Source organism: Chenopodium quinoa, unplaced genomic scaffold (assembly GCF_001683475.1).
Source record: "Chenopodium quinoa cultivar QQ74 unplaced genomic scaffold, ASM168347v1, whole genome shotgun sequence".
In the NCBI taxonomy this organism is placed as follows: Eukaryota; Viridiplantae; Streptophyta; class Magnoliopsida; order Caryophyllales; family Amaranthaceae; genus Chenopodium; species Chenopodium quinoa.
The window spans coordinates 3,114,353-3,258,531 of NW_018743218.1; the positions used below are offsets into that span (position 1 = coordinate 3,114,353).

The following is a 144,179-nucleotide window of genomic DNA, read 5'->3' on the forward strand; positions in this document are numbered from 1 at the left end:
ACTCCTCAATGGAATGGAGTGTCCGAACGGAGGAATCGAACCTTGTTAGACATGGTTCGATCAATGATGGGTCTTAGTGAACTCCCTATCTCTTTCTGGGGACATGCGCTACAAACTGCAGCACTAACACTGAACAGAGCTCCGTCAAAGGCTGTTGAAAAGACTCCATATGAATTATGGACTAAGAAACCTTCTAGGTTATCTTTTCTCAAGATTTGGGGATGCGAAGCATATGTCAAGCGATTAATTTCGGACAAACTTCACCCCAAATCAGATAAGTGTTTCTTTGTGGGATATCCAAAAGAAACCAAAGGGTATTACTTCTACAATAAATCCGAGAACAAAGTTTTTGTTGCTCGTGATGGTGTCTTTTTGGAGAAAGATCACCTTTCCAAAATGACAAGTGGGAGGAAAATCGAACTCGACGAAGTTCGAGAGGACGAGCAACAATGTCAACCTGATAAAACAGACAATCTAGATGCTTTGGAAGCATCTAAGAAGATTGGTCAGAATCAAACTGACAATGAAAATGCTCAACTGATTACCCTTCGTAGGTCGCAACGGCAAAGATCTCAACCAGACAGATACCTCGGTATCGTCTTAACCGATGATCAGGACATCCTAGTCATGGATGGTAATGAGCCAGCGACATACAAGCAAGCTATGATGAGCCCCGAATCTGCAAAATGGCAAGAGGCCATGAGATCCGAGATGGACTCCATGTCTGAAAATCAAGTCTGGGACTTAGTGAATTTTCCCGAAGGTTATACACCCATTGGTTGCAAATGGATCTTCAAAGTGAAGACAGACAAGGATGGAAATGTATCAATATACAAAGCTAGACTGGTGGCAAAAGGCTATAGAGAAATCCACGGGATTGACTATGATGAAACTTTTTCACCAGTCGCAATGCTAAAATCCGTCCGGATCATCCTAGCGATTGCTGCATATTACGATTATGAAATATGCCAGATGAATGTCAAAACTTCCTTCCTAAATGGAATTTTGGAAGAAACTGTGTATATGACACAGCCAGAAGGTTTTTTTCGATCCAGGCAACGCTGGAAAGGTTTGCAAGCTGAAGAAGTCCATTTATGGACTAAAGCAAGCCAGCAGAAGTTGGAATCTGCGATTGATGAAGCCATTAGCAAGTTTGGTTTTATAAAGAATCCAAATGAATCTTGTGTATACAAGAAGGTCAATAGGAGTGATATTGCATTCCTAGTCCTGTATGTTGATGACATACTTCTCATTGGAAACAGCAAAAAATTACTAGAGTCCGTAAAGGGCTGGTTGGGAAAGTGCTTTCAATGAAGGACTTAGGAGAGGCACAGTACATATTGGGCATCAAGATCTACAGAGATAGATCTAAAAGAATGATTAGATTAAGCCGGAGTACTTACATTGATAAAGTATTGGCTCGATTCAACATGGAGAATGCCAAGAGAGGGCATTTACCCATGTCCCATGGCATAACTCACAGGAAGAAACAGTGTCCGCAGACACCTGTTGAGCGAGAAAGAATGAATCAGATCCCATATGCTTCGCTGATCGGATCGATCATGTATGATATGATATGTACAAGGCCAGATATATTGTATGCCCTGAGTGCAACGAGCCGGTACCAATCGAACCCAAGAGAGGTGCATTGGACAGCGGCCAAGAATATCCTAAAGTACCTGAAAAGGAACAAGGATAAATTCCTGGTGTATGGAGGCCATAAAGAACTGGTTGTTGAAGGTTACACCGACGCTAGCTTCCAGACTGACAGAGACGACTTCAAGTCACAGTCGGGGTACATATTCTGTCTGAATGGAGGAGCGTTTAGCTGGAAGAGTGCCAAGCAGAGCACCACTGCAGACTCTACAACTGAAGCCGAGTACTTGGCTGCTTCAGAAGCTGCCAAGGAAGCTGTTTGGATTCGCAAGTTGATTAGCAAACTTGGTGTTGTACCCTCAATCAAGGGGCCGATAGAACTTTATTGTGATAACAATGGAGCTATCGCTCAGGCCAGGGAGCCGAGAGAACACCAGAAGGTCAAACACGTGCAAAAGCGATTTCACATGATAAGGGAATGGAAATCCGAAGGTGAAATCAGAATTTGTAAGATTGGCACAGATGATAATGTGGCCGATCCTTTGACTAAACCGCTGCCTCAGGTGAAACACAACAAGCACATTGAGGCGATGGTAATCAAGCATGTTGGAGACTGGCTTTTAAAATTCCCTGTACATGTGTTTTAATTAAATAGGTTGTTTAATGTAAAACACTGTAATGAAACCATTCATTTATGGAGTAATTAATTTTTGTGCAAAATTATCATTCACTCCATTACTATTTAATTGTGGTTTAGATTAAATAATGAGTCCATTTGATTTACGGAAATATTCAAAACAGGGTATCAAGACCATGTCTTGGATAAAGAAACACTTGTTAAGTGAACATTGAATATTTAAATCGAAAATTGACCCTAATCAAGGTCATCTAACAGATGGACGATTGATGACCGCCATAGATTAGTGTGTAGTATGATTTACAGCACCGTTTCTTGTGTTGTGAGGACGTGACGGTTATAAATCATTTGCACAGGTACAGTTTGGAACTGTACTGGATAAGACCTATGAGAGTACTTTAAGAAATTTCAAAAAATTGTCATAAGTACATTTCTCATTATTACTATCGGAACCTGTTTCCTCCGACCATGAGTATTGTGAAGTTTTCTTGTTTGAGTACTAGACTCTTTGATGTTTCCTAACGTCTGCCGTAACTAGGGATCATAACGGGAACACTCGGGAGACTAAGTCCTCTTAGTAAGAGGAACTTACAATGCAAGACTGGGATTGTCCCCCACTCAACAATAGAGAAAATGTTTAGTTGTTTACAAGGCCGCTCGAAGAGCGAGACTGTGAAAATCCATGGTCGTGCTTAGATGGATTTTAGAAATCATCTGCTTATTAACAATCGAACTCGGAGATCAAGAAACACTTCTGAACGTAATAAGGATGAAGATGAATCTTACCTTATATTTCATGAAGAAACATTAAGAGACATAGGAAATTGGCTATACACTGTATGCACACTTGTCCGAAAGGACAACTGGGAGATTGAAAGGAATGGTGTCCTTCCAACAAGTGTATTCTTCCGATAGAGGGTTCAGAATTATTACAGAGTTAATTCTTCAGTAAGATCAAGTGATCGAAATGCCTAGTATAGGCCGCTTCCGATCAGTAATATCAAGGTACAATTGATATTACAGCTTAATCTTAACTGAACCCTTCGGGTCGAACCCAATCGAAACACTGATCCGAGATGACGAATTAATCCGAAAGGATTTAATGAGTCAACAGAGTTTTACGAATATAGACGTCGGATATCGAGCCTAGGGCGTCGAGGCCGAGTGTCGCAAAATCACAAGCGACAAGTACGAACGTAGCTGTAGCACCACAATGGTCTAACCATGTGGATGCTAGGCTAGTTCGACCTAGCATGCACCTAGCATGGCTAGGCGCAAGCCTAAGCACACTAGGTGTGCTAGGCGCACCATCGTAGCCTAGGCGCACCATCACAGCCTAGGCACACCATCGCTGACCATCGCAGCCCTAGCATCATGCCTAAGCGCTATCGCAGCCCTAGCATCATGCCTAGGCACCATTGCTGACCATTGTAGCCTAGGCGCACCATCGCAACACAGCAACGTGCTTGGCTGGATGCCTAGGTGCGCATGGCAGGGCCACACACGCACCAAGCACAGCCATCGCAGTGCTAGGCACTAGCGCATGTGCATGTGCGTGTGTGCGTGCCTCGCACCAAGCATAGCAGTGCTAGGCACTGGCTGATGTGTGCTAGTGCGAGGGTGCCTGGCAGCATCGCCTAGCACGCATGGCAATACGTGGGCTCCTAGGGCCAGCGCCAGCACTATGTGCTAGCAGGGCTAGGCGCTAGCACACAGCACCAGCGCCAGCATTGCCTAGTGCCAGCACGCATTGACTGGCTGGGATGCTAGGGCTGCTTGGCATGTGCTAGCTGGCACGCTAGCTGATTGCCAGCCCAGCAGCTATGTGGCAGTAGTGAGGAAGAGTGTGGGGACCAAGGCTTGGGCAAAGCCTTGGGGAGCAAGGCAATGGTCCCCCCCACCTCTTCATGGTCCTCACCTAACCTTCTCTCTTCCCTTGACACTTGTTCAATTGTGATTGAATTTAATTATTAATTTATTTTGGAAATAAATTAATTATCAAATTATTCATTCTCCCACATTGGTTGGGGAATCAAGTTCAAGGGTGCATTTCCCTATAAATACCAAAGGCATGGTATTGGGAAAAACACAACCTTGAGTGGAATTAAAAAGGCAACTCTTGTAATTAGAGTTAACCTTTGATTCGTAAAACTCATAGTTTGTTTTTGTCCGGGTCTTGAATAACCTTCAAGACTTAGGACGCTCGGGTCGGGTCGAGGGTACGATCCGTCGGAGATCTCGTAGTTTCGGGATTTTGAAGTAAGAGCTTTTCGGGAGCGAAGCACGCAACAAAGGTATAATTCTTGTTCTTAATCTTGTTTGATTAAGTTTGTTATGCTTGTTAATTGCTTTAATTAAGGGGCGGGTCTTGGGGGGTTTCCTTCCGTGTAGTGTCGGGTCACTACGAAACCCTACATGTAATTGCTACAAAAATGAAATCCCAATGAATGGTTATTTGATACAATATCCACCGTTACCATAGCCTTTATTAGTGTTTTTCTCTTTCACTAGGGTTCTCCTCATAAATCATTACAAAAAACTACATTCAATCATGGTGATTATTGTAGCGATTATTGTCGCTACAAATGTTGAACTCATTTTCTTAAAAAAAAAAAAATCCCTACATATGATCTATACAAGATTCGAACAAATGTAACCTCAAGCTCTAATATTAAATTTTTTTCCAATAAGTTATAACATATTTCATGTTTTCTTTGTTAAACAAAATTTTAAAATCTAGTGTAAAAAAGGCTTTTCGTATTGATTTTTGGGTTTTAGTGGCGATTGTAAACGAAACGCTTTTCCATAATATTATAAATGTGCAGAAAAAAGGTGTATAATTATTATTATGTTTTTGTATCGATTTCATATGGGTTTACTATGTCGATTGTAAAGTGATACGAATTCCTCTACTATTGCACAAACATATATGCATATTGTAGCAAATGTACAATTGCTACGAAAAGACATTTTTCTTGTAGTGTATTTAAATTAGAATTATGCTTATGATATATCGTTGAAAAAGCTTATTTCAAGGGCTATTCAACCAAATAAGATTTGAATCCAAGTTATGGGCCTGAAAATTGAATTTTCTCGATTTTGGACCGCAATCACGAAAAGATAAAATTAGGATATGATTTGTGGATTTGGGCAAGAAAAAGGGTTTGAATGATTGTTTAGGCTTGGAATAGACTGGTTTAGGCGGGTTAAAATGTGCTAGGAGTTTAAGCACTTCTTAGTTTCGATGCACAACCTAACTAATGGCGCTAAAAGGTCTTTATTCATCCCCGAGTTTAGTTCAGGGAGACACAATTAGGTTTCTATACCACTACTCAACCATATCCATCACTTTCAAGATCCAACATTGGCGGAACCCCCTGAAAAAGTGAACCCAAAATCAAAATGAACCCCACCTATGCGTCAGCCTTTCACTCATTCCGGCCACCATTGTAAGCTAGTTGTCCCACAATAGACGACAACCCTTACTCTCGATTTAACCTCTCTCTCGCTCTCTTTCTCCTCTTTAAACCCTCCAACCTTTACCACCACCTCCCCAACACCATAAAAACAACAACAAAATTTCCACCCCACCCAACAGTAGCTGCGCAATAACGATCACCTCAAACCTAGCGACCCATTGCCCTTCGCCTTACCCACCTTTGCACCACCAACAAACTTGCATCTAAGCTATGAGGAGTGACACGATTTGTCGAGAAGGGTGGCGCTGCGGAAAGAAGAGGGGTCTGATGGGGAAGAGAAGGGGACTAATGGCGAGGGGACAGAGGGGGAAGGGATTAAGATGATGGAGTGACATGGAGGGGCTTTTGGAGTGACGGGAGGGGTGGTGGGGGATTTTGTTTTTTTAAAAATAAAATTAATATCAAACCAATTTTTTAAATAAAAGACAATTGTAAAAATTTATTGCAACATGTGCCATATTCAACCTATTAAACAGGTCATTGATTTTTTTTTTTTTAAATTTTGAACAGATTCTTTCCAAAGGTCGTATTATTGGGCTTAATCAAAATCAAAATACTTTAAAACATATTACGATTAATAACGGACCTATAAGTGTTAAAATAAGACACTTAGGTCAAACAAACCATCAATCGTTAGATATCCGAGCAAGTTTCTCATAGTCTTTCGCAATATCCATACGTAACCCTTCAGTTTGAGTGCATGTTAGGTTCCTTGGGTTTTGAGGTGATAACTTGGTTGCTACTTGTTTATATGATCATCAATTCGTTTATCTGTGATGTTTCAGCTATCTCAAGTTTTAAAGTGTTTCGGCCCTCTTAATGAAGATCAAGGAATAAGTGATTCAAAGTGTTGTACATACTCAAGGGAAGCTTCAAGACTTGAAGTGAATGGGGATAATTGAGGGAGACCAAATCAAAAGTGGAGAGGGACCAATAAGTAGCAAGTGGGGGTAAAATCGTATTTTCGCGATTAAAATTGGGGGGAGAGGTTGTCAGCAAAACGAATGCCCGTTATACTGATTGTACCTAAAGCTTAAAATTTAAAGAAAATTTCAGCCAAAGTTTTGGCTCTAACTTCGCGCGAATTCCTTAAATAGTTTGTCTGAAAAAATTTCCACATTATCGATCAATTAAGAGAGAGAAAGCTCGAGTTGGAGAGAGAAAGTGCTGGTTGGTAGAGAAAGTTCAAGCTTGAGAGAGAAAGTGCTTGTCGAGAGAGAAAGAGTTGAGGGTCGTCTTCATGGTGAATCTCGTTTGAAAATCTTAATTTATTTATTGTGTAATTGTGTGAAAATTACTGATTAGTTGATTTTATTTAGTGGTAGTTCTGTTTGATTAATTCTTAATGTAGAAGAAATTGAATAATTTGATGTATTTTTCGATGACTTGATTATGTAATTGACTAAAATTGGTCCATATGAATTGTTAATTGTGGTGGATCATTTCTAGGGTGGTAGTTGCAGACCATTAGTTCAATTTAGGGTTTGTGAATTGGGGATAAAGTGGAGGTTGACCGATTTGGGACATGAATTTAGGGTTTTAGGCAAAGATCGTTAGCTCGATTTAGTTCAATTTGGTGTTGATGATGCAATTCTTAGCTTGATGAAGAAGGACCTTCAGCTCAATTGAGGTCAATCTAGGGTTTTAGTCGAAGACCATTAGCTCAATTTAGTTCAATTTATTGTTGATCATGTAGGGCTTGATGGACCATTAGCTGAAATTAGTTCAATTTAGGGTTTTTCTTGAAGACCATTAACTCAATTGGCATGTAACTATGTGTCGTTGTTTGTGGCGAGCAGTTCAATTAGTGATACTAATTATCAATTCAAACTTGTGCATTAACAAGTAGTTACTTAACAAAACAAAAATACGTGCAAGTACAATAATAAAACAAAACATTAGCATTCTAGCAACTTTGCTACTTGATTTGGATATGAGATCAACTAGGAGTACTTAATATCAATTGTGATTATAGAACATTTTATGACATCAAGATCAACTTGTCATACTTGTTACTATGTTTTTGAAATTATGATATTGATTATATTATTCTTGGTATGTGTAGGTTTGCTTTGTGTTGAATTCTTCTAACAATGACAAATAGCAAGGCAAAGAAAGTCACTTGTAGAGGTAGATGTGTAGGGTTTCGTAGTGACCCGACACTACGCGGAAGGAAACCCACCAAGACCCGCCCCTTAATTAAAGCAATTAAACAAGCATAATAGACTTAATCAAGCAAGATTAAGAACAAGAATTATACCTTTGACGCGTGCTTCGCTCCCAAAGAGCTCTTACTTCAAAATCCCGAAAAGACGAGTTCTCCGACGGATCGTACCCTCGACCCGACCCGAGCGTCCTAAGTCTTGAAGGTTAGTCAAGACCCGGACAAAATAACTATGAGTTTTACGAATCAAAGGTTTACTCTTTTCTTAGAGTTGCCTTTTTAATTCCACTCAAGGTTGTTCATTTCCCAATACCCAAGCTTGGTATTTATAGGGAAATGAACCCTTGCATTTCATTCCCCAACCAATGTGGGAGAATGTTTGATTTGCTAATTAATTTATTTCTAAAATAAATCAATAAATAAATGCAATCACAGTTCGACAAGTGTCAAAGGGAGAGAGAGTATTAGGTGAGGACCATGGAGAGGTGGGGGGACCAATGCCTTGCTCCCCAAGGCTTTCACAAAGCCTTGGTCCCCACTCTCCTCACAAACCGCCTCAACCATGGCTATTGGCCAGCTGCCAGCTAACCCCAGCATGCTAGCACAAGCCCAGCTAATTTGGAGAATGGTTGTTTTATCATCTTGCCTAATAAGCATCCTTCGCAATTTTCTAATGACTCTAAGTCGAATGAGTTAAGAACACCTTCTTGAAGAAGTTTCTTTACGCGTTTGATGTTAATATGGCCAAGACGACAATGCCACAAGTAGGTTTGATTCGACTTGATGGTCTTAGCTAGTGGTATCAACTTTTGTCTAATCTTATGTAAAAGCATGCAATTTTAATTGAACATATATTTGTTAGACAAACTTCAAACAACTATTGTCAAAGTCTTACACTTGAAATTCCTAGGTGTCCAACACCATGGATCATAATATGTTCAAAGCATGATGAAAAACTAGAAATAGTTTAATTACATGTCATAGACAAAATAGTGCATGCAAGCACGACCGAAAAACCATCTTCGTCGTCTTCTTGTCCATGCACCAACACTTGATAAGCTTCTCACTTGGTTCCTGAAAAGGCAACATTAAGTGAGTCATACTTGGTATCCAATACCTTATGATAAGCTTAATTCACAAGTTTTAAGGAAGATACCTGAGGCGGATGCTCCATTCCTCTCCTCCTCTTCCCGAAAGAGCTTGCATTCTCTCTTGAAGTGGCCTTGCCCTCCACAGTAGAAGCAACGCATCTTAGCCTTAACCTTGAGATCCCTCCTTCTTGATGGTCTTTTGGTTGCCCCAAATGAGTTGGCCCGGTGAAGTAGCTCCATCACATTCTTCAAGGAATGTGTCTCCTTTGATTCAGAAATATATGCCTTTAGTGCATCATATCCTGAGTGGAGTGAAGTGAGCAAAATATGACCAACCATTCCATCTTCTAGTGGAATTCCGAGGAGTTCCATGTGCTTGAAGAGCTTAGTCATTCTTGCCACATGGGGTCGGAGGGGCATACTTGGTCTCAACTTAGTGTTGCAGACCGTAGACCAAAGACGGTACCTCTCTTTCGCAAGACAACCTTGATCCGATGGCTTTACATTCATGTCCGTAAGTGACCTAGTCACTTCAAACAAGAGTCCATCATTGTTGTCTTTGAAATTCTTAGATAATCTCACACCGAAAACATTTCTTAGTCCTCCAAGGAACAAGTCCGGGAAAGAGAACGGAAGTTTTTCTTTCCATTCTTCCGGGAAGGAGTTAGCCATGAGTTGTGACACTAATTTGCAGTCTTTCGACCATGCACAATAAGTTTCGTCACTCAAGAGGGTCTTGGAACAGAGGGTTGGGAGGGAAGTATCCAGAACATACTCTTTAGAACAACTCCTGAGAGTTTTCCTGAGTTCTTCTTCCCATTCATCAAGGTTTGTTAAGTTAAGCTTGATAGCTAACTTTTCGGGGAGTTCCGGGCACATTTGGTTGTTGTTTGAGTTACTTGCAGACATGATTCTACAATTGAAAAAACTTGAAGTGAAAAACCATTCATAAATCAATAAGTTGAATTTTAAAAGCATTCATGCACATATTCAAACTTATTGAGCATTTTATCCACGCATTTTTAAGATTGTTCCTTATGGGAGAGAATAAAATGATTCCGAGATCCCAAAGATCAAGAAATGGTTAAGCATGCTTTGGCTTGTCTTAACCATTAAATATCTTAAGGTAAGAAATCCAATTGCTAATAGCTCCAAGCTACTCTCGGTTTGATAAAATGTCGCATCTAATGCATTCTTGACATTTTATCTCTTTTGCCACGACATCTAAGGACTCCTTACTGATATCGTTAAGCTTAACCAAGACAACTTGTATACCTAGTATACCTTACGTTCCTAGAGAAGTAGTGATGCCTCGCTTTGGCGTAATCCATCACGTACGCGCATTAGTTCGGTAAGTGTAGTTCTTGGAACGGCAAATTTTAGCTCAATATTATTAAGGGACCTAGGGTTTCTATGTTGGTTGATTTAAGTGAACTTAACTAATTGTGGCAACATATAGAAATCCTAGACATGCATCTAACATTCATATATAACAACAAACAATATGTAAAGCATAAAAATATATGCATTTGGCAACTAGCATGACCCCTTGAAATCTTCAATTTCCATGGGTCTTCATCTTGGCTCGCCTTCATCGAAACGTCGTCTTGAGACATCTTGGCCAAAATAAATAAACTAGCTAGAGCGACTAAGATTAATCTAATAGTACAAAAATACTTAATGGTTCGCAGACCGTATTTAGATTTACAAAAATACATAACGGAACGCAGTCCGTATTTTCTATCCTAGTCGGTCCCCACTAGTTGCCATTTTCAAAGAACCTGTTTTGAAAACAATTCTTCATTCACCCATTCACTATTTGTGAATGGCCCATGCAATTTTACGAAATACATAATTAAACACGCAAAACTAGTAACTAACTTAGGTGGTTAATCCAATTAACGTGCCTAATTAAAACTAGTCAAAGTGATTTAATCCATTATTTCTAAACGGAAAATGCTTACGCACTTAATTAAGCTCCCACTAAATTTCTCATCCGTACTTAATTAATCCGATTAATTAAGTCGGCATAACCCATAATTTGTCAAAATTTTGCAAAATCGAAAATCGAGGTTTTTAGCCTCGTTAAAATCATTATTAAAATATTTTAAAACGGGATAATCGCAATATTACATAGCTCATGCTTAAGCAAGAAGGCATCATCCTATGATGCATGGCGCACCATGGCTGCTAGGCAGCCCATGGCCCTGCGCCATGGTGCGTGGTGGTGGCAGCTAGCAAGTGTGCCTAGCACAGCCTGCCTTGCTAGCTAGCACCAGCAGCATGCTACGCATGCTAGCAGCTTGCTGGCGCATGCAGCAGTGGGCTGGCTGGCAGGGGCTTGCTGCCTCGCTGCCCAGCAGCAGAACAAGCGCACCAGCAGCCTAAGGCCCATGCACCAGCACACGCACCACACAGCAGACCCCTCCTCGCCGCATAGCCACGCTTCTAACGATGCACAGCCATATGCGCACAACAGGCAGCCTTCATGTGGGGCAGCCCGACTAGCCTTGGTGACGCTTACGGTTTTTCATCGATTTGCGTGCATTTTACTCGGAATTTTAATTTCGATTGGTGTGTGACAATAATCAATTCTAAATTACATTTTAGAATTAATTTTGAGGGAAAATAAAATTAAATTAAGTCTAACTTAAACAAATTTATTTTATTGGTGCACAAGCTTAAATTTATCCAAAATTTAAATTTTGAACAAAATTAGGTCAAACTTTATGCTTAAAATAAAATGAGCTATGTCCAAAATTAATCTTGCCAATATGCAAATTAATAATAGATTTGACATATGGGAGTTGGAAAAATAGATTAACCATCCAATGATAAAAATTTTCCAACTTGCATACTTGTGTAAAATACCAAGATTACATCTTCCAATATGAAGATTAATCAAATTTTACTCACAAGTAATTGAACTTAATGGATTTTAATCAACCAACCATGGAAAAATCAAAACTTTTTCAACATGGAATTTAGGGTTAGGGTTCCAATCATTTAAACCTTTAAAGATTAGAACTTTAACATTATTTGGGAACTTAAAATACAAAATCACAACAAGTTTTCACACCTTATTGCAATTTATTTGACATATTTGTGAAAAACAAGTTTATGTGATAAGTTGGTATATCAACTTAAGCACTAATAAACACTCCATTATTATGCTCAAGGATATTTTAAAACCAGTAGATTAGTGATGCAAATGCGCATTTAATCTAACCTTGTAATGCTTGCATTAATCAAGGCTTAAAAAGAATTAAAGTTTTCGTTGAAAAACGAAAAACCCCAGAAAAATTGGGTTTTTGGTTCGAATTTGGCTTCAGGACAATCCTAAAAGGGTTGAAACAGTTCCAGAATGTCGATTCCACCCAAAAATCACTATTTTTGAGCAAAAATCTGGGTTCGACAGCCAAATCGAAAAAAAAAATCGAGTTTTAAAAAATTAATTAAAACGAGCATCGAATCTAATTAGATGAAAATGAACCAGAAAATAATTCTTTTAAAACACCTTAATTAAACAATAATTGCAAAGATTAAAAGGAGCGTGGCTCCGATACTGCTATAGGGTTTCGTAGTGACCCGACACTACACAGAAGGAAACCCACTAAGACCCGCCCCTTAATTAAAGCAATTAAACAAGCATAATAAACTTAATCAAGCAAGATTAAGAACAAGAATTATACCTTTGACGCGTGCTTCGCGCCCAAAGAGCTCTTACTTCAAAATCTCGAAAAGACGAGATCTCCGACGGATCGTACCCTCGACCCGACCCGAGCGTCCTAAGTCTTGAAGGTTAGTTAAGACCCGGACAAAATAACTATGAGTTTTACGAATCAAAGGTTTACTCTTTTCTTAGAGTTGCCATTTTAATTCCACTCAAGGTTGTTCATTTCCCAATACCCAAGCTTGGTATTTATAGGGAAATGAACCCTTGCATTTCATTCCCCAACCAATGTGGGAGAATGTCTTATTTGCTAATTAATTTATTTCTAAAATAAATCAATAAATAAATGCAATCACAATTCGACAAGTGTCAAAGGGAGAGAGAGTATTAGGTGAGGACCATGGAGAGGTGGGGGGACCAATGCCTTGCTCCCCAAGGCTTTCACAAAGCCTTGGTCCCCACTCTCCTCACAAAACGCCTCAACCATGGCTGCTGGCCAGCTGCCAGCTAGCACGCCAGCTGGTTGTGCCAGCTAACCCCACATGCTAGCACAAGCCCAGCAACAACGCTGGTGCTTGCTGATGCGTGCTGGCGCTGGTGCGTGCTAGTCGCTGGTGCCAGCATCCCACGCATCATCACTGCTCGCATGGCCCAACATGCGTGCTGCTAGCGAGCCACGTATGCTGGCCTCTCGCTTCGCACCACACTCGCACATCATGCGCGCCACACATCAACCTCTCACTCGCACGCAATGTCTAGCATGCGTGCTGCTAGCAAGCCATGCATGCTTGGCTTGACGTTGCTAGCTTGCTAGCCTCTCGCACACACTCGCACAGCCACACAGCCTCGGCCATGCACCGTGCACCATGCACGTACATGCCTCGCCTAAGCACCACGCACCACGCATGCGCCAGTGCCTAGCACTAGCTGTGCTTGGTGCGTGTGGTCCTGCCATGCGCCCAGCATTATGCTAGGGCTGCTACGGCATCAGGCCATCCTAGGGCACGCATGGTGCGCCTAGTGATGCTGCCTGGGCTGCGATGGTGCCCAGCCATCCTAGGGCACGCATGGTGCGCCTAGTGATGCTGCTGGCTTGTGATGGTTGCGATGGCGCCCAGCATCATGCTAGGGTTGCGATAGCGCCTAGGTATGATGCCAGGGCTGTGTTGGCGCACCTAGTGCTAGCGATAGCCAGCCATGGTGCCTAGCCATCACGCTAAGGCTGCGATAGCGCCTAGGCATGATGTTAGGGCTGCTATGGCGCGCCTAGTGCCTATGATGAGCTAGCCTAGCCTAGCTATTGCTACGCTCATACTTGTCGATTGTGATTTTGCGACGCTCAGTCCCGACGCCCTAGGCTCGATGTCCGACGTCTATATTCGTAAAACTTTGTCGACTCATTAAATCCTTTTGGATTAATTCGTCGTCTCGGATCGGTGATTCGATTGGGTTCGACCTGAAGGGTTCAGTTAAGATCAAGCTGTAATATCAATTGTACCTCGATATTACTGATCGAAAGCGGCCTCCACCTAGGCATTTCGATCACTTGACCTTACTGAAGAATTAGCTCTGTAATAATTCTGAACCCTCTATCGGAAGAATACACTTGTTGGAAGGACACCATTCCTTTCAAGATGGGGGGTAAGTTATCTTGTTAAATTCAGGTAAGTTTTATACACATGTTTACTCATATCTGAATTAATTGGTTGGACAATATGCATTGTAATTGCAGAGGTCATTGAGGCATGTGATGGATGTTGCTCCAGCTAGTTCCATAAAGAAAGCTACAAAAGAACAACCTAAATGCAATCAATGTTGTAATGCTGAACATGAACAAAGTGATGAGCAGGAAAAAAGTTACTCTAGTTCAGATTATGGTAGTAATTCCTTGGAGTCCTCCGAGGAGCCAAAAAGAGGAAAGAAAAAAGTTGGTGAGTCTAAGAGAAGTAGCAAGAGGTCTCAAAAGGGTGATGTTCCTGAAAGTTCCTCGGCAAAACATAGGAAATGTCCTAAAGAGGTGAAGATTGCTGACCCTTATATTGAGATATTTGCTGGTGATCGAGTGCATACTAAATGCCTTGTCATCTACACTCAGAAACAAAGGGCTAAAAATAGGGTAAGCACGCGTGTATGAATTTTATATTTGTGTAGATGTTTTTAAGTCTTTACTTATGTCTGTTTAAAGGTCTTAGATATATTTAACATTTCTTAGATTATAGTGCTAATACTTTCTTAGATGATACTGAAAAAATAACAATACTTATATCTTTCGATCAGTTGCGTAGTGTTTCCAGATTTGTTATTATAGTGTTTCCAGATTAATACTCCATTTCACAATAACTCTTTTTTCATAAATTCCTCTTTGCTCTACCATTTTCAACCTCCCAATGTAACTTGTAGGGTGGATGCTTGGAGCAAACTGATAAATGACCTTGATCCGACGATAGTTGAAGCTGTCAAGGCAATGCGTTTTGGTGGCTTGTTGGAAATTAAGCTGAATTTCCTCCCACGACAACTATGTTATTGGTTGATGTCAAGGGTTGTTCGTGATGCCCTTGTTATTGGTGATATGAAGTTTCCTTTGTTCCCTATTCAAGTTAATTGTGTTCTTGGGTTGCCTATGGGACCATTATAAGTCCCAAATGCTGAAGGCGTAGGAGAAGCAACTCTTGCGTTGGTTGCTGTTGTTGTTGAAAGATATGGTACCCCTCAAGAAAATATTGACGAATATGGTAATGTTAGGTCGATTGTTAAAATTAGTGTTGATGAAGCAGTGCTTGATGTAGAAGGACAAAGGTGATATTGTACCGTTGTATACTGATGATGATCGGAGAAAGCTTCAGATGGCTTTCCTTGTGGCTACTTTAGGTTTGATCTTGTGCGCCACAACAAATGGTAGTGTCCTGGTTGCCCCCTGTCATAGTTGCTTCCAACGCAGGAAATTACGATTGGTGCTCTTTTGTTCTAGATTGGCTATTAGATTATGCTAAGATGTTTCTGAAAAGGTTTCATGCCAAGGGATATGCTGGTGGTTGTGGAGGGTGTACACGTTTTTTGGCAGTAAAGTCTTATTTTTAAGTACATAAATTCTAATTCCATTCTCCTATACACTAACCTTCTAATGGATACCACCCCTTAATTTTATGTTGGTGTTCAGATATTTTACTTGGATCACTTGAAAAGACCACCAGTTTAATGGAATGTCTTTCCACGGGTGATGGTGTGGGATTCAGAGTTGGTGTGCCGGGTGGTGGAAACTGATAGGACTAAAACTGAGGACTATGGAGACTTTGGTGTGAGTATTGAGTCCTTAGAAGTTGATTTATGATTATTTTCTTATGTTAGAGTGATTGTCAAAGGTGTAATATGCTTTTTTAAAATGAAAATCCTCAAATATATTATAGCAATGGTTGACCTTTACTGGACATAGCTACAAGATAATGGTTTTTGTTTGACCTTGTACATTCACTCATTTGATTATGTTTTTTTCCCAAAAAGTTGTTCATGCTGCTTATGGGCATAAACATCCGAGGCTTCCTAGGGATGGTACTTATACATTCATTGAGGAAGTTGCATCCTAGGTGAATTTTTGGCTAGTCCATTTCAAAACACTTTCATATGGTATATTACACTTTGTGTGGTAATAGGTTATATGTTATTGTACTCAGGTTGTGAGGAAGATTGGGCCAGAGATACAAAAAATGATTTGCAGAATGATAATTCGGCTTAAGGAAGCCATGGCAGTGAATTGGGAAAAATCAGGTTATCCCCCGAATGAGTCGTTTATATCTCCTACTTTGTTTGGGTATGAAAGCTTTGATGACATGCTTAATAAACAAGAGCCAAGCCATGAAAATGGCAACCCTTTGCACAAGGTTGAATAAACCCCTTTGGAAAGGCCATCCCCTTTTTGAGAAGCGTAACGCAGCCCTTGTTGAAAGGTCACCACCTCTTGAGAAGCCGGAGGTAGCCGGAGTTAGCCCGGAGTCACCATCGAAAGATAATTCGCTTGAGGGCCGGTTAGCTGCTTTAGACTATACAATCAACGTCGGTGGTAAACAAGTCCCCATTACGTTAGCTATAAGCTTTTTAGCGAAAGAAGTGGCAGATGACATCAGAGAGGAAGAATTGGAATGTAACGACGACTCTATCAATGGCCACCTAGCTAGATCTCCGAGCATAAGGCCCTCAGTTGGTGTGACTGAAGAATATCGTAAGCTGTCAGCATTTCAGAAAGATTTGATTCACTTCATTAGGACATGGGGTAAAAACAAGCGGAAAGGAGATTAGTAAAAAAACATCTCTCTCCCTGACCTTTAGTTTACGCATGATTTTCGATAGTAGCCACTTACTTAATGTTATGGCTTTTTTACCTTCTATGTCATAGTCCTGGGCCTATACTTATTCGGTGTGATGGCTGTGAAGCATCACAGAAGGATTGCTATGAAGTCCTTCACGTGAATGGAAGAGTATCAACCGGATACGTGGGATTGGCTGTTATTATATACAATAAGAGTTAGGCATTGAAATATGCAGGGTTTACGAAAAGAATAATCCTTGATCATTATTTTGCAGTACGTGTTTGGTTGTGTTGGGTTTTGATTGTTCATGTTTACAGAATAATATTGCAAGGCACATTAAGTTGATTTAACCATTTTTTCAGGTTCAAGTGAAGGTTGGGAAGCATGCTTTGGACTTGCTTGGATGAAGGTGGTCAAGACCTTTCGGTACATGCTTGACATCTGATATTTGCGTGGTATGACAACATGACGATATTCTTTATCTCAATCCTTGCAAGATTATTTTGCAAGTTTTGTTGAAATGGATAATTACTGTCTAACCATATTCACATGTGAAAATTAGGTGTTCGTTCCGGTGTTGGGGAAAGAGCACTGGTGGTGTATTGCCTTTGCCCTCCAGCATAAAAAAATTTGGGTGATTGACTCCCTCTTCATGAATGCATTGGTCAGGCACGAGACTACATTAGGGTTTGGTAAGACCTCATATTTTCCTCCCTTTCGTTTATGTGAAATCTAAATGGCTAATTTTAAACTACCTACTTCTTTTAGATATAAGCTGTTGATGTGATGTTACATTGTGTGGATCATTCCTAGTTGGTTAATGAGTTGCCCTAGTGGGAATTAAAGCAATTGGAAATCCCCCAACAAACAGATAAGTGAGTACACAAATGGTATGTCGATAAAATTACTTTTTATTGATTGCACGCCACCTGTTTTCAAACTATGCAATTCTTGTAATGCAGCAAGGTCTGTGGAGTGTTGATGCTTCACTATATAAAGCTGTGCTGTGGACGGTTTGCAGCTGAAAGTGGAACGGTAATCTCGGACCTATTGACTTGTGGATTGTTGATGCTACGTTTTGTGTTTAGTCTAATATAGCGCCTGTTTTTCTTTATTGATTTGTTTACTGAATTATATGCATATAAACCTTAACATTTCAATTCAGGTTTCCATTCCTAAAGCTAGACTCCAGTTGGTTGTTGAGGATGTATTCTCGGATGAAAATGTTTTACGCCCAACCCTCCAAGCCATTATTCAAAGCACAAAATGATAATACAACAATCGGAGCAACAAGATTGAACTTTTGTTGAATGCTTTCCTGATTCTATATTTAATTATGGTAGCAATTCAAACTGTACTTGTATTAACATATATTTGTACTGCTTCTTGTATCCTTACGATATGTAACTATGTTTAAGAAATAGGGTACTAACCTCTACTCCCACTACAAAACTAAGCTTGTGTATTTTGCTTTTTGAAAACAGCTAAGGAGATATTTTATGAGCAAATAGCTCTCAATCAAATTGATCTAATTACTTGTTCAATGGAATTCCACAACTATAATTCTATCGATTACACTTGGAATGCTATTAGAGTCCTACATTTGCAATCTATCTAGTGAATTAATAGGTGGTCATCTAGTGATATTCCTTAAGCCTTAAATTACATGAATTTGCTTTTTGTGATATGGTATTATTGATTAAATGGCGTGGTTGTTTAAAAGTAAAAAATTGAATATTTTACGATAAAGACTTATTTAAAAACTATTACGATAATGAATTTTGAATTAGTATATTGACTTAGTCTGTAATTATTTTTTTAACAATAACGTATACATTCTATGGGTGAATTTAGTGATATTAATATTATAGCACTATTGCAGTCACATAGGGTACCAATAAGTCAAACAACCTTAGGGTCTAGGGTTAAGGGTTTAGGGTTAAGGGTTTAGGATTAAGGGTTAAGGGTAAAGGGTATTTGTTTTAGGATTTGTTTTGAATAATTTAACTGTACATAAAGATAACTATAAGTCATACAATATAAATTATTTCATTCTTGGTAACTAAAAAAGATCAAATAAAGGAGAAAGGCAAAAATTAAATAAAGTAGCGTTTAATACCAACCATCATATCATTGTTATTGGGGATTGAATTCAATCCGAGTTCGATTCAAATGCGATATTTTATGAATGACAAAGAATCTTACTGGAATGCAATTTAAAATAATCTGAACCCAAATCCAAATTTTTGCCTGCGGATATGAAGTAGATCACACATGGCTGAGGCGGATCGGACTATAACCCTACACAGTCCGACGGAGTCCGATCCGATAACAATGTCCTAGGTTATAATTAAAATACATTATTGAAATATTTTCTCACTAATATGATGTTAAAAAATATATATATAATATTTTTCAATATAAGTATTTATAAGCTTTCATAAGTATATGATTGAGGGTTTAAATTCAACAATGAGGTGGTAATAAATTGTTTCAACTTATCATTATTTGGTGGTTCAGAAGGTAGCTTATGTGGTGTTATTCCCCTACTTCATACCCTAGGGTAACAATAGGTCAAATAAACTTAATAATTTTATTTATTTTTCCATTAAGCTAAGGGTTTAAGGTTTTATTAGAGGGTTAAAATAATTTTAACATTGGATAAATGATATTTAACTACATCTATAAATCAATCAATAAAATTATTTATGTTTTGTTGGCTACTACAAAATACATCAAATAAACCTCAAATCCAAAAAAACAAACAAACAAGCATCATATGTGTTGGCCACTTTAATGCTAACATTTATTACAAACCATCATATCTTTCTTACTTTACTTCTACTATATGGCAAGAGTTATAGTGTAGTGGACTTCCTCTTATTTTTTTTTTTAATAATACTTATTGTTTGTCTAATAATGTGAATTCACCTAAAGTCCTAAAAATCATGTCCAAATCGTTAAATTATATTTCAATTTCCCGAATTATTGCAAGATAAGATTGTTTGTTCAAATGAAAAAATGAGGCTTCACTAGTAGAAAAATTGAAATAGGCATCCCCCCTTTAGCACCGGTTCGTGAAAACCGGTGCCAAAACAAATGGGCGGGATTGAAACATTCAGCGTTAGCACCGGTTCCAACCAAACCGGTGCCAAATCATATAATTACCACCGGTTCAAACTGGTGCCAATTTAAAAAAAAAAATTAAAAAAAAAAGTATGGAATAGAGTTGGCACCGGTTCGCCTTAAACTGGTGCCAACTATGGTATTTAGCACCGGTTTAAACCGGTGCCATTTTTTTAAAAAAAAAAACCGGGTGAAATAAAAAAAAATCGGGTATTCATTTCTCTGCTTCTTCTTCTTTCTTTCTTTCCCCCCTGCATTTCATTTTCGTTAACCCTAACTCTCGTTTTCGCCCTTCTCTTAGCTTCGATCACCTTTCTCCTTATTTCTCCTTCATTACGCGTGCTTGTAGTTCTCCAGTAAAGCGCATTCTGAGCTTTGTCCATATCACTCCTCCACTACGCGTATTGTTAATTCTCCATTTAAGCAGATTCGAGCTTTCTCACCTTCGTTGAAGCAGCTTCGAGGTCAAAATTTGTTTTTGTCCTTTTTAGATTATCGATTTCAGTTTTCGCAATCTAGGGTTTGTCGTTTATTTGATTTTCGAATTTAGGGTTAGTTCTTGTAAACTAGGGTTAGCTTACAACTGCAACCCTCTTAATTTCGATTTGGGTTCTCTGGGTTTTTGTTGTTGAAGAAGTGTTAATCAAATACTCCTATGTGTCGGGTTTAATAGTCATGTTGATAGTGTAATTTGAATTAGGCATATGATTATTGAATCCCAAATGAGGGAGTTTATTTAATGGAAGAACTTGTATATGTTTTTGCTTTCAGTTGGCTTCAATGTCGGCCGAGCTATGTTCAAAGCAATGACCCTACTTAACTCTAAAAATTAAACTTCATATTAAATTTTAAACCTTTTAGTTTCATGTAAAATGCCGTTACATGTCATTGTTAGATTGTTCTGAACGACTTAATATTAAACTACATAACATTGGTATATTAAAATTAAAAGTTAAAAATTGACGCCTTAATTTTGAATTACATTACTGTATATATTTAGCTTTGCCACTGATGTTTTATACCTCTATATTGGTACTTAACTATGCTCATGGTTGTTAAGCTGAATATTGTGGAGGGTAAGATGCAGTATTTGTTTGATGAGACGGGTAGACGCTATCTTGATGCATTTGCAGGGATTGTGACTGTGTCTTGTGGCCACTGCCACCCTGATATATTGAATGCTGCAATAGAGCAAAGTAAACTTCTTCAACATGCAACAACTATATATTTGCACCATGCCATAGCTGACTTTGCAGAGGCTTTGGCATCGAAAATGCCTGGAAATCTAAACGTTGCTTCTCATAACCTATATTGCCCCACTTTAACCCTTGCAAAGTTATGTTGCTTATTGTTTTAATTTGACATGTCTCACTAATCTGATCATCATCTCTCATTGCTTGCACTCTAGGCAGTTTGTAGTTAGTTGTTAATTTTGTTATAGATATTATTTACTAGTACTATGTAGCATCTCACTCATAAATTTACTAGTTGATTTCAAGGCTTTCCTCAAAATTTAAGAACTGAATTCTATGTTTTAGTATATGACATGATTGTTAATGTACAATATGCTTTCAATTCTTACAAATTTTGTTAACAATGCCTTCTGCATTCATTATTAACAAGAAAAAATCAGCTGAAGAATTTGTTCATGTCTTAGAAAACCTTTTTATAAATAGAAAAAAAAAGAAAAATTGTTCATGGCTCAGGAAACATATCCTAAATTTTATGAAACTGTTTCTCCATAGTTGTGCATGACTTTTCACAAGATAGCCTTTAACATCAACTTGATTTGAGATTTCATATATCAGTTATACAATTTTTTTATTTACTTTAATTTCTCATTTGGTTTAGAATATAAAGTTATGTTCTTCAATTCTTTACTTCATTATTGTGTTGTAATGTTCCAAGATATATCACGATCCCCTACACAGGTCTACATACCATCTTCCCCTTTACTGGTTTTAGATATTAAACTCTCAAGTGAGCAAGAACTTGAAGTGAGGGTATGGCATTTCTGGCTCATCAATGTAAACTTTAAATGCAGGCTGTCTATTTCGTCAATTCTGGGACAGAAGCAAATGAATTGGCTACGCTGATGGCAAAGCTTTATACTGGTAATCATGGCATGATTTCATTAAGAAATGCCTACCATGGTGGAAGTAGTAATACCATTGGATTGACGGCTTTAAATACATGGAAATACTCAATACCACAGGTTCTTTTCCATGATAATCCTATAAGTACTCATTCTTATTATCGTAATATTATATCATGTGAGGTCTCATCAAGGTTGTTGGTTCATAGTTAATTGGTTCCATAGTTGGGTATGATCTTCTGTTTCCTGCTATATAGTAACTTTAGATTGCATGTGATGCATTGACAAATCTACTAAGGATTTTAAAATACTACTTTAGTGATTGGTATACATTTCAAAATTGTCTGCCCCTCCTTGCCTTCTTTGGCCATGTGTAGACTAAAGCCAAAGTCCTTATTGCTTCATTTTCTGGTTTGCTTCCTGATTATCTTGGACCTAAAGTTTATTTCTTCTAAGACTGAGATTTAACAAAATGTAGCTATAAAGTTTCTAACCTATCATCTAGCTTCTAATCGTGTACACTAGTTTGATTTTCTAATGACATAAAGGGCCAGGTTTCTTGTTATATTCGTAAACATATGGAATTATCTAGCTTAAAGTGACAAAAGGTTATTCTTTGGATTAAAAGTAGTGAGTTCACAGTGCAAGGAGATAGAAATCAGCAGGTGTCACGTATCATCATTGGCAAGAATAAACTGTAAGAGCCCTTGATGACCCTTGTAGTACTCCTAAAGGAATATAATGAAAAGCTATTCACAACAAAGGTCACTATTTATAGTGCATAGCCATACAAGAGACTTTACCTTTTTTCTTAATGACTGAAATAATTTAAAAGAGAAGCTGAAAGAAAATCAAAATGTGAGTGTCAAGGTAGGCCTATCAGCAAAAAAAACTAAGAGAAAAATTGCACCAACTAAAATTTATGCATCACTCTTTTGTCCGTATATTTTCAACCATTAACATTCTGCCAACAACTAAGGACAGTTAAAGCATTGACTTGCCAAGGTCTACTTCAATTCCACAACTTGCTGCTTTATGTTCTGTTTTCAAATGGTTTTAAATTAGTAGCAAGACATGAATTTTTGTTGCTTGTCTTTCCATCTCTTAATATTCTCTCACAATCAAGGTGTATGGTGTAACCGTGTAACCTTTCTTTTAGCCTCTCTCTCCTCATGCTGTACAACTTTGTTCTTCCATCATTTTAATAGATTGTTACCCCTTGTAGCATGGTAGTAGGTATTGCTTTATTAGTAACTTTTATGCCTATGGACATCGTATGATAGTGTTTTGTTTTGTTTTGATTTTTTTTTTAATTTTTTTTTTTATTGGACATTGAATGATAGTTGATAAGGCTTATTTGGTAAGATATGTTATAGTCTAGGATATTGAATCTATTGAATGTCTGTGCATATGCAGGGTGATATTCATCATGTGATCAATCTAGATCCCTACCGTGGTGTTTTTGGTTCAGATTATTGATAACAAAATAATTGATTATAAGGTCATAAATTATGATGATTAAGAATGTCTTGACTTTTGAGGTTAATATACATGGCTTGATATTAATTAAACGTTTGACTTTGAAATAGGTCTTTCTGCTACAATGGAAGTCCGCATAGTCTACTTTGATATCATGAGACCATGAGACCAGCAGAACAGCAATAGCAGTGCAGAACCAGGACAATAGTACCAGTGCAGACAGAAGACACACAGCAGCCAGAAACCTTGGACACTTCAATTTTGTTTTTGGACGAAAATTGTAATATTTTAGCCTTTTTTAATGAAAAAAATGTAACTTTATATATATGTTAATGTTTCTATAACAATTTAAGTGAAAAAAATGCAAAAAAAAAAAACATTTATTTTTTTATTTTTTTGGGGTATTTTTGGCACCGGTTTGGACCAGAATCGGTGCCAAAAGTTTTTTAAATTTTTTTTTGAGACTATAGGCACCAGTTCAAAGCAAGAACCGGTGCCTAAAGTGGGGTATTTCGCACTGGTTCTAACTAAGAACCGTAGCCAATAGTATTGAAAATAAAAAAAAATTTGGCGCCATGGTAGTTGGCACCGGTTAACCGGTGCCAAAGCATGTAGTTGGCACCGGTTAACCGGTGCCAAATCATGTAGTTAGCACCGGTTAACCGGTGCTGAATGCTTTAGTGGCAACGGTTTTGAACCGGTGCCAAATTTTCATGGATTTGGCATCCCTCAAATCCCCAACGGTTCAAACGGTGCCAGAGGGGGGGTTTGAACCGGTGCCTTTTTACCATTTTCGTCTAGTGCTTCTTAAAGTTTTTACACTTTTTTATCATTTAATAGGTGGTTGAGAAGCTAGCCCTTATGGCTTTACAAGTAGGTCATAGTAGTCATAATTCATACTCCAACACCCTTACACATCTATATAATAGTAAGTTCATAGGCATAGTAACTCATAATACAAAATATTTTATCTATCAAAAGTAAGAAAAAGAGTGATTCCCTTGTTTTACCACTGTAATGTGGGTGCACCCCAAGGTATATTTTTGTCAAATATGTTTTGTAATTCTATTATCTAATTAATTCAATGTTGTGACATTTATTTTACTTATACTAATTTTTTCATGTAATTTGACAGAGGAACATATGGTGACTTCTAAGATGACGAAGGGGAGGAGACAAGTGAAGAAAAAAAACTATTCGGCAAAGGCGAGAGGATGTGACTATGGCACAGTTGGATGACTTACTCAAGCAAATGGATGAAAAAGGCAGCATGACGTTAAGCGTCTTTTCGGTACTCATTATGTTCTAGAACGTCAAAAATAGATGTTGCGAGGACACCAACTGAGTATTATCACTCGTCTTGGGTTTGGGGTTGTTACAGGTATTACTTGCCATCTTGAGTATCCGTTCTTAACACCTAAGTCACTCGGGACGACTAAACAGTTTAAGAAAGAGGCCTATTGTTATATTTTTTTACCTCCTAAATTATTCCAATGTGTGTTTTAGCTTTAACCTAGCTCACCTAAGACGCACTTTCTTAATTGCTTAATGTTTCCCCACTTTTATCGTTTCTTAAGAAGGGTCTTTGAGTTTTTCATGCCATTGGAGGATTGGCTACTCATGGTTCAAGAAAAAATAGAACCCCACAAAAATGACCGTACGGTTTGGGGTTTGTTAGTGTTGGGTAGGAAGTTCTTTGACCCCCAGAATGACCTTGACAAACCCATCTTAACTATGGAATGGGTTGGCTTCTCTCATGATGATTTCTCTAAAACTTACCACTTAATTGGTTTTGGATATGATTCAAAATATGTCCTATTCAAGGCGATGATGTTTCAGAAAAATGGTTATGAACCTACTGCCCATATTGTTCTTTGTAAGGCCAACCCCTTAAAATCTACTGACTACCCAGAGGAGTACCAAATAGTGTTGGATTTTGCTGGAAAAGTTTAGACAAGGAATTATTTTTTTGACAGTAGTTGGGGGCTAACTTCGGCCGACGAATGGAATGGTGAAGATAAAGGTTATGCGACCCTCGAATCAGATGAGGATTGGGATTGGGAACAAGGCGAAGATATCAGATCAAGTGAAGATGATACAGAAGATGAAATCTAAGATGATATCGAAAACGATGATGATGTGTCTAATGATGGAAGTGAAGAGCTCTAAACTATTATGATTTTGAATATTAATTAGGGTTTTGTGGTTTGTCTTCTTTGATTTAAAGTAATGATTGTGTTAAACTATGCATGTATGAGGTAGTTTTCTATAAAATATGGGTGTAATCATGGTTATCGGGGTCTATTTATGTAGGTTATTATTATTTAAAGTTTTTGTCACTTTTGGTGCATTAAAGTACAACCCAATGTCTTTTGTACTAATATCATCCCTCTTATTAGAGGAACTTTTGTTATTATATTATTATAAGTTGTGTTGGTTCATATTTATTGTACATGATATTTGTTTTTTTTAATTAGTTAGTGCAATAGGGTGTTTTCATTCTTCTTTTAATAAGGAGATTCAAAATTGTTATTTCAGTAGCACAATTGTCACTTAATTAGACTAGGAAAGGAGTCCTATTAACTCTTGCTTACATCAATTTAGACTAGGAAAGCAGTCCTATTAACGAAAAGAATATTATTAGGTAAACAGAAATATAAAGGGGTGACTAGATAGGAATGTAAAGGATTGAGTAGATAGAAATATTAAGGAAAGATGAATTTAAATAATAAATACAAAAAGTAGTAAATAATGCTTTCAAACATTATAGGAATGAAGACCAAACACCAAACTAGAGTATAAAATTATCTTTGCAGCACTTACGTATATGTTAGTGCTGAGGTTGCTACATATTATTTTTTGGGCAAAGAAATTATCAAATCGATTTTGTCCTGAAAATTGGTCATTTTGAATACTTGTAAAATTATCAAATAAAACTAATTGTTGAATTCTTGTAATAAAACAATTAAATGCAATTAGGAATTAGAAGTAATTGTAAAATTATATGTAAAAAAGGAATGCGAAGTATTTATCTATTTAGAGGTAATTCTTTCAAAGTTATCAAATCAAATGTATTGTAGAATTCTATTATCACTAACAACAAGCTAACTCTTCTTCGATAACTCAAAATTGATATTTGTAGACACCTGATTGTGTCTCCTCAAAAAACAAACCCAGTGATGAGTACCTTTCATGTCTTTGATTATCGAGTTAGGTGAAGAGTTGAAGAGTCTTGTGAATTTCCTAATCCTTGACCATTTTTAACCTTTCTTTAAATGTTTTAAGCCAAAATCATTTATTTCGTGCCTTTACAGCCAAAATAATTCATTACGTGTTTTTGAAAATCATTCATTTCGTGTCATCTTTATAAAAACGTCCAAATAAGTTTATTTTAGTCCATAATCCTGGTCCAATAATTGTGTATTTGGATGGGATTTGAAAAGAGCTTTCTAACGATATATTAGAAGCCCAAATCCGAGTTATAACGAGGAAGTTATGGCCAAAATACTAAATCGAGCCCAAACCGAACCGTACCTACGACCCAATGACCATGTGGAGGGTCCTTTAACCTTTAAAATCATTCCTAAATCCCTTAGGATTTATTATTAGCTTCTAGAATCCTCTAGAAGGATCTAATTATCCTCTTTTTGAAAATATTAAATTTGAAAATTTTACTTCGGATAAAATACTTGTTTTTAATAGATTACTTCTGATAAAATAAGGATAATTACGGATATTAGACTAACCCGATTTGATTGGAAGTCAGATTCCGTACGGATCTTATCTTCTAAAAAGCATCGCGAAACAATGAAAATATCGCACATCGACGCTAATATCTCGCAGCGATATAAGCATCGCAACGCGATGGATCTATCGTCACGCGATGAAAGGCGTTTTACTCCGAGTCGGATTCTGACTCTTTTTCTGATCTTTTCCCTCGTTTTTTTCTATAAATAGGGATGTTTTCCTTCGTTTTCATTCACCAACAATCATCATCTTAATCCCTCTCTAAGCAATAAGCCTATCTCTCTCTTTTTTTCTTAGCCTTAGCCTAAACACATCACACACCATACGACCTTTGCGAGACTTAAATACTCCAAGCCCTTCTCGTAGTTGCCTTCGATCTCGACGTGAAAGGTTGATATTTCAGAGGGTTTGGTCCCTAATCCTTATTTCAATTTCTATTTGATTTATTTATTTGATTTGATCCTTCTTAAAGTTACGAACTCATGTATTGTTTTGATAGAAAGAGATACGAGGCATCAAAGTGAGTAGATTTACTATCTGAATTATTCTTTTGATATAGAAATCATGTATAGAATTTTATATTAATTCCTAGTATCATGTTAGGATGCTTTTATTAAAGGAATGGTGTCCTTCGAACAAGTGTATTACTCTGATAGAGGGTTCAGAATTATTAGAAAGCTAATTATTTCAGTGAGGTCAAGTGATCGGAATGCCTAGTTGGAGGTCGCTTCCGATCAGTAATATTAATGCATAATTAATATTACAACTTAATCTTGACTGAACCCTTTGGGTCACACCAAATCGGGTAACGTAACCGAAACAATGAATAAATCCGAAGGATTAAATGAGTCATTAGAGTATTACGAACAAAGACGTCGGATTGTGAGCTTAGAGCATTGAAACCGAGCGTCGTAAGTCAAGTCGATTATAGGAATCGACGAAGAAGAAAAATCAACCAAACAACAAGTTAATATATAGCTCTAGCCTCGCGTTGGCCAAGCCGAGCGAGGGCTAGGCTATAAAAGGCTGCTAGCTGATTAGGGAATTTTTCCCTACCAATCACCATCTGACAAATGGACCATTCAGGCTCTGCCAAGTGTCCGCCACATGGACCAATTGGAGCCTGCCATGTGTCAAGTGTTGACTAGTCCACCTTGGACCTCTTATGCCACGACACGTGGCCTCCCCCATGCCAAATGGGAAAACCGGCCACCTAGGCCCAAAGTCTTGTGGAAGCCCAATCAGCCCTAGGTTGACCTAAACCTAGACTGGCACACATCCTAAGGTATATAAATACCTTCATTAATCCTCATTAAAGGGGGATTCAGCAATTAATTACTCTCACCTAGAGATCCTAAACACACTGATCACTCCTCCCTTAGAGGAACCAGATCTCCCAACCTTTAATTTTCCGCACTTATTACTCCTCAAACAAGTACTAACTTGACCGTCGGAGGCGGAACTCCCACCACAAGCAGTCTCCGTTGTTTTGCAGGTACAGGCGCAAGGAGACCAGTCCCGGAATTGTAACTCTCCCGCAGGTTATCAAAAAAGCCCGAAACATTTTGGCGCCGTCTGTGGGGAGAGTGCTTTCGAGATGGAATCATAGTCTGTACCGAATCAGAGTGAGAGGCGTCCTATGGACGACCCTCAAGTCTATAGTGACCAGGATACTGACAATGAGGTCGAGGTTGAGACTCATACGGCCCCAGACGAGACCTTACGAGCCCGACGAACTCGTTCCTCTGAAAAGAAGGAACGAAAGGATTGCCAGGCTGGCTCTAGTAAACCTGCCGACCAGCTGCTTGATCACCAACAAACGACCGAGGGATCTGCTCCCATTACTAGAAATGAATTCATGACTTTCATGAATGGCTTCAAAGGGGAGATTCAGGATCTCATCAATAAGAAGACGCCTGCTCCATCCAAGGAGCAGTCGGCTTGCAGACCCTCTCACTCTGGGAGGAAGAAACCTGTACAGGGTCGAGAGGCGACTCCTTATCCTAAGTCTAGGAAGTCGGAGCCGCCTGTATTCGACCTAACGAAGTATCATTTTCCTTCACCAGGAAAGAGAAAGCCCATCCGTCATGTTCAGGCGGATGGATCAAAGAAAACTTACTCAGATGCTCGATTGTTGCTAGAGTAGAAGAAGAACGACCGACTGTCGGAGTCGGCCTCTACTTCAGATTTTCAAGACAGTTTGCGAAATACCTCCATGAGGTATTCACAATCCAATTATGAGAGCCAGACAAGCGACACCTCCCGTCGATCCGGATCCCATAAAGACCAGTCGGCTCCGCATGAGCCACGCCAGCCGTACGTGCCGCAACAACAATTTTTCTTGCAGCCTCCTCTATGTGGTGGATATGCGGCAAGAAACGTCCAACCTTTGGACTGGCAACTACGGTTGCTAAGACTTGGAGAACAGCCGTCCGCCTTCTCTAAGGAAATTATAGAGGCCGCCTAGCCGACCAAAGTGAAGAATGTATTAGTAGGTCCTTATGATGGCACTACTAACCTAGAGGATCATCTGATGGCGTTCACCAACCTTATGTACCTCCAAGGGTTGGATGATCCCACATGGTGCAAGTGCTTCCCAGCTACTTTGAAGGGAATTGCACAACAGTGGTTTGGCAACCTACCGACTGGTTGTGTGAATAGTTTTAAGACCCTCGCCTACTTGTTCACCTCCAACTTCGCCATGAATATCCTTGCTAAGAAGACGACCCTTGACTTAGGGACTATACAGCAGGGAGAAAAGGAGGGAATTCGTTCCTACATTAGGCAGTTTAACCTGATGAGAATCCAGATACAAGGGTTGCCGGATGAGGTAGCCTACACTGACTTCTTCAGAGGTTTAAAGGATGGGTCGATCTTCAAGTTTGACCTGGTCCGAAAGAGAGTCACTACTCTCCAAGACACATTAATATAGGCGGAAGCCTACATACAGGCGACTGACCTGTGTAATATTGGGAAGCAGTCAGATGGAAGAAAGTTCGACAAAAAAGAGAGCCGACCAAAGCAGTCGGCCAACAAAGATGAGAAGTAGAGAAAAGAAGTCTGGGTGGCCGACTCCTCTGATCAGCCGTCCCAGAAAAAGAAAAAAGAGTTTAAACCATACTCCCCGAAGTATGAGTTCAATAAGGATAGCCAAGCTATCCTCAACGAAATCCAAGGCCGGATGACCATTGAGAAACCGGCCCCCATGAAAGGTTCTGCGAGTAATCGGAACCAAAAGAAATTCTGTAATTTTCATGAGGACATTGGTCATGAAACCAATGAGTGTATTAGTCTCATGCGCTACCTGGACCGCCTGGATGAAAAAGGTGATCTTGACTCCTATGTCAAGAAGTCTAAAGGGGAAGGCTCCTCTAAAAAAAAGCAGTCGGCGAAGAAGAATCATCGACCGACCGACAATTCAGATACTAACGACGCTACTGTGTACACTATAGCAGGCGGCTTCTCAGGAGGCGGCCCCACTATCAGGGGCAACAAAGACAACATCAGGCGGTTAGATGTTAATTCCGTTCACCAAGGACGGACCACCAAGAGTTCATTCCCAGAAATTGTCATCACAAAAGAGGATCTGGGAGGTGTTAGGGGGCCGCATGACGACCCCATTGTCATTGAAAGTAAAGTGGCCAACCAAAGAGTACAAGTGCTTAGCAACAAGTGCTTAGCAAAGCTCAAGTACAAATCTGATTGCATACACCCGGTATCTCACCCTTTAGTAGGGTTTGGAGGAAGTGTTGTACACGCAGTGGGACGGGTGGATCTACCCATCCGTCTGCGTGAGAAAGGGGAGGGCCGTCACATGGTGGTTCGGTTCTTAGTTGTTGAAGAACTCTCGGCCTACAACATGATCTTGGGACGACCCACCCTGAACAACTCTAAAGCTGTCATTATTCCCTCTCTTATGCTGCTCAAATTTGAGAGGGATGATGGAACAGTCGGCTCTCTAAGGGAAGATCAGAAGATGGCACGAGAGTGCTACCTCTCTGATATTAAACCCACTGTAGCGGCTGCTGGCCCAAGTGGAGAGAACAATGACCTTGCACAAGTCAAGGAGGATGCGCTTGCCCAAGCAGCAGGCGCCAAGAAAAGAAAGGCCACCCAACTAGGGGCCGAGAGAAAAGACAAAAGATAGCAATCACTGGCAAAGGAGCGGTCAGACGAATTCCGCCCTCAGCCGGCTGGTGAGCATACGGATGTCGTCCTGGATGACTAACGTCCTGACCGAACAGTCAAAGTTGGGACGACTGCTCTTGTGGTACTGGGTGAAGATTTTCACCAACTCTTAAAGGAATAAAAGGATATCTTTGCATTTGAGGTACATGAGATGTAAGGCATCAGTCCAGACTTGGCAGTGCATAAACTAGATATGGATCCAAAAAAGAAGCCGGTCCGGCAAAAGAAACGAAACCATGGTGAAGAAAGAAGCAAGGCGGCCGCCGCCGAGGTTAAAAAGTTGCTTGATGCAGGGTTCATTCGGCAATGTTATTTCCCAGACTGGGTTGCAAACGTTGTGTTAGTAAAGAAGCCGAATGGTACCTGGCGAATGTGTGTGGACTACACTGATTTGAACAAGGTGTGCCCCAAGGATAGCTATCCATTGCCTAAGATTGACAGCCTGGTCGACTCAACAGCCAGCCACGCTTTAATGAGCTTCATGGACGCCTACTCTGGCTTCCATCAAATTCCTTTGTGGAAGAAAGATCAGAAAAAGACGGCCTTCGTCACTGATCAAGGGTTGTATTGCTACACGGTCATGCCGTTTGGTTTGAAGAACGCCCCGGCCACCTTTCAAAGAATGATAAACACGGTCTTCTTTGACCAAATTGTAAGGAATGTTGAGGCATACATAGATGATATGATTGTAAAGTCCAAGCTTCAGACAGACCATCTGGCTGACCTCCGATAAACATTCACCACACTCAGGCGGCACCATGTCATGCTCAATCCCAACAAATGTGTGTTTGGAGTTGATTCTGGGAAGTTCCTTGGATTTCTCATCAATCAAAGAGGTATAGAGGCGAACCCTAAGAAAGTAAAGGTGGCCATAGACATGCAGTCGCCTCGAACAGCCCGAGAGGTTCAGAAGTTAACAGGTTGTCTGGCGTCCCTGGGAAGATTTCTCAGCCGGTCAGGCGACAAGTGCCTTTACTTTTTTCAGGCAATAAAGAATAAAGTCAGGTTTGAATGGGGGCCGGATGCTGAGGTGGCCTACTTTGAAGGGCCGGTCAGGTGACAAGTGCCTTTACTTTTTTCAGGCAATAAAGAAGAAAGTCAGGTTTGAATGGGGGCCGGATGCTGAGGCGGCCTTCCAAAAGCTAAAAGTCCATTTGCATTCCTTACCAAGGCTAGTCAGTCCCTTGCCCAAAGAAGTGCTTTACATGTATCTCGCAGTGTTTGACCATGCTCTAAGTGTCGTCTTCCTTGCTGAAAGAGACGGCTGCCAGCTCCCGGTTTACTTTGTCAGTCATGTATTGAAAAATGTCGAGTTGAGGTACCCCCTAGTGGAATAATTCGGTCTTGCCCTGTTCATGGCAGTTAGAAAATTGAAGCCTTACTTCTTGGCACATTCAGTTATCGTATACACAGATCAGCCAATCAAGCGGCCACTGACAACCATGGAGTCGTCTGGCCGAATGATCAAATGGGCGATAGAGATTCAGAGCCTTGAAATCACTTTTGAGCCAAGAAAAGCAGTAAAGGGGCAAGCATTTGCTGATTTTATTGTGGAGATGACTCGGCCCTCTAATTCTCAAATTCCAGACCAAGTCTAGAAGGTTTATGTGGATGGGAGCTCCACTTCTAATGGTTGTGGGGCAGACGTCATATGTTAGTCGCCAGAAGGCGACAGGTACGAGTATGCTCTACGCTTTAACTTCCAAGCCTCGAACAACGAGGCGGAATATGAAGCTTTACTGGCCGGTATCCGCATGTGTAAGGCGGTTGGGGCAAGAAGAATAGGCGCCTGCTCTGACTCACAATTGATAGTGAGTCAGTATAATGGCGAATACGAAGCAACCCATCCAGCCATGATTAAATATTTGCAACCCGTACGAAAAGTGGCCGGGTCACTTGAGGAGTTTCATCTAACTCAAGTACCAAGGTCCGAAAACAACCAGGCGGATGCTCTCTCAAAGTTGGCCTCCTCGGCCTCCTATGATACTCCAAGAATCGTCTTCTGGGAAATAATGGAGAAGAGAAGTATCGAAGAAGAGCCTATTGGAATCCTTGACAGAAGCTCAACTTGGAGGGACGACATCCGAGCATATTCAACATCAGGCACCTTGCCGAATGATCACTCCCAGGCGGCTCTGCTGAAAAAACGGGCGGCCAGCTTCAAAATGTGCAAGGGTGAGCTCTTTAAGAAGGGTTATCTTCTTCCCCTCTTAAAGTGTGTGACCCCAGAAAGAGGACGAGAGGTCCTAGAAGACCTGCATTCAGGGTATTGTGCTTCGCATGTAGGCGGCAGGTTTCTTGCTCAACGAGCAAGGCGGCAAGGTTACTTTTGGCCTACCTTAGAAGCAGACGCCATGGAGATGGTGAAAAAATGTGACAAGTGCCAAAGGTTTGGCAAGTTAATTCACTGTCCGGCTACTGATCTCACGGCCATCCATAGCCCACTACCGTTTGCTAAGTGGGGCATGGATATCCTAGGTCCCTATACGCCTGCTACAGGCGGCAGGAAGTATATACTTGTTGCAGTCGACTACTTCACCAAATGGGTAGAGGCAGAGGCTGTTAAGGGAATCAAGACGAAGGATGTGATCTCATTCATCTGGAAAAATGTCATCACTCGGTTCGGGGTGCCCATGTCTATGGTTTTTGATAATGGTCCCCAATTTGAGACGCCTGTTCTAAAAAATTGGCTGGGAGACCAAGGCATCTCACACTGCTTTGCATCAGTCGACCGTCCTCAAGCAAACGACAAAGTAGAAGCTTTCAATAAGATCATCTCAGACGGTCTTAAGAAGAAGATTGAACGAGCAGGCGGCTTATGGGCAGACGAACTACCACATGTTCTCTGGGCCATTAGGAAGACTGAAAAAAGGTCGACTGGAGAAACTCCATTCCTCCTAACTTATGGGGCAGAAGCTGTTCTTCCAATTGAACACTACAAGCCGACTCTTCAAATAATGTTGTATGACGAATAGGCGAACTGGGAGTCCATGCGCCTGGCATTGGACTCACTTCCAGAACAAACGGGCAATGTAGCCCTGCACCATGAAATGAACCTCCTGAGAATGGCAAGGTCATATAACAAAAGAGTGCACATGCGTCCACTCAAAGTGGGGGACTTTGTACTAAGAAAAATGGAAGCAATCGGTAGGGCTAATGAGTCAGGAAAATTAACTCCCAACTAGGATAGACCCTACCGAATCTATGAAGAGGTCCGGGACGACACCTACTGCTTGGAAACACTAGACGGCCAACCCTTGCCTCGAACCTGGAATGTAGATAATCTAAAGAAGTATTATTTTTGAATGATGTAAATAGCCAAGAGCTACTAATAAAAGTTTGCTATTTTGCTTCATCTATTTTGTACTATGAGGGGCATGCCGCCTACTCCATTAGCAGCCGGCTACTCTCCCTCTTCTCATCAATTGAGGGGCATGCCAACTGGTAAAACAGACGGCTGCTCTCCATTTCACTCAAATATGCATTCAATTAAGAGGGGCACGCCTCTTATAGCTATACAGTCGGCTACTCTACTATAATTATTTCGCCATGAACTACCTAAGGCCTATGGCCGAATGATCAGACTAGGCGCCTAGCCAACTGATCCAATCTTTAAACTAATACGACCTGTCCCAACATCATAGCAGGCATCCGGCGGCATCCCTCAAGATGAAATTCGTCGCAGAGAGCAGCTCCCTTTTGGGTGGAACATTGTTCTATAAACTAATTACACGGCACCTAGACGACTGTCCCCAAGGACAACCACGTAGCCGTTTTTGAGACAAGGATAACTCTAACACTAAACCAATCAAGTGTTAGCAGTTAACATCCGCGTCGGATGACCGTCTGTATTACTTGAGATAAATACAGTTGGTACCTCTTGAGTAAATAGCCAACAAAAATTGGTGAATCAAGGGGATCAGCCGGCCTCCGCCGCCTGGTACCTCTCCTACTTAAGCATAAAAGCTGACGACTAAGTCACTCTCTCATACTTAGTAAGGATCCAAAAAGGTATGACGAGTCCGCCTGTCTAAAGGCGAACTAGAGCTCTCATACCACGACCCTTACTAAGATGATTTCTTTTCAAACCAAACATGTTTGAAAATCTGGTTCGTAGGTCGACTGCTTTTTGGCAAACAGGGACTCAAGAACTATTCCTATTTTAACAAACAAGCAGGCTGGTTATAAGCGGCCTGTTCCTTTCTTAACTGAAAAATTTAAACAAACCTAAGTTATTTTCTAAAATATGTTGGGGGTCCGACTGGGTAAATGGCCGACTGATTGCCTAACCTGGAACTAAGGCAACCAGTCATCTAAGGGCATACCTAGTACCTGTTCGTAATCTTTGGCTTACGATAAGTTACAAATAAAACATTTTTAGCCGAAACAGTCGGTATGGCATACAAGCGGATAGTAGGATCCTCTATACTTTGAAAAAATAAAGCTTAAAGCAAAATTCTGTGAGAAAAGACGACCGAAAGATGGTCGCTGAATTCATATAAACAGCTGGCCATAAAGACCAGCAAAATATTCAATAACCCCGGCCCCCTGGCCGAGTAAAGTGATACAAGAACAAATGGCACGCAGGCCGGAGAAAAGTTTGACAAAATGAAAGCTTTAAACATTAGGAGGAGCTTGAGTTTCAACTGCCGCCTGGTCGAGCTTAGCGTCGGGTGCTTGATTCTTCAAAGCCCCCTCTTTTGACGACTCGCCTTCAGGGGCAGGAGCTTTATGCGCATCCACCTAAATCGGTTGCAGGGCCACCTCCTCTTCCTCCTCTAAGCTGGAGTCAACCGCCTCGTCTTCCTCAGCCGGCTGCCTCATGATCTATTGGTTGTACGTTGTAGTACAAGCGTTGAACTTTTTCTCCCAAGCGGCATAGTGAGCTTTTGGGAAGAGGGCTGTCCAGGTCATCTTCATAATCTGAGCCGAGTCCTCCATCATGGATTGAGCTAAAGCCATCTTTTCAGCCTCGACCTTCACATTAAGATCTTTGGTGATGGCCGCATCCTGCTTCTCCAAGCGCTCCTTGAGTGTGTCAAGAGACGTCTGCAGACCTTCAGCCTTATGGGCAATGTTTTTAAGGGGCCGCAGCTCATCTTTGAGGCTCTTGAACGCCTGCTCCAACTCGTTGTTCTTCTTGTTGGCCGCCTCCAACTCAGCGCGGATAGTGGAAGTGGCCTGCGCCTGATAATAAAGAATATCAGTTGTCAAAATTTCATTTTGGGCAATTTGAAACATTACCTTATCAACATCAGAGGCGGACATAGCTTTAGCAGCCTTTACCTCTTTATTCTTGACGCTAATTGGCCTACGGAGGCCGTGTACTAGCAGCAGGGTCGAAAGAAGAGAAAACCAGGCGTCAAACTTGAAAATAACCAAACAGGCGCCAGTTTTGAAAATAACAGGCGGCAGGCAAGGTTGATATTTTAAAATTCTAAGTATACCTCAGATAGGAGGCCAATGATGCCGTCTAAGTCAAGGGTGCCGACTCCCTTGACCGCATCCCTCTCCTCTAGAGGGATAGCCTTGATCATTGACTTGGCCATCTCGACCAAGTCTGGTTCTTGATGGCCGCCTGCATCCGAAGAAGGGAAAGGTTAGAATAATGAAGAAAACATTGAAGAAAAAGTTTAAGTCTAGCAAAGCTATATTATACCTCTCGGCGGCCGACTGTCCCTAAGGACTTGTGATGGTTTACCCACACTTTGTGGGGTGATCGGTTGTTTGTCAGCCGACTGCTTCCTGGCAGATCCAGGCGTACTCCCAGCAGTCATCTTCCAAACTTTTGAGTCCGGTTGTTGGGAGGAAGAGGATTTGGAAGTGCCCGCCTGCGAAAAAAAGATGAATGGTCAATACTACTAATAGCAGACTTTCAAGGCACAATTTGAAAGATCAGAAACTCACTATGGGCGTCTCCTTGGTAGGAGAATCAGAAGAGGTCCGCTTCTGATGCATGATGGAGGTCCGCATCAAGGCGGCCGCCTTCTTTGACGCAGAAATGTGGTCCATAGCTTCAGCTGAAAATAAAACTGCAAAGAGTTGGAAAAAATTCGAAAGCAAGGCCAAAGATGTGTACATATGCTCAAGAGGCCGGCTACCTCTGGAGGACCGACTGCTAAAGCCACAGGCGGCCAAAAAGTACTCGTCATAGAGCCATTGAAACTTTAAGACGCAGTTTAGGGGCACTTGCTCTCGTACCCTAGTAGTAGATTTTGCCCTAATCTCTACTTTGAAGAGTTATCGATCAAGGATCTCTTCCCTAGCCTTGAGGGGGACAAGCGGCATGCTGCGACCGCCTGCTAGAAGAGGCGAATCCTTGTTCCACCTATTCTAGCAGTTGTTCAGCAGCTTGTCAGGGCTGGCAATGATGAGGAAGGTGTTTCTCTAATCCTTCCATTTATTTTCTTTGCCCCTCGTCATCAGATAGCCTTTGTGGCTCGTTATTTGATACTAGCCGGTACCGCTTGCTTTGGGGGTTCGGCTGAAGTAATTCATATGGGTGAACGCCTCAAAATTCGGCTCCACCCCATGCATTTCACACCCGGCTACATAGCCAAGGATGTTGAACCAGGAATTCGGGGCTAACTGTCATAGCCCCACCTCGTATCCATCGAGGATTTGTTGAACGACCGGATGCAAGGGAAATCGCAGACCAGCCTTAATGGCCGCCTCATAACAGCCAAAGCAGGCGTCCCCATAGCTGGCTCCAGCTGGCCAGGTGACGACATCTTCAGCATCCGACACAAAAACTTGGAAATTAGGACCCATCACATGGTCCGATAGAAAAGAGTCTATTCTCTCTTTCATGGCCTTGATGCGGCCCTTTGGGACATGAAAGTAATAAGGAGTATTCAACCCCCTATGAAAGGCGGATGGTTCCGACCAGTCGTCCCCCTTTTCAGCTGCATGAGACAGTCTCGCCTCATGCAAACGAGAATACCTTTCCTCTGAGTTTATAGAGAGGCGGCTTGAAGAGCTAGAGTTAGACTCGCTATCAGAAGAGTCCGACTCCTCCCCTCTCCCTGAGGGGGCCGACCCCTCTTCTTCTCTAGGGGTCGTCTACTGACTGGCCAGGTCAACAGTGAAGTGGGAAGGGGCTACCTTAGCTCCCTCCTCAGAGCTCTCAGCAGAAGGGCCACCTTGGGTCCCTACGGTATCAGGCGGCTGGTCCGACAGTTCACTAATCTGAACCCGAAAAGAGGAGCCATCAAAGTTTTCAATCCTCTGTCTCTTTTTTGTTCTTGCCATACTGTCCTGCATAGATACAAAGACAGTTGGATTCCGGGACTTGCGCAAAGTTTGAAGTACCGCAGGGCAGTAGGCACCCCTAGTCCTACACTCAGCCGTTTCCGGTGATCGGCTGATTGTTAGCCTAGGTCGTGCCAGATTCTTTTGAGGTCTCATTTTCAAAAAAGAAATAAAAAGTGCAAAAGCGAAACAGAGAAAGGATAAAGGAACAGACGGCTACCTGAAACTTAAGTTCTGAAAGAAAGCTTGATCGAACAGGCGTCCAACAAAAACAGGCGGTTGGTAAAAGCAGTCGTCCAGAAAGTCAGAGCTCAAGTTCAGGGGTCCGAGAGTTCTCTTGAAAAAGTTCGCAAATGTGAACAAAAGACTTGGTCAACATGCCCTTATATAGGGTAGAATGAGAATGCAAAGGGTCACTTCTGAATTCAAAAAATGAGCGGGAAAAATGCTCGGCCCGTCATAGGGCGACACCTGTAGCAGGTCGTCGCCTGTTACAGGCCGACACCTGTCACAAGTGACATGTGAACAGTCACATGCCACCTGTGAGGGGCAAATAATTAGGGGATTTTTCCCTACCAATCACCATCTGACAAATGGACCATCCAGGCTCTGCCAAGTGTCCGCCACATGGACCAATTAGAGCCTGCCACGTGTCAAGTGTTTACTAGTCAACCTTGGACCTCTTATGCCATGACACGTGGCCTCCCCCATGCCAAATGGGAAAACCGGCCACCTAGGCCCAAAGTCTTGTGGAAGCCCAATCAGCCCTAGGTTGACCTAAACCTAGGACTGGCACACATCCCAAGGTATATAAATAGGTTCATTAATCCTCATTAAAGGGGGATTCAGCAATTAATTACTCTCACCTAGAGAACCTAAACACACTGATCACTCCTCCCCTAGAGGAACCAAATCTCCCAACCTTTACTTTTCCGCACTTATTACTCCTCAAACAAGTACTAACTTGACCGTCGGAGGCGGAATTCCCACTACAAGGAGTCTCCGTTGTTTTGCAGGTACAGGCGCAAGGAGACCAGTCCCGGAATTGTAACTCTCCCGTAAGACTTCAAAAAACCCCGAAACACTAGCCATAACCGCTAGCATGGCCGCAAACCCAGCAGCCCTACACAGGTGCTGGCCGAGCAAGCATGCTAGCACTACTAGCAAGTCCAGTCGCAAGCTAGCGCGCTGTGCCTCGCTGGCAGCTACTAGCATTGGCTACCTATGCTAGCATGCCTAGGCACACGCAGGACATTAGTAATGCCCAACACCGAGCTGCCCGCATATGTGTGGCACGCAGTTGCGGGTTTGTGCAAGGAAGCAACACAACAACATTAGCTAGCTCGCAAGAGCTTGCGGTAGCAGCGCTAGCACGCCCAACAGCACCCCGCATGCATGAGAGGCACGCTTGTTGGGCTGCACACACATGCAACCAGCCAGCAGGCCCAGCCTAGGGGCCAGGCAGCCAGCGGGGTAGCCTTAGCGCTCAAGGCAGGCCACGCCAGCTGGGATGATGCGTGTGGGGCGTGTGCATGAAGTGGTTTGTAGGATTTCTTGGGGATCAAGGGGAGGATGGTCACCCACCCCCCCTTGTGGTCCTCACCTAGCCACTTACTCTCCACTTGACACTTGTTGTTTGTTGATTCATTTGCATTTTAATTTGATTTTTGAATTAAAATAAATTGAATAAATGCCTTTTTACCAACACTCCCACATTGATGGGAGATTAGAATTCAAGGGCTCCTTTCCTTATAAATACCAATCATTTGAAATAGGGAAAGGGCACTTGAGTTGTGAACTTGAAAGGATCTGCACAAGCGAGAACACTTTCATTCTAATAATCTAAGTACTTTTGGTCTTGCCCCGACTAAGCTTCGGGGTAGGGGCTGTTTGGGTTGGGGCTCGAGGGTGAGAGCCATTGAAGGCTTCCGCATTTGCGAAGCTCTACGCTTTCTAGTACAAGATCTAAGAAAGAGAAAAGCACGCATCAAGGGTATGATCGTCTTTTCTTTCTTTATCTCTCTTTGTTAATTAAATATGTGATTGTTAATTAATATGCATGTTTAGTTACTTTAATTTGTGTGCGGATTTTGGGAGGGTTTCATTCTTCGTAGTGTCGGACACTACGAAACCCAACAGCGGTATCGGAGCCGCGCTTATTTAATTATTGTAACTAATAATTAATTAAGGTGATTTAAATGGATTTAAATTTCTGGTATTGCTTTCTAATTAGATTAGAAGCCCGTTTTAATTAGTTTTAATCTCGTTTTAATGCTAATTTTGGCTAAAGAACCCAGATTTTGACCCAAAAGTAGTGAATTTTGGGTGGAATCGATGTTCTAAATCAGTTTTAATCCTATATGTGGGTAGTGCAGAAGCCAAATTCCGACCAGAAACATGTTTTTCGAGGGGTTTTTTGTTTTTGACGAAAACTTTTAAATATTTAAACCCTGATTAATTATGGCAAGTTAATGTTGAAAAGAATGGTGTCCTTCCAACAAGTGTATTATTCCGATAGAGGTTTTCTGAGTTTTTGGAAAGCTAATTCTTTAGTAAGGTCAAGTGATCGGAATGTCTAGGTGGAGGCCGTTTCCGATTAGTAATATTAATGTACAATTAATATTACAGCTTAATCTTGACTAGACCCTTCGGGTCACACCCAATCGAGTAACCGATCCGAGGTGACGAATCAATCCGAAGGATTAGATGAGTCGTTAGAGCATTACGAACAAAGACTTCGGATATTGAGCTTAGAGCGTCGAGATCGAGCGTTGCTAGTCGAGTCGAATTTAGAATTCGACGAGACGTAAAATCAATCGAGTTACAAGTATGTGCCTAGTCGTAGCCTTGCATAGGCCTAGCCATGTGAGTGCTAGGCTCATGATGCTAGCTAGCCATGGCAGCCCCGCATCATCGCATAGCAGCATGCTATGCTGTGCATGATGCTGGGCGCTAGCAGCCTTGCTAGCATGCTAGGCCTGGCAGCAGCAACATAGCTTTTGCAGCCTAGTGCAACGCAGCACCACAAGCAGCACGCACCAGCCAGCAGCGTGCTAGGCATGCTGGGCTGTGCGTGTGCCTCACATAGCAGCGCCCAACGCCATGCACCAAACAGCAGTGTAGCATTGCGTGTTGGCTGGCTGGCTGCGCATGCATGCGTGTGTGCTAGTTGGCTGGCCAGGCTGCCCAGCCTTGGTGCTAGGCGCCAGCTAGCAGCCTTGGCAGCCAAGGTAGGCTACCAGCCAGCCACTTGGATAGGGAGGATCCGGCTTGTGTGTGTGGCGACCAAAGGTGGTGGCCATTACCTTGGGCACCAAGGCTATGGTCCCCTCCTCTTGAAATGGTCCTCACCTAATCACTCTTCCTCCATTTAACACTTGTAACTCATTGATTGCACTACTCATTAATTTGTTTTTTATTAAAATAAATTAATAGAAAAATGCAATTCTCCCACATGGATGGGAGAAGGGAGATTCAAGTCTCCTTTCCCTATAAATACCCAAGTTTGGATTTTGGGAAAAACCACTTGAGTTGAACTCCATGAGGAATCTCCCTTAAGTTGAGAAAACCTCTAAGTTCGTAATACTCTTGTCTTTCTTGGTCTAGCCCCGACTAACCTTCGGGGTAGGGGCCGTTCGGGTCGGGTCTCGAGGGTGGACTCTGTTGGAGGCCGTCGCACTTGCGAGGCTAGAGCTTTCGAAGTAAGAGCTCGATTTGCGAGCGAAGCACGCATCGAGGGTATAATTTATTTCTCTCTTCTTTTAATTATTGCTTAATTATGTTATGCTTGTTTTAATTGCTGTAGTTATCAGGGCGGGTCTTGGGGGTTTCCTTTCCACGTAGTGTGGGTCACTACGAAACCCTACAGCAGTATCGGAGCAGCGCTCCTTTTAATTATTGCAATTATTTATTAATTAAGGTGTTTTAAGTAAGATTCAATTTCTAGTTTTGCTTTTCTAATTAGATTAGAAGCTCGTTTTAATAAATTTTAAAACTCGTAGTTTTTATCGATTTGGCTGTCGAACCTAGATTTTGGCTCAAAAATAGTGATTTTATGGTGGAATCGACATTGTGGAATAGATTAAACACTTTTAGGACTGTCCAGAAGCCAAATTTGAACCAGAAACCCATTTTTTCTAGGGTTTTTCGTTTTTCAACAAAAATTTTAAATCTTTTAAGCCTTGATTAATACAAGCATTACAAGGTTAGATTAAATGCATTATTGCATCCCTAATCTAATGCTATTTTAATTATCCTTAAGCATAATTATGGAGTTTTAATTAGTGCTTAAGTTGATATGCCTTTTTCACATAAACTTGTTTTTCACAATTATGCAAATAAATTGCATTAATGTGTGAATGTTTGATGTGAATGTGTATTTTTAAGTTCCCAAGTATGTTAAAGTTCTAATCTTTAAAAGTTTAAATGGTTGGAACTCTAACCCTTAATTCCATATTGAACAAAGTTTGGATTTTTCATGTTTGGTTGATTAAAATCCATGAAGTTCAAATGCTTGTGAGTAAAATTTGATTAAACTTCATATTGGAAGATGTAATCTTGATATTTTTATCATTAGATGGTTAATTTATTTTTCCAACTCCCATTTGTCAAATCCATTATTAATTTGCATTTTGGTTAAATTAATTATGGATGTAGCCCTTCAATTTTGTTGCATCAAGTTAGACCTAAAATTGATTCAAAGAATGGTTCTTGAATAATTTAGGCATGTGCACTACTAAAATTGAATTTATTTAATTTAGACTTGTTATATTTTCTCTATGCTCTAAATTGATTCTAAAATAAATTTAGAATTAATTTTTGTCACACGAATATCGGGATTAAAATCCCGAGTCAAAAGCACACAAATTGAGGTAAAAGACACCCAAGCACCACCAAGGCTAGCCGGGATGCTCTCGCAGCCCACATGTGGCTGCCTTGGTGCGCATGATGGTGCTCCCACCTCGCTGTGTTGCTGCTGTGTGGGGAGAAAATAGTGCGCTATAGTGTGCTGCTGCGTGTGGTGTGTGGCTGCTGGGCACTGCTCGCAAGTGCTGCTAGGCAGCGAGGGAGCAAGCCACAGCTGGCCAGCCACACCTGCCAGCGCACATGCACGTATGCTAGCATGCGAGCATGATGCGTGCTGGTGCTAGCAGGCGCAGCAAGGACTTGCTAGGCAGGCTGCCTGCGCCTAAGCACAGCACAGCCGCAGCCTTTGTGCTAGGCACTCGTTGTGTGTGGGCTGTTTTTCCGATGCATGGGCTATGAATTTTGCAATTTTTCAGCTTTAATAATTTTATGTAATTATTTTAACGAGGTGAAAACCTCGATTTTTCAGTTTTGCAAAATTATGGGTTATGCCAACTTAATTGATCGGATTAATTAAGTGTGGATGCAGAATTTAGTGGGAGCTTATTTATTTACGTGAGCAATTTGCATTTTAGAAATAATGGATTAAACAATTTTGACTAGTTTTAATTAGGCGCGTTAATCGGATTAACCTCCTATGTTAGTTACTAGTTTTGCGTGTTTAATTATGTATTTTGTAATTTTCATGGGCCATTCAAAAATAGTGAATGGGTGAATGGAAGATTGTTTTCAAAACAGGTTATTGAAAAGGCAACTAGTAGGGCCCGACTAGGATAGAAAATACGGACTGCGTTCCTTTATGTATTTTTGTAAACCTGATTACGGTATGCGTACCGTTAAGTATTTTAGTACTTTAGTTTAATCTTAGTCGTACTAGCTAGTTATTTTATTTTGGCCAAGATGTCTCAAGACGGCGTTTCGATGAAGACGAGCCAAGATGAAGGCCCTTGAAGATTTGAAGATTTCAAGGGGTCATGCTAGTTGCCGAATGCATCAATTTATGCCTTATATATATTGTTGTTATATATGATTGCTAGATGCATGTCTAGGATTTCTATAAAGTTGCGATGATTAGTTAAGTTCACTTAAATCAACCAACATAGAAACCCTAGGTCCCTTAATAATATTAAGCTAAAAATTGCCGTTCCAAGAACAACACTTACCGAACTAATGCGCGTATGTGATCACTACTTCCCTAGGAACGTAAGGTATACTAGGTATACGAGTTGTCTTGGTTAAGCTCAACGATATCAGTAAGGAGTCCTTAGATGTCGTGGCAAAAGAGATAAAATGTCAAGGATGCATTAGATGCGACATTTTATCAAACCGAGAGTAGCTTAGAGCTATTAGCAATTGGATTGCTTACCCTAAGATATTAAGAGTTAAGACAAGCCAAAGAATGCTTAATTACTTTCTGATTTTTGGGATCTTGGAATCATTTTCTTCTCGTCTAAAAGGGACAAATTTTAATGCGTGGATAAAACACATAATAAGATTGAAAGTTTACATATATGCTTTGAATTTCAAACTTATTATGATCTTGATAAATGGTTAAACTTTGCACTTATATATTAGTAGAATTCTTAATCAAATTATATTGTTTCCATTGATTGGTAAAAGGAATCTTTCGAGAATGGTTCTCAAAGAAAGAAAAGGGCACTTCTAAGATACAACTTCTCATAATCGACTAAAGTCCGAAAGGACAGTTGGATGTCATGTTTTCAAAATACTAGGTAGTTTTGACAAACATAAAATATTGAGTTGAAAAACTCAAAATTGTCAATAGTTGACAAACCAACATATCTTTTCACTTCATACGCTCATGAGTAGGACTCATTGATGAAGTAATTCAGGTACGAATTAGTTGAAAAGATAAAACATTGTTTTGCAGCGCATTAGATGCTTAATTATGCCTAACAAAGTATAAAAGTCAAGGAAGTTAAAGAAATGATTCTTAAAGTTATGAGATGATGTATAATAAGAAATATAGGAAACAAGGAACAAACGAAAGGAATAAGGTTCCTTTTCTACGCTTGAGTTCGTGTTATTATGGTCAACTTAGCAACTCGTTATCTTCACTAGTATTGGATACTACTTGAGTGTTCCACTTTGAAAGTGACCTCAAACTATTGAAGACAAGCTAAGTTATTGACTTACAAGCTTAGAATGAAGCTAGTAATGCTACATCAGTTGTAAGGTCACTTGTTTTGTTTAAAGTCCTTTTAAAACTAAGGCTGAACAAATAATGGTTATTATGTTCCATAATCAGCTAACGATCCGTTTACACACGGAAAGACTCACATTCAAAAGTAAAAGCAATAGTTACTCGGTTTACTTGAATGATATGGTCGCATAAGCCATGAGTCAAGAATTCTTGATTATAAACAAACATTTCCCAACCATGAAACTCACAAAGTTCAAGTCATGGACATAATTTGTGCTCCAAACCCTTTAGCAATGTCACTAACAACAAGAACTACTCAAGGCTCTATTAGATAGAATCTTGACAGATGATCGATTCGGAATCGTTCTAAGACAAGAAAGTCTTACTTGTTGAAATAGACAAACAAAGGAGCTATTGTTCTTGGTAAAGACAATTGACTCCGAAAGCTAAAAGGAATTCATTACTTCAATGTCTCACAAGAATTTGCAAGAATATGGCTATATTCATCAAATGTGAGCAAACTGAACCTCGAGTAGCTCAAATGTTCAGTGAAGTATAGAATCGACTTGGAAAGATATCAAAACATCTAGATTAGATCAAGTGATGTTTTCTTGAGCCAAGTGTGATCATATCAAACTTATGAAATTGAAATTTCACAATGAGCTCCACAAAGAACATAGTGTTTCTTGACGGAGACCTCGATGCCATTTGGAAATGACTCGCATGATGATGGATCACATTCCTTCCTATAAAGTTCTTAAAGATTTGCACAAATGACTAAATGTTACACTAAAAAAAAATGTCGACGCTATGAAAGGACACCATATTCAATTATGGATAGAAATAGTTTCTAGCGTCTTTTCAAGTATATGTCTAGGGCTCTTAGCTCAGTGGGAGTTCATTAACTCAGTGGGAGCTAAGTGGCTCAATAAGGGCTAAGATAGCTCGAGAAGAGCTAGTTGTTTGTTTTAAAACGAACTTTTACCCAAAGACAATATACATGTCTTTTTGTAAGTATTCAAGTGACACTACGGGCATTACCTCCACAACCTAATTGAGAACATAGTATTTTTTGCTCTAAATGGTGTCTTTCTGGAAAGTAACGCCTTTCCAAAATGACAAGTGGGAGGAAAATCCAACTCGGACGAAGTTCGAGAGGACGAGCAAAAATGTCAACCTAATAAAACTGACAATCAAAATGCTTTAGAAGTAGTTGATAAGATTGGTAAGAATCAAATAGACAATGTAAATGCTCAACTCGGACGAAGTTCGAGAGGACGAGCAACAATGTCAACCTGATAAAACTGACAATCAAAATGCTTTAGAAGCAGTTGATAAGATTGGTCAGAATCGAACAGACAATGTAAATGCTCAACTTGGACGAAGTTCGAGAGGACGAGCAACAATGTCAACCTGATAAAACTGACAATCAAAATGCTTTAGAAGAAGTTGATAAGATTGGTCAGAATCAAACAAACAATGTAAATGCTCAACTCGGACGAAGTTCGAGAAGATGAGCAACAATGTCAACCTGATAAAACTGACAATCAAAATGCTTTAGAAGTAGTTTATAAGATTGGTCAGAATCAAACAGACAATGTAAATGCTCAACTTATTACCCCATATAGGTATAGAATTCACCAAAGGCTTGGATTGAATCCTATAAATTTCTATCAAGTTAGAAATAAACCTAAGACTTACAGACATGTTATTCACCATTGGATGGTGAGAGAATAGTGTCTTGTAAATTAGCTACGACAAATCCAAATTCCGAATAATGGTTAGAGGCCATAAAATCCGAAATAGACTCCATGTTTTTAAAATCATGTTTGGAACTTGATTCATTTGCATGAAGGGTGACAGACCCATCAATCGCAAAAAAGTTTTCAAGGAGAAAACTGACAAATGTGGAAATGCACAAGCATACAAAGCTAGATTGTTTGAAAAGGATACAATTAATTCACGGTGTTGATTTTAATAAAAACCTATTCACCAATTGGAATGCTAAAGTATTTTCGTGATTGTTCTAGAAAAATTGCACGTATGAAATATGGCAAGATACAAAACCGCCTTCCGAAAATTGGATTTTGGAAGAGACTATGGAAATAGTCTAAGGGTTTTGCAATTCTAAATAAATGCTAGATTTGAAAGAAAGCTCAAGAAATCCATTGTGGGATTAAATGAAGCATTGAATGAAGGAATTGGAACATGCATTCTCATAAAGTCAATAAAAGGTTTGGCCAAAGGAGAATCATAGAAATTCTTATAAAAAAGAAGTTTAGTGGGAGCAAGAGTCAATCTTGTATGGTCCAACAAGAAGTTTGTGAACTCTATTGTGACATTACTATCAAATGCTAAATGCTTAGATTTGAAAGGATTTTCGACAATGGACCAAGCAAAAGGCGACACTTAGTACATATGGGAATTAAGATCTATTGGATAGACTTAATGAAACGTTTAAACGAGTAAGGGAATTTACCGTGTTAAACATGAAGGACTTGAAAAGGCTTTTGACCCATATGTATAAAACTAAGTAAATGTTTGAACTAAGTATAAGCTGGGTAAATACTAAGTAAAACAAGAAAGACTCTAGTCGAGACTCTCAACCGTATCACATAGCAAACAGTTGAAAGGAATGGTGTCCTTCCAACAAGTGTATTCTTCCGATAGAGGGTTCATAATTATAACAAAGCTAATTATTCAGTAAGGTCAAGTGATCGGAATGCCTAGGTGGAGGCTACTTCCGATCAGTATATCAATGTACAAATGATGTTTCAGCTTAATCATAACTGAACCCTTCGGGTCGAACCTAATCGAATCACCGATCCGAGACGACGAATTAATCCGAAAGGATTTAATGAGTCAGCAGAGTTTTACGAATACTGACGTCGGATATTGAGCCTAGGGCATCGAGACCGCGTCGCGAAATCACAAAGCGACAAGTATGAACATAGCCCTAGCACCACACTGGCCTAGCCATGTGGATGCTAGGCTAGTTCAAGCTAGCATGCACCTAGCATGGCTAGGCGCAAGCCTAAGCACACTAGGTGTGCTAGGCGCACCATCGCAGCCTAGGTGCACCATCGCAACCTTGGCGCGCCATGGCAGCCTATCGCAAGCTCTAGGCGCACCAGGAGCCCATGGTAGCCTATCGCAAGCTCTAGGCGCACCAGGAGCACCTGGCAGCCTATTGCAAGCAATAGGCGCACCAGGTTATGATTTGGGCTATGATTTTTTGCATTATCCCGTCTTTAAAATATTTTAAGTAATTATTTTAATGAGGTTTTAAACCTCGAATTTCGATTTTGCAAAATTTTGACAAATTTTGGGTTATGCCGACTTAATTAATCGGATTAATTAAGTACGGATGCGGAATTTATTGGGAGCTTAATTAATTACGTAATCCTTTTGCGTTTAGAAATAATGGATTAAACAATTTTGACTAGTTTTAATTAGGCGCGTTAATCGGATTAACCACCTAAGTTAGTTACTAGTTTTGTGTGTTTAATTATGTATTTTGTAAAATTGCAGGGGCCATTCACAAATAGTGAATGGATGAATGGAAGATTGTTATTCAAAACAGGTCTTTGAAAATGGCAACTAGCGGGGCCCGACTAGGATAGAAAATACGGACTGCGCTCCGTTATGTATTTTTGTAAATCTAAATACAGTCTGCGAACCGTTAAGTATTTTTGTACTATTAGATTAATCTTAGTCGTTCTAGCTAGCTTCTTTTATTTCATTTTGGCCAAGATGTCTCAAGACGGCGTTTCGATGAAGACGAGCCAAGATGAAGACCCATGGAAATTGAAGATTTCAAGGGGTCATGCTAGTTGCCAAATGCATCTATTTTATGCCTTATATATATTGTTATTATATATGATTGCTAGATGCATGTCTAGGATTTCTATTATGTTGCGACGATTAGTTAAGTTCACTTAAGTCAACCAACATAGAAACCCTAGGTCCCTTAACAATATTGAGCTAAAAATTGTCGTTCCAAGAACAACACTTACCAAACTAATGCGCTTATGTGATGGGCTACGCCAAAGCGAGACATCACTACTTCCCTAGGAACGTAAGGTATACTAGGTATACAAGTTGTCTTGGTTAAGATCAACGATATCAGTAAGGAGTCCTTAGATATCGTGGCAAAAGAGATAAAATGTCAAGAATGCATTAGATGCAACATTTTATCAAACCGAGAGTAGCTTGGAGCTATTAGCAATTAGATTGCTTACCTTAAGATATTTAATGATTAAGACAAGCCAAAGAATGCTTAACCATTTCTTGATCTTTGGGATCTCGGAATCATTTTATTCTCGCCCATAAGGGACATTTTAAATACGTGGATAAAATGCTCAATAAGATTGAATATATGCATAAACGTTTTAAATTTCAACTTATTGATTTATGAATGGTTTTTCACTTCAAATTCTTTCAATTGTCGAACAATATCTGCAAGTAACTCAAACAACAACCAATTCTCTTTACGCTCAATTCTCGACAAGGAGAAGTTGAGCGGGCCAAACTTTCTTGATTGGCAAAGGAATCTCCGCATTGTACTAATGCAGGAGCAAAAGGATTATGTCCTTGATGAGGAAATGCCCGACGCTCCCAATGAGGAGGTCACTCAGGCTGCCCTTAACCGATGGCAAAGTGCCAATCGGGATGTCAAATGCATCATGTTGGTCACTATGTCTCCGGACCTTCAAAAGACTTTCTTTGAAAAGGAGACGACTTTTGAGATCATTTCTGTGCTTCAGAATATGTTTCAAGAGCAGGCCCGAACTGAAAGGTTCGAAACCCACAGGCAGATCCTTGAGAGCAAGCTCGAGAAAGGAGAGCCAGTCAGCTCGCATGTCATCAAAATGATTGGATTATTTGAGAACATGGAAAGGCTTGATGCTGGGTTTTCAACCGAGATGGCAATTGACATCATTCTCCACTCGCTTCACAAAGGCTATGATCAGTTCAAAATGAACTATAATATGCATAGTATGGAGGAAACCCTCACCGAGCTTCATGGTATGTTGAAGCAAGCCGAGCAAACCCTCAAGGATGAGGGCAAGCATGACATGCTCATGGTGAGAAAGGGCAAGCCATTCAAACGTCCGGGCAAAAAGAAGAGCTTTAATGGGAAAAAGAAGAAGTTCCCGCCTAAGTCAAAATCTGCCAAGGGCAGCAAGGACAAAAAGGCAGCCTCTTCTAAATCTGATTTCGAATGTTTCTACTGCATGAAGAAGGGACATTGGAAACGGGACTGCCTCAAATTCAAGGAAGATATGAAGAATGGCAACGTTTCTTCTTCATCAGGTATTTTCGTTATAGACTTAAACTTCGCTAGCAAAACATCATGGGTATAAGATACCGGATGTGGCTCACACCTTTGTTACAATGCTCAGGGACTAAGGATAAATAGGAGGCTAGAGAAGGGAGAGGTCGAGCTTCGGGTCGACAATGGAGCAAGGATGTCTGCCGTCTCCGTTGGAACTCTCTGTTTGTCTTTGCCCTCAAGGCTTATTCTAGAACTTGAAAACTGCTATCATGTTCCAAGAGTAACCAAAAACATTATTTCAATATCGGCGTTGGACGCCAAAGGATTCGAATTTCGAATCAAAAACAATAGTTGTTTTATTTATTTTGATAATGTTTTATATGGTAAGGCACATTCAGAAAATGGTGTTTATGTGCTTTCACTAGACAAACAGGTTTATAACATCAATAATATTGCCAAAAGGGCAAAGACCATCGAGTCGAATCAAACCTACTTGTGGCATTGTCGTCTTGGCCATATTAACATCAAGCGCATCAAGAAACTTCTTCAAGAAGGTGTTCTTGACTCATTCGACTTAGAGTCGTTTGAAAATTGCAAAGGATGCTTATTAGGCAAGATGATAAAACAGCCATTCTCCAAGTTGGGAGAAAGGGCAAGTGACTTAGTAGGTCTAATACACACGGATGTATGTTGACCAATGAGTACACCCGCAAGACAAGGTTACCAATATTTCATCACTTTCACCGACGATTATAGTAGATATGGCTATATCTACTTAATGTCGAATAAATCTGAATCTTTTGAGAAATTCAAAGAATTTCGGAAAGAAGTTGAAAATCAACTTGGCAAGAAAATTAAAGCACTTCGATCGGATCGAGGTGGCGAATATTTGAGCCATGAATTCGACGATCACTTGAAAGAAAATGGCATTCTTTCGGACTTGACACCTCCCGGAACTCCTCAATGGAACGGAGTGTCCGAACGGAGGAATCGAACCTTGTTAGATGTGGTTCGATCAATGATGGGTCTTAGTGAACTCCCTATCTCTTTCTGGGGACATACGCTACAAACTGCAGCACTGACACTGAATAGAGCTCCGTCAAAAACTGCTGAAAAGACTCCATATGAATTATGGACTAAGAAACCTCCTAGGTTGTCTTTTCTCAAGATTTGGGGATGCGAAGCATATGTTAAGCGATTAATTTCGGACAAACTTCACCCCAAATCGGATAAGTGTTTCTTTGTGGGATATCCAAAAGAAACCAAAGGGTATTACTTCTACAATAAATCCGAGAACAAAGTATTTGTTGCTTGTGATGTTGTCTTTTTGGAGAAGGAACACCTTTCCAAAATGACAAGTGGGAGGAAAATCGAACTCGATGAAGTTCGAGAGGACGAGCAACAATGTCAACCTGACAAAACTGACAATCTAGATGCTTTAGAAGCATCTAAGAAGATTGGTCAGAATCAAACAGACAATGAAAAAGCTCAACCAATTACCCTTCGTAGGTCGCAACGGCAAAGATCTCAACCAGACAGATACCTCGGTATCGTCTTAACTGATGATCAGGACATCCTAGTCATGGATGGTGATGAGCCGGCGACATACAAGCAAGCTATGACGAGCCCCGAATCTGAAAAATGGCTAGAGGCCATGAAATCCGAGATGGACTCCATGTCTTAAAATCAAGTCTGGGACTTGGTGAATTTTCCCGAGGGTTATACACCTATTGGTTGCAAATGGATCTTCAAAGTGAAGACAGACAAGGATGGAAATTTATCAATATACAAAGCTAGACTGGTGGTAAAAGGCTATAGACAAATCCACGGGATTGACTATGATGATACTTTTTCACCAGTTGCAATGCTAAAATCCGTCCGGATCATCCTAGCGATTGCTGCATATTACGATTATTAAATATGGCATATTGATGTCAAAACCGTCTTCCTTAATGGAATTTTGGAAGAAACTGTGTATATGACACAACCAGAAGGTTTTGTCGATCCAGGCAACGCTGGAAAGGTTTGCAAGTTGAAGAAGTCCATTTATGTACTAAAGCAAGCCAGCAGAAGTTGGAATCTGCGATTTGATGAAGCCATTAGCAAGTTTGGTTTTATCAAGAACCCAGATGAATCTTGTGTATACATGAAGGTCAGTGGGAGTGATATTGCATTCCTAGTCCTGTATGTCGATGACATACTTCTCATTGGAAACAGCACAAAATTAGTGGAGTCCGTAAAGGGCTGGATGGAAAGTGCTTTTCAATGAAGGACTTAGGAGAGGCACAGTACATATTGGGCATCAAGATCTACAGAGATAGATCTAAGAGGATGATTGGATTAAGCCAGAGTACTTACATTGATAAGGTACTGGCTCGATTCAGCATGGAGAATGCCAAGAGAGGGCATTTACCCATGTCCCATGGCATAACTCTCAGCAAGAAACAGTGTCCACAGACACCTGTTGAGCGAGAAAGAATGAATCAGATCCCATATGCTTCGCTAATCGGATCGATCATGTATGCCATGATATGTACAAGGCCAGATGTATCGTATGCCCTGAGTGCAACGAGTCGATACCAATCGAACCCAGGAGAGGCGCGTTGGACTGCGGCCAAGAACATCCTTAAGTACCTGAAAAGGAACAAGGATAAATTCCTAGTGTATGGAGGCCACAAAGAACTTGTTGTTGAAGGTTACACCGACGCTAGCTTCAAGACCGACAGAGACGACTTCAAGTCATAGTCGGGGTACATATTCTGTTTGAATGGAGGAGCGTTTAGCTGGAAGAGTGCCAAGTAGAGCACCACTGCAGACTCTATAACTGAAGCCGAGTACATGGCCGCTTCAGAAGCTGCCAAGGAAGCTGTTTGGATTCGCAAGTTCATTAGCGAACTTGGTGTTGTACCCTCAATCAAGGGGCCGATAGACCTCTATTGTGATAACAATGGAGCTATCGCTCAGGCCAGGGAGCCGAGAGCGCACCAGAAGGTCAAACACGTGCAAAGGCGATTTAACATGATAAGGGAATGTAAATCCGAAGGTGAAATCAGAATTTATAAGATTGGCACAGATGATAATGTAGTCGATCCTTTGACTAAACCGCTGCTTCAAGTGAAACACAACAAGCACATTGAGGCAATGGGAATTAAGCATGTTGGAGACTGGCTTTGAAATTCCCTGTACATGTGTTTTAATTAAATAGGATATTTAATGTAAGACACTGTATTAAAACCATTATATTCATTAATGGAGTAATTAATTTTGTGCAAAATTATCATTCACTCCATTACTATTTAATTGTGGTTTAGAATTAAATATTGAGTCCATTCGATTTACGAAAATATTCAAAACAGGGTATCAAGACCATGTCTTGGATAAAGAAACACCTGTTAAGTGAACATTGAATATTTAAATCGAAAATTGTCCCTAATCGAGGTCATCTAACGGATGGACGATTGATGACCGCCATAGATTAGTGTGTAGTATGATTTACAGCACCGTTTCTTTTGATGCGAGGACGTGACGGTCATAAATCATTTGCACAGGCACAATTTGGAACTGTACTGGATAAGACCTATGAGAGTACTTTAAGAAATTTAAAAAATTGTCATAAGTACATTTCTCATTATGACTATCGGAACTTGTTTCCTCCGACCATGAGTATTGTGAAGTTTTCTTCTTTGAGTACTAGACTCTTTGATGTTTCCTAACGTCAGCCGTAACTGGGGATCATAACGGGAACACTCAGGAGACAATGCCCTCTTAGTAAGAGGAACTTACAATATAAGACAGGGATTGTCCCCCTAATAACAATAGGGAAAATGTTTTGTTGTTTACAAGGCCGCTCGAAGAGCAAGACTGTGAAAATGCATGGCCGTACTCAGATGGATTTTAGAAATCATCTGCTCATTGACAGTCGAACTCAGAGATCGAGAAACAAATCTGGACGTAATAAGGATGACAAAGAGTCTTACCTTATAGTTCACGAAGAAACATTAAGTGACATAGGAAATGGGCTATACATTGTATGCACACTTGTCCGGAAGGACAAGTGGGAGATTGAAAGGAATGGTGTCCTTCTAACAAGTGTATTCTTCCGATAGAGGGTTCAGAATTATAACAGAGCTAATTCTTTAGTAAGGTCAAGTGATCGAAATGCCGGGGTGGAGGCTGCTTCCGATCAGTAATATCAATGTAAAAATGATGTTACAGCTTAATCTTAACTGAACCCTTCGGGTCGAACCCAATCGAATCACCAATCCGAGACGACGAATTAATCCGAAAGGATTTAATGAGTCAGCAGAGTTTTACGAATACTGACGTCGGATATCGAGCCTAGGGCGTCGAGACCGAGCGTCGCGAAATCACAAAGCGACAAGTATGAACATAGCCCTAGCACCACATTGGCCTAGCCATGTGGATGCTAGGCTAGTTTAAGCTAGCATGCACCTAGCATGGCTAGGCGCAAGCCCTAAGCATACTAGGTGTGCTAGGCGCACCATCGCAGCCTAATTGCACCATCGCAACCTAGGCGCGCCATGGAAGCCTATCGCAAGCTCTAGGCGCACCAAGTGCCCATGGCAGCCTATCGCAAGCAATAGGCGCACCAGGTGCTCCAAGCAGCCCATCGCAGACTGCGTGTTGGCTTGTGTGCTAGCCTTCGCATGGCAGCACCAAGCAGCGCACCAAGCAGCGCACCATGCATGTGCGAGGGCCTAGGCGCCAGCATATTGCTAGACCACGCACGACAGCCCAACATAACCACGCACCAAGGCTGTTGTGTGATGCGTGGGTATGCGTGTGGTGCGAGGCTGATGCATGCTGTGCATGACTAGTGCGCATGGTGCATGGCTAGTGCATGTGCGAGAGATGCTGCGAGGTTGATGTGTATGGTGTGAGGCATAGGGGCTAGCATGCGTGCCTCGCTAGCAGCACGCATGCTGGGTGTGCGAGCATGTGCGAGGGGTGCAGCGTGGATGCGTGTGGTGCGTGGGATGCTAGGGCCAGCACCAGCGCCATCATGCACCAACGCCAAGCATCGCCCAGCACCAAGCAGGCACTGCCTGGCTTGGATGCGAAGGTAGCCTGGGTTGGCGCTAGCTGGCACTGCTAGCTGGCAGCAGCCCAGCAGCCTTGCTTAGGCCGGTTTGGTGAGGAGTGGGGACCAAGGCTTGGGCAAAGCCTTGGGGAGCAAGGCAATGGTCCCCTCCACCTCTCCATGGTCCTCACCTAACCTTCTCTCTCCCCTTGACACTTGTTGCATTGTGATTGAATTTAAATATTGATTTATTTTAGAAATAAATTAATTAGCAAATTATTCATTCTCCCACATTGGTTGGGGAATGAAGTTCAAGGGTTCATTTCCCTATAATTACCAAGCTTGGGTATTTGGGAATGAACAACCTTGAGTGGAATTAAAAAGGCAACTCCTCTAATTAAGAGTAAACCTTTGATTCGTAAAACTCATAGTTATTTTATCCGGGTCTTGACTAACCTTCAAGACTTAGGACGCTCGGGTCGGGTCGAGGGTACGATCCGTCGGAGATCTCGTTTTTTCGGGATTTTGAAGTAAGAGCTCTTTGGGAGCGAAGCATGCGACAAAAGTATAATTCTTGTTCTTAATCTTGTTTGATTAAGTTTAATATGCTTGTTAATTGTTTTTAATTAAGGGGCGGGTCTTGGTGGGTTTCCTTCCGCGTAGTGTCGGGTCACTACGAAACCCTACAACAGTTTAGCAAGACTCAGTGAAACTGGATGAGCTAAAAGGTCACATGAATGGAACATATTGAGAATAATTCTGCGATTGAAACCATCATGTATGCTATGATATGGAGTTGTCACTCAATTTACATGCTTAGAGCATGAGAAGTATAAAATACCAATCGATCTAAATCTAAGTAATGTATCGTTAGATTATGGTCAAGAAAATCCAAAGTACTTTGATGAGTAAAAGGGGATAAGTTCTTGACGCATAGAAACAACTGCAATTTGAGAATTGATGTTGCAAGCACATCCTTAGTAAGGATTAGATCCTTAATAAGGAAGCCGTTTATAAGCACGAGCTAGAATGCGTCGTGGCTTTAGAATGGTAACATGGACACGGATCCATGTATAATGTGCGGAAATTTAAGATAAATTTCCATAATCACAAGTGATTAGGGCCTCCCAAATCTTTGTGAGTCGTTCGGAATAAAATTCAAGCAAAGTAACGTCAGAATATCTACTGAAATATACGTTGAGAATATTGTTGCTTGAAAGGCAATGAAAGGAAAGTGTTCAATGGAAAGTTCGTTGTCGAACGTTGATTGTAGGTTGTCAAGTTGAAAGATCTCAAGTCATGAAAATGAGTGGGAGCCATCACTTGGACAATAAATCCTAAATCACATATGATCCATAACACTCTAAAAATCTTGTTATCTTATTATATTGTTCGATAATGAAGATGCTAAGATTTGCAAAGTAATAGTGGCTAAACCTATGCAATAAGTGAACGACAACATTCGAAATTGCATGAAAGAAATCAAGCATATTAGATATGGGTGTGATTTCTATAAATGTTTAGTGAAGAGTATTACTCTTGAACATTTGAAGAAAGCCATTTATCATAAGATGAAACGTTGAATAGTTTCATGGTGGAATAAAATTTTACTAATGAAATTCCACAAACAATTTGATTGTGGTTTAGAATCAAATAATGAGTCCATTCGATTTGTGAAAATATTCAAAACAGGGTATCAAGACCATGTCTTGGATCAAGAAACACATGTTAAGTGAACATTGAATATTTAAATCGAAAATTGTCCCTAATCGAGGTCATTTAACCGATGGACGATTAATGACCACTGGAGATTAGTGTGTAGTATGATTTATAGCACCGTTTCTTGTGCTGCAAGGACATAGAAGTCATAAATCATTTGCACAGGTGCTAGTTTGGAACTGCACCGGATCGACCTATGAGATTACTTTAAGAGATTTAAAATCGTCATAAGTACAATTCTCATTATGACTATCGGAACCTCTTTCCTCGACCATGAGTATTGTGAAGTTCTCTTGTTTGAGTACTAGTCTCTTTGATGTTGTCCAACGTCTGCCGTAACTGGGGATCATAACGGCAACACTCGGGTGACTAGGTCCTCTTAGTAAGAAAGCTTACAATACAAGACTGGGAATGTCCCCCCTACTAACAATAGGGAATATGTCTTTGTTGTTTACAAGGCCGCTCAAAGAGTGAGACTGTGAAAATGCATGGCCGTGCTCAGATAGATTTTAGAAATCATCTGCTTATTGACAGTCAAACTTGGAGATCGAGAAACACTTCTGAACGTAATAAGGATGACAATGAATCTTACCTTATAGTTCACGAAGAGACATTAAGTGACATAGGAAATGGGCTATACACTATATGCACACTTGTCCGGAAGGACAAGTGGGAGATTGAAAGGAATGGTGTCCTTCCAACAAGTGTATTATTCCGATAGAGGGTTCAGAATTATCGGATAGCTAATTCTTCATTAAGGTCAAGTGATTGGAATGTCTAGGTGGAGGCCGCTTCCGATCAGTAATATTAATGTACAATTAATATTATAGCTTAATCTTGACTGAACCCTTCGGGTCACACCCAATCGCGTAACCGATCCGAGGTGACGAATCAATCCGAAGGATTAGATGAGTCGTTAGAGTATTACAAACAAAGATGTCGGATATCGAGCTTAGAGCGTCGAGATCGAGCGTCGCAAGTCGAGTCGAATTTAGATTTCGACAAGACGTAAAATCAATCGAGTTACAAGTACGTGCCTATTCGTAGCCTTGCATTGGCCTAGCCATGTGAGTGCTAGGCTCATGATGCTAGCTAGCCATGGCAGCCCCGTATCATCGCATAGCAGCATGCTATGCTGTGCATGATGCTGGGCACTAGCAGCCTTGCTAGCATGTTGGGCGCTAGCAGCCTTGCTAGCATGCTGGGCGCTAGCAGCCTTGCTAGCATGCTAGGCGCTGGCAGCAGCAACATAGCCTTTGCAGCCTAGTGCATCGCAGCACCACAAGCAGCACGCACCAGCCACTAGTAGTGTGCCTCGCATAGCAGCGCCCAGCGCCACGCACCAAGCAGCAGTGTAGCAGTGTGTGCTGGCTGGCTGGCTGCGCATGCATGCGTGTGTGCTGGTTGGCTGGCCAGGCTACCCAGCCTTGGTGCTAGGCGCCAGCTTGCAGCCTTGGCAGCCAAGGCAAGCTGCCAGCCAGCCACTTGGATAGGGAGGATCCGGTTTGTGTATGTGGGGACCAAATGTGGTGGCCATTACCTTGGGAACCAAGGCTATGGTCCCCCCCTCTTGAAATGGTCCTCACCTAATCATTCTTACTCCATTTGACACTTGTAACTCATTGATTGCACTGCTCATTAATTTATTTTTGATTAAAATAAATTAATAGGAAAATGCAATTCTCCCACATGGATAGGAGAAGGGAGATTCAAGTCTCCTTTCCTTATAAATACCCAAGTTTGGGTTTTGGGAAAAACTACTTGAGTTGAACTCAATGAGGCATCTCCCTTAAGGTGAGAAAACCTCTAAGTTCGTAATACTCTAGTCTTTCTTGGTCTAGCCCCGACTAACCTTCGGGGTAGGGGCCGTTCGGGTCGGGTCTCGAGGGTGGACTCCGTTGGAGGCCGTCGCACTTGCGAGGCTAGAGCTTTTGAAGTAAGAGCTCCATTTGCGAGCGAAGCACACATCGAGGGTATAATTTCTTTCTCTCTTCTTTTAATTATTTCTTAATTATGTTATGCTTGTTTTAAGTGCTTTAGTTATCGGGGCGGGTCTTGGGGGGTTTCCTTTCCGCGTAGTGTGGGTCACTACGAAACCCTACAAATGTTAGATTATATGTATGGTTACATTATTAATCTACTACAATAATAATCCTTATTAAGCATGTTAATGAAGTCATATTTGGTGCTTAATTTGGTGAGTTCATCTTTCACATAAACTTGCAATTTCACATTTTTGCAAATCAATTGCTTCAAATATGAATGTTTATGCTTCAAATCATTAATTATTTATTTGGTTGGATCTTGACTTTCGAGATTCCATGTTGAACTAATTTTTTATTTTAATCGTTTTTGAGTTGATTAAAGTCTTAAAAGTTCAAACTTGTGATTGAAATTTAATTAACCTTCATATTAGAAGATATATTTTATCAAATTTACACAAGTTAGTGTTGGAAATTTTTCATTGGATGATTGTGTTTATTATTCCAACCCCTTGAATTTTGTTTAATCTCATTATTAATTTATGTTTGGTAAAATTAATTGTGAGAATAGCCTTCAATTTTTGTAGCATCAAGTTGAGCCAAAAATAATTTAAAGAATGGTTCTTGAATTAATTTTGGTTTGTGCACTAGAAATTGAATTTATTTAAGTTGGACTTGTTTTATTTTCATCTTGCTCAATATTGATTCTTAAAATAATTTAGAATTAATTTTATATCATGTAAAAAATCGGGATAAAATCCCGAGGCTCGAGCATGCAAATCGAGGCACAAAGCCCCGAGCACATCTCTCGGCCAGCTGGGCTGCTTGCAAAGCCCGCATGTGGCTGCCGAGGTTGTGCGGGCTGCTGGTGCATTGATAGATGCGTGAGTGCGAGCTTAGTGTGCTGCTTGGTGTTGCATTGGTGCATGCATGGGCTATGGTGTGCGAGCATTGGTGCTGCGAAGGGCCCTTACGTGGGCTGCGGCTTAGGGTTGCTAGGCAGCATGCACCTCACACAAGAGCAGGCCTTTGAGGCCCTCACTTGCGTGCGTGCAAGCGTGTTGGTTTGGCCAGCATAACGCACTTGGTGCGCTGTTGTCAGCCGCATGCATATGCTTAACGCAAGAAGTGGATGTGTGAGGGGGCAACAGCCACGTAAGGCAGTCAAGCCTCGTGCCTAGCAACCCAATCCTCGTTGCTTGGTGCTAGGTACTTGGGCATCGAAGAGTTATGCGATTTTGCGATTTTTGTCGTTTTAATTATTATATTTAATTATTAAAGCGAGGCTAGACCTCGGTTTTTCCCGGCACTTGCAAAATAGTTTTGGCAAAATTTGGGTTAACTGGCTTAATTAATTGGATTAATTAAGTTGGATGCAGAATCTAGTAGGAGCTTCATTAATTACTAGAGCTAATTTGATTGCGTTTCATCACATAATAGGTTAACAACTTTGACTAGTTTTAATTAGGTGCGTTAATTGGATTAACCACCTAAGTTAGTTACTAGTTTGCGTGTATTTTGCATTGTTCCTTTTACCAATCGTTAACCCATTAGGATAGTTAATACAGACTGCGATCCGTTATGTATTTTTGTAAATCTAAATACGGGTTACGAACCGTTGCGTATTTTTGTACCTTAATATTAAGATTAGTCCTAGTCATAATTACTAGTTGCCAAATGCATCTTTTACTTATGTTTTCTATATATAATTATGCTTATATATGAATGATATATTAGATGCATGTTTAGGATTTCGAATGTTATGATGATTAATTAAGTTCACTTAAATCAACCAACATAGAAACCCTAGGTCCCTATCAAATTGAGTCAAATTTTCCATTCCAAGATAACACTTACCGAACTAATGTGAATAGTGATGGGCTATGCTAAAGCAAGGCATTACTATCTACCTAGGAATGTAAGGTATACTAGGTATACAAGTTGATTTTGGTTAAACTCAACAATATCAATAAGGAGCCCTTTGATGTCATGGCAATGGAGATAAACGTCACGAAAGCATTAGATGCGACGTTTTATCGAACCAAGAATAGCTTAGAGCTATTAACAATTAGATTGCTTACCTTAAAATATTAAGTGTTTAGACAAGCCAAAGAATGCTTAATCACTTTTTGATTTTTGGGGTCTTGGAATCGTTTTATTCTCTCCTAAATGGGACAAATTTTAAATGTGTGGATAAATGCTTAATAAGATTGAAATTTCTTGTTTTCATGTATTTCAATGCTTATTATGTTATCCTAAAAAATGGTAAGACTTTGCACTTATATTTGTAGAGTTCTAAATCAAATTATAATGTTTCCAACGATTGGTAAAAGGAAATCTGTTGAGAATGGTTCTCAAGGAAAGAAAAGACATTTCTAAAATACAACTTTTCATAATTGACTTTTATGACTAAAGTCCGAAAGGACGGTTGGATATCATGTATTCAAAATACTAGGTAGTTTTGATGAACATGAATTATTGAGTTGAAAAACTCAAATTGTCAATAGTTGACAACCAACATATCTTTTCGCTTCATACACTAATAAGTAGGACTCATTCATGTAGTAATTCAAGTACGAATTAAAGGAAAACATGGAACTTTGTTTTATGGCGCATTAGATGCTTAATTATGCCTAACAAAGTATAAAAGTCAAAACACTTAAGGAAATGGTTCTTAAATGTTATGAGAGGATTTATGATAAGAAATATAGGAAATAAGGAACAAAGAAATGGAATTTGAGATTCCAATTCTACCTAAGAGTTCATATTCACAAGTATTAGATACTGCTTGAGAGTTCCCCCTTTTCGAAGTGACCTAAAAACAAATGCAATTAAGCTAAGTTATTGACTTACAAGCTTGGAATGAAGCAAGTAATGCTACATTAGTTGTAAGGTCATTTGCTTTGTTTAAAGACCTTTTAAAGCTAAGCCTAGAACAAATAATAGTTATTGTGTTCTGTAATCAGCAAATGATCCGTTTACACACAGAAAGACTCACATTCAAAGTAAAAGAGCAATAGTTGTTGGTTTTATTTGAATGACATGGTTTCTTAATCCATGAGTCAAGGATGCTTAATTATAAACAAACATTTCTCTAACATGAAAACTTACAAGGTTCAGGTCATGGATATGATTTGTGTTCCAAACATCTTTAGCAATGTCACATCGACAAGAACTACTCAAGGCTCTATTAGATAGACTCTTGATAGTTGATCGATTCGGAGTCGTTCTAAGCTAAGCAAGTCTTACTTGTTGAAATCGACAAAGAAAGGAGCGATTGTGCTTGATATAGACAATTGATTCCATAAGCTAAAGAGAATTCCATTACTTCAACGTTTTCACAAGAATTTAAAAGAATATGACTATATTCATCAAATGTAAACAAACTAGTTTTTGAGTAGCTCAAAAGTTCAGTGAAGTATACAATCGAATTGGCAAGATATCAAAACATCTAGATCGAGCGATGTTTGCTTGAGCCAAGAGTGATCATATCAAAGTTATGAAATTGGAATTTCATAATTAGCTCCACAAAGAATATAGTATGTCTTGACGGAGACCATTGATGCCATTTGGAAATGCCTTGAATGATGATGGATCATATCCCTTCCTATAAAGTTCTATAAATTTGCACAAATGACTAGTGTTACACTAAACAAAATTGTCGAAGCTAAGAAAGGACACTATATTTAGTTTGGATAGAGATAGTTTCTAGCGTCTTTTCAAGTATATGTCTAGGGCTCTTAGCTTACTGGGAGTTCATTGGCTCAGTGGGAGCTAAGTAGCTTAATAAGGCCTAAGGTAGCTCAAGTGGGAGCTAACTGTTTGTTTCACAACGAACTTTACCCAAAGACAATATACATGTCTCTTCATAAGCATTCAAGTAAGACTACGGGCATTACTTCCACAACCTAATTGAGAACATAGTATTTGTTGCTCTAAGTGGTGTCTTTCTGGAAAATAACACATTTCCAAAATGACAAGTGGGAGGAAAATGAACTCGATGACCATCGAGATTAGCAAAAAACTAGAACTGAGAATCTCGGAAGACTTTAGAAGGGCCTCACGAGAATAATTGATCAAGAATACTCAAAAGGACTTTACAAGTGCCTTATGAGAGAATTCATTACTCACAAAACTTTAGAAGTGTCAGAGTAAGATCAACATAATCAAAGGGCTTTAAAAGCGCCTTGAAACTCAATGTTTGATGAAATTACCCCGTATAGGTATAGAATTCACCAAACGCTTGGATTGAATCCAATAAATTTCTATTAAGTTAGAAATAAACCTAAGACTTACAAGCATACTATCTACTATTAGATGGTAAGGGAATAGTGTCTTGTAAATTAGCTACGACAAATTTTTAATTCCGAATAATGGTTAGAGGCCATAAAATCCAAATAAGACTCCATGTTTGAAAATCATGTTTGAAACTTGATTAATTTGCATGAAGGGTAAATGCCCATCAATTGTAAATAAGTTTTCAAGGAGAAAACTAAAAAATATGGAAATGTATATGCATACATAGCTAGATTGGTTGAAAAGGATACAATTAATTCACGATGTAGATTTTAACAAAAACTTATTCACCAATCGGAATGCTTAAGTCTTTTCGTGATTATTCTAGCAAAATTGCGCATATGAAACATGGAAAAATAGATACCAAAACCGCCTTCCTAAAATAGGATTTTGGAAGGGACTATGGAAATAGTCTAAGGGTTTTGTAAATCTAAATAATGCTAGATTTGAAAGCAAGATCAAGTAATCCATTGCTGGATTAAGGGAAGCATTGCATGTAGGAATTGGAATGTGTTTTCTCATAAAGTTAATATAAGGTTTGGCTTGTTGAGAAACATGGAAATTCTTTGAATAAAGAAGTTTAGTGGGAGCAAAAGTCAATTTTGTAAAGGTCCAACAAGAAGTTTACAAACTCTATTGCAAAATGACTATCAAATACTAAATGATTATATTTGAAATTATTTTCGATAATGGATCAAGCTAAAGGCGATTCTTAGTACATATTGGGAATTAAGATCTATTGTGTAGACTTAATAAAATGTTTGAATGAGTAAGGGAATTTATCATGTTAAACATGAAGGACCTTGAAAGGCTTTTGAACCATATGTATAAAAACTAAGTAAATGTTTGAACTAAGTATAAGCTAGGAAAATACTAAGTCAAATAAAAAAGGCTCTAGTAGAGACTTTTAACCGTATCACATAGCAAACAGTTTAGGAAGACTCGGTGAAACTGGGTGAGCTAAAATGTCACATGAATGGAATAAAATTGGGAATAATTCTGCAATTGAAACCATCATGTATGCTACGATATGGAGTCATCACACGACTTACATGCTTAGAGCATGTAAAGTATAAAAGTACCAATCTACTTGAATCTAAGTAATGGATCGTTAGATTATGATCAAGAACATCCAAAGTACTTGGATAAGTAAAAGGGATGAGTTCGTGATGCATGAAAACAAATATAATTTGAGTAGTGATGTTGCGAGCATAACCTTAATAAGGATTAGATCCTTAAAAAGGAAGTCATTTACAAGCACGAGCTAAGATGCGTCGTGGCTGAAGAATGGTAACATGGATGTACATCCATGTGTAATGTGCAGAAATTTAAGGTAAATTTCCATGATCACTAGTGATTAGGGTACCCCAAATTATAGTGAGCCGTTTGGAGTGAAATCTAAATAAAGCATCATTAAGAAGTCTACTAAAATATATGTTGAGAATATTGTTGCCTTAAAGGCAATATAAGGAAGTTGCTCAATGGATAGTTCGTTGTTGAACGTTGATGATTTTAGGTTGTAAAATTGAAGATTCCAAATCATGAAAATGAGTGGGATCCATCACTTGGACAATAAATCCTAAATTACATATAATCCATGACACTCTCGAATTATATCAGCTTATTATGAAAGCGTTTGATAATGAAGATGCTAAGTTTTGCAAAGTAATCATAACTAAACCAATGCAATAAGTGAACCACAACATTCACAATTGCATAAAAGAAATCAAGCATATTAAATATGGGTGTGATTTCTATAAATGTTTTATAAAGAGTATCACTCTTAAAACATTTGGGGAAAGCCATTTATCATAAGATGAAACGTTGAAAAGTTTCATGGTGGAATGAAATTTTTACTAATTATTCCACAAACTGTTTAACTGTGGTTTAGAATTAAATAATGAGTCCATTCATTTTTTGAGAATATTCAAAATAGGGTATCAAGACAATGTCTTGGATAAAGAAACACCTATTAAGTGAACATTGAATATTTTAATCGAAAATTATCCCTGATCAAGGTCATTTAAATTTTGGACGACTAATGACTAGTTGAGATTAGTGTGTAGTATGATTTATAGCACCGTTTCTTGTGCTACAAGGACATGATTGTCATAAATCATTTGCACAGGTATTTGTTTGGAACTATACCAGATCGACCTATGAGAATACTTTAAGAGATTTAAAATCATCATAATTATATTTCTCATTATAGCAATCATAACCTCTTTCTGGACCATGAGTATTGTAAGTTCTCTTGTTTGAGTACTAGCTCTCTTGTTTAAGTATTAGTCCTCGACCATGAGTATTATAAGATGTCTATCCTCGACCAACAATCATCATCTTAATCCCTCCCTAAGCTATAAGCCACTCTCTCTTTTTTTCTTAGCCTTATCCTAAACACATCACACACCATACATCCTTTGTGAGACTTTAGTACTCCAAGCCCTTCTCGTAGTTGCCTTCGAAATCGACGTGAAAGGTTTATATTTCCGAGGGTTTGGTCCCTAATCCTTATTTCAATTCCTATTTGATTTATCTGTTTGATTTGATCTTTCTTAAAGTTACTAACTCATGTATTGTTTTGATAGAAAAAGATACGAGGCATTCAAGTGAGTAGATCTACTATCTTAATTATTTTTTTAATATAGAAGTCATGTTTAGAATGTTATATTAATTCCTAGTATCATGTTTTGACCGATTCAAGTATTGTTTCACCGATTCTACTTCCTGATTGAGTTTTTCCTTCTTTTCTGAACCCATATGTGTACTGCATATGGTTTTAGCCCCTAGGAATTCACGCTCCATCTACCCAATTGAACGCTCTGGGCAATGACGGGTACATCCTAGTTAGTGAATTCACCAAACCATGGAAGCAAGTCTAACTTGTGAGGTCCCATCCATACGCGCCAACCCTTCTAAAGGTAAGGCTTCCTTGCGATGCATCCGGACTCATAACCATGGACCCTATTTGACTACCATAATTATTTAGAGAACTAGATCTAGCCATGGTTAGGTTGCAAACTCATTGCATCATATTGTGACTATTTGACTACTTGTGCATTCCTTACTTGTGCATACTCTACTTGTGATTAAGCTAACCATTTGTGTTGACTTGTCTTTGTAAATAAAGTCTTAACATACTAACCAAGGACTTGTTTCTCTTATTTAACCCCCTTCTTCTTTATTATGTCGAGTCATAGTTCTTTTTTTTTTTAGTCAACCCGATTTTTTATTCTTATATCCTGCACAATTAAGTGTCAACTTGTTTTGGTCATAGACAAAGTTCTAGAAAGAGTTACATCTCGTGCCACCTATGGATCTGTTGCCCAGAGTTTTTTTTTCTTTTGGAGTTGGGTTCGTCCCAATCAAAGTCACATATCAAAAGTTATGATTGAAATACTACAGCCTGTCCAGTTTAGGAGTTCTTTTTAGCGTCCAACCATTTTTATTTCTTTTCGTGTCAAGTCTAATCATAATAATTAACCGGTTTAATGAATAAACGAGGTCTTCTTTGATCTTATATGAGTCTAACCACATGTCTAGTCACATGGTCATTTCACGAGTCTTGAACATATCACTTTCACTCACAAGTCTTAGCACACACCTTGTACATACTTTTTTCACACCATGACCATGTCTTAGATATGATGCATGCATGAGTCAACTTTCCGTCATTCAAGTTGAGGGTCCCTCCTATTCTATGATTTCTTCCATATCTTTCCACAAATACACCCTTTCCCATTACAACATTACATACCTCATGCTTTCTTTCTTAAACTTCTTCCACATTCACATACTTTCCCTATACACATATATCTTCTTACATACACTCCTCTTACATGCTTTCCCCATATATGTCATTCACCCCATACACTATAATCTTTCGAGAATCACCTCATCTATGCATGTTGAATTGAGTTCGAGTCATGTGATTAACAATAAAACATACATGGTTTCACTTTCTACAACCTACGGTCAAGGAAAACACAAAGCACGTTGCAAGCATCTCACCAAGATTTCATGCTTTCTTCTTCTTTTTTCAAACCCTTCCCTTAATAAGTCTAGCATAGGCACCCTTCTTCTTCCATAGATTTATTTCATGACATTGTTATCACCCTTTTTCCATTTCAATAACATGAGCATTTATTTCGTTGCATATGATGATTGCTTTGCACTTAAAAAAAAAAAAATTAATCCACACCAAGCTAAACACAAGGTATACTAATGATTTGAGGCACCCCTTGTATCCACATCATATTACCTTTACCTTTTTCATTCTTTACACAATCCCTTTATTGATAAACCACTTTGAGCCTCGTCTAACGATGGACCTTTATTTTTTCAACCCACATTTACCTAACCTTAGGATGGGATGGCGTGCAACTTATGCAATTTTCAAAGCCAAATACAAAAGCTTGAGTAATTTTTACCAAAGTGCCAAAATCTTAAAAAGGTTCAAAAATAATAATAATAATAATAATAATAATAATAATAATAATAATAATAATAATAATAATAATAATAATAATAATAATAATAATAATAATAATAATAAAAGTGTACAAAAGGGCAAGTGTTGCAATGTCTTTGATATGAACATGTCTTTGATACGAACACGTCTCGGATAGCGTCTCTTATCAAATGCTCGGCACCGTTCTTGAGAAATATGAATTCCAAGCGAGTGATAGACTGCATGACCGGGATTGCCCACACTTATACGAAAGAAAATTCAAAAACAAATTTTAAATGCAAAAACAGAAAAATGAGTTCAAAAGTGAGAAACCTCAAGCATACAAATACCAAGATTCAAATGCAAGGTTGCACACCTTGGGGGCTTATCTAGGGTCTTGAGCCTTTATCCCTTCTTCATTAACCTTTATCCTAACCCCGTTACAACCTTGAAAGACCTCCTTGAGATATACACACACTTGTGCGAGGTTCGGCTAGAGCTACGTTCGGCCTGATTCCTAACGGATACGTAGGCAACCTCACATTGGGGTGCGGCCGTAATAAAAATGCATTCATCACATTCATCATACATTCACGCATGATCATATCAAGGGATTTCCAATGTTCATCCTTATCCATTTAGAGCTAGACTTGGGGGCTTGATCCTTACTTCATTAGCTTACCCAGCCTAAGAGTCACCATCATTTGGCTCTTCTCAATATTTTCCCACACCCTTAGCTTTTACAGCCTAACTTTAGTGTCACTTTCACACACATCACAAATACATAGCTAAATAATCCTTCCCTTAGAAACCCTTTGTGATAAAATCTTACCACAACTTAATTAGAAGCATACCTTGTCATCTTAGAATCACTCATTATCATAATCATCATTGCATCACAAAGTATGAACTACTTAGCCTCCACCCCTAAGTTACCTAAATACTTTCATTATCGAATCATCAACTGAGATAGCCTAGGATGCTACAATCCTTGTACCATGAGATACAACATCAACGCATACACTTGATTAAGCTCATTCAACATGCATTATCACTCGATTCATTCTTTTCATCTTTTTTCCTTTGAGGGAGTTCAAAACTTCGTTTTCCACCTACACTTCACCCCATTTCATTTTCACGTCTTTCTTTTCGAGAGAAACTCGGTACACTCAGCTCCACAAAAATGACGGAAAATTTTGCAAAATTTTTGCCTTTTCTACATTTTTCCAGTGGCACGAGCACAATCACCATACAATGCACACACAAGTCATGCACATTGAATTGTGTCACCACATAGAGTTGAGTTTACACACACGAGTCGTATGTACAATGCACACAACAAGTCATAACACATTGAGTCGATTTGTTTTAAACATATCGATTCCAGTTGATTTAAACACATTGAGTCGCACAATGATTCAAGTAATAACACCAAGTCTTGGGTCAACCTCAAGGGAACTATAAACATGAACAAAGTCCTATAGTCCAAAATATAGATACAGGTACACCAAGTCCCTAGCGGACGAGCAACCTTTACAAAAGATTTGAGGCAATTTGATTGAGCGCAAATGAGCGAAAAAGCGTGAGCAACAACAGCGAAGCCGAACGAACAAAAAAGAGTTCAAAAGCTCTGACCCGATTTGAGCACAACAAATCCGTCGCAGCAAGATACACCCTGACGCAAAGCGACAAAGCTGTCGCCGCGCGATAATAGCTGACGTGGCATGTCAGTCTTGAGGATTCTACAGAATAATCGGTTGGACAATGATTACCCTACTTGATGCCTCGTAACAAAAGCAACTTGATTTTATTAATGATTGGCCCGATGACGATCATATTTGATTGATGATCAGCTTGATTACGATCACATTTTTATTACACATTGAGTGAACACCTTCAATTAGTAATCGACCCGATTTTAATATTGATTGATGATCGGCCTGATGACGATCGCTTTATTGATTGAGAACGCCTAAAAATTGGCAAAGAATACTTTATTAAAGCGCCTAAACATTGGCTCACTACAAAGCACAAGCGCCTAATCATTGGCTCATTACACTTAAACGCGCCTAAGCATTGGCAGAGCATATTACACCTAAACATTGGTTAAGCATATCTAATACACTTAAGCATTGGTCAAGTCCACCTAAGCATCGGTTGGGCGTACTTCATCACACCTAACCATTGGTCAAGTCTACCTAAGCAATTGTTGGGTGCATTTCATTACCCCTAAGAATTGGTTAATCCCGCTTAAGCATTGGCGAGGTTTGAGGATTGCAAGGCATTGTGGTCTTCGACGACTTTCCCTAGGGTGTGGAGGTTGTCGGTATTAATTGGTCACATAAAAGCAATGGCGAGATTTTGAAGATGGCGACACACTGCGGTCTTAAACGATGTCTCGAAGCATGGAGGAGATTGTCAACAGCGGCGAAGCACTGCCACAACATTTACAACAGCGGCGAAACACTGCCGTGGCGAAGCACGGCCACAATGACGACAATAGCGGCAAAGCACTGCCGTGGCGAAGCACTGCCACAAAATTGAAGATGGCGAAGCACGTTCACCTTCAACGATGTCCCGAAGCATGGAGGAGATTGTCAACAGCGGCGAAGCACTGCCGTGGCAAAGTACTGCCACAAAATTGATGATGGCGAAGTACGGTCACCTTCGGCGATGTTCCCTAAGGCGTGGAAGATTGTCACTACAAATGAAGATAGCGAAGCACTGCTGTCTTCGATGGCGTTCACTGAGCATTGTGGAGGTTGTTAAATAATTTTGGGTTTGACAAGATGTGTGTACTCAACAGTGTAAGATAAGCGTTTCGAACTCCTTTATTTGTATAACTAACTCTAGATTGCAGGTATCGGTGTTAAAAAGAATGATTTAGGATCGCAGAACGTTCTGAATCATTCTCCGTCCCTATCGATACTTTGAATTTTGTTTTTGAAACATACGTTTCTCCATACTTAGTCAAAGTGGGGGCTTCTGTAGACACCTGTTTGTGTCTCCCCAAAAACCAAACCTAGTGATGAGTACCTTTCACGTCTTTCATTATCGAGTTAGGTGAAGTGTTAGGTGAATTTCCTAAGCTTTTACCATTTATAACCTTTCTTTAAATGGTTTAAGCCAAAATCATTTATTTCGTGCCTTTGAACCCAAAATAATTCATTTCGTGTCTTTGAAAATCGTTCATTTTGTGTCATCTTTATAAAAACGTCAAAATTAGTTTATTTTAGTCCATAATCCTGGTCCAATAATTGTGTAGTTGGATGGAGCTTGAAAAGAGTTTACAAAAATATATTATAAGCCCAAACCGAACCTTACCTACAACCCAATGATCATGTGGAGGGTCCATTAACCTTTAACATCATTCCTAAATCTCTTAGGATTTATTATTAGTTTCTAGAATCCTCTAGAAGTTTCTAATTATCCTCTTTTTGAAAAGATTAAATTAGAAAATTTTACTTCTAATAAAATACTTGTTTTTAATAGATTTAATTCAGAAAAAATAAAGATAAGTACGGATATTCTACTAACCCAATTTGATTGGAAGTCGGATTCCGTACGGATCTTATCTTCTGAAAAGCATCGCGTAGCGATGAAAATATCGCACAGTGATGGATCTATCGTCACGCGACGAAAGGCGTTTTACTCCAAGTCGGATTCTGACTCTTTTTCTGATCTTTTCCCTCGTTTTTTTATATAAATAGGGATGTTTGCGTTCGTTTTCATTCACCAACAATCATCATCTTAATCCCTCTCTAAGCTATAAGCCTCTATCTCTCTCTTTTTCTTAGCCTTAGCCTAAACACATCACACATGATACAACCTTTGTGAGACTTGAATACTATTAGCCCTTCTCGTAGTTGCCTTTGACCTCGACGTGAAAGGTCGATATTTCTGAGGGTTTGGTCCCTAATCCTTAATTCAATTCCTATTTGATTTATTTGTTTGATTTGATCTTTCTTGAAGTTACTAACTCGTGTATTGTTTTAATAGAAAGAAACATGAAATGAGGCATCAAAGTGAGTAGATCTACTATTATAATTATTCTTTTGATATAGAAATCATGTTTAGAATTTTATATTAATTTCTAGTATCATGTTAGGATGTTTATTAATATTTCTAATATCATGCTTTCTAGTATCATGTTTAGGCTAGAGCTTTAATCTTTATTATTTAGTGACATGCTAGGGTTTGTTATTAATCCTTTTAGTATCATTCCTAGGATCTTTTTATTTATCATGATGATGATGATTTGTTGTGTCAATAATCTTACATTTCTTGATTATTTTATGATTTATTGTTATTTCTTGATCATGCCCTTTTTGGCAGGTTTAATAGGAATTTGTACTTGAATCACGCCCAATAAGATAATTAATAATTTGATTTAGGCTTAATATGATTTTAATTTCAAGTGATCGCCAATAATAGATTTATTTGTGCATTAATAATCTACCAACATAGATTAAACAGGTTTCAGGTAACTTGTTGTATGTATGTTGATCGGAAAGCGCACATGAATATTGGCTTCGGCTACTACTAATAATTTTCTATTCTAAAAAGTAAACATACATAACCAAGAACTTAACTAAACAACCATCAACACCAAAACAATATAAACAATACGATCGAAATTCCTAGGAGTAAGTCGATAAGCATAAGAATCGATCGAGGACTCAGTCGTTCCATAACCAGATTCATCATCATTAGCATCCATACCACCACCCCCACCATCAGAACTCGATCATCATTAGCATCCATACCACCACCCCCACCATCAGAACTCGAACTCTCCTTAAATTCATCATCATCTCTACCATCTTCTACATGTTTGGTCTCCTCCTCATCACCATCTTCACCATCATCATCTTCATCTCCATCTTCGTCATCTTCATCATTTGGTTCGTTCTCTGCCTGCACCATCTCCACATCTTCCAAAACTTCCGCATGCTCCTCACCAGCATCCCGACCCATCAAATTCACTCCTCCCTCTGCATTCCTCATTTCAGAAGGCTCTTCACTTCCCCCACCCGGGAACGCACCCTAGGAACCATTTCATCAACTTCTCAATAAATTTCACCAATGCGCTGCCTCCGAATCTGACGTAGTTGCTTACTCAACGCCAATAATTCCTGTAACTTACAATTATGCTCGGTCGTAAGTTCAGCCAATTCATTGAGTAACTGTAGAACACGGGCTCTCAAAGCATCATAATTACCATCACCAGAACTACCATTGTTAGCCATTTGAAAGAATTAAATGAAAGAAAAAACAGAGAAAACCAAAAGAATATATAAACCCTTACAAACAAACCGACAAATAAAATAGGAAATATAAGCAAGTTAAGCCTGACTTTTAATTACCGAATTTCATAATTGCATTGCAATATAAAACATCGTATCCTTTCACATACCGTCACTTTACGCCGTCTAAACTATTAGAAACAATGCACTACGCCCTCAACATGTCTAAAGTTACACAAATCACCTACTATTATCTTATAATTGAAACTACAGTTTTAAAGCACTTATAAATTCAAGGATCAAACACATGACAATTGAAAAAAGATTTTTTATATATTAAAATTGCACGAATATGAAATTTAATGAGGAATTATAAAAACTTTCATTAGATATTAAGAAAATCATCTAAAATACAAGTAAATTATTGTTATTAGTCCTTCATCGTAGGTTATCCACTAATCAATATATATTAATAAACTAGATTAGTACCCGTGCTATGCACGGTGGTGATAAAAAATAATTTTGAATTATTCTTATATATCCTGTGTTGTTGATAACTTTTTAACATGACTTGGCTCGCTTTATTATTTTTTTTTTATTTTGTAAAAAAAAAATTAGTTATTTAAACATAAAAAAAAAAAACATGTATATTATCCCTTTTTTTTAATGGTTATAATTTAATGCTACATCGTATGGAGTGATATTTATTATCTTATGGAAAATATACTAAAATGATGGTTAGACAATTTTTCTTTTAATATTACATTATCTAATGAGCTTATATGTTTAGAGTGGAACCACAACAATATTGATGTCAAAGTCAAGTTTCTGATTTTGACTTTAAATTCATACCTACTCGGTCCCAGTTTCTAACATGTTAAATGTTAAATTAAAAGGGGAAAAAAATAATGAAATCATACTTAAATTTGGAGGGAAAATTTTTAATTATAGCTTGCCACATATGACATTTTAGGAATTGATGACATCATCATGTTTTGTTTTAGTAATAGTTAATAGATAACCTTATCATAAATTCGAATAATTAGCTATTACACAAATTCATACTAAACGTGGAGGGGTTTGGATTACATTTGATAGGAAATAGGAAGTAAAAGAAATCCTAGAAATAAATAAATGCAACTACAAATAAATGAAAGGAAAAAAAGTTACTATCAATAAATGAAATCCAAGCTCGAAAGACTGGAAATGAATATGGTAAAAAAATATATTTAAAATGCAACTATCAATTAATGAAATCCTTAAACAACTAAGACGAAAAAAAATACGAAATATAAGCTAGATAAAGAAAAACCAATAATAAATCAACTATTGTGAGGATTCGAACCTAGGACCAAGTTCTAACCTCTATATATATCTAACCATGAAGCCAATAAAACCTCATCCATGAAGCCAATGCTATATTAACGTTTGTACTTCCAAGTATAATTTATATATTACCTTTAACAAATTCTTGTATTTTACCCCAAAAAAGAACTTGATATTTTTGGTTTGATTTTTGGGGGACATTTATCATCCAAATTTTCTTAGTGGCTCCGCCACTGGTTTAGTGTACTTCCTCTTAAAATTAACGTATATACTTAATTAATGTACTTGTAATAAGGTGAATGATCCTAAAGTCGTAAAAATCACGGCGAAATCGTTATAATAGATTTCAATTTCCCGAGTTATTGAATTTCAAGAAACAAATGTTGATGCAAATTAAAATATAATGGACAACAATAAAATAATATCACCTCCTTATCATTTACTAAATTAGGTGTTTGTGAAAGTAGACTTTATGGTTTTACAAGTTGGTCATAATATCTATAATTTCTACTCCAACACCCTTATATCTATATAATAGGTACTTAATAGGCATATATAGTAAGAAATATTTATTAAACAAGTAAGGACATTTGTGTTTCCTTTGTTTTACCAGTAAGAAAAAGAGTACACACCAAGGTTTCTATTTTTCCAATTATAATAGTAATACTAGTATCAAATTCGTACATTTTTTGTAACATATATATTTTAATTATACTAACTTTGTGTTGTTATTTGGCTAAAAAAGCTAGATAGGGTGACTTCGAAGATGGTAAAGGGGAGGAGACTAGTGAAAAAGAAAACGATTCGGCAAAGGAGAGAGGAGGTGACTATGGCACGGTTGGAAGACTTGCTCAATCAAATCGATGAAAAAGGGCAATATGACGTTAAGCGCCTTACCGGTACTCATTATGTTCTAGAACGTCAAAAATCAATGTTGCGAGGACACCAACTTAGTACTATCACTCGCCTTGGGTATGGGGCCGTCTCGGGTATTACTTGCCATCCCGAGTATCCGTTCTTAACACCTATGTCACTCGGGAGGGCTACAAATTTTAGGAAAGAGGTGTATTGTTATATTTTTTACCTCCTAAATTATTGCAAAATGTGCTTTAGCTTTAACCTAGCTCACCTAAGACACACTTTACTTAATTGCTTTATGTTTTCCTACTTAAATCGTTTCCTAAGAAGAGTCTTTGAGTTTTTCATGCCCTTGGAAGATTGGCTACTCATGATTCAAGAAAAAATGGCACCCCACAATAATGACTGTACTGTTTAGGGTTTGTTAGTGTTGGGTGGGAAATTCCTTGATCCCAAGAAAGACCTCGACAAACCCGTCTTAACTATGGAGTGGGTTGGCTTCTCTCATGATGATTTTTCTGAAATTTATTGCTTAATTAGTTATGGATATGATGCAAAATATGTCCAATTCAAGGCAATGATGTTACTGAAAAATGGTTATGATCCTAATGCCCACAAGGCTCTTTGTACGGCCAACCCCTTCAACACTAAGGACTACCCAGAGGAGTACCAAAAAGTGTTGGATTTTGCTGGGAAAGTACGGACAAGGAATAACTATTTTGACACTTATGAGGAGCTAACTTCGGCCGATGAATGGAATGATGAAGATGAAGCTTATGAGACCCATTCCTCAGATGATGATTGGGAATAAAAAAGGCGAAGATGATACCAAAAGATGATATATCAAGTTAAGATGATACCAAAGATGATAGCGAAGATGATATGGAAAGCGACAATGATGTAGCATTTAAGGAAAATGAAGAGATGTAGACTATTTTGATGAATAATTATTAGGGTTTTGTTGTTTGTCTTATTTAATTTAAATTAATGATACTATTAAACTATGCATGTATGAGGAACTTTCCTATAAATTATGGGTGTAACGATGGTTATCGGGGTGTACTTGTGTAGGTTAGTATTTGAAGTTTTTGTCACTAAAATTCATTAAGTACAATAGGTCCTATTTTTCATTGTATTGATCTCATCCCTCTTGTAAGAGGCCTCATTATGATAATATTATTAATTAAAGTTTTACTTATATGTTAGTTGATATTTATGTATACATGATATTTTTTTGATGATTTCTGTAGAGTGATATGGTGTCATACTTAAGTAGATAGAAATGTAATTTCAATATCACAATTGTCACTTAATTAGACTTGGAAAGTAGTGATATTAACTCTTACATTATTTTGAGTTTTTATGAAAGCTATACAGGTATATTACATCATACCAAGTGTTTTGGATTTTACAAGTATATAAAAGAATTTTTATTAGGTTGACAGAAATATAAAGTTAGGGGTGTCTAAATACAAATGTCATATGAATGACTAGATAAAGGGTGGATGACTTTAAATAATAAATAAAAAAAAGTCAAATTAATAATTAAAATAAATAGGTATGCAAACCATACAATAAGATAGAGTACACTATCTTGCATTTTGATTGATGAAGACCCCAGAGTATAAAATCTAATCAAAGTATCCATTTTGCCTTTGGCATAAAAGTATACTTGAGCATTTATAAATTTTATATATGGAGTTAAATTATTAAAAAAGTATAAGAAATTATTACGGCACTAATACTGAAATTATCGGATATAATTAATTAAATAACTAAATATATTAATATAGTGTTTATTATAGTATTTGTCCTTAATATCTTTAAATTTTGTTGTTATATCTAACTACGTTGGAATTCTGTGAGTACTTATATCTAACTAATTAATTTTGGAATGTTTTTATTTTTTTTCTAATTAGCAGTATGACTTGCTTAGTTTGAACATATGCTCCCTTACCATAAAATGTTAATATTTAGATGAAGAAAAAACAAGGATGCATTAAATTAGTCTACTTATATGCAAAGGAACATGTCACATACTTTCGGTTTAGATAAATATTGTTGTGTTTGCTTAGCTTTAGTTTTTGTACATGCTTTATCTAGGCAAGTATTGGCCCTTATTGAGTTTATCGCAATTTTTGGATGTCGAGAGAAGGGCAATTTTGATTAGAATACTATTGTTGCCTCATATGTGTACAAAAAGGTCAGAAGTCAACTAAGGTCTTTTCTTCATCATTAAAGAACTTGCCAGTATTTTGGTGTTAAGAGTTACCTACAAAATTCAATGCATCCAACTACTTTGTTCTCTTATTTCTATCCTTTTTTTTCTCTTACATTTCTATGTCATTGTTTTTATTATATTTCTTTTTTTTTAAAAAAAAAAAGAGTTGTTACTTATATTTTATATAAACAGTAATTGTACAAAGTATGAATATTAAGTGTTACCCTTTATGAACACAAAATCAATTTAATGATTTTTGCAACACCTATATATATATATGATGAAAAGTCCTAGAAGAATCTGGCGGGAAATAAGTACATGTTTTCCTTCCAAGATTGTCACCTACTTAAGCTATGTCCAAGCCCTTGAAGTTTACAATTAAAACATATCCCTTATTTTTATTATAACCCTATCACCTCAATATTACGGAATAAAACCCGTTCAACTAATCCAACCGTCACGACTGACCTCGCTTGTGTTGCAACAAGGCAGTGTCTATGCAATCCTCCATTTGTGGCTGAATTTCGCATTTCGATGTTCGAAACAAACATGAATTGGCCATACTACAAATGCAGACGTTGCGACTGCTGGGATTAGGCAACTGATTCGGATTTGGTTCACACACCTCCACAAGATGGTTTCCGGTACTTCATGCATAGGCTCGAGTTCCTTGAAAGGTCTCTTACAACTGTGATGAAGATATCAGTGACTATTGCAATTGTCACTGCGGTTCTTATTTTGAAAGGCTTTTAAATATTGGTCAATAATGTTTGTTGTTACCATAATTCCTTTTAATGTTTATGCATTATGTTTTGTGTCTTTATTTAAAATTTACTACTTAGGGACAATATTTTGGTGTTAAGAGTTTATGTAGCATCAAATTTCACTTTGTTTCAGGTGTCAAAGTGAAGTACGTTTGACTAATTATTATGCTTCCTTACAAATTCAAAGTATTCGGTTTCATAAGTATGTGTCTTTCTTATGTGCCTACAAAAAAATTTATCGTTATGATTTAACTATTAGCTTTTCAACTTATGATTCATACAAATATCATCTTATGTATCATGCATTCTTATTAATTTATTTATTAAGCTCATTTTTTTTTCTTAAAACATATTATTAACCATAAAGATGTATCATTGATCGACATGTCAATCAGCTAAGAGTCAAAGCTATCTTCTTTTATTTTTTTTTATGTAACAATAGTAAGGGAAAAAGGGGGGATATAGGGGTAACAACAAATAAAAAATTATCAGTGATGCATTAGATTAATGTAAGCAATAAGTATATATAGGTGACTCAAGTCATTTAATTGATTTTTTTTTTAATATGTTTTAACAAGTGATTCATTTGATTAATAGATACTTGGTAGTCAGTCCTCAAATTTTAGTAATAAAACAGATTAAACCGAAGTTCCATAAAGTTTAACAAAATGCAACATTTAGTAGCCGTACATTAGAAGTTAATAGATTGTCCATTAAAGTCGAACATTAGATTATTAGACTAAATCCACGCTCGTCTTGAATCTCAGCTAATATTTCAGCTGCGTCATCTCCAGAAGAACTGCCACTTGAGGTGCTCATAGGGTCCTCGTCCTCTTCCTCCTCTTCTTCCTCCTCGTCCTCTTCCTTTTCATCTTCCTCTTCCTCATACTCAACCTTTGCCCAATGCATCTAAAAGATCACAATACTTAGAGTAAATTGAAGGCTAATTTTATCTAAAATAGTTAATGAATAAAACCTTGAATTTAAATATAATTTATAACTTAATCACCATATTTATTATACGCTAAACTCATTGTTTTTAATAGAATCTTACGCTAAAAAAGATAATGTAGGTGAAGTGAGTATATTCATTTATTTCAACCTAATAAGAACACTAAAGCCTAAAAGATGACAGAGCAAAAAATGGGAATCATTGTTTCAACATATCAAGCAAAAATCTAGCACAAACATACTTAAAGTGGGAGTTCAATCTATCTATGTAACACTTGAAGTCACTGACATGTAAATGTACCTCGACTAACAAAATCCACCTATATTCCTACCCTAGTTTACTGACCCTATCATTTTTATGTTACCATTTTTACTTTCAAGTTGAATTTAATATATGTTTTTTTATTTTTTACTTGATATCATTTTTACTTGCAGTTAAATTCTTATCAACCTAACAAGTAACAACTATTACTATCAAACTTAAAAGTTATTTTAAAACATTACGAAATATATAAAAATGTAAATAGTGAAAGCAAACAAATAAATTTCACTATCATGCATCTTGTAACATATAACTAGTGGAAATTGTACTTCCAAATAAATAATAAAACAGAAAACTAATTTTCTACATAATTTATTTAAATCTCAAATTTGTTTTTTTTACTTAACAAGATAATTATATTAACATAATACCAAATTAATAGAAAACATAGTAAAATAAAATAAGTTGGAGATCACCTCGTATATCACTGACACAGCTAGACCTTGATCATTATACCCCTTGTGCTCGAAGAAATGAATCAGGAGAACCGGATCCCACAATAAAGCCACCCCACCTATCCACCAGTCGAGCCAAAAACCTCAAGTTTGTAGTTAGTTCCCAACTTCCGTTGAACATAATCGAGGGCATCTTTAGATATACGGGTTTCGGTGAGTACGAACATTGAAGGTGAGTACTTGTGATACAAGAAAATAAAATTGTCTTCGAATGAGTTTCTTGTCATTCCCCGAAAATTCCACAACAACACAATAGTTCCTTCGGGGATTGGAGGCCTATTTTCAATATGAAATCTCTTTTCGGGCCTTACATGAGAAACAACGTAACGATTTTTGGATTTTGGTAATATCCAGGAACCAATATCAAGTTGGATTGTGTGAATCGTGGAACTCACCTCCATAGCATGCGCTCCATCGCTGTAGCCGCCCATAAAAATGGTAGTTGGAATATCCGGCACAGGCAACGTAACACTCGGTTGTGGATATATAAAGGGTTTAGGATCAATTACGACTTGGAGGTCCTATGGAACCACCAAATCACTTTCCCTTTGCATCCTCAGCATATCCCATAAGATGAACATCCTAGCCCACTTCTTTTGGCCGGCCATGTAATCTTCTTTTAAGGGGACACGTGTGATAAGCCTTCTTATCATGGGTTGAGAGAAGCATTTTAGGGTGTGTTTTGATGCTTTATATGTACTTTTGTTAGCTTTTGTGAGTTTTGGGCTGTGATCTCACTTATGTGCAAAAGGCGGGATTTATGAGTATAAGTGAGTGAGTGAGCTCGGGAACCAATGAAGAGTTATGTAAGAAGGATGGACCTTGGCTCGTGATTTGAGAGTTGTGATGGAGCATGGAAGAGCAAGGAAGAAAGCTTGAGGAAAAGGTGAAGCAAAGCAAGAAGAAGAAGCAAGGAAAGAAGGCGAAAACAGCAGGAACCGCTGCCAGGGCCGCTGGCAGCTGGCCAGAGCCGCTGGCAGCGGGTATACCAGAGTGAGGGGCTGCCAGAGCAGCTGCCAGCGGGTCCAGAGCAGCTGGCAGCGGCTCTGGCAGAAATTCGGGCTGTTTTGGTTAATTTTCAGCAATTTGGCTTTGTTTTGGCTCGTGTTTTGGATATTATTTTATTATTATTATTGTGTTATGTTATTAAAATATAGAAACATATAAATAGCTTAGTTTTAATTAAGTTTGAAGAGAGAAAAAGGAGAATTAAGTTTTGAGAAAAAAAAGCTTTCTAGGGTTTTCTTGGAATTTTCAGAATTCTTTGTTTTGGAATAAGAATCCATGGAAGCTTAATCTTCCGGATTCTTGGTTAAAGATTGAAGCTTTTAGCTACGAATTGTGAGATCTTTCTTCTCTTAATATCTATTGAATATATATTGTTCCTTGAATTAATTTCATGATTTGCTTTAATCAATTGCTAGGTTAGAATTATTGGATTCGCTTGCATCTAATTAATCTTTCCAAAGTAGCAACTTTAGGTTATTGATGCATGCTTTTGGTTGATAACTTGAAGAGGGAATAATATTATTGAAGAAATTAGACCGCTTGTGTTAATTTATTCAATCCTTGTTGATTTCTCCGTTTATTTTCTTCTTGTGGATAATTTAGAGCGCTTGTCTTGAATTGTGCATTGGAAAGGGTTAGAAAGGAGCCCTTTGCTATTTCTAACTATTTATGAGAATTTAGAATCTAGGAATTCTACAACAAGGTGTTCAATAGAGCTTGATTGAGGAGACTTCTATGATCAATTTGTATGTTCATTAGTGGATTTCGCATAACCAAGACCGTTCTTCTCATTGATTACCTATTCATTACGTTCGTTGTTCTTACTTAGTTCATTTATCATCATTGCTCGTGAAAACCCCCCTCGTTACTTAGGTTACTACCGTCCTAGAGTATTTCCACTTAGGTTTCCAGTTATTAGTCCCTTTTTCCCTGTGGATTCGAACTCGACTTCCCTAACTACGTTTATTTGCAGTTAGTTTAGTTGTGATATTTTTGGTTGCATACGACTGAGGCACACCAAATTTTGGCGCCGTTGCCGGGGACTTAGGCGTTACCGTTTAATTGTTTATCTTAGTAGAATTTATTTTAGGATTGTTCTTAGCTATTTTTTTCTTTGTTTGTTCGCTAGGGTATGATAAGTACCCGTTCTGCTAACAAAGAAGTTTTGCAGTTTGATCCAGAAATTGAAAGAAATATTTCCAGGTTGCGAAGAGAGGCAAGAACAAACCCCAGTGAATCAACATACATCTTCAACATTCAAGAAGAGGAAGTGATGGCAGAAAATCGAACACTGAGAGAGCTAACAGCTCCTAACTTGAACCAACAGCCGTTGTGCATCGCATATCAGCAGTTGGAGGAAGGTGCTAATGTTGAGATCAAATCTGGTCTAATTCATCTATTGCCGGCATTCCATGGCATGAAGGGTGAAGATCCAAATAAACATCTGGCAGAATTTCATGTGGTATGTACTAGCATGAAACCGATTGGGATGACTGATGAGCAAATTCAGTTGAGAGCATTTCCTTTTTCTCTCAAAGATGCAGCGAAGGATTGGTTTTACTATCTTCCCCCAGGGAGCATAACAAATTGGGCAGGTTTGAAGAAGTGTTTCTTAGAGAAGTATTACCCAGCCACTATTTCTGCAAGCCTTAAGAAAGCTATCAGCAATGTGGATCAGAAGGAAGATGAGTCCTTGTATGAGTATTGGGAGAGATTCAAGAGATTGTGTGCTAGTTGTCCGTACCATGGGTATTCCGATCAAGACCTCATCCTATACTTCTATGGAGGTCTAACAGATGATGATTTGAGGATGGTGAATGCAGCAAGTGGTGGAGGGCTAGTGAATAAGACTCCAGGAGATGCAACTAGGCTGATTGCAGAGCTAGCAGAGAATTCTAGGCAGTTCAGTCAGAGAACCCCCACGCGCCGGGTGAATGCAGCAAATTCAAATACAACTGAGTTAGAGAGTCAAGTAGCTGATTTGACTTCTATGATGCGTGAGTTCATGGTGAACTCAAGGAATCCACAGCAACTGAATGCTTGTGGTTTATGCACCTCCACAGGACATCCCACTGATGCATGTCCTCAATTACAAGAGGAACAGAATGAGCAGGCCAATGCAATGGGTTTCCAAGGGCAAGGTCCTCAGAGAAGATATGATCCATATTCGAATACATACAATCCAGGATGGAGGGATCATCCAAATTTGAGATATGGGAATTCCCAGGGGAACCAACAACAACAGCAAAATGCTCAAGGCCAGCAGCAATATCAGCAATATAGGGCACCATTAGCCAAACCTCAAGGCCAAAGCTCAAATTCGAGTAATATGTCAACTGATGAAATGATTAGATCACTAACTTCTAATGTTTCTACTATGCAGCAAAACATGGTGCAATTCCAGCAAGAGACCAAATCCAGTATTCAGAATTTGGAAAGTCAAGTGAGTCAAATTTCAAGTGCAGTGAGCAGACTTGAAGCTAAGGATTCGGGAAAACTTCCATCTCAAACGGAGTTGAATCCTAAGCAACAAGCCAACGCTATTACATTGAGAAATGGCAAGGAGCTGAAAGAGACTGAAATTGCAACTAAGAGGGCTGAAGAGTTGATTGGAGCTGAGGAGAAGGAAGTGGAACATGAAGCTGTAGCAAATCCTCCCACTTTTCCATCTTATGAACCCACACCACCTTTTCCTGAAGCTTTGAAAGAAACGAAGAGGTATGAGAAGGACAAAGATATCTATGAAACATTCAGCAAGTGTGAGGTAAACATTCCCCTTTTGAATTTAATAAAGAGTGTTCCTCGATTCGCTAAATTTTTGAAAGAACTTTGTACTATTAAGAGGAAGCACAGGTTAGGAGGGAAGGAAAAAGTGAAAGTCAGTGCTCATGTTTCTGCAGTTTTCCAAAAGAAACTTCCTGAAAAATGCAGTGACCCTGGTATGTTTACTGTTCCAGTTACAATAGGGGACACCACTTTTCATAGAGCAATGTTGGATTTGGGTGCATCAATTAATGTTATTCCATATTCACTGTTCAAATCTTTGGAACTTGGACCCTTACATGACACCGGGGTAGTGATTCAATTAGCTGATAGATCAAATGTTTATCCTAAGGGAGTAGTGGAAGATGTGCTTGTGAAAGTTGATGAACTAATTTTTCCTGCTGATTTTTATGTGCTTGATATGGAACATGATAGACAAGCAGTACCCATCTTGTTAGGAAGACCTTTCTTGAAAACTGCTAGGACTAAAATTGATGTTTTTACTGGTTCTTTGACTATGGAGTTTGATGGACAAGAAATTGTGTATAACATCTATGATTCCATGAAATACCCTGTTGACACTCATTCTTTGTGTTCCATTGATATCATTGATCCTATAGTGCAGGATGTCTTCAATGTTGAGGGCGAGGATGCGCTCCTCACTTCCATTTCTAATAATTTATCTGCTGATTGTTTGGATATTCCTTTGCCTAATAGTGTGCAGATGATGGTAGCAGAGTTGAATGGTCATTCCAAGCTTCCACTTAGACCACCAGGTTCGACACCTACCCCATTGACAGTGCCTACTGATAAACTCTTACCTTCTGTTTTGCAGGCACCCCAGGTGGAGCTAAAACCACTTCCTGATCATTTGAAATATGTGTTCCTTGGTCAGAACGATACTTTACCTGTTATAATTTCAAGCAAATTGACCAAGGAGCAAGAGGACAAGTTGGTGACAGTGCTGAAAGAGCACAAGTTAGCTATTGGATGGACCATTGCAGACATTAAGGGAATAAGTCCATCCACTTGCATGCATCGTATTCTGTTAGAAGATGATGCCAAACCTGTGAGGCAACCTCAGCGTCGCCTAAATCCTCCCATGATGGACGTGGTAAAGAAGGAGATCATAAAATTATTGCAAATAGGAATGATATTTCCTATATCTGATAGTAAATGGGTCAGTCCTACGCAGGTGGTTCCTAAGAAAAGTGGTGTGACTGTGGTAGAAAATCAACAGGGTGAAATGGTTCCTACTAGAGTTCAAAATGGTTGGCGAGTTTGCATTGATTATCGTAGGTTGAATGCAGTAACTAGGAAAGACCATTTCCCTTTACCTTTTATTGACCAAATGATTGAAAGACTTGCAGGGAAATCCTATTACTGTTTCCTTGATGGGTATTCTGGGTACTTTCAAGTGCCCATTGCACCTGAAGATCAGGAAAAGACAACTTTTACATGTCCTTTTGGCACATTTGCTTATCGCCGTATGCCTTTTGGCCTATGTAATGCACCTGCAACCTTTCAGAGATGCATGATGAGCATCTTTTCTGAGTTTGTTGAGCATTTCATGGAGGTATTTATGGATGATTTCACTGTGTATGGTGATTCTTTTGATAAATGCTTGCATCACTTATCTATGGTCCTCAAAAGATGTATTGACTCTAACCTTGTCTTGAATTCTGAGAAATGTCATTTTATGGTCCAACAGGGCATTGTGTTAGGTCATGTAGTTTCTTCTAGAGGTATTGAGGTTGATAAGGCTAAGATTGACACTATTCAGTCTCTTCCTTATCCTACTAATGTGCGTGAAGTGCGTTCTTTTCTTGGCCATGCAGGTTTCTATCGTAGGTTCATTGAGGGATTCTCAAAGCTTGCAAATGCTATGTGCAAATTGCTGCAGAAAGATGTGAAATTCCACTTTGATGATGATTGCAAGAAGGCTTTCGATGAATTGAAGGCTAAGCTCATTTCTGCCCCTATCATTCAAGCCCCAGATTGGTCTCGACCATTTGAGATAATGTGTGATGCGAGTGATTATGCAGTTGGAGCTGTTTTAGGCCAGAAAGTAGGGAGGGCATCTCATGTGATCTATTATGCCTCAATGACCCTCAATTCAGCCCAACGAAACTACACTACCACAGAAAAAGAGTTGTTAGCTGTAGTATTTGCTCTAGAAAAGTTTCGATCTTATTTGCTTGGTACTAAAGTAATTGTTTTCACTGATCATGCAGCTCTTCGCCACTTGATGACGAAGAAAGAGGCCAAACCAAGACTAATAAGATGGATTCTGCTCTTATGTGAGTTTGAGTTAGAAATCAAGGACAAGATAGGCGCGGAAAATCTAGTTGCTGATCATTTGAGTCGTTTGACCCATATTGTTGATCAACCATCATTCCAATATCAAATCCTAGGAGAATTTCCGGATGAATCTCTATTTGCTCTTAAGGATTTGCGCCCTTGGTTTGCTAACATTGTGAATTTTCTGGTTTCTCAACAGTTTCCTCCAGGTTTCACGAAGTCTCAAAAGGACAAGCTTCGAACTGATGCGAAGTACTATGCATGGGATGATCCATACTTGTGGAAGTTCTGCTCCGATCAAATCATTCGCAGATGCATCCCCGAAAATGAGGTGATCCCCATTCTCACCTTCTGTCATTCTCATGCTTGTGGAGGACACTTTGGAGCCAAACGCACAGCAAGGAAGGTTCTCGACTGTGGTTTTTACTGGCCAAGTTTGTTTCGAGATTCCTATGGATTTTGTAAATCCTGTGATAATTGCCAGAGAGTAGGTAACATTTCCCAGAAAAGTGAAATGCCCCAATCCTCTCTTCTATATTGTGAAATATTCGATGTTTGGGGTATAGATTTCATGGGACCATTCCCTATTTCTTACGGTTTTACTTATATACTTCTTGCTTGTGATTATGTGTCGAAGTGGGTGGAAGCAATACCCACTAGGACTGATGACTCTAAAGTGGTTTCAGGTTTTATCAAAGCTTACATATTTTCTAGGTTTGGAATCCCAAGGGCGTTGATAAGTGACCGTGGAACACACTTTTGCAACCGTACAGTGAGTGCTTTGTTGAGGAAGTACTCTGTTCACCACAAAATCTCCACGGCTTATCACCCACAAACCAATGGGCAAGCCGAGGTGTCCAATAGAGAGGTGAAGTCAATTCTGCAGAAAACGGTGAATCCGGATAGGAAGGATTGGAGTTTGAGGTTGGAGGATGCTCTATGGGCGTACCGCACCGCATACAAAACACCTATCGGGATGTCCCCTTACCGCCTTGTCTTCGGAAAACCGTGCCATCTACCGGTTGAGCTTGAGCATAAAGCATATTGGGCGGTTAAGTCATTCAACATGCAAATGGATGAAGCAGGTGAACATCGGAAATTGCAACTCCAAGAACTAGAGGAGATCCGGCTTGAGTCCTATGAGAATGCAGATATTTATAAAGCAAAGACCAAGCTATGGCATGATCGAATGATCACGCGGAAGGAGTTTAAAGTCGGTGACAAAGTACTCCTATATCAATCCCGACTTAGATTATTTCCGGGAAAACTTCGGTCCCGTTGGGAGGGCCCTTTTCAAGTGGTGAATGTATATCCGCATGGAGCAGTTGAAATTCAAAGCCCCGAGACCGATAAGGTTTTCAAAGTCAATGGACAAAGGCTCAAACCCTACTTCGAGGGTTTCAAAACCGAGAACGTGGAGAGCATCGATCTCTACGAGCCATCAATGGAGTAGCGAAGTGGGATGAGCCGCGTCGAGCTAACGACGTAAAACAAAGGCGCTAATCGGGAGGCAACCCGATCGAAAACTCTTCCCCATTACTTTTCGTAGTTTAGTTTTATTTTTTTCGTGTGATGTGAAGAGTGTTTTTATTGTTTTTGTGTAGGTGGAGGCCTTGGGAGCAATTTTTATGCGCGAAACGCAGCAAACACAGAGCAAAACAGAAACAAAGGGGCCTTCCCTGCAGAAGCCGCTGGCAGCTGCTCTGCAGCCGCTACCAGCGGGTCTTCTTGCAGCCCAAACCCCTTTGTTTCTGTCCCAGCCGCTGGTAGCTGCTCCTGAGCCGCTGCCAGCGGGCCCCCCTCTACGTTTTGTTAAAAAAAAAAAAAAAAAAAAAAAAAAAAAAAAAAAAAAAAAAAAAATCTGCCAGAGCCGCTGGCAGCGGGCCTCAAGCCGCTACCAGCGGCTCCTACAGCTCTCCCCGATTTTTTTTCCCCTTATTTCCCCTTTTCCAAACTCCAACTTCATTATCCCCCAATTCACATAAACCCTTACTCCTTTTCTTCTCCTTTTCTCTACTCATTCATTCCCCTACTCCAATTATACCAAATTCCTACCAATTTCCCTTTCCCAAATCTTCATCTTTCATCAAATTCTCAATTCCCATCACAATTTCACCTAAGGTTTACCATTTTTCTTGATTTCAATTGTGAAATTGGGTTGGTTGTGTGGAATTGCAAGCTTAATTTATTTTCATTGAAGGTGAAGGTGAAGGTGCAAGTGAACATATTCCTTTTTATAGCCATGGGTAGAGACAACAAGAGGTCTAAAGAATCATCTCCATCAAGACCCTCAAGGGGCAAGAGGCAAGGGGCTTCTTCAAGTCAAGGGGAGGCACCTCCATTGCCTCAAGGGGATGGTTTCATGGGTGTTCGGTTGCATTCCAAGGAGAAAGGCGTATGGACTAAGCTTCAACAACCCCGACGAACGGTGCAATGCACCAAGTTCTTTGACTTAGAAGCTCTACAAGAGCTAGAGATGGAGGAAGGAGTGCGGCTCTTGCTAAGGAACGTGGGTCTCGAGAATTTCATGACCAAATGCGCTCCCACCTATGTCAGGTATACATATGAATTCCTTTCAACGCTTACTAAAGGACGTGAACAAATATCCTTTAATTTGAACAATAGGAATTATGTGATGTCTTATGATGATTTGCGTATGGCATTTGGTTGGGATGCACCCCCATTGGTGAACCATTGGGGTGATTATAGCACGTACTCGTCCCGAACATTTTGGAGGGCTATAACTGGTTGTGAAGTTGACCCTCATGGTGATCATAGCTTCAAGATCACTCACCCATGCCTTAGACTCGTTCATAGGTTTATTTCGTCCACCATACTATGTCAAGGAGAAGCTACTAAGGTCCCCAAAGTTACATTATCTTATTTGTGGGCGATGACCCCTGAGGGTGTCGGCACCCCCAATTGGGTCGATATTTTTGTAGATAGCTGTGTGAAAGTGCGGTCAAATTCAAGTGGCCATATTAGTATGGGTGGCATGGTCTCTTTGCTAGCCTGTTATTTGAATGTTCCACCCCCTGAGGATCTTGTGCCAGTAGATTCGACATACTTGACATATAACATCATGACTTTGGTCAAGATCGGTTTATTATCGCGTTCCCCCGTCGCCGGTAGTTATTTCTGGCGATACGGACCGCAGGGTTTGAACTATTTGAGACTTCCTCGTCCCGAGGGACGAGCATTACCTTTTGGCCCTACTGCTGCAGACTTTTTCCTTCCGCCCGACCCGGATGTTGCTCCTTATTTGGGAGATGCTGAAATCATAGTTGAGAACATGGGAGAGGAGAATCCCGATGTTCATATGGGCGGAGAGTTTGTTGATGAGGAAGGGGGTGAGGAGGCTGCTGGAGTGCAGCACGATGATTGGCCTCGATGGAGGGCTGATGTGGATGATAGACTAGAGGAGGTGTGTGATGGGATGCACGAGCTGCTTGCATATCAAAGAAGCATGAGTCGGTTTTACACCACTCAGTATCCGCAGTATGAGCCTCCAACTGAGGCATTCATGGATCATTTGGCATCCCGTGCTTTGCGTCGTTCCGAGAGGCGTGCTTCTCGGGGCGATGCCGGCTCTTCTGGCTCTGGAGGTCCCTCTCATTGAGATGGTAACGATTTTCTTCCTTTTCCCTTACTTTTGGTTTCATTGTAGTTGTTCTTGCATCGAGGACAATGCTTCATTCAAGTAGGGGGGGGGGGGAAGAAATTCTTGCATATATTCTTTGAATTTTGTATAGTTATTTTGATTTCATGTTTTGTATAACTATCTTAATTGTGGTTCAATGAAGCAAGTTTGAAAAAAAAAAAAACAGAAAAATGAAAAGAAAAAAAAAAGGAAAAAAAAGAAAAAAAAAGAAAAAGAAACCCGCTAAGTCGAAAACCTGAAAAGGCGGCTTAGGCAAAAATGGGGGCCCGGTTAGGTTGAAAACCCGAAAGGGCGACCTAAGCAAAAAAGTGGCTAATGAGTGGGTGAGAAAGTGAGATTTGGAAAAAGATGAGAGGCTAGGATGAAAACCCGAAAGGGCTCCTAGGCAAAATGAGAGAAAAAAGAGAGAAATGTTCATGAATTTGATTTTTCAAGGAAATTTCGCATCTATTTGCCGGAGTCGGTGTCATAAGGGGAGGAGATATAAGGAGGTGTCGGGGTAGGTTTCATCTTGGTGATTTTGGGAGATAGTTGAGATTTTGGGGGAATTTGTTGATCATCTTAGGAATTTGAGAGCATGAGTTGTTTGTTTTCACTCTTGAATGTGGAAGTGTTTTTATGAGATTTTTGTTAAGTTGAGTTTTTGTTTGCCCAATTTTATCAAAAATTTCATTTCTTTAGGCGGTTGAGAATATTCATACTCATGGCTATGCGTTTATCGTTCCAAGTTGATTTTGGGGATGAATTGATAAATAAGAAAAAAGGGAGATTCAAAGTGTGAAGTATGGGGGAGTGTGATTGTGATTGGTTGATAAGTACTAGGATGTTTTGTTGAGTTTGAGTGCATAGAGCTAGTTTGATTCCACCATCTTCTGTTTTGAACCTTAGTGAGGAGGATGTGTTTTATTCTCTAAGTTTACTCGAGGGCGAGTAAAGGTTCAAGCATGGGGGAATTTGATAAGCCTTCTTATCATGGGTTGAGAGAAGCATTTTAGGGTGTGTTTTGATGCTTTATATGTACTTTTGTTAGCTTTTGTGAGTTTTGGGCTGTGATCTCACTTATGTGCAAAAGGCGGGATTTATGAGTATAAGTGAGTGAGTGAGCTCGGGAACCAATGAAGAGTTATGTAAGAAGGATGGACCTTGGCTCGTGATTTGAGAGTTGTGATGGAGCATGGAAGAGCAAGGAAGAAAGCTTGAGGAAAAGGTGAAGCAAAGCAAGAAGAAGAAGCAAGGAAAGAAGGCGAAAACAGCAGGAACCGCTGCCAGGGCCGCTGGCAGCTGGCCAGAGCCGCTGGCAGCGGGTATACCAGAGTGAGGGGCTGCCAGAGCAGCTGCCAGCGGGTCCAGAGCAGCTGGCAGCGGCTCTGGCAGAAATTCGGGCTGTTTTGGTTAATTTTCAGCAATTTGGCTTTGTTTTGGCTCGTGTTTTGGATATTATTTTATTATTATTATTGTGTTATGTTATTAAAATATAGAAACATATAAATAGCTTAGTTTTAATTAAGTTTGAAGAGAGAAAAAGGAGAATTAAGTTTTGAGAAAAAAAAGCTTTCTAGGGTTTTCTTGGAATTTTCAGAATTCTTTGTTTTGGAATAAGAATCCATGGAAGCTTAATCTTCCGGATTCTTGGTTAAAGATTGAAGCTTTTAGCTACGAATTGTGAGATCTTTCTTCTCTTAATATCTATTGAATATATATTGTTCCTTGAATTAATTTCATGATTTGCTTTAATCAATTGCTAGGTTAGAATTATTGGATTCGCTTGCATCTAATTAATCTTTCCAAAGTAGCAACTTTAGGTTATTGATGCATGCTTTTGGTTGATAACTTGAAGAGGGAATAATATTATTGAAGAAATTAGACCGCTTGTGTTAATTTATTCAATCCTTGTTGATTTCTCCGTTTATTTTCTTCTTGTGGATAATTTAGAGCGCTTGTCTTGAATTGTGCATTGGAAAGGGTTAGAAAGGAGCCCTTTGCTATTTCTAACTATTTATGAGAATTTAGAATCTAGGAATTCTACAACAAGGTGTTCAATAGAGCTTGATTGAGGAGACTTCTATGATCAATTTGTATGTTCATTAGTGGATTTCGCATAACCAAGACCGTTCTTCTCATTGATTACCTATTCATTACGTTCGTTGTTCTTACTTAGTTCATTTATCATCATTGCTCGTGAAAACCCCCCTCGTTACTTAGGTTACTACCGTCCTAGAGTATTTCCACTTAGGTTTCCAGTTATTAGTCCCTTTTTCCCTGTGGATTCGAACTCGACTTCCCTAACTACGTTTATTTGCAGTTAGTTTAGTTGTGATATTTTTGGTTGCATACGACTGAGGCACACCAACGTGCCGGAACGATATCACCTTTGGGGATTCTCATCAGACGGCGAGGATTTCCACCACCATAGTACGTCCAAATAGCCGTGGATTATAAAATTTCGTTATGAATAAACTCATTTGGTGTGGCATATCCATTGACATACACGAACTCATCCTCATAGTAGGTAGTCTTGTTCAAATCAGACTCCCGGGTGGTGCTTGTGCATGGTTTAAAATAATGCATGATTTTGGGGTGGAATTTTATTCTTGATGTGCAGCCAACTTCACGAGAGAACAACCGTGAAACAATTGACTTCCTTTTGTTGTTCATCTTGGAATTTAAGTTAATTTTTGAAGAAAAAAATTATATAAAGTTTTTGGTTTATTTTTTTTTTTTTTTTTTTTTTTTAAGAAAGTGATAAATAAGGTTAAAGATGATGGTAATGAAAGAAAAGGAGAAAGATGAAGGGGAGTAATTATTAAAGGGATATCTATGACAAGTGAAGGATGTTGGAGGAAGTGTAATAGGGAAAAGAATCGGCCCTTTTTTTGTCAATTCTTTTCTTCTTTGTTAGGTGTCACTTCATTAAGTGAAGGATTTTTTTTTTAGTATAGGTAAGGTAAGGTACTAAGTTGAATGTTATTGTTCATTGTTGATAAGGATTCATTGTTCCATATCCAAAAATAATAATAATAATAAAAAGGTGCAGAAATAAGAAGAAAATTTGAAAATTATACTTGTTAAAAAAAATTAAAAATTCTTAAAAATGTATATACTTGGTCAATTTATATAACTTTTCCGATAATTAAATACAAAGAAATAAGTAGAAACTAAATGTAGCGCATAAAAAAAGTCCTAACCAAAAAATATACTAACACATTAATTTAAGTGTATCAAATGTTGCGCGTAAAAAAGATACTAAACTTGTTAAGTGTACTATCCTTGACTCCATTAATATGTTGAAAGTCATCATCAAAAAATAGAAGGAGATAAAACACACTATTAAATGTTACCTATCATGGAAAAATGTGTCAATTTTTATTGTCTTAGTAAATTAATTAACGAAATATAGACCTTAAATTAACAAATTATAATAACATTACTAATATTTACATAATAATAAATAATCAACTAAAATTAACAAAGTCGTCAACATTAACAACATATTATAAAAGTATGTCAAAACTAAAATCTAAAATAATTAAGGTTAAAAAAAATAATAAAAGATGAAATCATAAATTAAGGGAAGAGTCATCAACTTTTATTGACATATGACATTGAACCCCTATTTCATCATGACATGAATAGGTCAAATAAATGAAATGATGGTGATGATGTACTTATGACATTTATACTTAGTATATACAAAAAATTTATTTTATATGATATTTTGGTACCCTATTTTGGTGAATCATAAGTATATTTGACACTTTGGTACCCTATTTTATCAAATTAGTATTTTATCATACCTGTTAATCAAAGGAATAATGTCTATAAATTGGAGTCCAAAAAAAAACTCATGCATTGTTTGTCCAACTACGGGACATATTATCATGAATAACCATAATTGCATAACATTTTATTTTTTATAAACAATTGGATAAGCATTTACCATTTTATAAAGAATTGTAAATATTGAATCCGGATTTGTATTGTTAACAATATATGTTTCCGATTGGATTTACAGGTTGATGCATCTTTGAGAAACACTTATATTTACCCTTATTATATTTATTAACACTTTACCCTTATTATTTACCAATTAACAAACAAAGTGGGGGTATCATCTACCCCCACCATTAATGCTAACATAACTTCTAAAAAAAATAAAAAAAAAATCCAAAAAAAAGTAAACATCCTCCTGATTTTATGCTCCATATGACATATTAACATGACTAGGATGTCATATATCTCACTAAAAGAGTAGAGGTACATATAAAATTAAACCTACTATTGACAAGTGAAAATAAAATGTTTGTTACCGTAGTAAATACCATATGGTTCTTAAAAATAATATCATAAGCCAATCATGTTTCATCTGAATAACATATAAAAAATGTGAAACAAAGATAAAAGTGACTATCATCATATTTATCACATAATTAACATAAAATCGAAACCAATTTCTTTTTTTGTACCCGATGTAGTTTCTAAATTTATTATCACTTACTAACTTAATGAAGTAATTGTTCCTCATAATAAGTAAATGGAACTATTATCACTTACTAATATTATTAGTAACTTAGGAAGTTGATGTATCATGAAACTAGATGATAATAAATTAGCAAGTCATTTAATGTATGAAATTATTGGTTTTGGAAACTAGGAATGCTCAAAAGTAGTACAAGCTTACTTTAGCTCAAACATACTCCATTTTCTCTTCTCTAAATACTCATTCCCCAAATTTCAAAATCCTCCATCCAAAACTTGATCTAAAGCTTTCAAAAATGAAAAATATAAAATCTTTTCTCAAGGGCAAAGGGAAGTCCATAACTTCTCCACTCTCCTCTCGCGAAATTGGTCAAACAAAGCCTATAGATTACTACCTAAAGGGAATCACCTATTTTGAGCCTTGTTTTAACAACATTCCCGAAATGGAAATCAATTAAACATTTTACTACAATGATGAGTTCAATTATGCTCAAATAAACCCAAATTTAGTGGAGCATACACGGAAGGAGTTAATGTCTCCAACAGAAGATAGGCAATGGATTGGACGGTGGTATCCTCGACGACTAATGGTGACTCTCGATGATGAGGAACCCGTTCCCTATCACCTTCCCCTAAGAGAAGAATTCATGGCTGGGAAGCAAAATTGGGTTGATATGTTCATTCCTTGGGTTATGAGCGACGAAAGACCCTCGAGTGGGCTACTTGTTCCTTGAGAGCTTCAAGTAGTGTTTGATCCAAGGCCTTGTAAGAACCCTCCTCAAACTATCATCTACCCTTTGTCCAAAGATGCTAAATTTTTTTTGGGTGGGTACAGTGATGGTGTGCACCCAATGGAGGTGAGATCTACCTTTGACAATGTTGATTTCATTGTTGCCGGCCGTGAATTATCCAAGAGCAAAACCCATACCCTTTACAATTCAAGTCCTTTTGGCTAATCTAAACTCGTACCTTAAAAAAAAATAGGCTTCCATTTAAAAGAGGTTTGGTTGTGCTAAGTTGGAATTGTAGAGGGATGACAAGGAAGTCATTTGAAGACAACTTTTGCTATCTAATTCACAAATACGATCCGATCATAATAATCCTAATCAAAACTATAGTGTTTAGGGAAGCATTAGAGTTTAAAGCAAGAAAATTTCCGGATAAGTACAAGACGGATATAATTGGTTCAACGGGTGGACCCGGGGTATTGTATTTTATATGGAATCCAACCATTTTTAGGCCGTTCTACTTGTTTAAGGGCTCCGTGAACTGCGGTCGTATTGCGCACATCTAACCCTTCATAATTTTGAATATCCTACTCAATTGCTTTAATTTATTTTTTGGTAAGCAAGTTTAATTTATATGTAAAAACACAGTTGTTTTAATTTAGGTTGGTTTGTTGTTTATTTAAAATTGTATTAACTATATTTTCCTAGGTTCAAAGTGTATTGTTTGGAGTAATTTTATTATTTAGATATACTACTCTGTATGTTGAATGTAGTTGGTTATTGTTAAGAATATATTTAATTTTTATTTTATTGTCATGCTTGTTTCAAATATTTGATATAATTGTTAGGATAGTAATTTTTAAATATAATTAATGTGTTGCTTTATTTTTTACTTATAAATATAGTGAATTTAGCTATGTGTGCATATTGAAGAACTAACCAGAAATAAATAGAACTTTGGGTCCAAATAGAAGTTAAAAGTTAAAAAAACAAATAGTTACTCATGTAAAGTTTGTAAAAAAAAAAAGTTAATCATGTAAATTCAATTGACATCTTTTCCTATATAATTTATAGTATTGATATTTTACACTCATAAACAGAGGGTCCTTCTGAATGGCTCGTGGTTTCCCATAAAGGTTTATGTAGTTCCACCGTACGACTACACTGACTCTGAAAGTGACAATGAAAATGCAGATTATGGCACAGTGGAGGCTACATAATTTGAAACTATGATGCACGACTTATATGTGAACTCCGAAGTGTACGAGAATGATGCATCAAGCTCCAACTACATCATATCGTAGTTTATTTTTCCATTATCCCATAAACATATTATTAACAACTATTATTTAGATTTGCAAGTTGAAATTATGTTTATTTTAAAGCTATGATGTAATGGACTATTACTTTTATTTCATATATGATTCTCCAATGCTCTCATTTTTAAGTTAGATTTTATAGATCTAATTCAATCAACAAGTGATTTGACATGAATAATATTTTACATGAGTAACTCGATAATAGTATATTAACTGTTACAATAAGCGCCTTGTTTAAAGGAAAGTTGAGCAACATATAACCATATTTACTTGTTCATAATTTTGGGTTTTTTATTTTTAATTTTTTTTTAAGAAAAAAATAACCAAACTACACTCCACAAAACCCTAAAGACCCTAAGTATATTTGACATTTTGGAACCCTTTTTGATTGATAGAGTATTGGTACCCTATAAAATTATGATGCTACTAATTTTCTTTCCAAAATTGTCAACAGTATTTTAAGTACTTTACACTTACACACATCACCTAGTTAATGAAATCACCCTATGACATGATGGATGTCATAGCTACCTATAATTCTATAAATGACATCTACCAAATCTGATAATGCAAAATATCTATTGTCAAAACACAAAATTTCCATATGGGTACTTGTCATTTCAAGAATTAATGTCCATAAGTGGGAGTCTAAAAAATAGTCTTGTGGGCTGCACCTACTGTGAGGATTATGTTGGTCGAATGATTATAAGAACCAGTCGGGTCATCCTTGGCCTAATTTAAATGAGTGTTTTCACAAAGTCGATTTAATGAGTGTTTTTACAAGTTCAATTAAGAGTTGTAGTCCATTTATATCACCTTCATTTTTAAAAGTGAAAATTGCAAAACCTATCTTGTAGTACACTGTGTAACATCATCAATGCAAATTTCTCATCATCTTATTCCTATGGAACTTATTTCTTTACCTATCTCACAAACAAGCGCATAAAATTATGTAAACTTACATCATCAATGCTACACTCCCACTTCTAAAACTTATCGCACCACCAAGTCATTTTTATCTTTCCCCTCCAAAAAAAGAATAAAAAAAAATTGTCACTTTAATCTCCCTATGACATAATGGGATGTCATAGGTACCTAAAACATCATAGGCATAATTACCCTAAGTATTACTATTCTTAAACTCTTTCAATGTACCCAATCTCTTTTAATGCATTCAATCTCTTCGTATAAAATGCACTCAATCTCTAATGCACTTGATCTCTTTGTTTTATATTGAGTTGACTACTCTAAGTATAAGTTCAATATATTTAGTTATTTAAGTTTTTAAATTATTGAGTTACTTTAAAGTTCGATATTGTCCTAGTTTTGAAGTTGCAAATATATTGTCCTAGTTATGTGTGATGTATGTGTTTTATACCATGTTTTACCCCGGTTTCATAGCGTATATTTGCATGGTTTTAGGCTCTTTGGAGCCATTTCTTGCTAACAATCTCTTCTCTAGAGTGTTCGACCTATTTTAGTGAGTTTCACAGGAATACGGAGTTTCTTGGATGAATCGGACGTGTTTTGGATGGTTATAGAAGAGGTTAGTTAGTGAAGATGAAGATTTCCCCCTTGCCCTGTTGGGCATAGCTTGCCCGGTCAGACAGGGCGAAGAAGGACAAGCTAGTTGCGAAGTATGTGTAGCAGCCTCTATGTGCCCGGTCGGGCATGGCTTGCCCGATGAGACCGGGCGTTGAAGAGCAAGAATTTCAGCAAACTCGCCTTTTGGAGCTGCTTCGCGCGCCCGATCGTGTGTGGCTTGCCCGGTTGGACCGGGCACAGGTAGAAAGAAGAACAACGAAGAATAGGCGTCACCGTACTCTGGCCGCCCGATCGGGAAGACCTTGCCTGGTTGGACCGGGCACTGTTTTACGGAAGTCGTTTTATTTAATTTCGAAATTCTATCTTTTTAGGGGTATGAATACCCTTTGTAATCACAATTAGAAGATATATGATTATATCCTCTAGTGTTAGTTTTACCTAAAAACCCTAGTTACTCTCTCTAGCATTTAATTTCTACTTTTAGTTTTGATTCATTGTTCATCAACAATTCAAGTTCTTTCAATTGAAGCAATTGGTATTCATTTATCTCATTTCTCTTTTATTTCTTATTACTTATTGATTATGTCTTGTCTATTGAATCTTGTTATTGGTTTTGTTTTGTTAGTATGTGTGAGTAGATTCACAATCTGGGATCTTGCAAAGCCCGAATATGATTGAACGTGATTTGAATCATTAAATTCTCTAATAATAATCCCAATTGACATGCTTAATTGATTGTATTTATGCCAATGCTGGATTAGGAATAATCAGTATTGTTATCATCCCTTTGTTCTTATTGCAACGGAAGTTGAAGTGGTCAGGTTGTTACAGTTGAATGAACTAGATGAGCTACGTTTGGAAGCTATGAAAGTTCAAAATTATACAAAGAGAGAACTAAAAAGTGGCATGATAAGGGCCTTGTGAGAAGGGAATTCAAGGACGGAGATCAAGTTCTTCTTTTCAACTCGCGATTGAAATTATATCCCGGAAAGCTTCGGTCTAGGTGGTTGGGTCCCTTCACTGTTTTTAAGGCCTACCCTTACGGCACTATTGAACTAAGGAACAAGACTGGTTGTACTTTCAAGGTCAACGGACAAAGGGTGAAGCATTATCGAGTCAGAGATCCTAACGAAAAGAAGGTGGTCGTCGCACTCTCTTTCCCACCACTAACTCAATGAGCATCACTATGGTCAAGCTAACGGCCTCATAAACAAGCGCTTCCGGGAGGCAACCCGTTTTTCTTAGCTTTTCCTATTTTTATTTTTATTTTTATTCTCTTTTAGTTTTGTGTTTGTGTTTGTTTCGTTGTTTTCAGAGAACTCCAAGTCATGCAAAGAGTGGGATGTCAAGAATGTCGTCAAGAGAAGGACAGGGAAGAAGAGGCGTTGAACTTCCCTGCTAACCCCTATTACCTGGTAGGACCGGGCAAACCACGCCCGATTGGGCGTGAGAAGAGAAAAGGGAAGAAGAATTGAAGCACAGTTTAGCTCTCTCCACCCGATCAGACCGGGCAACCCACGACCGATCGGGCGCGAAAGTCAGGTTTGGAAGAAGAAATTCGAGAATTAAAGGTCAAGTTAACCTTCTCCGCCCGATCAAACCGGGCAAGCCCAGCCCAATTGGGCGCCAGAGGGCAACTGATCTCCCAACATCATCTAAAAAAAATAAAAAAAAAATATAAAAAAAGGGAAACCTACACCGCTCAGTCAGACCGGGCATGAGGTGCCCGATCGGGCGCGAAAGTCAAGTTTGGGAGAAAGAAAGCCAAGGAAAAACAACCTTCACCGCCCGATCAGATGGGGTAAGCCCTGCCAGATCGGGCACGAAGGATTTCAACATTTTTTTTTATTATTCAGAAAATTCGCCCCTCTTTTCTTCACATTCTAACTCCTTCTCTTTACTATTCCTATACTTTCTCTCTCTAAAAACCCCCAAATTTCCAAACCCTAACTTCCATCCCCTCCTCTAATCTCCACAAACTTCAATCAAATTCTTCAATCTCTTCATCCTCCATCTTCCCTATTCATCCCTTAATCTCCATTACTACTTCTCTTACCTCTACACATCCTCCTCACCCAAAATTCCCAACTTTCTTGACTTGTAGAGAGAGAAAGCTTTGAAGAGCATCAATGGCTTCAAGGAAGAGAACAAGAGGAGCACCTCAACAACCTCAACTTGATTTCGAGAGCGTTCCTGCCAACCCTCACATCAAGTTCGTGGCCGAGTTCCCGAACCAAAAGACGCGCCTCCTTGAGCTTCAACATCGGAAGGTAATCCCTACCCGTTTCATTGATCATTCTCTTCTTTCTAAATTAGGGATTGTTCTGAATGTAGAACACTATTTTCTAAGCTTGGCATGTCTCAATTATTCAATATGATACATTACATATATGAGGACATAACTCTTGAATTCTTGAGCTCTTTTGAGGTTGTTAAGGGGAGAGATGGGCTAGTTACACATGTGGTCTATAGGTTGATGAACAAATCCCACCGCCTTACCTTAGACGGTTTTGCTAGGAAATTTGGTCTCCCATCTACAGGACTAACTATGCAACCAGATAACTTTACCTCTGGGGAATTGTGGTTGGCTATGAAAGGGGAAAACATAGAATCTATGCAACATTCTCGAGCCCATAAAATTCACCAACCCGTCCTTAGACTTTGGACTCGTTCCTCTAGGTGGACCATTTCTGGGAGGATAGAACCTAACAATGTTAGGGCGAATGAAGTTGTAATCTTGGGTAGCTACCTGAGATATGGGGATGACGATGAGGGTTTCCGAATGAACATTGCCCACCTATTTACCTTTCACCTTAGGAAGCAGGGGTCACCTTCACCACTGTCAAATCCAACGAAGACCGCACTAACATTCCATAGTTTTAGGCGGTTTGATGACTTACCAAGCAGTCAAGGAGGGCTTTTCTAAAGCCAACCACACACCTGTTCTAGGTCCTCTCATCTTAGACCAGCACTACCTCACCACCACCGGCTAGTTGTCGGTTGATTTCGGTAGTTATAGTTGGCTCCTTGACAAGGGCACTAGGCGTTCCATCTCCCTACCCGCTCTTGAACTCACAAAGATTCACCCTCACCAACCTTCTTACCTTCTAGAGGCTCCTAGTGGTCCACCTCCCCCAGTTTCCCCCACGAGGACTTACCATAGGTGAGAGCCTGCTGGACCATCCTCCTCTTCCACTACTCCATCTGTCTCTTTTGATCATGCGGCCATCATGGCCGGTATACAGGAGCTTCAGTTAGGCCAGCAAGGTCTATACTCCCGTCTCCAGACTCTCGAGACTGATTTTTGCCTGTCTATGCATCATGTTTATGACTATTTTTGCAGGCTAGGTTATATCCCGAGGGATGCTTCCCATCCCTCGTGGTATACCTTTCCCGATATGGGAGATATCGTAGGTAGTAGCGGGGCAGCTGATGATGATGATGATGATGATGATGATGGTGATGATGATGAGTTCGAGTGAGAGCTCATGAGTATTTCCTCACCTTTTACACGTTGCAATGAGGCCATTGCCGAGTGTAGCTTGGGGGAGGTTTGTGTATATGTACATATATCTCTCGGTACGTTCTTTTAGTTACTTTTGCTATGTTCGTTTGTTTTGATTGCTTTGGTTTTTATTACTTTGGTAGTATAAAAAAAATGAAAAAAAAACACGGGAATCATGATAATGAACGGCCAATGAACTACTTCCTTGTGCCCCTATCCTTAATGCCAAAAGGTTTTTTATTTAATCTTGATTGAAAGACTTGCATTGCTGATTAAAAGATCATGATTTGATCTCGAATTGCTTGATCCCTAGTAGGAGTCAATGTTGTTAACCATGTATGAGTTTGGAGCTTGACTGTGTTAACCGTGAGGCTTGAGCCTTATTTATTCATTCATGTGTGTTTAGTTCTTGGTGTGATGTTGATCTTAGTTTTGACTCTAGACTTTTAGTAATGTGTCATGATAAATTGCACGTGCACGATGAAAATGACGAAGGCCATGTTCATTAGGTGACCTCCAGCTGAGTTTAGAAACGTTTGTACCCTTCTTGCTCACCCATGTTGTAGCTTTGTCCACATTTTTCGTGAAACCCACAAATTTAATCCCTTGACCCTGAATTGGTTACTTTTCCCAAGTCTAGCTTGGGGGAGCTTTATTGCATGGTGTTTTGTGTAATTTTGTAATGAGTTTGGCATTGAATGTGGAGCTTCAAGAAAAAAAAAGAAAAAAAAAAAAGAGAAGAAGGAATCACAAGCATGGAGGTTTATTACTTGAAAAAGAAAAAAAAAAGAGAAAGGAAAAAAGAACAAAGAAAAAAAATTTGATACAAAAGAAAGAAAATTTGTTCTTGAAAGAAAAGAAAGAAAGATTTGATGCAAAAGAAAAGAAGAAGAAAAGAATTGGAAATTTGAAAAATATAAAGGTAGTAGTGGATGTTTCTTGAATAATTGGGGTATGTGCTCTTGTTAATGAGAATGATGGATCGAGGGTGTTTATTGATTGCATTTGATAGGTCCCCGGTTATACTATGATTGCCTACATTTCCCAAATTTATTTCCTACCCACTTTTACCCGCCCTACATTACAAGCTTGAAAAAGACCTTCTGACCTTCGTGCATGGTATTGTGTTCATGTGTAATGAGTTTTTTGTCAAAATGCTGGAGTATATGTCACATTTCGAGTCGACAATTGACTAGGTTGAGTGATAATATAACCCTTTAAACACGCGAGTGTTGTGAGATGGGGGGTTTGCATTATTGGTTGGGATGGTTTGAGATGAAGCTCATTATTAGCTCACCACGTAACTAGTGTGTTGAGTGATCACCAAGGTGAGATACTCTAGTAGTCGATTCTTGAGTTGTACATTGTTGATTTTGCTTGACAACTATTTAGGTTGATTGATGGTTTGAGTGATTTGATTGGTTGGCTTAGATGCGTGCTTGTTTGATTTCGATTTTGAGTCTATTGTTTTAAATTGCATTATGGGGTGAAGTATGTTTACTTGGTTTTTTGTTTTTCTTGATTGCCTTGCTTGAGGACAAGCAAGAGGTTAGCTTGGGGGAATTAATCATACTATCATAAGACGAAGTATTATTTTAACAATACAAATTTTGTAAATAAGTAGTTATGTGTGATGTATGTATTTTATACCATGTTTTAACCCGGTTTTATAGCGTATATTTGCATGGTTTTGGGCTCTATGGAGCCATTTCTTGCTAACAATCTCTTCTCTAGAGTGTTCGACCTATTTTAGTGAGTTTCACAGGAATATGGAGTTTCTTGGATGAATCGGACGTGTTTTGGATGGTTATAGAAGAGGTTAGTGAGTGAAGATGAAGATTTCCCCCTTGCCCTGTTGGGCATAGCTTTCCCGGTGAGACAGGGCGAAGAAGGACAAGCTAGTTGTGAAGTATGTGTAGCAGCCCCTATGTGCCCGGTCGGGCATGGCTTGCCCGATAGACCGGGCGTTGAAGAGCAAGAGTTTCAGCAAACTCACCTTTTGGAGCTGCTTCGCGCGCCCGATCGTGTGTGGCTTGCCCGGTTGGACCGGGCACAGGAAGAAAGAAGAAAAACGAAGAATAGGCGTCAACGTACTCTGGCCGCTCGATCTGGAAGACCTTGCCCGGTTGGACCGAGCACTGTGTTGCGGAAGTTGTTTTATTTAATTTCGAAATTCTATCTTTTTTAGGGGTATAAATACCCTTTGTAAGCACAATTAGAAGATATATAATTACATCCTCTAGTGTTAGTTTTACCTAAAAACCCTAGTTACTCTCTTTGGCATTTAATTTCTATTCTTAGTTTTGATTCATTGTTCGTCAACAATTCATGTTCTTTCAATTGAAGCAATTGGTATTCATCTATCTCATTTCTCTTTTATTTTTTATTGCTTATTGATTATGTCTTGTTTATTGAATCTTGTTATTGGTTTTGTTAGTATGTATGAGTATATTCATAATCCGGGATCTTGCAAAGCCCGAATATGATTGAATATGATTTGAATCTTTAAATTCTCCAATAATAATCCCAATTGACATTCTTAATTGATTGTATTTATGCCAATTCTAGATTAGAAATAATTAGTATTTTTATCATCCTTTTGTTCTTATTGCAACGGAAGTTGGGTATTAACGGGATTTGGGTATTTCAATTAAGGGTTTGAAGGTTATCACGGAAGTAGGTGATTGGATGATTAGGAAGCTAAGTATGGTGTTTAATGTCCCTCGTTGCTTGATTCCATGGAAATACGCTAGATAGTTGATTTAGGAAGCCATTGATAACTCGGAAGAGACCTTTGGTATTATTTAGGGAATGCTTTTCCTCTTGTCAATTGATTTGTTATTGGGGGTAGATTCATTTGTGCTTTGATTATATTCGTGGTAATGCTTGATCTTGGATGTTTTAATTCATTGATTATCTCATTCTTAGTTAATTGTGTTATTTAGTATATTAGTTATTATTGTTCTTCATTCTTGATTTGGTTACTTGCTTAGTGATTTCTCGAGTCTATTTAATTAGGTAGACCTTAGTCTCTTGGGATTCGACCCTTACTTGCCCGACTACATAGTTAGGAGGAATAGTTAGGTTATTTTTGTTAGGTACGCGACACGCCTATCAATATGAAACCGATATTCACAATTTTTATAAAATCAAAAGACATCTTACAAGTTACAATTAGTTGTTTTTAGTCGTACTAACATATATTTTAGGATAGCAATGAAGTGTTATAAATGTGAAAATAAGTTAATCATGACTAATTTAAATTGGCTGAACTTATTTGAACAAAGCTTAAAACGTTTAATACCTACCTTGCATCTGCTTATTTTTGCTAATTAGGTATTATAATAGTTCAACGAATTTAAAAACATAAAACGATAAATTATTAACTGATATGGTACAATTTTGAAAAAATGTCTTTTCCGTTCAAGTAATTAAATTTGAGACATTGAAAATGAACAATATAAGAATACTCATTCAATTCATGACAAATTCAATACCTTTGCATGATCATCCCTCTTACCGTCTCCAATTGAGCTTTCGAAACGAGTTTGACTTGGGTTTAATGAAACACAAAAAATTTATGTTTTAAAATATCGCAAAAGATTTCCAAATCATGGTAGGTTTATAAATGATGGGATAATCATGTTGGCCCTACAGTAACTTACAACCATCATATATGTTACTTACTTTGTGTGCTTTTTGAATTTTAAATGATATAAAGTAAAAGGTTGCTTTTAATTCAAGTTTCAATATTTTGCACTGTTTCCTTAGAATCCTTTTATCTATATTTGTGATTCATTTTGTATATTAAATGGAGGAAACTTATTTAATAACTACATACTTAAACCAATTTTCCATTTCCTATTATCAGTAGTAGAAAATTTGAAAAAGGCACCCCCCCCTTTAGCACCGGTTCTTGAAAACCAATGCCAAAATAAATGGGCGGGATTGAGAATTTTAAAGTAGGCACCGGTTCAAACCCAAACCGGTGCCAAATTCATTAATTAGCACCGGTTCAAACCGGTGCCAACCATTAAAATTAAAAAATAAATAAAAAACAAACGAAGGGAATGGAGTTGGCACTGGTTCATTCAAAACCGGTGGAAAATATTGCAATTAGCTCCGGTTTGAACCGGTGCCATTTAAAAAAAATACCCGGGTATTATACAATAGCTTTCCTTCTAACGTTTTTCTTCAATTCTTAGCGCTTCTTCGAATTCAATTGTTCTTCATTCAGTTCGCTGCTGCTTCTTCAACTTTGCTTACACCCATATGCTAGCAAGGTTTCGAGCACTCCATTGAATTGTTGTTCGATGTTTATCACTTCTATTGGAGCAGTTGCCGCCGCACGCACTACCTTCATCTCTCCTCCATTCAAGAATCTTCAAGGTAAGTATACCTAGGTTTCAATTACTCCATTGAATTCCTTCCCATTCATGGGTTTTTTGAGGATTTGTTTTGCATTTTAGTAATTGCTGTAAGTTTCTTGTAATCTAGGGTTTGTCAACTACACGCGCACGGCCCCCCCTCCACAACGACCCTCCACATATATACTTGGCTTGTATATGGTTATGAAATGTAAGTTCTTATTTCCATTCGATTTTTGAGCTATGTTACTTATTGTTGTGTATGTGAGTATGTAAGGGAGAGAAAAGTTGAGAGAAGAGAGAGGTTCAGAATGCAGAGAAGGGTGTCTAATGTGAAGAATAACAGTTGATTTAACGATGTAGATGGGGAAGAGGATGAGGGGAGTGAGTATAGGAAGAGCAATGAGAGATCTGAACAGAATACATGGGTTTAAAATCCATTTCCTGGAAGAGAAACACTACTAAAAAAAGCTCCAAATCGGCGATAACTCTTCCAAGATTTTGTTTATCAGTGTATTCATCATAATATCAACACTCAAAACTAGCTGTTATTGGAGTTGAAATTTACAGACCAGTAGTCAAATAATACATTGATAATTGTAGTGTTACCTCGACCCATGTGCATACCTACACACTTCAAGAAAACCGAGAGGAGAAGTAAAATAAAATTAAAATGAAAATAAATAAAGCAAAATAGAAACACACGGGGAATATGTCCCAAGTTTTGGTTATTTGTTGCCCTTAATATAGAAATTTTTTGATGTAGCTTGTATTTGTCCTTAATCAATGCCCCTATCTTTTCTTATTATCCATTTCTCACACTTACTAACTTTTGTTTTTTGTTTTGTTTTTTCTTTTTGCGTTTTTATAGATTCATATGTGATTTGAAGTTCAAGTTTAGCTTGAAGACTACATATATAGCTCAAGTGGGAAGTTAGAAATAATACATCCATTGTATTGGTATGAATTATAAACTTCTCTAATAAGCTATATATAGATCTTTCTCTTTATTGTCTTAACAAAAGTTTTTTCATGACAAACTAAATACAACAATAAATATATGAAATGCTTGCATCATCATATGCCAAGATACCCGTTCAAGGCTTTCTGATTAGGATAAAGTCTTGAATAGTCCCCGGTTGGGACTGTTCTTGAACGTTTACTCTCACTTAGGTGGTGAATGTATGTCTTTTTTTCGATTTTAAGGAACATCTTGGCTTACCATTTCCTCGATCACCATGTTCTCTTGGTACATATGTGGGTAAGTTATTACCTACATCGTGTACTTGGAGAACTGGGGGGAAATGCTGCCGGATTTTCCTTAAAATTGGAAAGTCGACATACATTCACTAGTGAGAGTAAACGTTCAAGGATGGGTTAGGTTGGAGTGATAAGGACCCTTTGGAAGCATATATGCATTTTTGTATCTATATGAATGTTATATGCATGGTGTGTGTTTGAATTTGATTTACATATATAATAGATGTAGCAATTATACATTATTCGTAATATGTTTCCATGTTTAGAGACAATTTACTTAATGTAGAAGGATCGTGGCTGGATGTATGGTAGACGTGATACATTAGAATTCTTTGATGGGGTTCAAGAGTTTTGCGAGAGGGTTTCATCTTATCAGCGCAGAATGGGTTTCGATTGCCTCTATTGTCCTTGTGTTGATTGTAATATTGTGAAGATGGTCAATAGTGTTGATATCATTAGAGATCATGTAGTTTGTCGTGGGTTTAGGCTTAAATACCATGTGTGGATTTGGAACAGTGAAGAAGGAGAGTACAGTGGGGATATTATTGGAAATGATGTGCATGATGATAGAAGCAATGACATTCGTGTGGACGAGGAATACAAGAATGATGAACATATTGTTGATAATGGTGCTGAGGATGGATTTAAGGATGATCATGTGGATGAGGTCGAGGATGAAGGGGTGGATGAGATGATGCGTGGTTTTGAAGATGACGTGTTTAAGTCATTATCGGAGGCTTCTAAAAAGCCTTTGTATCCTGGGTGCAAAATATACTCCAAACTATCAGTCGTGCTAACACTTTTTAACATTAAGTCAAAGCATGGGTGGACGGACAGTAGTTTTACTTCTTTGTTGAGCGCGTTAAGTGAGATGTTGCTCGACGGGAATGAAATTCCTAAGTCTTACTATTACGCTAAGAAGCTCATGTATCCATTTGGTTTGGAGTATAAGAAGATACATGCATAACCTAATGATTGTATTCTTTATCGAAATGAATATGAACAATTGGAGGAGTGTCCACGATGCAAGAAGTTACGCTACAAGCGCATGAGCTACAATATTGGTACGAAGGAACCTCCCGCTAAGGTCTTGTGGTATCTTCCCATTATTCTAAGGTTTAAGCGTCTATTCTCAACACCAAAAGACGCTAAAACTTGAGGTGGCATGCAGAGGGAAGAAAGAAAAACAGAATGCTGAAGCATCCAGCCGACTCCCCGCAATGGAAGAACCTTGATATGAAGTTTAGAGAAGTTGGTGATGAAGTCATAAATTTAAGGCTTGGTTTGTGCACGGACGGGATGAATCCATTTGGCACTCTTAGTACCCAGCACAACACATGGCCGGTACTGTTAGTGATCTAAAATTTGCCTCCTTGGTTGTGCATGAAACAAAAATACGTAATGCTTTCACTTTTGATATCGGGGCCAAGGCAACCTGGAAATGACATAGATGTTTATCTTGCGCCCCTTGTTGATGATTTGAGAAAGATGTGGGACGAAGGGGTTTCTGTTTTTGATGCTCATAAGAATGAGATGTTCACATTGCGTGCAGCTCTTATGTGAACCGTTAATGATTTCCTGCGTATGGCAACTTGTCTGGGTATAAGAATAAAGGGAAAAAAGCATGCCCCATTTGTATTGATGATACGCCAAGCATACGCCTTCATCATTCTCACAAAGAGGTGTACTTGCGAACCCGAAGGTTGCTCAGGCGCGATCACTCGTACCGTAGGCAGAAAAAGGCTTTCAATGGGACAGCGGAAGAGGGGACTGCTCCTATGTCGTTGACTGGTGAGGAGGTTTACGCTCGAGTAAAGGATGTACGAACAGTATTTGGGAAATAAGAAAAAGCGGCGGAATCAACTGCTCTCTTTAAAAAAGAATCAATCTTTTGGTTGCTCCCGACTGGAAAGAACATGACGTTAGGCACTGTCTTGATGTAATGCATATAGAGAAGAATGTGTGTGATGCTCTTGTGGGAACTTTGATGAATATTTAAAGCAAGACAAAGGACGGAAAGGGTGCACGGTTAGATTTGAAAAAGATGGGGGTGCGTCCAGAATTGTGGGTTCGGCAAAGGGTTAGTAAGGGAAAGGAACAGGAAAAGGAAAATGAAATGAGTTCGAAAAAAGGAAAGGGGAAGAGCAAGGGAAAGGGAAAGGCCACAGATGCGTCAAAGAAGAAAAATGAGGGAAAAGCCAAGGAGGGCAAGGCCTATTTACCTCCGGCTTGCTACACATTGTCAAGGGTAGAAAAACGGATGTTTTGTGCATGTCTGTATGGCATTAAGATTCCATTAGGGTATGCATCTAACATGAAACTATTTGTATCCTTAAATGGAGAATTGAAGCTGACAAGTATGAAATCCCATGATTGTCATGTTCTGATGCAAGTTTTCCTACCAATTGCAATGCGTGGTATTTTACCAAAGCACGTGAGGGAAGCTATTACAAGCCTCTATTCATTTTTCAATACAATATGCAGCAAAGTGCTTGATCCTTGTACACTTGATGCTTTACAGGCGGATGTGGTGGTGACTTTGTGCAAATTTGAGATGTACTTCCCACCCTCGTTTTTTGACATAATGGTGCATTTGATTCTTCATTTGGTGCGTGAGATTAAGCTGTGCGGTCCAGTGTTCATGCGGTGGTGCTATCCTTTTGAAAGACATATGGGTACATTGCAAGATAAAGTCAGGAATCAGGCTCACCCGGAAGGAGGTATGATTCAAGGGACCATGGCTGAGGAGGTCGGTAATTTTGTGGTCGACTATATAGCCGTTGCCGAACCTATTGGTATTCCTACTTCTCGACATGAAGAGAGACTTGACAGTCATGGCAGAATCGGGTCGAAACGAATGTCACCTGATCGAGATAAGTTCTTACAAGCACACCTATATGTGTTGCACCATGTTGCAGATGTTCACCCGTATTTAGACGAGCACATGGCTAGTTTTCGTGATGAATTTCCATCGAAAGGTGAACGGGCACTGATGCAGTTGCATAATAAGAAATTTTTGAGTTGGTTTCGTGATCGAGTGATGGGTGGAAAGTATGAGAGTGTCACAGATACAGTAAGGTGGCTTGCTTATGGTCCTAGGGATGATGTTCGCTCATTTGAGGGATATGACATAAATGGGTACACATTTTGGACTGAGCGTCAGGATTTGAAATTATCCTCGACCTAAAACAGTGGTGTAACGCTTGTTGCATCATCAAGGGAGTTTGCAAGTGCTAAGGATAAATCACCCGTTGATGCAGAGTTGTCATACTACGGTCGAATTCAAGAAATATGGGAGCTTGATTATTGTGACTTCACGATTGCTCTTTTCCGGTGTAAGTGGGTTGATAATGTCAGGCGTAACGTCAAATATGATGACTTTACTCTTGTAGATCTTGGCCACCTGAATGATAGTGCTGAACCATTCATCCTTGCATCTCAAGCCAAGCAAGTGTTTTACGTAAGTGACCCAGCCGACGCAAAATGGTCTATTGTGCTAGCCGGCAAAAGAAGAATCCTTGGCGTTGGAGATGTCGAGGATGAGGAAGAATATGATGCGTTTGATGACTCGGCACCTTTCACTGTTCCTAGACCTGCTGTACTAAATGAAATAGACGACCAAGCCAATTACATGCGATCAGACCACGACGAAGGAATATTAGATTGAGGTACTACTTTCTGTTAGTTTGAATTGTAGGCGTAGAAAGTATTATTAAATCACATTTTAGGTGAAAATGAATGAAATTGTTAACTTACTTGTCCATTTTTCTTATTCTTTTAAATGAATGAAGTAACTTACTTCCCCATTTCTATGTTTATTTGTACTATAATTCATCAATTGATACATGATTATAAGTTTACCTTACAAATCAGCAACTAATAACGTGTTATGTTTGTAATGATAGGTTTTAACATCTCATGGCGGACGATCAATACCATATTGGAGTTGAGGATGTACAAGATGATGATGATGATTCATCTAACGATGGGGACGAGCTGTATGATGTGAACAAGAAACCTGATTTGGGTGAGGCAGAAGATCAAGCTCAAGATGTATTCGAGCGTATGCTAGATGAGTTTGAAATTGCAGCAAAACAAGCGCCTCCTATCGACAATGCATCTTTTGAGACGTGTCGTGAGAATCAAAGTGGAAGGGGGGGTGGAGGCACCAGCAAAGAAAAAGCTAAGGGATTCGACAACAAGTTTCAAGAAACCTGTCGGTCAAATGTTCTTGGAGTATGACAGGGTAGGCCAACCTACAGGAAAATGGCGTCGTCAGTATGCTGCTCAAGTTGGGATTTGTGCGCGCAAAATCCCCATTACGCTTTGTATGAGCGACGTACCTACATGCTTGATTGACACGTTTTGGAATGATACTAGGGCAAGTGTTTTGCTTCCACATTTGTAAATTCTTTCAATTTACTGTTATGTAATGGGAAAACTAATAATGGTTGTTATTTATGCTTGCAGAGTCTATTTAACATTCAAAATGAGTATGCCAAGCGAAGGGTGTTTGAATCCGTACTTGCGGCAAGATTCAGAGGCTTCAAGACTACCTTAGTTCGTCGGTTTATCACAAAGAAACTTGTGAGAAAACCAAAGAACAAGAAAGGAGGTGGCAGTGATGATGACGTCATCGATGAAGAGAAACTCCCATGGAAAATATGGCCTAGCTTATCGAAGGATGATTGGGAAGCTTTCGTTCTTCAAAAAAGTCAAAAAGAAGCAATTTTAAGTTTAAAGAACTATGATGACAATTGTACAATATATTTACTCTTTCAGTAGTAATGAAACTAACATGTGTAATTATGTAGGAAATGAGGGAGCAGAATTACAAGAACGCATTGCAGAAGCAATACTACCATCATATGGGGTGTATGACATTTGATGAATGGAGGGAGACATGCGTGAGTGAGGGAGTATACCCCACTGCGCTTCTAGGGTCCTCCAAAGTGCCCTCTGACTCCACGACTAGCACTTTGGTGAGTCGTGCTGGCGATTTTTTTTGCTCTCTCCATTCTCGTGACAAGAAAATCGAAAAATGGTCCATCAAGGCCCCGAAAACCAAAGAAATGGCAGATAAACTTGTAAGCAACTGTCTAACTAGTGAACTACATTAATCTTTGTCATATGTATCACTTTACATAAACACTAACTTCATGTTGGCTTTTTGTTTTTGCTACAGCTTGAGTATACTGAAGAGCTTGTTGAAGGCAAGCTCGTCCCAACAGTAGAGAAGGACCCCTTCACCTTGGCTCTGGGAAAGCCCTACCATCCAAGACGGGTATTGGGTGCTGGTGGGAGCTTGCTAGGATGGGAGAAGGTAATGGGTCCTGAATATACCAAATCAGGAAGATCCCGAGCAAGTGTGAACTCACCACATAACTTGGATGCCACGGTGGCATCAATTAAAGAACAAGTGTGCAACGAGATGCGAGAAGAGTTCAATGCTTGGGCGAAGCAAATGAACTTGCCGGGTCTGCCTTTCTCCTCAACTACACCGGTCGGCTCATGTACTCACCCACGAAGAGAAGGAGAAGATGAGATACATGCAGGCGAGGAGGTACATGATTAGGTAATTTCAACTCTATAAGTTTTGATATGTTGAGTTACGTGGGTGCTAATTAAAGTGTCACTATCAATACACTGTGCAGGTTGGTAATCCTTCACATGCGTACTCGAGGGGGCTTGTTAATCCAACACATCATGAATTACCAAATCTACAGGTGATTTTTTACTTATTTGTTTCGATGGTGATATTGGTTCTTTGATTGTGTTGTGAAATGGTGATATTGATGTTGCTATTTAGTTGTGCTGTTGTTTTGCTGTGATATTGATGTTGTTTTGTTGTGTTGTTGTTGTTGCTTTTGTGTTGTTGCTGTTGTGTTGTTATTGTGTTGTTGTTGTTGCTATTGTGTTGTTGCTGTTGTTATTGTTGTGTTGTTGCTATTCTTGTGGTTATGTTGCTGCCCTTGTGCTGCAATGTTACTTGTTGCTGTTGTTGTGGCTGTGTTGCTGCCCTTGTGCTTTGCTGTGGCAGTGCAGCAAGGGCAACAACAAGCAAGCACAACACAAGGGCAGCACAGCAAGCAACAAGCAAGCACAGCAACAGCTACCATTGCACAACATTGCACAGCACAAGGGCTAGCATTGATGTGCACAGCAGCTAGCATTGCTGCAATGTTACTAGCATAGCAGCAGCTAGCATACCACAAAACAACAAGCTAGCATTGCTGCAGTAGTGCTGGCAGTGCTAGCAGTGCACAGCAGCAGCAGCTAGCAGTGCACAACAACATCTAACAGTGCTGGCAGTGCATAGCAGCAGCAGCTAGTAGGGCGCAGCTAGCAGTGCACAACAGTGCTGGCAGTGCACAACAGCAGCTAGCAGTGCACAGTAGTGCTGAAAGTGCACAGTAGCAGCTAGCAGTGCACAACAGTGCTGACAGTGCATAGCACATCAGTGCTGGCAGTGCAAAGCACAAAAGTACAACAGTGCACAACACAGCAGCAGCAGCTTGCCTCGATTTACGTGCCTTTTCTCGGGATTTTAATCCCGTTATACGTGTGACATAAAATTACTTCTAAATTTATGTAGAATCAATTTAGGGAAAAAAAATCAATTTTATGGTGTACGACCCTAAATTCTGTGTTGCTCTATTTTTTTTTGTATTTAATTTTTTTTTTTTTTTTTGTTTTACTTGGTTCTTACAAGTGATCTTCCAAATTGGTGTAGGAAGAGACCCGTTGTGAACCTCTTCACCCGGGCGAATCATACAGTGGGGCTTTGAATGTGGTTGCATATTGTAGTGCACAACCGACCGAACAAGGTACGGTCCATTTGCGATCGCTTAGGCCACAACATTATTCGGTCGAGATTAATTATGTGATTTCCAGGTTCGAGGACATCCTAATACCTGTGCCCGTAGAGGAGGATGAGTTTACTACACTTTGGGCAGCAAAAGGTAGTGTTGTGCAATGGTCGTGTGCTTGGATACGGTTGATGAACCAGGTAATTAAGATTTAAAGTTCACGCTTTACTCTATACCCAATTTTTATCCCAAGGGTCGGATGAAATTCTTTTCTAACCATTTGTGTGATTTGTCTTATTAGCCATCGAGGAAAAGCCAAACTCCAAAGAAGAGGGTGGAGGGGCCAAAAAGCATTGATCGACCGATATCAAAGAAGAGGAGTGAACATGGCTCGGTGAGTGGAAAAGCGCCGAACAAGAGCTCTTCGCGAGGTTCATCTATGCAAGCTACTCCACTAGTTGAAGACACGGTGCTTCAATCGCTCTCTAAGGAGTTAACTTATCTGCACAACCGTGTTTGTGTGTTGCCTAGTGATAGCCCCATTCAAGTTCCACTACCTAAGGAAATGTTCCACTACGATGATGATGCAATGGCATGGCTATTTTAAGAAGATGTGAAGGAATTTCTAAGTGGTGCAATGCTTAACATTTCCCTCATTCAAATATGCATCAGGTAATTCAACTAGTACTTAATTTATGTTATTCAGTTTAGTGGTGATTGTCGTTTGGTTTTCGATTAACATTCTATTATCATGCATGCAGAGCACTTATGGGAGCTTGATTCTCCGTGTCAAATTGGGTGGTTATGCCCTGAGCAGATCTCCATTGCTAGAATCTTAGGCAACCACGCTGACGTGTTGTACTATGTTGAACGGGGTATCAAGGAATCAGTGTGTGCGGGAGACAAGTTTATATTCGCCCCATATTATGAGGAGTACGTCTGATTATGCTTGTCAAATTCATTTGTTTTCCCAGTTTATATGTTGTACTTGGCTAATTATTGATTTGTGTGTCTCGTGTGAATGTATGTACGTAATTATCGTTGGACCCTACTCGTGATTTGTGCTTCCAGTAACACAATCTTCTTCTTCGATTATGCTCGGTTACCTCAACCAAGAAAGCGCCTCGTGAAGTCCATACTGCAAAAGTAAATATAGCTTCAATTCTTGTTATTGATTATCATAACCTAACTCATATATATTAATCATAATAATCAAATTTGAACTTACTTTTCTATGTAGTGTTATGAAGAAAAAAAATTGTAGAGCTCCTCGAGGTCCTACATGGAAATCACCGAAGGTAATGCCACATGATATTGTGATTTTCGTAATTTAGAATGCGTAAGATGTTGCTAATTTGCTATGCATGTTTGATTCATGTACTTTGTTCCTTATTCTAGTGCGCACAACAAGAGAGTGGAGTTGATTATGGCCTATACGTGATGAGATTCATGTTTGACATAGTGAGTCATTGTACAGACACACAACAGCTTGAAGAGGTATGCCGTTGAAATTGCTATTTTCTTGTAATTTCAAGCATTAGCCACCTATAAATAAGTGATAAAGACATGTTTTGAGTACGTATGAGTTTACTTGACAAGAAATGTAGGAAATAGGCATCCTAGTAGTCAAAATGGCCTTACTTGGGCCATTTTGGTTGAAAATGCGTTCTAAAACCCTTAAATTGCTCTTTTCTTGTAATTTCAAGGCTTAGCCACCTATAACTAAGTAATAATGACATGTTTTGAGTACGTATGAGTTCAATTGACAAGAAATGTAGGAAATAGGCATCCTAGTAGTCAAAATGGCCTTACTTGGGCCATTTTGGTTGAAAATGCGTTCTAAAACCCTTAAATTGCTCTTTTCTTGTAATTTCAAGGCTTACCCACCTATAACTAAGTAATAATGATATGTTATGAGTAAGTATGAGTTCAATTGACAAGAAATGTAGGAAATAGGCATCCTAGTTGTCAAAATGGCCTTACTTGGGCCATTTTGGTTGAAAATGCGTTCTAAAACCCATAAATTGCTCTTTTCTTGTAATTTCAAGCCTTAGCCACCTATAACTAAGTAATAATAACATGTTATAAGTAAGTATGAGTTCAATTGACAAGAAATGTAGGAAATAGGCATCCTAGTAGTCAAAATGGCCTTACTTGGGCCATTTTGGTTGAAAATGAGTTCTAAAACCCTTAAATTGCTCTTTTCTTGTAATTTCAAGGCTTACCCACCTATAACTAAGTAATAATGACATGTTATGAGTAAGTATGAGTTCAATTGACAAGAAATGTAAGAAATAGGCATCCTAGTAGTCAAAATGGCCTTACTTGGGCCATTTTGGTTGAAATTGCGTTCTAAAACCCCACAAGTGCTATTTTCTTGTAATTTCAAGCCTTAGACACCTATAACTAAGTAATAATCACATGTTATGAGTAAGTATGAGTTCACTTGACAAGAAATGTAGGAAATAGGCATCCTAGTAGTCAAAATGGCCTTTCTTGGGCCATTTTGGTTGAAATTGCGTTCTAAAACCCCACAAGTGCTATTTTCTTGTAATTTCAAGCCTTAGCCACCTATAAATAAGTGATAAAGACATGTTTTGAGTACGTATGAGTTCACTAGACAAGAAATGTAGGAAATATGCATCATAGTAGTCAAATAGGGTATAGGCCTTACTTGTAAATGTATTTTTACATGCATGCGTATATATCCCCAATAAATCACTCCTACTAACTTACGTTTTGTGTATTCCAAGTTTTGCAAGGGACAAACGGGACATCCGTTCACGAGCGAGGAACTCAATGAAATTCGAGACATGTTGGCGGCGTACATCACATTTAATTTGTAAATATCATTTCTGTTTTAACTAGCTTAATGTATTACATTATTACTTATTAATATTGTTTGTAATTATGACACATTTTTCTAATTAGTATCATATTTTGGGATTGTTATCAATATTTATGTATAGTTATTATTTTGAATTATTATTATTAATATTATAATAACAATAATAATAATAATTATTATTATTATAGTAATAATACTAATTATTATTACTATTATCATAATAATTGTTATTATTAATATTAATATTATAATAATAATTATTATTAATTATTGGTATTATGTACATGTTCTCATTATTATTATATTTATTAGTATTAATATTATTATATATTATTGCTGCAAAAAAAAAAAAAAAAAAAAACCCAGTTAAAGGCACCGGTTCATGCTTAAAACTGGTGCCTATTACATTTAATTTAAGAAAAAAAAAATTGGTGCCATTAAAGTTGGCACCGGTTTTGAACCGGTGCCAAAAATTTAGGGATTTGGCATCCCTCAAATCCCCAACGGTTCAAAACCGGTGCCTTAGGGGGAGTTAGAACCGGTGCCTAATCATCTATTTCGCTTAGTGTATATGAGTTTGATATCTAGTAAATTCATTTATACTATGCCTTGTGGAGCGAATTGGATAGTTTTAGAGTTGAATTTCGAGATGATATGGACAACTCAATAGTAAGATTTATAAGAAAGAACAATTAACTGTTAACTTTTAAAAAAAAAAAAAAACAATGTACATTTAATTGAATGTGTAAAACTAAATATTTTAATGATGTGGATAAACAATAAAATTGTAGTTATATAATTATTTTATTATATGTCTTCACACCACATAAGGTTTGTTAAACCAATCATAATCATAAAAAATCTTATGTGGTGTGAAGACATATAATAGAAAGGAAGGGAGGGGGGGGGGGGGGGGGGGAATCACATTAGTACAATACAATATATGTAGCTAAAAAATTGCAAAAGGTTTCAAACCATTGACCTTACCCACCAGTAGAACTTATCTGATATAACCTTTATCGCTACAGCACTGGTATACATAATAGTCAAGTTGTCAACAAAATTTATTATATTGATAAAATGAAAACAAATCCGAAAATAAACAACAAAAACTTGTGCCAGATTTTGACCCTCTGACCTTGACCCACTTAAAGCCCTAACACATTTTAATAGTTTACCACTACAGCATTCCGTGCAATCAATGAATATTTCTACAAAATTTATTATATTTAGATTAGTAGTTGTCTTTAAATGTGAAATACGGTAGTCACGTGTTCCCCTCTAAGCACTAACGTTTAATAGTGAATTAATATACAATAAGCTTTAAAAAATTAATAGTTACGTATTGTATTAAAAGCAAAACTTTGTACTACAATGACTGTAGTTTAAATTTTTTAAAATAATTCTCATATCCCTTATACATCCTCTATTGAATGAAAATTATGACGCCCCAAAAAATTTACACATAAGGTGAAGGAAAAAAGATATAAAAAAAACAAACCTATTCATTTCCTTAAAATGATGCTTTGTCCTTATGTACAGTTCATTAAGCTAGTCAATTTTCATTGTTATCTTTCTTGTTCTATTTATGTAATTCATACTAATTTAGTAATTTACTTATTCACAATGTTATTTTAGTTTATCGAAAATTCCTACGACTTACTTTTATTGTGAAGATGTTGATTATATTTGCAAGATTGAACCACTTTTCATCAAGTTATAAATGAAGCTTTTAGCTTAACACAATCTCTAATGATTAATTAATATCTAATCTAAGTTAAATTAGAAGTTAGAATGTATTTCTAATGCAACTTATGTATGCATAATTCGATAAAGGCTTGGTACTTAATGATTATAACCTAGTGTTGTTCGTAATTTATCTAGTATGATCCTGAAGGTAACCAAAACAACGTCGAGGGTACCAAAAATTAGATCAAGGGTACCAAATTAACATATGAATGATCAATGATTAAGTAATGACAAATAAGTGGAGGAAGTTAATTGAAATTAGACGTTTCAAATTATTACTTATGGCTATTATAAAGGCAAAGGCAAAATTAAATCAATACTATATGGTTTCGTTGACGAATCGACTCCCAAATTCTTTCAAAGTAGAAGATATGAGTGGTAATGCAAGGGTTTTTCGAGATACACTAAGATTCTTTCAAAGTGTTGGAAATGTATTATGGCTAATTAGGAAAATTATACACTAAGATTTTCATGAAGTGTTACCCAAAATAAAGAATTTTGGTAAATGTTAAAGTTTAAAACATTTTAAAATTCATTTTCCTTAACAGCTTTTTAGTGTTACAAACAACTAATATATATATTTTTAATATTGTGACAATGTGTTAGTTGCAATTGCTAGGGAGCATTTCAAAGATTTATATTCGATCATGGAAGTGGAGCTGAAGGTATCCAACAATACATGGCCTTGCAGAGCTACATACCTCTTCAACAAAAAGGGGAAAATAAGTGGAACAATGTCGATCAATTGATTAGATATGATGTTGTTTAAACCGGGTAAAGGCATGCTTGTCAAGCGTAATGTTCATACACCAACTAAGTTCTACCTTGTTCTTGTTTAGAGTTCTTTTGGGTTAAGGCAGTGGGTAATGGTGTTAGGTGGCATGTTTCCGCTTTGCAGTAATAACTTTCAATGTATTTCGAATGCAACTTATGTATGCATAATATAATAGTGGCATGATACACAATAACCTATATTGTTTTTCGTTACTTCCCTGATATGATACTAAAGGTATTATAAACAATTTCAAGGGCAACACAAATAACTTGTAGGGTACCAAGATCAGTGTCAAGGAAACTTGAAAACAAAGTGAATGATCAATGATCAAGTAAAATGCCAAATATCTTTTCTTATAATCATTTTCAACTTAATAGGTAATATATATGTGACATGTATTAATAACATAGTGCAGATTGTAGCTTTTTTTTTAAAAAAAAATACATTTTTATTTTATTTTTATGATAAAAGTGTCTCCTTGGCTTCCCTCACTACTTAGTGTCAGTTATAAAAGACATGTTACAGACAAATACCTTTGAAGTCATACTAAAGTCTGAATTTCTGTCGTTGAAGGAAAAGAAGCTTCCTGCCAAACTTTTCTATCTATACCTTCTTTAATTGCCATGCTGATCCTATACATTAGAAGTAACACTAAATTCATACTCATCCTTATTTAGGACTTTTCACATATTTATTGAACAATAAATATGTGAAAGGTCCTAAATATGTCACATAGTGTACCAATTACATGTTCAAATGCAATCATCATCATAATGTTTGTCTCTCTTTAGTCCAATGTTAATGATTCGGTATACATGTATATATATATATATATACTACCTTCATTTCTAAAAGTTCGACTCACTTACTATTCAAGTGGTCAAAATAAAATAATTTTGACCATATTTTATGATTTATACAATCAAAATAAATTAACAAATTTGATCTTATTAAATTCCCCTTATGATAAAATTTTCAAATACCAACTTCTTACATTTTTTACTTATACATAGCCCGATGTTATATATATACTCACTCCGTTCCTAAAAGTTTGACTCATTTTACATTTGCATGGTCTCCAATGAGCATTTTTGACCATTAATAAGGTCACTATGAGTTAAAAAATATATTGGTCACTATGAGTTAAAAAAAGGTCATTATGTGTACGAAAAATGTCATGCGTCGGATCTATGAAATGAAGGGTCAAGATGCCTTCTCACCCTTCTCATTTTAATGACCCTTCTCATTTTAACTCTTATATATATATATATATATATATATATATATATATATATATATATATATATATATATATATATATATATATATATATATAACAACGAAACATAAAAAACATGTTATTATGAAAACCAAATTTGACGTTAAAATATCTTTTGATTGCAGTGAGGCCTTCGTTGTTCACATTATAGTTCTTTTGAGACCAAAATTTTCTTCTTATTTAAAATTATCCTTGGAAAAAGTTCATCCATTATAGTGATATGATGGTTTTCACCGTAAAATACGTATACCACACTTCACGAAATCAAACTACTTATGTTCAATGAAGCCTACTAGTAAGGAACTCACTACATATAAAAGATGTAGTTTTATTAAAGTTTAAAAAAAATGAATAGAATGAAAAAAATAGTCAAATTGCGAAGAAATTTAGCTTTATATAGTCCATAATACTTTTAAAATTGAAAACACTAGAAAGAAAAAGAAGAAGGGAAGAGCGAGTAGGACTTTTCAATCTGAAGGTAGAATTTATTTTGTCCCGATCAGAAAATGATTTTTTCAAAAAATTTGCAAAATCGCAATAAACATTTACATGCATTATCGAGCTTAATTTACAAAAACTTATAATATGTCTTTTTATTCATTTTAGCTACATAAAAGATACTCTTTCCTACTTGGTTCTCTTTTATTAAACTTCAAATATTGTGAATGGGAATCGTAGACGTTGTTGTGATCGCATAATGTGTAGCCCACTATTTGCAAGAATACTTTTTCCTATATAGTAGTGTCTTTGGCTAAGCATTATTACCATTATACTGATAGAGTGATAGGGTATAAAAATATCATGAGACTTTAAAGAATGGACAGATGAGTAGTTTCTCATTTTACTGAAAGAAATTTAATACAAAGAATATTAGGTGATGAAATTTCATGTTCCAAATTTTATTACCCTTACTTATACTCTATATATTCATTTATATTTTTTCTATTTTTATTTGGTGAAGTCTCCCCAAGATATACATTTGACCATAAATATCTTTACTTTCATTGAAGTAGAATACAATAAAAACATGATATTGGGGATCGTGAAGTCCAAACAATTCTAACAATATCTCATATGATAATGTTTTTTATTATATAAATTAATAGTAGGTAGTCTAATTTTAGAAGTTTGCCTACTTGATAATAAGTAAAAATAATAAGTAGAAAAATATTTCGTATGAAATACATTACAGAGAATAAGTACTCTGTATAAAGTTACCACGTTCCCCAACCTCTTTGTTCACACTTTATATCTAAGAAACTAAAATGTAAAATTCTGTTTTTCGTATTCAATTATTTAGAATCATTGTGCATTATTCAAATATTTGGAATCATTTTGCATCATTGATCGTTGTTATAAAAATATTAGTATTGATTTGTAAATAACATTAATAACAAACTCGACAAAAGCTCTTGACAACTTCAAACTGACTACATTATAAACAAGCAAGAGGAATACAGTATGCATGTGTTGACTTTATAGACATTATAAATAAGAAGAGAACCGTGGAACGTATCATTCACAAAAATACCAAATAGCATTAACATTACATTTATCTAAGATGAATGCAAAGAAATATGCTAAGGATTTTCTATTCATCGTTTCCATACTCATTGTGAATTTGTGATGGTCGTAACCACTACTGCGACATGTATAGAAAGAGGAAATAGTTGCCTCCAAGATGGAGAGTGTTGCGAAAGCAATGCTTGCTATGTGCTGGCGGATTCAGACATAGCTGGTGGCTATTGTTTGAGATGTGTAATTGTGTATTAAAGAACCAACCTTGTGGTCTCTTGGATAGTTGTTGCCCTGGATCCACGTGTAACGGCTGGTTTTGGGGTACATGCCTTTAGACTTACATTTGGCATATTTTTAATATGCATGTGTTTGTTTTATGGAATGTGTGGATAAAGTCGCTTATTACATCTTGTTACCATGTCTTCCTCTTTTTTTTTTTTATTCTATATTATTTCTATTTCTTAAATAAGGCTCTTGATTGGATCCTACTGTCATACTGTATAAAATTGAAGATTTAGCATTGTAACACGACCTTAATTGTTGATTGTATAAGAAGAAATGTCATAACTCTTATAGAATATTCAACTCTTATTGCTTGATATTAGACACGTAAGTTTTATTTGATAAAAATATATTCACCTTTAAAGTAATCAATACAAAAAATGTGATAAATATAATTTTTGTTATATTATAAACAAGTAATACATTTTAATTAAGTAGATATAAAATATTACAAACTACTAACAAAAATTGAATTTCAGTAAATAGAAAATTAATATTAGTGAAAGATTAACTATTCAATAGTTTTCAATACATTACTACTTTAAAACTAAAGAGGAACTTAATTTATATTAGTAAAATTAGACAATAATTTTTACATCAATTACTATTTTAAAAGTAAATAGAAACTCTTGGTCTCATAGACAAATCATAAAAGTTGAGCATTATATTATATAAATTTATTATAAGAAGTATTAATGATGTTTAATTTGATTATAACTTAATTTAGTTTAATAATGTTTATTTCTACAGTCATAATTTATTATAGGAACAAATAATAAGTTTAATACACAATATTATTATGGAAAGTATGACTAATTCTTTTTAATGGTGAATGTTAATGCTGCTTAGTTCTATTTATAGTAATTTATGTTTATAATAGTTTAACGATAAAAAAATATAAGATGAGTTCTATGAATATAACATACATATGAGTTAGGGTAGGTTGTTAACGAGCTTGTTGTATCCTAATTAAAAATACTTAATCACCTTAATTAATGTACCCATCTTGTAATTTTATTCTTCAAGGTACCCATCTTTCGTTAAATGGATACATATACCTCCTCCAAATTGGCCCACATAGCTTAATCTTATGAACCAAATGAATGACTAAGTGAGGCATAATGAGCTCATTATGCTTCTTCTTGTAATTTTATTCTTCAAGGTACCCATCTTTCGTTTAAATGGATACATATACCTCCTCCAAATTGGCCCACATAGCTTAATCTTATGAACCAAATGAATGACTAAGTGAGGCATGATGTCGAAGAAAGAAGGTGGGAAATATATCTCAAATCAACACATGGTCTCAACCAAATAAGCTTGCAAGTCATCTAACATCGCTGGATTTATTACCTTGCTACAAATAGCGTTGAAGAAGATGCACAACCTTGTAATTTGGAGGAGGTATATGTATCCATTTAAACGACAGATGGGTACCTTGAAAAATAAAGTCATGAATCCAGCCAATCCAGAGACCAGTATAGTACAAACAACAGTTGCTGCAGAAGTTGCATCATCGATTTCACAGTATCTTGCCCGAGAGCATGAAATTAGGGTGCCAAAATCAACACATGTAGGGAGACTTGAGAGTCATGGCACTATTGGTCGGAAACGGACTTCACTTAGTTTTGATTTGAAATATAAGGCCGAATTGTTTATTTTGCAAAACCTTCGCATTGCACAGTAGCACCACAACGTGTTTGTCTGGGTGCCTAGGCGCCATCGCAGGCCACACGCACCAAGCACAGCCATCGCAGTGCTGGGCACTTGCATGTGTGTGCGTGTGCGTGTGTGTCTCGCACCATCGCAGCAGCAGCATAAGTGCTGGCTTGCGTGCTAGCCTTCGCATGGCAGCACCAAGCAGCACGCTGGGCATGTGCATGGTCTAGGCCCAGCAGCCCAGCAGCACTACGCACCCAGCCAACAAGGCTGTGCGTGTGTGTGTGCGATGGCCAGGCAATAGCGCCCAGCGCCCAGCACAAGGCGTGGCTCGCTAGCAGCACGCAAGTGCTGAGAGGGTTGGGTGATGCGTGTTGTGCGTGCCAGCTGGGCATGCTAGGGTGGCTGTGCTAGCTGGCCAGCAAGGTATGCAGCCAGCTCACCCAAATGCCTTGTGCCGGTTTGAGGTGAGTGGGGATCAAAGGCTTGGAGCATGCCTTGGGGAGCAAGGCAATGGTCCCCCCCAAGGTTCATGGTCCTCACCTAACTCTCTCTCCCATTGACACTTGTTGCATTGTGATTGATTTGATTATTAATTTAATTTGGAATTAAATTAATTATCAAAATTACTCATTCTCCCACATTGGTTGGGAAATGAAGATCAAGGGTTCATTTCCCTATAAATACCAAGAGTTGGGTATTTGGGAAGGAACACACTTGAGTTGAAAAGTAAATTAAACTCCATTGTTGAGCATACCTTGAAATTCGTAAAACTCTAGTTTATTTTGTCCGGGCCTTGACTAACCTTCGAGGCTTAGAACGATCGGGTCGGATCCGAGGGTACGATCTCGTCGGAGGCCTCGTATTTTTGGGGTTCAAGTAAGAGCTCATAGTTGAGCGAAGCACGCGTCAAAGGTATAATCTTTTATCCTTTCTTATGCTTTAATTTATTATGGTAAGAAACTCGCGTGGTGTGGGTCACTACAAAACCCTACAGCTTAATCCCAAGAAGTGTGTCTTTGGTGTTGAGTCTGGGAAGTTTCTCGGATTTTTGATTGATCAAAGGGGGATAGAGGCCAATCCAGAAAAGGTGCAGGCGGTAATTGACATGAAGTCACCCCGCACTATCAAAGAGTTTCAAAATTTGACCGGTTGCCTGGCGGCATTCGGGAGATTCCTCAGTCGGTCAGGTGACAAGTGCCTTATTTCTTCCAATCAATCAAGAAGAAGACTAGATTCGAATGGGGGGAAAACGCTGAGGCGGCATTTCAGAAATTGAAAGAGCACTTGCATTAGTTGCCAACTTTGATTAGCCCCCTAGTCAGGGAGGTTCTTTACATGTACTTGGCCGTCTCAGATCATGCCCTCAGTGTCGTTCTCCTAGCTGAGAGAGACGACATTCAGCTCCCGGTCTATTTCATTAGTCATGTTCTTCAAAATGCTGAACTTCGGTATCCCTTGGTTGAATAATTTGGCCTTGCCCTTTTCATGGCAATCAAGAAGTTGAAACCCTACTTCTTGGCTCATCCGGTAGTGGTCTACATAGATCAACCCCTCAAGCGACCAATGACAACTTTGGAGTCATCCAATAGGATGCTCAAGTGGGCTATTGAAATGCAAAGCCTTGAAATCACTTTCGAACCTAGGAAGGCAGTGAAGGGTCAGGCGTTTTCCGACTTCATTGTCGAAATGACAAGGCCGGCCTAGCCGGAAAATCTTGATCAGGTTTGGAAAGTGTATGTAAATGAGAGCTCTACTATGAACGACTGTGGTGCTGGGGTAATATGCCAGTCTTCGGAAGGGGACAAATATGAATATGCACTACGGTTCAATTTCCAGGCCTCAAATAATGAGGCGGGATATGAGGCCTTGCTAGCCGGTATCCGCTTGTATAAGGCGGCAGGAGCAAGAAAGGTTGACGCCTGCTCTGACTCTCACTTGATCGTTAGCCAATACCATGGTGACTACGAGGCCACCCATCCGACAATGATCAAATATCTTCAGGCATTCAAAGACGAGGCCGGGACACTTGACGAATTTCGTCTAAGTCAGGTGCCCAGGTCAGAAAACAACCAGGCGGATGCCCTCTCTAAACTGACATCATCCGCCTCCTGTGATACGCTTTGGTCAGTCTTTTGGGAAGTCATGGAGAAGAGAAGTATTGAACATGATTCCATTGGAGTTCTTGACCGAATCTCGACCTAGATGGATGGCATTCGGGCTTATCTGGCAGACAACACTTTGCCGGATGCCCTTTTAGAAGCGGTTGCATTGAAGAAGTGGGCCGCAAGTTTTGAGATCCATAATGGAGAACTCTTCAAGAAGGGTTACCTCCAGCCGTTGCTGAAATGTGTTACCCCAGAAAAGTGGAAAGAAGTTCTAGAGGATCTACACTCGGGCTTTTGTGCATCACATATAGGCGGCCGAACTCTAGCAAAAAGGGTTAGTCGACAAGGCTACTTTCGGCCCACTCTTGAGGCAGATGTCATGGAAATGGTAAAGAAATGTGATAAATGTCAAAAATTCGGCAAACTCGTACACCATCCGGCTACTGATCTAACGGCTATATTTAGCCTAGTGTCATTCTCCAAATGCATGGACATTCTGGGTCCATATACGTCTGCTACAAGCGGACGGAGTTATATACTAATCGCCGTTGATTACGTCACCAAATGGGTAGAGGCAGAGGCGGTCAAGGGCATAAAGACAAAGGACGTCATCTCCTTCATTTGGAGGAACATTATCACCCGGTTTGGGGTACCTATGTCTATGGTCTTTGATAATGGGCCTCTGTTTGAGACGACTACCCTCAGATTTGGTTGGGAGATCAAGGGATCTCACATTGCTTTGCATCAGTAGGCCGTCCCCAAGCAAACAGCTAAGTTGAAACCTTCAACAAGCTCATCTCAGAAGGCATTAAAAAGAAAATTAAAAGGGCTGGCGGTCTATGGGCAGATGAGTTGCCTCATGTGCTATAGGCCATCAGAACAACTAAAAATGGGGCAACCGGTGAAACCCCGTTCCTCATGACCTATGGCACTAAAGCTGTCCTGCCTATTGAACATTATGAGCCAACACTTCGAATCATGCTCTATGATGAAGAGGCTAAGTGGGAGGCCATGCGGCTAGCATTTGATTCACTCCCGGAGCGTAGGGGCAATGCCGCCTTGCGTCATGAGATTTATTGTATGAGAATGACGAGAGCCTACAACAGAAAAGTGCACAAACGACCCTTAAAAGTGGGGGTAACTTTGTGTTACAAAATTTGGAGGCAACCGGTAGAGCCAATGAGCAAGGAAAGCTGACCCCTAATTGGGAAGGCCCTTATCGGATTTTTGAAGAAGTTAGAGGCGGCACCTACCGCCTGGAAACTCCAGACGGCAGACAGCTAGCCAGAATTTGGAATGTAGACAACTTGAAAAAGTACTACTTCTAAAGACATGTAAATCTTTGTAAATAGAGTATATTACTGAAAAGATGCTTTATTTTTATGCTTTCTTGTACAAAGTCCCGTCTGTGCAATGCACAACTGAGCAGATGTCTGTTCTAACTTGAGAAGATATAGGCAAGTCCAAAACTTAGCAGCTATTTACAAGGCTGATAAGAGAAATTCGTATCACCTAATCAAAAGTAATTCCTAAAACCATTAACTAAAACCATTAACTAATATAGATAGGGAAGTAGGGTCGAATCCACAGAGAAATAGGTCTTTCTATTCCTAATTAATTAATATAATCTAAATAATCAAGTAACCAAATTGTATTTGTGAAAATTAAACTAATAACTAAACTGAAGCAAATTAAATAAGGGAGGAAAACAATAATAAAAGGCCTAGGGTATAGGTTCACCAATAAATATTATTCCAAGGTAAAACATAATAATAAATCATCAATGCATAGATTAATCAGATCATAAAGGGCTTTCGCTACGTATTACAATCACAAAATTAATCTACCGGTATTAAATCGCATCTCTCGAATCTTGACTTAACCATTTATAAATTAATCTGCCTATTGAAACTAAGCCTAAACATTAATTCTCATCTCTCGGATCTCGAATCAATATTGCATAACTCATACAATTAAACCTGCGCAAATCTAATATAGCATTAAATCAATAAATAGGAAATCAACCAAAACGTTGACAATCAACAATAATAAATTACCCCGTCACATTAATTATGGATCCCCACAACCCTAGAAAAAAAACTACTCGCACATATTTAAATCTAAACTAAGCAAGGCAATTAAAGAAAGCATAATTAAATCAAAGCAATTAAATTACTGAAAGTAAAGAGGGAAGAAATCGTTACCAAAGTAGATGGAAGTAAATAATTGCATAAACTAAAAGTGTCGAGAGGGATCAAGAGTATTAACTAAAAGCTTAAAACTAAAAACTAAGAAATTAAACTAATGAGAAAAGTAGAGAGAGAGAGAGAAAAGAAGGTCTCCAACTTGCTTAACAAAAGCGTATTTGTATTAAACTAAGAAAACCTAAGCTAAAACGAAGATTAAAAGTGCTAAACGAACTTAGAAACACGCGCCCGGTGGGGCGCCATCTCGCCCTGTCGGGCAAGGGCTTGCCCTGCCGGGCGAGCTCTTGGACTTCTTTGATTGGGCCGTTTCTTAGCCCAATTCGCATTTCCTCTTTGGGTTTTGAATACAAGGTCCATTGCCCCGGACTCTTCTTCTTCGCCGAGCCCTTAATCACCGATTTGATGACTCCAACCGGTCCTGGGCTTCGGAATGTGGTCATATGAATGCGACCTTACTCCAATGCTCATAGCACCTTCAATAAATCCGGGAAAATGCTCTAAATCCGCAATTTCCTGTAAAACAATACCAAATCTACGAAAACACTAGAAAACGCATATTAGTAGCAAAAGTAGCTCCGTAGAGCTCAAATAAACACAATTATGACCATTGGGACGGGGAATAAATATATATATAAAATAGACTTATCAAACTCCCCCAAGCCAAACCTTTGCTTGTCCTTAAGTAAAGCAATGAATAAATAAACCAAAACTTCACCCAAAATTAATTTAAATCAAGCACAATCGATTCAAGGAAAATCCAACAAATATGCATCAAAGTCAACCAATCAAATCCATCCAACTACTCATCCTCTCTAACAATTGTCAAGTAGAGCGAACCGCAAGTGTATATGGAATTCAAGACTGGTGCTCATGCACTCTTCGGTCTTTTATGTGACGAGTAAAAGATGTACTCGATCGCTCTCCATCCAACCCCTTTAAATGTGAACAATGCCCTCCCAAACTCACGACACTCGTGTGTTTAAGAAAACAAGCACTAAACCTAGCAGTCGACTCGAAACATATCAAATCATTATTTGCATTGGAAAACAACTAATTTCACATTCACACAACTCTATGCACAAAGTCCGGAAGGTCTTTAAAGCTTGTAATATAAGGCTAGGGTAAAAGGTAGGAAACATTTGGAAAAATGTGAGAGTAAAGCCATGCTTAAGGGAGCCAAAATCTTAATAAATAAAACCAAGGTAAAAATTAATTAATGACCAAATCATCTCCAACACAACTCAACTCTACCAAAAATTCACCAAACATCCAATTATATTAAAAATTCTCAACACTTACAATTTCACTCATAAAATATAACAATAAGGAAGTAGAGTGAATAAACAATCTTTGAACTCTTTTTTTTTTCCCTCTTTCTTTTCTTTCTTTTGAGCAACCTTCAATTAGAACATTTGAACAATTAAACAATTTTTTTTCTTTTGCTCTTTTTTTTTTCTTTTTATCTCACATTGGAACTTTTTCAACTCTGAACAACAATTTCTCGATTTTTTTCCAATCACAATATCGAAAGAAAAAATAAATAACCTCTCAAATCCACCCACATTGTGCAAATTATGTGCACACTCCAACTCCCTCACCTCATTCACTAATAGCTCCCCCAATCCAAGCTTGGGACTAGTAACCAATGGGCAAAATAGGCTTGTAATGTGACTAAATAAACAATAAAAGCGCACAAGCAACAACATGGGTAGCAAGAAGGGAACAAATGTATCTAAAATTGTCTGAAGGCACCTAAGAGAACAAATGTCTTCGTCTTCCTCAATGTGCATAATAATGAGTCATACAAACATTACTCAAAGTTATAAACCAATAATCAACTTCATTGACATACCAGGAACTAACACACATTCCTAACCAAATCAACTAGCCAAGCACTATATCCACAAATAGTTGGACAAAATTGACTCATGTTAGGGCATCCAATTCAAGCAATCAAACATCAAATCATGGCTAACCTATCCACAATAATCATCATCATATATTAAGAATCAAAACAATTTTCATGAATGGGGCACAGGGAAGCATGATTTATCATTCATTGGATCGTATTTTTATATTTTTTTTTTATTATTTTTAGAAAGAAAAATAAAATCTAAACTATAAAGCAATAATAAAAAAAAACTAAAATAAGCACACCAAAGAAAATATAAAGAAAAAGGAAAGAAAGAAAACCTATATATACAAGAAATTCCCCCCAAGCCAAACCAGACAATGTCCTCATTGGCTCAAAAGGAAGAAAGTAACCCTGGCGACTACCCCTCATCATCAAACTCGTATCCACCACCATCCCAAGCATTGCAATGCATCACCTTGGTACAATTCTAGACAAGAAAGAAACAAAATGTTAGTAGGAAAAGAGGTAAAAATGAGTCAGGCTCACTATTTCGTTCATAACTTTTTTTATACAAATGATAATGTAGTATTTTAATTTCATTGTAAATTAGACTTGAAGAGCTTTCTAACGATAGGTCACACACAAAATTTCGTAAGAAACGCAAAAGTTATGGTGTCTTGAAAATGGCCCGTTTTGCTGGCCCGCTCACGCGCCCGGTCGGGCGGCTCTTCGCCTAGTTGGGCGAGTTTAACTCTTTTTTCGACCTTTGTTCTCGCGCCCGGTCGGGCGGATGTTCGCCTGATCGGGTGAATTTTGGGCAATAATCCTTTTTTCTCTCTCGCCCGATCGGGTGAAATTGCTCGTATACGGACTTCCTCTCGCGCCCGGTCGGGCGCGCTACAGCACTTGGAGTCCGATTTTCTTCAAGTTGCTCCTTTTTCTCCACTTGTTCATCTTCAAACCTAAGCCCTACACAATTTAGAGCCCTTTCTATAGCATCCACTTCATCCTTCCATGTAGTCGCTTTTCCTGTGGAAGATGTGACACAAAATACCGCCTCCAAGGGATCTCTAACGAGAGCTTGGGGCTTATTAGAAAAATTATTTACATCAACCACATCAATACTATAGCAATTTTCTTCCAACATGGGGCTTTTAGGGGCATCATGTAGATTAAAAATAATATTTTCATCCCCTACACATAATGTAAGTTTACCACTCTTCACATCTATTATTGCCCCTACAGTATAAAGGAATGGTCTACCCAAAATAATCGGAATTTGCAAATCTTCCTCCATATCAAGGATAACAAATCAAAAGGTATATAAAATTTACCTACTTTAACAGGAATATCTTCTAAAACACCTAAAGGATATTTAAGAGAACGATCAGCCAATTGTAGAGTAATATTGGTAGCTTTTAAATTACCTGTTTCGGGGTTTTCTGATGTCCTGCGGGAGAGTTACAATTCCGAGACTGGAACCGGACGCCTGTACCTGCAAAACAAACGGATGCTCCGGATGATTGGAGATCCGCCTCCGACGGTCAAGTTAGTACTTGATTAAGGAGTAATTAATGCGGAAATTAAAGTGATTGGGTCTCTCTAGGTGAGAGTGTTAAATGTGTGTAATCTGCGTAATCTCCCTTAATGAGGACTAAGGGAGGTATTTATAACCTCGGGAAACGTGCCAATCCTAGGTTTAGGTTAACCTTGGGCTGATTGGGCTTCCCTCGGAAGTTGGGCCTAGGTGGCCGACTTATCCATTAGGCATGGAGTATGCCACGTGTCATGACATAATAGGTCCAGGGTGGACGAATAAGTGTGTGCCACGTGGCAAGCCCTGAGAGGTCCAACTAGGGGACACTTGGCAGGACCTGATTGGCCCACGTGGCGCATTCCAATTGGTGGGAGAAAAATCCCCTAATCATTTGCCCCTCACAGGTGGCACGTGACTGGTCACGTGTTACCTGTGACAGGTGTCGCCCTGTAACAGGCAACGACCTGCTACAGGTGTCACTCAGCGAAAGGCCGAGAGATTCTCCCGCCCAAATTTTGAATTCCGGAAGTGACCCTTCGTCTTCTCACTTCGCCTATATAAGGGAGTGTTGCCTTCGGTCATTTTCACACTTGAGAACTTTGTGAGAGAACATTCGGACCCCTGAACTTGCTCTGACATTTCGGACCCTTTCTGCCTACCGCCTGCTCTGACAAGCCGACTGCAAAGAATTTTCAGAACTTCATCAATCGTCACTCGTTCAGGTAACCGTCGGTTCTCTTACTCTTAATTTTCTCTTTACTTTATTCTTTTTTGAAATAGCACCACGGAAGCACACGACACGACCTAGGTTAGCGATCAACCGGTCACCGGGGACGGCTGAATCTAGGACTAGGAGTGCCGCCTGCCCTTTTCTGGACCCATCTTTTCCCTTTATACAAAGTCCGATTGTATCTGTGTCTATGCAGAACATGATGGCCAGAACAAAAAAGACGGCTAGGATCTCGAACTCAGACGGCTCCTCCCACCGGGTGCCGATTAGTGAAACATCTGACCAGGCGCCAGATGTGGAAGTGAAACAAAGCGGCTTGAAAGCTGGCAGTTCTGAGGGAGGAGTCAAAGTGACCCCTTCCCATTTTACAGTTGACAATTCTACATTCTCTCCTGCTCCTTTTAAAGGAGAGGAGGCGGGCCCCTCTGGGAGAGGGGAGGAGTCGTCCTCTTCGGACTCGTCAGAGGACGAATCCGAGTCTAGCTCTTCTGGCCATGCTTCTCTGGACACAAAAGAGAAAAACAGTCGCCTACAAGAGGCGAGGCTTTCTCACGCAGTTGAGAAGGGAGACAATTGGGCGGAGCCATCCGCCTCCCACCGAGAGCAAAATACCCCCTACTATTGCACGGTACCTCGGGGCCGGATCACGGCCATGCAAGAAAAAGTGGGGAGCTTTATCGCAAACCACACAATGGGCCCCGGCTTTTTAGTGTTTGTGTCGGATCCAGAAGACACAGCCGTCTGGCCGGCTGGTACTAGTTATGATGGCACCTGCTTTGGCTGCTACGAGGCGGCCATCAAGGCTAGGCTGCGCTTCCCACTACATCCGGCTGTTCAGCGGATCTTGGATGGGTATGAGTTGGGGTTATGGCAGTAAGCCCCGAACTCTTGGGTCAACGTACTCGGCTATGTGGCCGGGTGCAAACTGCACGGGGTGGAGCCGAACTTCGAGGCTTTCGCCCACATGAACTACCTCAGCCAGACCCCTAAGGCAGGCAGTACCGGCTGGTATCAATTGACGAGCCACAGGGGCTACCTCATGACAAGAGGTAAAGCAAACAAATGGAAGGACTGGCGGAGCACCTTCCTTATCATTGAGAGTTTAGACACAGAGCTGAACAAGCGCTTCAACAGGTGGAACAGGAATCCGCCCCTTCTTGCAGGCAGCCGCAGCATGCTGCCTGTTCCCCCCAAGGCTAAGAAAGAGATCCTAGATAAAGGACTCTTCAAAGTAGAGTCGAAGGTGAACTCTACTTCAGGGGTACGAGAGCAAGTACCCCTGCACTGCGTCCCGAGCTTCAAATGGCTCTACGACGAGTACTTTTTGGCCGTCTGTGGCCTCAGCTGTCGGTGCTCAAGAGGTAGCCGGCCTGTCGAATACTCTGTTGTTCCATGAATTTCTGTTATGACTTTTATTAACTTTGCTATTTGTTTTTGCAGCGGACGCCATGAGCAAAATTACCGCCTCCAAGACTGCGGCGGCCATGTTGCGGGCCTCCATCATGCAACAGTCTTCAACCGACTCCCCCAACAAGGGGGCACCCTTGGTGGGCTTCGAACCTTTCACTCTCTTTTTGGAGTTGTGTTTATGCATATACTGACTCTTTTCTTCTTTTTTAGACGGCCGCTCCAAGAGCTTCTTCTTCCCAACAGCCGGACTCCAAGGCCCGGAGGACGACTGTTGCGAGCTCTCCTTGTTCTGCCAGGAAACATGCGGCGGCTGAGAAACAGCCGGCCACTCCTTCCAAAACTCCAATTGGGCCGCCTAGAAGTATGAAGTTGTCCTTGTAAATTTTAGACTTGCTCCCTTCTTTACTAGGTCTAATCCGTTTGTCTATGCTTAATGCAGCCGGCCCTCAGGAGCCTGACTTGGTCGAGGTGGCCAAGTCTATGATCAAGGTCGTTCCTCCAGCTGAAAGGGAGGCAGTCAGGGGTGTCGGCAGCCTTGACCTAGACGGGATTGCAGGAGTCCTTGCTGAGGTATACTTAACATATTTTTGAGTATTTGAATTCCAGGACGCCCCCCCCCCTTTTTTTTTTTTTTTTGTTTGGAAACTGACGCTTGTTCCCCTTTTTACTTAGGCCCTGCTCCGAGTAAACGGCCTCCGTAAACCGCTTGACAGGAAGAACAAAGAGGTAAAGGCTGCAATAGCTATGGCCGCCTCTGACTGTGATAAGGCAATGTTTCAAATTGCCCAAAATGAGGTTCTGACAATTAATATTCTTTATTATCAGGCGCAGGCTACCGCCGCTATCCGGGCTCAGTTAGAGGCGGCCCAGAAGAGAAATAGCAAGCTGGAGGCGACCATCAACAATCTCAAGGCCGAGCTGAGACCTCTTCGCGAAAAGATGTCCTCATACGACACCTTGGAGAAATCCTTGGCGGCTGTTAAGGAACGCCTGGTGACCTAGGAGAAGAGTCTTACTCAGGAGCTCTCGGAAAAGGCCGAGCAAGAAAAGAAAGAGCTGGTCCGGGAGATGATGGAAGACTCTGCTCAAATCCAGCGCATGAATTGGGGCCGCCTCTTCCCCAATGCCGACTTTGCCTCCTGGGAAAAAACGTACCGCCAGTGTTCTGATAGATATAATCAAGAGATCCTGGCGGCTGCTGAGGAAGAGGCGTTGGAGGAGGAGGAGTAGCCGGTAGTGGCGCTTGTGCCGCTTGGGGGTAATCCATCGAAGAAGGATGCAGCTGAAGCCGAGTCCAGCAAAAAGAGTGCTGACCAGGCGGCATCTGCTAATATTGAAGATCTGCCCCCTTCTTAAGCTTTATGTCTTCTTTCCACGGCCTGCGTGCCGTTTGTTTGTATTTACCCGGCCAGGGAGCCGGGGCTCTGAATATTTGGCCGGTCTTTAATGACCGGCTTCCTTTTAATAAATATTTTTGTTTTGCTTCAAATTTGTTTAAGTATTGAATATTCTGATATCCAATTGCACACTATACCGACTGTTTTACATGGCCGATAGTTGCAGACAGGTACGGATAGTTAGTCACGCCGCCTATGCCCCTGGACGACTGTTTGTCTGTTTCCAGGCTAGGCGATTAGTCGGCCATTTATCCAATCGGTATTCGACCCATTTTAAAGACTGGATCCCCTTTAGGCAGGCGGTCCTGTCATTTGTAAAATTAACCAAGTAGGAAAGTGGTTTCCTACTTGTCATGTTTTTAGGCTAGAGACTTTAGGCAATCTAGGTCGACTGTTCCCCGCCACATTTAATCTAGTGTGAACAGGTGCTGTATGAACACCTTTTTAGTTTCATACTAAATTTTTAAGGAGTGACCAAGTAAACATGATTGTTACCTAGTCGCCGAGTGACTGAGTAGTAGAGGTTTCAAGCGGTGGGTACCGGTTGCTCCCCTTTATTCGCCAATGTTTGTTGGATATCAACTCATAAGATACCGACTGTTCTTATCCCAAGTAGTCCAGTCGGTTGGTTGACACGGATGGTTACTGCGAACACTTGTTTGACCTGATTAGTCAGTTAAGTGAGAAGTATCCTTGTCCGGGAAAAAGCTACGTCGTTGTCTTGTTTAGACAGTCGTATAGGTGCCGTGTAATGATTTTATAGAACAATGTTCCACCCAAAAGGGAGCTGCTCTCTGCGACGAATTTCATCCGGATGGATGCCGTCGGACGCCTGTTATAACGTTGGGACAGGTCGAAGTGAATTTTTATATTTTGATCAGTTGGCTTGACACCTGGTCTGATCATTTTAGCCATGAGCCTTTGATAGTTCTTGGTGAACTGTATTATGGGAGAGTAGCCGGTTGAGTGAAACAAGCGGCGTGCCCCTCTTAAGTAAGAATAAAAATTAAACATGGAGAGTAGCCGACTATTTGTCAGTAGGCATGCCCCTCTTAGGTAAAAATGAAAACTAAATATGGAGAGTAGCCGACTGTTTGTTAGTAGGCGTGCCCCTCTTAGTACAAAATTGAATGAAACAGCAAACTTTTATTAAGTAGCCCTTGACTATTTACATCATTCAAAAGAAATATTTCTTAAGATTATCTACATTCCAAGTTCGAGGAAACGGTTGGTCGTCTGGTGTTTCCAGACGGTAGGTACCGTCCCTGACCTCTTCACAGATTCGGTAGGGTCCTTCCCAGTTGGGAGTTAGTTTGCCAGACTCATTAGCCCTACCAACTGCTTTCATTTTTCTAAGTACAAAGTCCCCCACTTTGAGTGGACGCCTGTGTACTTTTTTGTTGTATGATCTAGTCATTCTCAGGCAGTAAATTTCATGGCGCAAGACAGCATTGCCCCTCCTTTCAGGGAGTGAGTCTAATGCCAGGCGCATGGCTTCCCAGTTTGCCTCTTCGTCATATAGCATAACTCGAAGAGTCGGCTCGTAGTGTTCTATTGGAAGAACAGCTTCCGCACCATAAGTTAGGAGAAATGGAGTTTCTCCAGTCGCCCCTTTTTCAGTCATCCTAATGGCCCAGAGAACATGTGGTAATTCATCCGCCCATAGGCCGCCTGCTCGTTCAATCTTTTTCTTGAGACCGTCTGAGATGATTTTATTAAAGGCTTCTCCCTGGCTGTTTGCTTGTGGACGGCTGACAGATGCAAAGTAGTGTGCAATTCCTTGGTCACCCAACCAGCTTTTGAGAATAGGCGTCTCAAATTGGGGACCATTATCAAAAACCATAGACATGGGAACCCCGAACCGAGTGATGACATTTTTCCAAATGAATGAAATTACATCCTTCATCTTGATTCCCTTTACAGCCTCCGCCTCTACCCATTTAGTGAAGTAGTCGACTGCAACAAGTATGTACCTCCTTCCGCCTGTAGCAGGCGTATATGGACCCATAATATCCATGCCCCACTTAGCAAACGGTAGTGGGCTATGAATGGTAGTGAGGTTAGTAGCCGGACGGTGAATTAGCTTGCCAAACCTTTGGCACTTGTCACATTTTTTCACCATCTCCATTGCATCTGCTTCTAATGTAGGCCAAAAGTAGCCCTGCCGCCTTGCCCGTTGAGCAAGCGTCCTACCGCCTATATGGGAAGCATAGTAACCAGAGTGAAGATCGTCCAGTATCTCTCGCCCCTTTTCTGGAGTAACACACTTCAAGAAGGGTTGAAGGTACCCCCTTTTGTGAAGTTCTCCCTTTATCATTTCAAAACTGGTTGCTCGTTTTTTCAGTGCTGCCGCCTGTTGATGATCATCCGGCAGGGTACCGTTAGTCAGATATGCCCTGATTGGATCCATCCAGGTTGAGCTTCTGTCTAGGATTCCAATAGGGTCTTCCTCGATGCTTCTCTTCTCCATTACTTCCCAAAAAACAGTTCGAGGAGTATCACAAGAAGCGGATGATGCTAATTTTGAAAGTGCATCCGCCTGGTTGTTTTCTGATCTCGACACTTGAGTCAGACGAAAATCTTCAAGGGATCCGACCGCCTGTCGTACCGCCTGTAAATACTTGATCATGGCCGGATGGGTTGCTTCGTATTCGCCATTATACTGACTCACTATTAATTGTGAATCGGAACAGGCGTCTATCTTTCGTGCCCCTGCCGCCTTGCACATGCGGATTCCAGCTAGTAAAGCTTCATATTCTGCCTCATTGTTTGAGGCCTGAAAACTGAAGCGTAGAGCATACTCGTACCTGTCGCCCTCTGGCGACTGACATATGACGCCTGCTCCACAACCATTTGATGTAGAGCTTCCATCCACATATACCTTCCAGACTTGGTCTGGATCTCGAGAATTAGGGGGACGAGTCATCTCAACAATAAAGTCAGCAAAGGCTTGCCCCTTCACTACTTTTCTAGGTTCGAAAGTAACTTCGAGGCTCTGTATTTCTATGGCCCATTTGATCATTCGGCCTGACGACTCCATGGTGGTCAGTGGCCGCTTGATAGGTTGATCTGTATACACGACGACTACATGTGCCAAAAAGTAGGGCTTCAATTTTTTAACAGCCATGAAGAGTGCAAGACCAAATTTCTCCACTAAGGGATACCTCAACTCGGCATTTTTCAGTACATGACTGACAAAGTAGACCGGGAGCTGACATTCGTCTCTTTCAGCAAGAAGAACAGCGCTTAACGCATGATCAGAGACGACCAGGTACATGTAAAGTACTTCTTTGGGTAAAGGGCTGACCAGCCTCGACAAGGAATGCAAGTGAACTTTCAATTTCTGGAAGGCCGCCTCAGCATCTGGCCCCCATTCAAACCTTGCCTTCTTCTTAATTGCCTGGAAAAAGTATAGGCATTTGTCGCCTGATCGGCTTAGAAATCTTCCCAAGGCCGCCAGACAACCTGTTAACTTCTGAACTTCGCGGATGGTACGAGGCGACTGCATGTCGATGACCGCCAGCACCTTCTCAGGGTTCGCCTCTATTCCTCTCTGATTGATAAGGAATCCGAGAAATTTCCCAGACTCAACTCCAAAGACACATTTCTTGGGATTGAGCATGACATAGTGCCTCCTGAGTGTGGCGAAAGTTTCTCAGAGGTCCGACAGATGATCTTTCTGAAGTTTAGACTTGACAATCATATCATCAATATATGCCTCGACATTTCTCCCAATCTGATCAAAGAACACAGTGTTTATCATTCGCTGGAAAGTGGTCGGGGCATTCTTAAGACCAAACGGCATGACCGTGTAACAGTATAACCCTTGATCAGTGACGAAGGCCGTCTTCTCCTGATCTTTCTTCCATAAAGGAATTTGATGGAAACCAGAGTAGGCGTCCATAAAGCTCATCAAAGCATGGCCGGCTGTTGAGTCGACCAGGTTATCAATTTTAGGCAGAGGGTAACTGTCTTTGGGGCACGCCTTGTTTAAGTCTGTGTAGTCTACACACATTCGCCAGGTGCCATTCGGCTTTTTAACAAGCACCACATTTGCAACCCAGTCTAGGAAGTAACATTGCCGCATGAACCCTGCATCAAGTAATTTTTTAACTTCGGCGGCTGCCGCCTGACTTCTTTCTTCGCCATGGTTCCGCTTCTTCTGCCTTATCGGCTTCTTTTTCGGATACACGACCAGTTTATGTACCGCCAGATCAGGACTGATGCCTGGCATTTCATGGACTTCGAATGCAAAGATGTCCTTGTATTCTTTCAATAGTTTGTGAAAGTCGTCACCCAGGACCCTTAGAGCAGTCGTCCCAACTTTGACTGTTCTGTCAGGACGCGAGTCATCTAAGATCAGGTCCGTATGCTCACCAGTTGGCTGAGGGCGGAATTCATCCGACCGCTCCTCTACCAATGATTGCTATTTTCTGTCTTTTCTTGCGGCCCCCGTCTGGGATGCCTTTCTCTTCTTGCCGCCTGCTTTTTGAACAGCCGCACTCTCCTTGACATTGTCAAGGTCTATTTTTCCACCACTCGACCCAGCGGCCATAACAGTGTGCTTGACATCCGAGAGATAGCACTCTCATCCTCTGATCTCCCCTTAGGGACCCGAGTGTTCCATTATCCCTCTCAAACTTGAGCAACATAAGAGATGGGATTATAACAGCCTTGGAATTATTCAGGGTTGGTCGTCCCAGAACCATGTTGTAGGCCGAGAGTTCTTCTACTACCAGGAACCGGACTACCATGTGTCGTCCTTCCCCTTTTTCACCCAGGCGGATGGGTAAATCCACTCGTCCCACTGGGTGGACGACTCCTCCTCCAAACCCTACTAAAGGGTGGGGTGCCGGATGTACGCAATCAGTCTGATATTTTAGTTTCGACAGACATTTGCTACTGATGAGATCTGAGGAGCTTCCGGTATCTATGAGGATTCGGCCAACTCTCTGGTTGGCCACTTTATATTCAATAACGATAGGGTCGTCATGCGGCCCTCTTACCCCTCCTAGATCTTCTTCAGTGATGACAATCTCAGGAAATGAATATTTGGAAGGCCGTTCTTGGTGAACGGAATTTACATCTACGCGTCTGATATTGTCTTTGTTGCCCCTAATAGTGGGGCCGCCTCCTGAGAAGCCGCCTGCAATGGTGTAGACGACTGCATCATCTGTATCGGAGCTGTCGGCCTGTTGATTCTTTTTGGCCGACTGCTTTTTCGAGGAAGTGTTCCCCGTAGATTTCTTGACATAAGTGTCAAGATCACCTTGCTCAGCCAGGCGGTCCAGATACCGCATGAGACTGATGCATTCATTGGTGTGATGACCAACATCTTCATGATAATCACATAATTTTTCTTGGTTCCGGTTGTTTGCAGAACCCTTCATGGGGACCGGCTTCTCAATTGAGATCCGTCCCTTGTTTTCCTTTAGGATAAATTGGCTATCCTTGTTAAACGCATACTTTGGGGAGTATGGTTTGAATTCTTTTTTCTTCTTCTGGGCCGACTGTTTAGATGAATCAGCCGCCCATACCTCTTTTCTATTCTCATCTTTGTTTGACGGCTGTAACGCAAGCTTGTGACCCAAGTGGGAGCATTAAAGTGATGGAACATCTTGAAGTTTAAGAGCAACTGTGTTCGGGCAAGGGCGGTGCCGGTAGCACATTCAACATATGAATGAAACACAACTGCTGGCTAACACACACGTAGGGCCGTAGGACAGACCTAAAACAATCCCCACATACGGCGCCAAAGATGTTTCGGGGTTTTCTGATGTCCTGCGGGAGAGTTACAATTCCGAGACTGGAACCGGACGTCTGTACCTGCAAAACAAACGGATGCTCCGGATGATTGGAGATCCGCCTCCGACGGTCAAGTTAGTACTTGATTAAGGAGTAATTAATGCGGAAATTAAAGTGATTGGGTCTCTCTAGGTGAGAGTGTTAAATGTGTGTAATCTGCGTAATCTCCCTTAATGAGGATTAAGGGAGGTATTTATAACCTCGGGAAACGTGCCAATCCTAGGTTTAGGTTAACCTTGGGCTGATTGGGCTTCCCTCGGAAGTTGGGCCTAGGTGGCCGACTTCTCCATTAGGCATGGAGTATGCCACGTGTCATGACATAATAGGTCCAGGGTGGACGAATAAGCGTGTGCCACGTGGCAAGCCCTGAGAGGTCCAACTGGGGGACACTTGGCAGGACCTGATTGGCCTACGTGGCGCATTCCGATTGGTGGGAGCAAAATCCCCTAATCATTACCTATATTCAATTTAGAGCTCACAGATAATGGCATAACACTTACACTAGAACCCAAATCACATAAAGCTTTATCAACCATCAGATTGCCAATGTGACAAGGAATAGAAAAACTACCCGGATCTTTTAGTTTAGGTGGAGATTTATTCTGTAATATAGCACTACATTCTTCAGTAAAAGCAATTGTCTCTACCTCACTAATAGATCTCTTTCTGGTCAAGATTTATTTCATAAATTTAGAATATGCAGGAACTTGAGTAATTAATTCTGTGAAAGGAACCGTTACCTGCAAATTCTTGACAACCTCCAAAAATTTAGCAAACTGCTTATCTAGCTTACTCTTAAGATGTCTATTAGGAAATGGTAGTTTGATGACTGGTTTCTATACATCTCCACTCTTGTCTTGATTTTTATCCTTCTTTGGAGTTATATCCTGCAATGTATCATTAGAAATGTTAGTTTTACCATGGAGCCCTACAGGGCTAGTAACAACAATAATTGGTATAACAGAATCAAGATTAGCAATATTTGTAATGATAGGTTCATCATCTTTGAGCATAGAAGGCCCATCATATTTTGAACCACTTCTCAGGGTAATTGCATTCACGTGATCTGTAGGTTGTACTGGTTGCGATGGTAGGGCTCCCTGCTGGTGAGTTTGTAGAGCAGAGGAAAGTTGCGCAATTTGATTGTCCATGATTTTATTATGAGCTAGAATCGAATCAATTTGCGCATCCCTACTCTGCATCTGTTTCTACATATCAACTAACATCGTTCTGATTTTTTATAAGCCAGAATCAGAAGGAGCAGTAACAGTCTGTTGTGGTCTCTGATGTGGAGGTTGATAGTACCTCTGATGCGGTTGTTGTACCTGCGGTGGGGGGTTAGGCGCATTCATACTATTGTACGACATATTTTGGTTATTTCTCAACCCTACAATGTAGGTGTTAGAGTATGGACTAGTTTGCTTATAAGCCTGAAAAGCATTAATCTTCTCAAGCGAACTGGTGCATTCTTGAGCCTAATGACCTACAAGACCAAAATTTTCACAATTTATTGCAGAGTTAGTACCAATAGCAGAAACATTAGCAACGGAAGATGAATTAGAATTGTTAATATTGTCTAGTTTCTGGCTAATAGCAGTCAATTGTGCTTGCAAAAAGGATATAGAATCGACTTGGTGTTTTCCTTTATTTGCAAATCCTCTGGGATTCCCATATTGGGAATTATGAATAGCCATCTCTTCAACAACATTGCTCGCTATATTAACATCCAAATTCATAAATATTCCGTTAGTTGCAGAGTCCAAAATCATTCTTGAATTATATCCAATCTCATTGTAAAAGGCTTGGATTATCTGTCATTATGCTAGCCCATGATGAGGGCACTCTCTCTACAAATCCTTAAATCATTCCCAAGCTTCATATAAAGATTCATCTGCTTCTTGGGAAAAATTTAGGATCTTACTCCTTAACAAAGTTGTTCTCCCTACAGGGTAGTATTTGTTATAGAAATTCAAAACAAGGGTTTCCCAGTCAGTAATACCAAGTGTAGTTCTATTCAGTCCATTGTACCATAATTTAGCTTTACCACATAAAGAAAAGGGAAAAAGAATCTCCCTGATTTGGTCCTGCGTGACCCAAGCTTGTCTAATGGTGTTGCAATATTAGCAAAAGTCCAAGATGTGAAGATTTGGGTCTTCACCCATAGCTCCGCTAAATTGCTTCCTTTCAATCATAGTAATAAACCAGGGTTTAATCTCGAATTGTACTCCCTCAAGATTTGGTGCGGGGGCAAGGTGTGGAAAATCTGCTAGGGACGGCTGCGAATAATCGTCGAGCTTACGAGGTGGTTGAGCCGTCATCTCTGATTCTAGTTCTAAAGAAACTTCTGTATCACTAGAATCAGATGGGGGTTCCAAAGGTGTAATACCCTCGGAAGTAGCTCGTACCTGTCTAAAAAGATTCTTCTGCTTATGAAAAGAACGTTCAATTTCAGGATCAAATGGGATGTAACCTGATCTAGAACTCCTAAGCATAAACAAAGAACTAAACAAAC

The 144,179-nt window shown here is 39.1% G+C and overlaps 2 protein-coding genes and 1 long non-coding RNA gene across 5 annotated transcripts; 2 read left to right on the forward strand and 1 right to left on the reverse strand.

Moving 5' to 3' along the window:
- The first annotated feature begins 19,992 nt into the window (after positions 1-19,992).
- LOC110734743 lies at positions 19,993-23,961 on the forward strand. Of its 3 annotated transcripts, XR_002513902.1 has the most exons (4): positions 20,005-20,531; positions 21,128-21,402; positions 22,112-22,282; positions 23,752-23,961. It is a non-coding gene; the product is annotated as an uncharacterized LOC110734743 (long non-coding RNA). The 3 variants fall into 3 exon arrangements; XR_002513900.1 differs by having other exon boundaries at positions 19,993-20,531; positions 21,128-22,282; XR_002513901.1 differs by having other exon boundaries at positions 19,993-20,531; positions 21,201-22,282.
- Positions 23,962-38,638: 14,677 nt separating this feature from the next.
- Positions 38,639-73,630, reverse strand: LOC110734784 (late secretory pathway protein AVL9-like). Its single transcript, XM_021914933.1, has 2 exons — positions 73,346-73,630; positions 38,639-38,833 (listed from the first exon to the last, which is right to left on the reverse strand). Exons 1-2 carry the CDS (start codon positions 73,628-73,630, stop codon positions 38,639-38,641), a joined length of 480 nt encoding a protein of 159 aa, XP_021770625.1.
- A 9,417-nt stretch (positions 73,631-83,047) lies between these two features.
- LOC110734785 lies at positions 83,048-88,618 on the forward strand. The gene is made up of 6 exons (XM_021914934.1): positions 83,048-83,198; positions 83,598-83,746; positions 84,002-84,098; positions 84,240-87,167; positions 87,672-88,238; positions 88,443-88,618. The coding sequence occupies exons 1-6, from the start codon at positions 83,048-83,050 to the stop codon at positions 88,616-88,618; spliced, it is 4,068 nt and encodes a 1,355-aa protein (XP_021770626.1).
- Positions 88,619-144,179: the final 55,561 nt, after the last annotated feature.

Excerpts from the sequence above, each read along its gene's own strand:
- LOC110734784 (XM_021914933.1), bottom strand. The coding sequence starts at position 73,630 with ATGAGGAATGCAGAGGGAGGAGTGAATTTGATGGGTCGGGATGCTGGT. Across the intron at positions 38,834-73,345 it reads TTCTGATGGTGGGGGTGGTG|GACAGTATGGCAAGAACAAA; the intron begins GTATGGATGCTA and ends GTATCTATGCAG.
- LOC110734785 (XM_021914934.1), top strand. The coding sequence starts at position 83,048 with ATGGCAGAAAATCGAACACTGAGAGAGCTAACAGCTCCTAACTTGAAC. Across the intron at positions 84,099-84,239 it reads AGGCCAAAGCTCAAATTCGA|TGAGCAGACTTGAAGCTAAG; the intron begins GTAATATGTCAA and ends TTTCAAGTGCAG. Across the intron at positions 87,168-87,671 it reads CAGATGCATCCCCGAAAATG|AAACCAATGGGCAAGCCGAG; the intron begins AGGTGATCCCCA and ends CTTATCACCCAC.